The following is a 120,750-nucleotide window of genomic DNA, read 5'->3' on the forward strand; positions in this document are numbered from 1 at the left end:
ACCTGAACAAACTCTTTATTTCTTGTTTACCTTCTGAATATCCACTACTCTGCCTCTAGTTATTAATAGAACTTCCTGAGCAACTGTAAGAAATCTGTTGTAGTGATTTCATAATTCTGATGTGGTATGTCTGTATTTTCTGGAAAACATCTCTTGTTTTTTTAATATAAGCTACCTCCTTAAACTTAATGTGTTACTGGTGTTAGCTCTAGTCTCACACATTCCATGAATATTTCTCAGGTGAAACAACCTGTAATATGCTGCTGGCATGGACAGCACGATTTCCTTACTGACTCCCACCCCTGAGTTATTTTTCTGGGATGCCAGATGCAGTGAGCTGGAGCACCATATCACAGAAGACTCCTCATGCATGGACTACAGTAGAGGAGTACCTTTGTGATTTACACCTTTTAGTAGGTGGTAGATTACCGAGGTGACAGGAAATTGGGTGTGCTGCTGCATTTTGCCCAGGTGCTCTTGTCTCTATCCCTGGGCAGTGCCCGTTCTGATCAGAAAAAAAAGGTTTCTCAGTTGCATGCCTCCCTCTTTCTGCTCTTTCCAATGAGACGCTATAGTTCCTGAGTGCTGGCTCTGCCTCCCAGTGTGACTCCTTTTGGAAGTGCAAGCTGATACCCTTATTTACACATGCCGTGGCCGGTTCAGTGCATCCTCCCTGCATGGCTGGTCTGGATAATGAGCGACACGATCTGAACACCAGGACTGGACTTTCTTTACAGGCTCACTCATGAGGAGGTCTGGTCCCCAGTTTTTTAGACAGAGGTGCTCCTGGACTCTTTCTGGGGGGTTTGGGGTAGGTGTGGGAGGACTTCCCTGTTTTGTGGAGCTGTGGGAAAGGCAGCAGAAGTCTGGAAGTCTCATTCCGGAATAGGTGTGTTCCCTATTGAATGAAGTGTCTGCCAGAAGGCTTTCACCCATTTCAGTCCTAGGTCAGGAGGTTTTCTGACATGTCATAGCATTTGGACTAAACTCTGGGATAAGAGAGTTCAGTCTTTGATGAAGACATACTTCTGGAAAATACTTTGGCACGTGCTGCTTTCAGCAGCTTTCTTTCTTAGGGAATCTATCCTACACAGCAGCTCTGCGGGGAGTGGTTCTCTGGAGTGATGGTCAGTACTGCCGCTATTTCAAGCCCATTTAACCTGCAGTGAGGGGCGTGTGCTGCTGCTGCCACCGAGAGCATGACAGACATCTTGAGGACGAGTGGGAACATTCAACACTGAAACTGGTTGCTTGAAAGTAATTAAACCGGTATTCAGATGATTTTTAGAAATTCTGGAAATGTAGAAGAGGCTGAATTTTGGACTTTTGTTCAGCAGAAGTGTTTTCAGAGCTAGGAGACACATGAGATCTGTAGCTGCTGCTGAAGCTTGATGCTAAGTGTTGTAGTGTGCAAATTATAAAATTGGTATGTCCACTATGACCACTGGCATGCTTCTGTGAGCACTGTGCATTTTAAGTTTTTTTTTCTAGGCAGGCAAAGCCCTGAAAAATCTAATGAGAACAGGACAGTAGGGAGTGGCTGATGTCAGCTCATTGTAATGTTTAGAGTTTAAAAAAAAAAGTTTGAGACTGAGAAACAGAAGCAGTAGGGTAAGGCAATGTATTGATTAGATTGTTGCAGAGTACATTCACGTGGCACTTGAAATTACAAAGACACTTAAGCGAGGTTCTTGCATCTCTAAAAACTGTACCTGAAAAACATTTTTGGATTTCATCATCTTTGCCACTTTACTCAGTGTTAATAGAAATATTTTAAGTTTGAATCTTTCCATTTAAAAAAGTGCTCATCACCTTTTCTCTGACTGCAGCAGAAATAAGATTTTTATATTTTGTATTTTAGTCTGGATTGATGTCTGATTTGTCCAGTAATCATAGGCTTTCACCTTATTTTTTCTTATACAATTATTTTTAAGTAAAACGCATCAAGTGTTCTTATTTTGACAGTTAGTGGATAAACCTGCAGTTGATGTTGATTTTATATCTGGCATGGAAGTGAACCTGTTGAAGTTTCTTTGGGAAGACACTCAAACTTGAAATTACCCTTGTGAAAGATTATTTTTTTTGTACACACACGCACACATATATATGCATATATATGTTTTACTTCTTTTGAGTGGTCTTTTTGAATTTGCAGAGGTTGCATTGTGTGGAAATTGCTCCGATGTTACTGCTGGGCGAAGTGCCCCTTCCCTAAAGGAAAAAGCAATGATTGTGCTCGCTCTAGTGGCAGACAGCGGAATTGTGTCTTACTTCATGGATGAGGTATGAGTGCACAAAAATTTTGATTTAAAGACACTTTTTAAGTGCAGTGCAAACATTGACACCATTTTGCCTGAATTGTAAAAACATAAGAAAACACATAAAAAACATTAAAATGACCCAAAACCTCTCAAAACAAAACAAAAAGTAATTCTGTATCTGTAAATAATCTGCAAATAAATCCATAAATCTGTAAAATAAAAACAGCTGGAAATAATAACAATTAAATCTGCCTGTTCCTATGACTGACTATCCTGGACATGTTTTACAGGAACAGTAGAGGGAGAATTCTCTTTTTCCTTAAAAACTCCTTAAAAACCACACCAGCAGCACCATCCTGATACATAGCAAGGGAGAAAAGGATGGAGGTTGAGACATTCACAAGCTGCTTCTGCTGCTGCTAAGGTAGCTCCTAACTTGTTATTTAGTAATGAAATAATGATGCACAATAATTTAGAACGGTGTCTCTGTCTTCTAGTCATAAATCTCCTTTGCTAGGAAGAAGAGGCTAGATGTCTTGCATCCTCCTTGCTGGATGCTGTCCATGTTTAGGTGGTTTTGAGTACAGGAGGCAATTTGTGCTGCAAATGCACAGCTCTTCTCATATCCATCTGCCATCCTTTTCATCTGTGCCAGCAGCAACTCGCTATAAATCCTGCAGTGCTTATGGTCGCAGGAAGCATCTCTTGGATAAAGGATAGAAAAAGCTTTGGGCAAACATGCCAATTATTTTTTATTTTTTCTTTTTTTAATAGATAAGCCTTGCGTTTTTTGTCCTGTAATTTCTGCTACAATGAGACTTCTTTTATTGTGGAAAGGATGTATACACATTTTTAACCCTGTTGCTGAGATAACCACTCAGGAGAAATGCTGGAGAATTCCAAACCCTGGCAGTGCTGCAGAGGAGTTGTGACATTGTAGCCTTTTAAAATGCAGGTTGCAAGTACAAATTTGCCTTTGCAGTTCTTAAGCTGCTTTAAAAAGCAAAACTGGTTACACAGATTCAAGCTCGCACCTGCTTTTATACCTGCTGACTTGTGACAGGAGACAAGATGTGTCTCATGTACCGACAACAAAGCCCTTTTTTTCTTTATAAGTGACTAAATAATCTGATACTTTTGAAGTTCTCAACACGGCAGAAGAATTATGGCATTTATTTAAGGAATTGAATATGTAATTAAGCATCTAATTTTAAACCTGCACACTCAATAATGTTGGATTTTGCCACCAAGTTACTTCCTTTTTATGGTATCTGCCAATTGCTGAAGTATGCATTAGTGCATTTGACATATTAATGCATTTTAGTAATGGAGGTACCTGATCAAGCAGCAGCCAAATGACCACAAAATAAATGTCTGAGTTGAAATCAGAACCTGCCATAAACAACAGAAAACTGCTTGCCTTTGTCTTGCACTTAAACCCCATTCCCATCTGACCTGAAAAACCAGACCTGGTTGGTAGAGCCCTTACAGTCTTAGGATTCAGCATCTCCTCTCATCATTACCACATGCATTATTTTCTTGGGCCTTCTTGATGCCTTTCCCTCCCCCTTTCTTGGGCTTATTTTTTCCAGGATAGTAGTATGTTACTGTAATTCTAATGAAGCATATTCTGACTGGCTCATAAATTAAAGTCAAATACTTAGCCATTACTAATACACTCTGGCTTACCTGGTCATAATGAGACACAGGCCTTTCCCAGTCCCTGAGTGGAGCTTTCTCCTTTGTCTTTGAGCTGACCTGGAGCAGGGAAGGTGGCTGTGCACTGTCTGTGCTCCCTGAATTACTGCAGGCACTCCCCAGCTGCTGCTGATCTTGGCTTTCCAGTGTTGCTTACCTATCACTCACTTGCCAGATTCTGTACGCTGGATGCTCGTTGAGATGACATTTGAATATAGTCCAGTTTTTCCCAGTGGGGAGGTGTGATACCAAACCAGTAGGAGAAGTGGCATTCTCAGCTCCAGCAGATACAGGAGTGTCACCCAGTTTGTACTAATCTGTTGAACAGCAAACCTGTCATGTAAGGGACAGTCAGAAAATTACAAGGCACGTGTATAACACAGCAGAAGCAATCTCAGTATTTAACATGCCATGAGAATCCAGGCTAATCATGGAAGACTTGTCTAGATGTCTGTATTCCTTTTGCTCCTGAGGTATTTTGAGGAGGCTGACGGCCAGTGTGAACTTTAAATCAATTTATTGCATATGTTTACATATGCAGCGAAACCATTTGCCATATCATTTAACTACACAGAGTGAATTGTTGACCGTGAGCTGATTTGACCTTTTCAGGTCTAATCAAGAATCTGAAATATTATTTTAGCCTGTCAGCTCCAGTAATATGCTGTAAGAGTATCTGGATCTAACTGAAAATGTCAAATGTGCTCTAATATGCAACCCATCAAAGTTACGATGCAGGAACCAGTTAAGAATATAAATCTGTAACATCTGTGGTGCATCTCAATTGCCTGGTGAGTTGTTTTGCCATTGATACAAGCTAACTAAAAACTTGTATTGAAACCAGTTCTTTGGAGAATTGTACATGTGAGGTGTACAGCCACCTAAATAATAAAATGATCTTGAAAGAGGGGTGATAACTGCAGGTTAGAATACTACTGGAAAAAAACAGGGTCCAGCATGAATACTCATGCTCTAGGGAATGTCTTGCTAGATTTAGTGTGTGGTAACATAAGATTAGTGGTCTCACGCAACCTCAGAATTTTCCTTTTTAATTTTAATTATTTGCTGCTTGTGAAGATTTTGCTCCTTCGAACAATAATCCATTATATAAGCTGAGGTATCCTTATCAATCTTGTTACATTTAATAGTAAAAATTTTTCATAGTCTTGTGCATTTCATATTCGTCTATATTTAAAAGTGCTGTCTTACAAGCAGAGTATTTAATGATGTTTAATTTCTTTTTCTCACCTTTGAAATTTCTGTTCTTGGTATTTTATAAGACACTCAGATCTAGGATAAATCTGCCTTTAATAATTATTTATTAAGCATGAGATCAATTTTTATCAGTATAATTTCTGGATGATGAATTTAAATTTGGATTAAAGTGGATGGATGTAATGAAAAACAACTTTATATCCTAAGAAAATGGTATTTTGTTAGCTGAACAATCTATCAAAATTGTTTAGCCTTGAAACACTTGTTACACTAAAATTGAGTTGGTTTTTATCTGATTCTGGGTAGTTCATGCAATTTGAGGTGCTATTAACTGAATTGCTACTATTAGTAAAATGTTGTTGGAAGTAGAATTAAAATTAACTACGGGAAGCATTGCTGAACAGATAACTTTACATTGAAAATAGTGTGCTTTAAAGGTTCCACTTAACTGTGTTTGAGCTGTTCTTACGAGGCAATGCTGCCCTCCCCTGGTATGCTGCGAGAAGCAGGAATTTTTATCCAGTCTGAGCCAGTTCTAGAGCTTCCTGTTGAAGAGAAATTGATGGATTGGTGAAAACGGTGGGGGGAAATGCTCTTAAACAGACCATTATATGCTTTCTCTGTTAAGAGAGAAAGAAAACTCCAAAGAAACCATAAAACAGACATTTTCACAGTATTTTTATGTATGCATGATGCAGATGTAGATGGATGTACAAATAATATACATCAAATCTACTGGCCGTACACGGTAGAGGGCTGAATTAAGTTTGTGTGGCAATTTGGAGGATGAATTGAAGACAAAATAAACAGATGTAAGGTGGTAGGAGGGCCAATTAAAATAAATTTTCTTTAACAGTATAGTTTTGTCTTGTAAACATGAAATGTCTAAACGTTATATATATGTTCAGTTCTGCAATAGAGGAGTAAAAGTGACCATGGCCAGCAGCTTGCATGGGGATAGGGTCAGCTCTTGTGCAAATGAACCTGTAACAAAACTATCATCTGCCAGGGTCTATTGATTACAAAGATATCACCACTGCACAGTCCTGAGAGCTGAGGAAGGTAGTCCAGGGAAATATTACTGTTGCATGGTCTATTCTTTAATGTATTTCCTCAGATGTCTGGTACTAACTGCTGCTGGAGATAGAATATTGGGGTAGAAGGTTCTTTAGACTGTCCAGCTGTGGCTGTTACGTGTTAAATGTGTTGCTATTTGCTTTAATTTTGAAATCCTTCAATTTCTCACTGCTAGGCAATTTCACCATACTCCAGATAGCAGAAAGATATTTGCCTTGTTACAAATACAGGAGTTTTAGTTCCCACATCTGAGTCTAATAAAGTTTGTGGGGTGGGCTTTGCTGTTTGTTTGTTTGTTTTAAGGTATAAAATACCACTTTCTATTTATGGTTAAGATTTCCCTAATTGCTTGCAAAACACACAACTTTTTTTTTTTCCTGTGGCATACAACTTGACCTATGTTCTGCTTGCTCCTCATTCATTTTAATGCATTGGAGATCACTTAACAGTGGATAAAACTGGAGAGCTTTCTATGTTAAAAGTTTGTTAAAACATACATAAAAGTATGTGTTACCCTCTGATTAAAACCTCTGGTTCACGTATTTCTTTATGTCTTAGATCTGAACAGATTGCCACATCAGGAGGGAGGGTTTTGCCCCAGACTGGTTTGCTTGAGGACTTTGCTTGAGTGAGTCCTTGTCTACTACTTAGAGTCAAGTCACTTGGGAAATGCTGTAAGAACTGTGGAATATAATTACATTCCCAATTTGACTTGCTCTTCTCCAGTTACAGTTATATGTTGTAGTGCTATTGATATTTTATTACAACCTTTTACAATAAGGTCTGGGAGTTGTTCTGTATCTGTGGTGCCTGCCAATTCACAGAGCAGGTGTGGACTATTCTGAGCTTGACTCCAGCTGCTAAGTTACCTGTGACTGTGGCAGATAGAACCTGAAAATCCCAGTTGTCTTTCACAGGCTGTTGTTTCTAAAGTGACTTTGCTGGCAGCCAAACAGCAGTATTTGCTTTCATGCACATCAGCAAGAAAGCTACAATAATCAACCCTTTTGGGAACTAGCTGTAAAGCCACTGCAAGTATGACTCCAAAGTAGTTGAAGGTTGAGCTAAATCAAGAGATAAGATGCTTTTCCCTTTTGACACCCTGCCACAGTAAAACAAGTTTTATATGTTCTTTTTTGTTAGATCAGTATTTTGCCAGTGCAGCATCCCAGTTCAGCTCATCAAATGGTTCATGTGAACAGCAGTGATGTTGCTCCTTGACCTCAAACTGTGTAACAGTTTTCTTTCTTCTCCATAACTTTTGCAGGTATTGGGACTGCTGGTGTGGACCCTGATTGCTGGAACAGAATACTTTCTGTATCCAGCCTTTGGCTGGGTGATGTTTGTAGCTGTGTTTTACTGGGTTCTCACCGTCTTCTTTCTGATCATCTGCATGACAATGACCTACACCAGGATCCCGCAGGTGCCCTGGACCATGGTGGTAAATATACCCATTCTTTGTTGTTTCAGGTTTGCTGGGTTTTGAATATAATAAAATATTGGTGCATTCTATGTGTTTATTTAACCAACTCTACTTGTACTCTAAATATCAGTGCATTCTATGTGTATATTTAACCAACTCTACTTGTACCCTTTGCAGATTTTTCCCTAATTGCTGTGTGGCTGCATAATGGCAGTGTTTAACTTTTATACTAGCCAGACACTTTCAAAACACTTTTTCTGTGATGTTTCACCATTTTGTTCAGTGGTTGATGCAGTGACTTGATTTTTAATGCGTGTGCGACTGATGCTTATGCACAGTGACCTCTTTTTCTCTCTGTAGTGGTTACATCCCATGAAGAATGAGTCTGTTGCTGCCTCTGAGCTAACAGACCTGGCCATATGGCTTAAACAGCAGAAATCCCTACTGGAATCAACATCATGCATTAGAAGCAGGAGTTGGGCTCTTAAAACATGAGTCTTCCTCTGCTAAAGTTAAAGCAAGGATAGTTCAGAGGTAGCACCACTCTGAAAATCCATAAGTAGTCTACTGTGAAAATGGTGCTGAAAATTATATATATATAAAATATGTACCATATAATCCTTTGCTTTGAGCTCAAGAGTTAAAGCAAATCAGACAAACAGCTACTGTAATTACAGAAAAAATTCACAGGCACTTAAAATGCAGATCCAGTTTTTATGGTTTGAGTAAACCTGGCCAGCTCTAACTCTCAACAGTATATTTTTTCCTCATTTGCATAACAGCTTGGTCTTCAGGATGGTAGATCCTAAAAGTCATTGTCATTTCAGCCAAGTGGCTGTTTGTGACCCATCTAAGAATCAGTATAAATTTTATCTTAGCATTTGTTGGATGCAGTGACATACTGTTCTTTTTGGTTTTGGTGTTTGTGGTTTTTTTTTTTGTTTTTTTTTAGCAGCTAAATAGTATTGACTAGAATTCTGTTATTTTATGATGAAATGTATTTGACTTCTATGTTGCTAACAGCTTGTTATCAGCTATATTGTGTATGTGACTAAAATTGAATACTAGAATACTCTTCTCTTTTAGTGTTCCCATTTGCTGCTGCAATAAATAGCCAACTATAGCAATTACTAATAAGAACAAGCAGGATTAGGTTCAGATAGCTTCTCTATTTTCAAGTTTCATAACCAGCAATTACCATTAAGGCTGTATCACTGCTGTAGAAATGTTGGATTATTTCAATTACAGCAGTAATGTGTCTGGGTACATTTAAAGGTATGGGGGATGTTTTTTCCCCATTGCATTACATGTAAGTAAAGTACATTCAAAGAGAAAAGCATCTTTATATCCATTTGAATAAAGCTTTGGTCATTACCCTTCTTTCATCAGTTGAATACTATTATGAGACAACTGCACAATAAGTGAGTTGCCCCTGATCTATGTGGTATGCAAACTGCAATATTTGATTTGTTTCTATTTCATGTTGAGTGTATTTCTTGCTCTGAGTTCAAAATATATTGGAGAGGTCCATAAATGTGAGTCCAAAAGGTAGTCTCCTTTTATATGAAAGGGTCATATAAAGAGAAAATAAATACAAAATGAATAAAAGATCCTTGAGTTACAGCTTGTTTTGCCCTAAGGTATTAAAAGCGCTTTTGGGAACAGCCCTTGAATTGGTCCTCTACTGCTCCTGTATGGCCAAGAGGAACATTGAGTCTCTTCTCAGAGAGGTGCTTTTAACATCTTTGTTAAAAAGAGCTTGACCACACCTTTTTGAGTGAGTTTACATCCACCTTTACTCTATTCCCTGAAGAATCCTGAATTTCAGTATCTGCCATTTATTGCTCTGCCTCCTTAGGCAACAGTTAGCTCAAGCTGTTTCTATTGTATGCAGTATCCAAAATTACATCTGGACCTCTCTGTCATAAATTCACTTTTTGCAGGTTAAGCACATTACCAAATTGCTTAAGATGCAGTTACTTTTACTGCAAATTAACCCAAAAGATGTGCTTCAAAACTGACTCTCCTTCATAGTGCAAGTTTTTTGCTAAAACAATCAATGGAAGCTTTTAAAATCTAGTGAATTTGAATTTAAGAAGCAGATGGTAATTTAGCATTAACCATTTGGTTTGAGTAATATATTGGCAGTAAAGACCCAATCAGCTTGCACTGCATTCCATCTTCCCCAACAGTGTTATTTCCCAGAGCAGCACTTCTCAGAAATTATGTGCTTTTTTCTTTTCTACGTGACAAGATATTGCAGGGATTTGTAGCTTTCCAGGGTAATTGAGTCTTTTTGGAATGGTAAATCTGAAAATAACAACAAATACTCTAGGTAATCAAATTTGGAGTTTCTAAATCAGTGCTTCACAGACACCAGAACCTGCCAATTGTTGGCATCTCATCCTGAAATTGACAGTATGATATTTTATTGCTGTAATGCCCAGATAAAACAAGGGGTGGGATCTGTGGATAGACATAGTGCCTTTTATTAGAGAAACTGATATAGGTGAGATGAATCCCCACTCATTTGTGAGTGTGTGAATCAAATATCAAGGGCCAGTCCATCTGAGTGCTGAGGCACTGCCCAGCCCAGTTCCCTGCAGAAGGGTAAGTGGATATTTTCCACTGTTCCTTCTAACTTCTCTTCTTGAGCTGCAGCCTATTTTAGATTTTGTCAAAGTTGGTGAACAGTGAATTAAATTGTAGGTAATTGGCATAAATTCCTAGCATCCACTGGATCACATGGTGTGAATTAGTAAGTTGGAGCTGCACCAGTATGGCACTATTTAAACAACTAGAGCAACAGAGTTAAAGGTTATATTTGTGTGACACTCTGGAGTGCAAAACTGGGGTCAGAAGCTGAAGGGAGATGATTATGTACAACGTTAGGACCAGGTCTATATTGGGTTATCAATTCCTGCAATTGTAACTCAATGCAAAGCATGTCACAGGCCTTCCACTTAAACATGGCACCAAATTTGTATGCCTTAGACAAGAAGCAGAGTGGAGTTTGAGGGGATTTAATTTTTTTTTTTTAATGAGAAGAAACTTCCATGATCTAGTAGTGAGAAAATAATGGACAAAGTATTAAAATCATGTACTTTAAAAAAACGTTCATGCATTTTTCTCTTTCATCTTCTTAGACATCTGTTCTCTCTTCCTTTCCTGTTCTTTCTCGCATGCAAAAACCAAACAAACTTTTTGTTTGCTCTCTGTAGTGTTATGTGAGGTCATTGTCATCTGCTTTGCTTCTTCTTAGTAATAAATATAAGTATCCTGAGACATGAATTCTGCCTCTTGAAAGAGAAAATGCAGCATCTGCCATGGGTCTTGATGACCAATGTAGTCCACTCAGACTGTTCTCCTCCTTGGATTTACCTGTTTCTTCCTCTTCTTAAAAACAGGCAGAAGGGAAGGGTATACTGAGAGATGTAAGAATACAACTGAGAAAAAAAAATCACCCTCTTTATCTCTCTCAGTAGCATAGAAAACAAAGTTTTGGAAGCTTTATAAATATTATCCATATGGCAGGAATCATTGATTCCTATTTTTGTGTAGATTAGAAATGTAATCAAAATGCAGTTTTTTCTTGTTTCTTTTTTTATTGTTTTTATCATGTGGTGTCTTACTGCCTAACCCTTAGATTGAGGTAAACAAACCGAGTCCTTACTTTCACTTTTGGAAAATCACAGTACACTAACTTTAAGAGTTTCCTGGATTTAGTGTGGTGGGGATAACAGTTTGTCCAAAATATGGTCCAATGTTTATGCATCTTCAAAGCAGTTAAAATTTAATCTTACAGATAGAAACATGGAAGAAGGCAAAAATACTTAAGAATGACATTTCTAGTGCACATTGCATGTGTTCAGTGTATTTCAGAAGAGAGTTTTGCAATGTTGGAAAACAAATGCCTGTGCATATGTAATAACTTACGTTTGTCTTTTCAACAGGGTCTGTGTTTTAATGGAAGTGCCTTTGTTTTGTATCTCATTGCTGCCATTGTAGATGCATCTTCAGTTACCAAAGATCTGGACAATCACAATTACAACAGCTGGGCAGCTTCTTCAGTGAGTTCATTTTTTGTTTGAATCAGTTCCAATAAACTTACAGCAAATGAAGGCTTGTTGGAAGTGTGGGTTGAAGTTGCAGGTATTCTGCATTTTGAAAAGCTGCAGAGTGATACAGGTCACACACAAAACCTATAAGTAGCTGCAATTTAGTTCATAATTATTAGAGATGACTAGAAATTCCACCAGGAGATGACAGTCACATCAGAAAAGGCAGTCATGTTTTTTTGGATCACACTGATTTCCTTCTCCCTTGCCCTCATTTATTATCAGCTCTCTGGCTGAGGTCAGAGCCTGCACATCAGAGCAGACAAAAAAGACTGTGTGAGCATCGGGTCACTTTGATGCACTTGGACTACTTCAAAAGCAGTTGAAACTAACTCAGCAAACTTTGCATACTTATGGATAAGATGCATTCAGCTTCCTATGGGCTAAGCCACTGTCCACACTGCCCACACAGCACCCTGGGGAAAGCCCTGGAATGCTGTTGCTGTTTCCACAATGACCTTCCCGTTACGGCTTCAGCTTTTGACAGTCTTTCCTTTGAATTGCAAGGGCAGCGCGTGAAAAATCATGTAACGTGATGAAATCACTAATCCTTCTGACATTACTATCTTAGTACTTAGGTTCAGAAATCCAAAACAGTCCAAGTGGATGAAAAATAACTTAAAAACAAAACAAAAAAAGGAACAGAAAAGAGCCTTGTCACTTTTTGAGTTAGGTGAATGCATTCACTAGCAAAGGTAAGGGAGTTGTAAAAAAACTTTTTTCATGTTGTGGCAACAGGAGTCAAATTCAATTGTATACAGGAATTCCAAATTGTTGAGTGTTCATGCTTCTGCAGTTGTCCTCCTGACTATTCACAAATCCTGTCTGAAGCTTATTTTATATGTCCACAAACACAGGAACTTGAACACCTGCTCTGTTTTTGTCCTGGGAATTGGATCATTAAATCCCTATCATTTCAGCGGTGTTCCGGGTCTTCTCTTGGCAGTTTGTAACTACAGATCTGTTACTCAGCCACTGCAGCTGACAGGAACTTGCTTGGTGCTAGATAAGCTTCCATGCTGATTCAGGTTTTATGCAAAATGCATGAATGTTCAGTGTCTCATGGGAGGTTTGGATTCTCTTCTAATACTTCCTAATAATGTTTATCTAACACAGTGTCTAAATAAACTATTAAATGTGGATTCTTGCTTTCAAAATCCATTAAGGGTTTCATGGATAGAGGATTTAGCAAATCATCTATCCCCAATAGTCATTCTGTTAGAAAGGTTTTAGATGGAGTTTTTATTTAATAAGAAACAAAATAATTGGAAAAAGAAGAATGCTACAGGGTTTTTTTATTGTAATAAGATTTTACATCATCATCTACAGTTTTTTTAGGATTGCAGATTAAATTTGCATGAGACAATGCTCACCAAGAGCCCTCTGTTGAAAGGCTTAGATTTACTGCTCAGCAGTGCCTGCCCATGCCAATGATGGCATATAAGCCAGGAACAACTGTAGAATCATAACATATTTTTAGGCTGGAAGGGACTTCTTGGAGGTCATCTGGTCCAACTCTCTCCACTCCTACAGCAGGGCTAACTCCTATCAGGCTACCACGGCTTTGTCCACTTGAATTTGACTATTTCCAAATATGGCTGTTCCACAATGCCTGTTTGATTACTCACACTGTGATCTTTTTTTTTTTTTTTTTCCCTAATATCTAATTGAAATTTTCCATCCTGTAACTTGTGTTTGTTCCTTCTTGTCCTATCATTGCTCACCTCTTAGAAAAGTGGTGTTAATCTGATTTGCAGTGACAGCTTTACTTGGTTCAGTTACTAGCACAAAACATTCTGGTGTTGAATATTGTCTGTTTTGAATATCTGTCTGTGTTGAATATTGTCTGTTTTGAACAACACACAGTGATTAACAGGAGCTTAAGCACTAGTGCTGAATTGGACTTTATCAGTGCAAGTGAAATAAATCTGGCCTGCTATAGAAGGCTTATTCTGTTATCAATTTCTGACTAAGTAGTAATATGACAGTGTGGTTGCTGTCACTGAGAAGTATCTTTATTCATCAGTAGAGGACCTCTGGAATAGGTAACCTTATCAGCAGTGCTGTTTGAGAACATGTCTGGGCCTGCAATTGAATCCAAGCTTTTTCTGTAAGCAAACAGATGCACTTTGAGGCAAGCTGAGGTACAGGTGGGCTGTAGGCAATATCTGGAACACAGCAGCAAGGCAGGAGTGTTAGCCTGAGCTCACACAGTCCCACAGACAATTCCTCGGCCTCTAAAACTAGCAAGTATTTAGATTGGTGGCAGTCCAATCTGTACGATCCATACTGAGGCAGTGTAAGGAGGAATTTATAAAAAAAGTTGAAATATGTCATGTTTTGTCTGCTCAAGCCCATATTTCTATGCCTAGTATAAGGTTACTTTTTACACAGTGCTGACTGTGGTGGCCACACAAGTACAAGGAGGTGAGAGTGTGCCATTTTAGTCAGCTTGCTATTTTCCTTTTTCCTCAAGTCCTGTAACTATTTTTTTTTTCTTAGAAATGACAGTGCTCTCGATCATATTTATTTCCTAATCTATGTTTTCCTCTCTCTCTACAGTTCTTCGCCTTCGTGGTTACCTCCTGCTATGCTGGAAATACATACTTTAGCTTTATATCCTGGAGATCACGAACTTTGCAGTAAATACTTTGTTAAAGTCAATTCTGTAGTGTAAACTACTTTGAGGATTATTCACTTTTGATAAAAGCTTGGAAGAGGGGTGAGGTATTTTTGAACGTTTCTCTTAGAATTGACACAATATAAACTGAGATCAAATGATTATTTATGATAATGCCATCTTTAGAGACATTTTAAACGTGACTTTGTACTATATAATAAAATTTCATACTGCTTCTTATAAAATTAACATGGTATTTTTCTAGACACTGTATAGTTGTTACTACTAGACCTTTAATAAATCTTACTCGATGTGCCATGTTTGGAAATGTAACTTCTAAGTGTTACAGGTATACTTTTGATACTGAGTGCTACCAAAACTAAGATTGATATTGTGTAATTGTTATGTGTGAAAAGTGACATTGTGCAGAAAAAAAAAAAACAACCTGAAAGTTAAAAAAAATAAATAAATTATCCAAATGTACATGTTTTGTAAACTGGGAGTAGAAGGTTGCTTTCTAAAATGACTTTTTCAGAGTATAATATATACTACCAAGAATTCTGATGATCTTGTCAGTGTGCATATTCTAAGAGCTTTTGACATCACGAGGTTGCTTTTGGAACCTGTTACTGTCGGCCTGAAGCTCAGTCCAAAGCTGAAGAAATAATGTGCCTGGAACACATTATCTTAACAGGTTTCTCAGATCCAACAGGCTCCAAAACATGACCCCAGACAACACTCCCTTAGTGCTCAGTGCTTAACCTACTGAGGGTATCACAGATCTCTGGCTAAAGGTAACACTTCTTGTTTCTCAGCGGGCTGTGGTTGTTTGGGTTTTCTCTTCCTCAGATTAGGCCATTAATCTCTCTTATTAAAATCTGGGCTTCTAAGTCCTATTAAATGATACAAAGATTAAATACACAGAATTGTCAAGACATCAGTGCAACAAGCAAGGAAATTCCTCCCTCCTTTCCTGTCTACTGGCATCATCTGCAACTTGTTAGTTTACCAAATGAAGTTGGTACTCCTATTTAAATAACTTTGAATCAAGCAGAAGTATGACAGAATATGACTTTCAAAACAGATACCTTTGAAAATTACTTTCAAATACAAATTACCTAAGGATTTTTTCCAGGAATTATGTGGTGAGTGAAAGGTTGTGATTATTTTATGATGTTATTTAAAGTTTTCTTCATTTAAAGTGACTGACGAACTTTTTATTCTTGTATTAAGAAGATTTGGACTCCCTTGTAGTCTTCAAAAGCTTATTTGGTTGATAATACATGATAGTAGAGAAACCTTACTGCTTGAAAAAGAACTTCTTTATTTCTCCTTGTAACTAAATGGTGTGTGGTTACTTACATATGTGCCTTGCAGAAGGTTTATCAGCAAACAGCTAATTCCCTTCTCGATCACATGGTTTTCTTCTTGATTATCTGCTGGTCATAAGATTTCAGTGTAAGGGAAGCCAAGATATTATTTAAAAACCTATACTTGTTTGCAAATTGCATTTGGCCTACACAACATAGGTCAGACTGTCTGCTGCTTGCTAAATTTATCCAGTTGTGAGAAGGAAGAATGGCCACCAGCTCTGCATTTTATCTACACAGATAAAATGTGTCATTGAAATCCCGTATGGTCTTTTCCATCGCTGGGAGAAAAAAGAATCAAAGGCATTTAAATGATCCAAGTGCCAACTTACAAAGTGTGACTAGAAATACAGCCAGAATTAAAATTTCATCAGTGATTTCTCATCAGTAAAAAAACTTCATTAGTAATAGAAATTCTTTCTTAATTGATATTTGATGTATCTATTTCAACTCCAAAAGATGGGACTGTGTTTGCAAAAACATGTCAAGATTTTGTAGTAACTACAGTGGTCTGGTCTAAATTCATAAGCCAGACCTCATTTGTGAACAGAGGTAGTAAATGAGAGTAGATCTAAGAGGAAGTTCTGTTCTGTTTCACCCAGTTTACCTAGAACTGTCATGGCAACTGCATGTTATGTGTCAGAGTAAGCCCTTTAATGTAAGATAAAACCAGATAAGGAGTGATTCTGGCAAAATATCTACATGCTTTCTGAAACTGCAGTGCTGATCCTCAAGGGAAGATCTGCAGAATGACTTCCAAAGACAAATCTGTGAGTTGAATCCTTAATTCTGAATTAAAAAAATACATACTAGGCAAAAAATCTGCTTTTACTTGGCCTTGGTTTTTTGGTTTTTTTGGGGGAGGGTTTTCCCACAAATCATAACTTACCTGCCCTGCTCTTTCCTTTCAGAAAGTTAAGTATCTTACTTCCTATGCTCTTTCTCATCCGTTTCATTTCTCATCTGTTGCCCAGATACCAACTGTCGTGTTTGTCACATGTGCTCAGTATCTAGTTAAAAATCGAGGAATCAGCACAAGCTGAGCATTCCTTTTGGAATTTGCTCCTCCAATTTCAGGCCTGAAGAAAGGCATAAGCACCCAAAAGGTTATCTTCCAGTTCACTAGTCTTAAATATTGATTTGCAAACTTTGAGTTATGCATTTTTATATTCTAATATTGACAAAGAAGATAAGCTAGCTGTGGTTTATCATGTAACAATTAAAACAGGTTTTGTATCTGCTGTAGGTTAGTACTCGTAAGATTGAAAGAAGCCTTAAAAGAGCAGCTGGTAAGTGATGAAGTCATTAGTGAAATTCTTAATATAAATATTTAGAAGAATACACAAACTGCTAATCAACTTGCAAAATGAAGGTATTTGACTTATAAATAATTTATTTCAGACAGTCTCTGAAAAATCTAAGTCCCATACATAAGACTACTTGATGCCAACTTATGGCCATTAATTTTCATTTGTTAAGGAGTTGTCAGTACCTTTTTTTATCATCATACACAATGCACTTAACAAGACAAAGTAAATAGCATGAGAACTGTAATAAAAACTTCAAATGCAGTAGAGTTAGACTGACTTTGTCCCAGTGCTTCACAGAAGACGCCTGTATTGCTGGGTAGAAAATATGCCTGTTATTCTACCTGTATTAATTTAAAGTTACTTCTGTTTCACTGTCTGAACTCAGATCAGCAGGACCCCAGTCACACACGCACTTTCAAAAAAAAAAAAAAAAAAAAAAAAAAAAAAAAAAAAAAAAAAAGTACTAAAGAAGCTGAACCAGCAGGTAAAACCCCTGTATTTCTAAATAGGAAGTGAAGAAGTTACTGGAACCTTCCTCCACAGGGCTTATAGCCATGCATGCTTCCGAATAGGAACTGTAAAGGGGTGGGGGGGTGGGGGGGGTGGGAAAGCATCTGTTTAAAAGTGGAACAAATGTTTTGTTTTGTTTTGTTTTTCTCAGCATCTAGCATTTTACTGTTATGGCAGTAGCCAGTATTGTAGCTTTGATATCTAATTATATGAGATAAAATGTGGTGGGACCGGTAATACCTTTTATTGTAACCACAAGATGGCTTAATAGAAGTCCAGAACTATGTACTGCTTAATGTGGTAAGGACCATTGCCCACACTGGCAAACCCATTTTGCTCAAGTGAATTGCTTACGCTGAGGCCTTATGTGTGTTGGGGATCACCTGGGCTTACATATCTTCCTTCTTAGGACAATTTTAGTTGCTGAAGGAACTTAGTAAATACTAAATATGAACAGAATCTGCACCATAACTGCAGAATGAAGCAGCACAAGATGGGGTCACTGCTCCAGTGAGTGCAGAAGTGGCACATGCCCATCTCAGAGGCCCACTATTACCTCACTTTTCAGAAAGCAGAACAAGTTATTTTTAAACTTGAGGAAATACATAGCTTCCTTTGCTGTGTTTCGTTAGTATTGCTGTATGATTTAACTTAAACGCTGGGCCTGTGACATCTGGGCAGTCATTAGTTTTACCTGTTGCTGTCCATTTAATGCAAATGGTTTTTATCATTTATGAGATCCAGAATCAGAGGACCGGGGAGGGGGGACGGGGTGGGTGTGGCTGGCAAGAATGAGTGCCGTGTGGGAAGAGGCTGCTCCAGCTGTACCTCCACAGCAAAGCCCCGGGGTCGCTCCCCTCCCGGCGCACCGCCGACACTGACGCGCTGCGGGGTTTGTCGCTGTCCCCGCCAAGCGGCTCCCCCCTGCGGCGGCCGGCTCGTGCCGAGGTCCGTCCCGGCAGGCGTCCCGTTCCCTGTTCGGGAAGCCTCCCTCCGGCCTGTTTCCATGTAGCCCAGCGGCGCACGGCTGTCCCGGCACGGCGCGGGGGGAGCGTCCCTGCGCGGCTGCCGCTCCCGGCTGTCCCGGGCCCGCTGTCCCGGCTGGGAGCGGCGGCGTCTCCCCCGCGGCAGGGAAACCCCCGCGGCTCCCCCTCGGCCGCCGGGGCCGGCCGGGAGCCTGGGCGGGCGGGGAAAGCGCCGCGCTTCGCCCGGCCCCGGCGGCCCCGAGGCGCCGCCGTCCGCCCCGCCCCGTCCCATCCCATCCCGTCCCGTCCCGTCCCGCTCCCCGTGCCGGGCCGGCAGCGGCGAGGGGAGCGCAGCCATGTCGCACGGGGCGCGAGTGATCCGCACCGGGGTGAGCAGCGGGGGACCCGCGGCCCCGCCGCCCGTCACCGTCGCCTCCTCCTCGGCGGGCTCGGACGTGGAGCTGGTGGACGGCGGCTATTTCCGCTCCTGCGCCGGCATGCTGAAGGTGGCCCAGATGGTAAGGGGCGAGCGGGGCGGGGATCGCTGCCCGGGCTCCTGCCGGGGCCCTCGGAGCCCGCGGGAATCGCGCTCATCCTGCCGGGCGCTTCTTGTGGCCGCGCGTCCGGGGGGCGCCGTCGGGCGGGGCTGGGGCCGGGGCTCCGTGAGGGTTTGGCCCCGCAGCTCTCGCCGCTCCCAGCGGGACGAAAAGCCCACGTTCCTGTGGCAGAGCGAAGCGTTGCCGTCTGTCGGAAGCTGCCTTTGCCTCTTCCTAATGCGGCAACGAGCGCATCTGACCGGACAGATGGACGCGTACGAGCCCAAAGTAGCAGTGTTAACTTTTTGCCATTGACAACGATAGCACGGTGATGCGGTGGCGCATCGTGCTGCTGTGCAACACCTCGTTCCCTAGCGGGGGTAAGTTTTTAGGAGGCAGCGGGGCCGAGTGTCAGTGCCCACACCGGTCTGGTCTGGTCCAGGTGGGCGCCACAGCGGAGGCTGCAGCTGGCTCCGTGCCCTGTCTGTCACAGACCTCCAGCAGTGACCCAGTGACACGGGCAGGGATGTGGGAGATGGATGGCCGAAATTCAAAAGCAAGTCGATGGTGGAACGCTGCCAGGATTTGAGCTGATGCCTTAAGTCAGTGCATGAAATTCATCTCCATGCAGATGTGGAGAAGATTAACAGATGGATAAGCTCTTTCTCATTTTTATGGCCCGTAATTATCTGTGGGGTGATTTGTCAGCTTAATTACGGTAGTGGCAGTGATAATGCCCAGGAAAGAGCATGAAAGACATCATGTACTGATACCTCCACACGTACGTTTTCATCTTGCAAAAACCTGTGCCTTGACAGCGTTTTATCCTGGAGTTGTTGCCTTCATCTTTTGTAAGCTCCCAATGCCTTCTTTCCCCCTGCCTATATTTGCCTAGTCTTCTTTTTTTTTTTTTTTTTTTTTTTTTTAGTTGTGTTGTTTATTAACACCCAGATTTCTAAACTGGCATTCGAAGTTAGGATTCATTATGTTTTGAGTTACTGAGTAGTACTATCAAATCCTCAAGTTTCTCTTCAAAAGCTGCCCAGTTTCTTCCAGTTTGTTATTAGCTGTCAGCTGCCCGTAGAAATGACCCTCAGTAGCAAAGATGAGGTTGAACATGCCTGGTCATGGCTGCCTCCAACTGCTGAGCATTTGCACTCATGAGACCTCAGGCCTGTCCTTCACTATGAATTCTGTGCAGTAGGAACACAAAGAGTTGTCTGCTGGCATCTTCTGGCTTGGGTTGTTCCCAAACCACTGAGTGGATCTGAGGAATCTTTTGAGGAGACGAAGACACATGTCTTTCATGCCACCTTGCAACTGAACCTGTAGACTTGTGGTCTACAGATGAACTGAAAGTGTATTTGCTTTTGCCACTGTGGAAAGAGCAGTTCCTTTTATAGACTAGAAAGAATTAATCCCCTCTGCCCTCAGCCCTGCTGTGGTGCCTCTACAGCTCTGAGGTGTGACTCCTAAAGCTACCACAGCACGGTTATTTGTGCTGTAATGTCAGTTTCTGGTGCACGTATTAAGTCCCTACATTCTTTACATGCTTTACATATTTTCATGTGCTGGATGTAAATCTATGTAATTTTATGTAATGCTTCACATGCTTTGCATAAGGTCATATTGTGTCAATGCTGTTCAATCTAAAATTCATCCAAATTTAAGCAAGTGGCTTTCTGCGGTGACTTGAACAGAATTTGATCTAAATTATTTTCCTTTGCACTTTTTCAGCTTCACTTTCTTATATTTTTCTGCTTTTCATCTTGCCTGTAGACATCAGGAGGAGTTACCTCAGTTATTCAAGGAACTTTGGGCAAATGAACTTCTTGCAGTATCACATATCACAATAGCATCTTCTCAAATAATTCTGTAAGAAAACCACATTGGTTGCATGTAGAAAGAACCATAATACATTTGTTCCATATTTACTCGTGCACCCAATAAAATAGGGAGAGTGAAATATTTTTGCAATTCTCTTTTATCTCTCCTTAAAGAAGTGTAAGTCAGTATATATACTGGCAGTGTATATACCCACAGGTCCATTTGTGTTAGCATTCAGTTCTCCTGTGCTAGTTCTCTTTTATGCTAAATCTGGTAACATTCCTGCATTAGTGTTGGTGTGGCTGGTGGCTGTGGTCTTACTGAGACGGAGAATGCTTATGCTGGCAAAGGGCAAAGGTAAGGTCATTTGGGTTGGATATATGTCAGACTAAATTGTGCACTGAGCCTCTGCATGGTTGTGGTTGTGAAAAGGAAATGTTGCAAGTTGTATTCTCTCTTTTTCCCTCAGTCCGCTTTACCAAGACGTAAAGGATGTGATAGAGAGCAAGAAAGAAACGTTTCACCATTTACTGTGATGTTAAGGGCTGTTTGCTGTGCTTGCAAGCTAAAAAACCCCCAACAATTGTATGTATATGTGAGTGACATGATTCTAATAGATAACGACAAGATTCTATGGAAATCATAGGAAGGAAATAGAAAGTAATGTTATAACTGCTCTGCTATAAGACAGAAAGACTGAAACTCAGGAATATTGAAGAGATTGTGTGGCCTGAATTGTTGCTAATTTGGGTGTTACTAGTGCTTTCTCTGGAAATTCTGGGTGCTGTGGTGTCTAGCATAGAATGAAATTAAGAAGAAAGGAGTGGTTTTGGCCTTGTAGGTGTAAGCCTACATGAATTCCTTTGCTTTTTTTTCTAGATAATTCTCTTCAACCTTGCAGAATGGTTATAGCTTTGAAAAGACAGTGTACTTTATGCATTAACTTCATGGCCTAGAGAGTAGTCTATAAATATGTTGAAAATAAAATGGAGGAGAAAGCATAGTTAAACAGAACTGTGTATTTTGTGTGGCAGTGAGACAATTTGAAAGCTGCTTTTCCATGTGTGACTGTTACTAACCTTAGCTGGAGCTCTTTTCAAAATCTAGTCTGAACTGACACTGATTTTAACAGAAAATTGTAAAGTATTTCAACATCTAACTTACTCTAGCTTGTTTAACTTGATGTTGTTAATACAGCTTTTGCTTTTTCTTTCCTTTCCTTCTCCTTTTTTGGTATTTGCCGTTTTGCCAAGATCTCTTAGGGCTACATGCAGGATCCTGCTGTGCCCACCTTGGTTCTGTAGCAGCAGTGTACTAACCAAGTGTGTGAGTGGGTGTGCATCAGTGTGCACGATACACTTCAACCAGAGAAAGTGACTTGAATGACTTGAATTTCAGCCAGCTTGCCAAAATTGACACAGATGGCACTCTTCTGCATTCTGCATGGGCTGTGCTGGTTTGGTTGAGGCACGTTTGCTTTGTGTCTGTGCTATTGCTGGCTTGTTTTATTGTAAGCCTTTGTAGGAACCTCTGTTGCTTAGCTTGGCAGGTTCTCAGTAGTTGGGTTCTTAGGAGTCTTTTTGAGGCATCCTGTGCCATCAGGGTCAGTGGTATGAATGTGCATTTGTATCATCACCAGGGTGGCTCAAGTGCCAGCGTTGATAGATTGAAACGAGTCTTGTTCCACTGAATTTGTCCTGGAGCCCCTCGTGTGCTTTTTATATTTTTACAGCTGAAGTCTGGAGGATGCCACTGATGCTGTGTTGGACAAGTCCTGCTTTCAGCACAGCCCATGTTAGACAGGGCAGCCTGTAGAGGTGTCCCACTCTCTTGGTAGGAGATTGTATCAGCTGTCCAAAGTGTCTGGTGCAGAGCTTTACAGAAGTGTGACGATACAGGCTGAAGAGACAAAAGCTGAGAGCTCACATGTAGGAGAGCCATCATGGCACAGCACATGCTTGTGCAGGTCTCTCAGACTTCTCAAACTGTTCTTGGACCACTCCTTTTTCCTGAGAGCTGTGGAGTGACCCATGGCCTTCTTTTCCACTCTTTCACTTTCCCCAGGTTGGGTGAAGCTAACTTTGGTCTCAGTTCAGACTGAGGGCCACAGTGACACCACTGCTACTGTTACAGCTCTGTCAGAGAAAGCACAGCCTCAGAGCACGGGGTATTTTAAGCTGAAACCAGTGCTGATTCTGTCAGCTCATTACGAGCCATCAGTTTCACAAGACAGAAAACAAAAGAATCAAAATTACCTTCTCAAGGCTGGAGAAAAGATTTACAAGCACCTGTAATGTCAAAAAAGGATAAACTCAATAAAAGTTGGCTTAACAACATCATTTTAACTCGTTAAAAATGCTAAAGCAACAGCTAAAGCTTTTCTGCAGAGTATCTGTTTAATTTCCAAAGTATGCCCTGACCAAAAGCAATGACATGCTTGACAAGTAAATGGCCAACAAGACAGTCAGTAATTCTGGGCAACTTTGAAGTGTGCTGAAACCTCTCTGGGTTATTTGTATGCTAACATATAGTTGCATAATAGTATTCAAGAAAATGTTCATGGATCCAGCACTGAAGCTTAGAGAATGCTGGTAGTTAGGTTGCTGTAGCCAAGTTCCATCTCTAAATGTGCTGTATAATATCAGACAAATTTACTGGGGAGATATATTCAGAAGAAGTTAAAATATCAAAAGAAAGCAAAATCAGTGCAAGAAAACAATTCCTAATCAAAATCCGTGATGCAAGAAGAAGAAATTCACAAAAGCAAGTGCTGCTTGTAGTTATTTGAGAGTTATTACTCAGTCTTTTAACTTGATCTTGAAACAGCTTTCTGTCCACAGAGGTGATTGAAGTAAAACATTTAATTCTGTGCAGCAGTGTGTCAGTGGCTTGATTTTGCCTCTGTGGTAATAAAGCTGCTCAGTCAGAAGGGAGGTGTTCTGGTGATATGCAGAGGTGCTGAAATGGTAAGCCCGTCTGTGAGTCCTGTATAGACTGTGCTTTCTGGGGGATTGAAGAAAATCACCCCAAAAATGTGCAAGATAAACTACTGGCTAAGCAATGAGAACATCTTCTGAGGCCAAGGTCAGCGCTGTTGTAGCTGCTCATTATTTTTGTTGTTCTGCTGGAAACTGCAGTAAAAGGACCTTGCTGGGCATGCCAGCAAACAAAGAGAAAGAAAAAAAAAACTATCTGAGTCTTAGATGGCTCCAGAGTAAGCTGGAACACTCGAGTGAGGAATGTCCAAGCTTAGTAATTAAGCCCAGTAGGACTGGGAGGTCCTGTTATTTCCCCTCTGAGAGCACCAAAGCCTGCTGCCTCTGCCAGTGGTGTTTTTCCATGCTGCTGCTCTGGGTGGCCATTTTTTCTGTCCAGGTGTTTGCATAAGAGCTGGAAGCAAACACTGTGTTCTCTGCCTGTTAACCAAGGGGTGCTTGCTGGTAGGCTGATACACTTTTATTTGACGAGGTGAAATTTCACGAGCAACACCATTTTAAGGAATTTTCCCCTTCGGTCTTCTCACCGTGCAGCTGTTCTCAGCGGCAGTGATGCAGATGTCCACCAGCTTACACAGTACCAGGGAACTAATGGAGCTTTACTTCAGCTCTAGGGTTTTCTTTTTCCATTAGTGTTTTTAAGGAACAGTGCAGCCATAGAGGCTGCTGTGGGCAAGAACAAGTATCTGGCATGCAAGGGCAGGAAACACATAAGCTTGAAGTGGTTCCATGTGTTTCAAATCACAAGCTGAGAATGTAGTCCTTTTGCTTTTTCTCTTGGGCAGGGGAAGGTTTTGTACCATCTGTTTTAATTTCTATCTACCTCTTCCATGAAAAAAAAAGAATCTTGTAATTTTTATGATGTCAAAACTGCTCTAGAAGGCTAAAAAAATCAACTCGGGTACATTTTGTGAAAAGCAATTATAGTCATTATTAAACACTAGGATATCTCTGCTCTGAATGTGTCAGTGAATGTTTCGGTGCTTATTAAAAGAGGCTTTCTCAAAACTCAAAGTTGGAGCCATCTTTCATTGCTTATTTGGTGCATCCATTAGGATTTGTTGCAATACGTTCCTTAGCTCTCTGTGCACATAGAGGTGATTCTTTCTGTAGAGGTGGTTGAACGGGTCAACAAATACATTTTCTGAAATAACAAAAGAAAAAGGGAAATGAAGCATAGAAATTTACCACGTCACCTGAGACACGTTTAGTATGCCTGAAAGAGCAGAGTGAAGTATTGGCAGTGGTTTCCTGGCACATTTGTTTTATGGGAAGTTAAATTTTAAGGTGCCGTTTAAAAATCTTATCCACAGTCATATGGTGTCTGTAGATAATAAGATGTGGTGAAAAACGTGATCCTTACTGCTCTGCGACTTCCTTTTAAGATGTGCAAGAGCAGTGTGTTCTCTGTCCTCACTTTGTTTGTGGATGGTGTCCCTTTGAACATCATCCACCTCTCCTGCCACAGAAAGAGCGACAGAAACCAGTGGATTCCTTGATTACAAGTTCAATCTCCACCTGCTCAGAGCCTGACCAAAAAAAAAAAAAAAAAAAAAGCCACGACGAAGAGCATCTTGCCAAACACCCTTTGCTAGGTTCCAGGACTGTAGGGGCTGGAACAATTTGTTCTGTCTCACTGTGATCCAGTAGAAGCCACCAGTGAGAGAAGCACACCTGACCCTGAGGCTCTGGTACCTGCTCTGCATTACCGGGGTATTGTCCCCCAAAGCCAGACAGTGTTTCCTTCTATGAGTAAGTGTTTCCTCCGCTCCCCTCCCTGGGGAGTCCCTGGGAGGTATTCACTCAGTCCTGCGGCTGGGCTGTCCCCTTTGTGCTATTGTCATGGCATATGTGCTGTGGCCTTGTCCTCCTATTTTGTGGTGATATGTAAAGTATACAGCAGCCAGAAATTGCTGTTTTCTGTACAGAGTTCAGACTCCGAAATTGCTGTGATTTCCCTTCACTCACCTGTGAGCTTCCTCTTCTTTGCATAACTGAGATTCGTAAAGGGGTTATTGTGCCTGAAACAAGTCCCTGCACTGTGATGATGGTCATTTGATAAATGTAATGGCAAGGACAGATGTGCATGACTGGTCAAGGCTAAGTTTTCGAAGCCAAAACAAACTTGGCTGCTGTTCCTGCTACAATAGCAGCAGCTGCAATGCCTAGAGCTTCCTCTTCTGCTCACAACTTCCCTGAAGGAAAATGGAACTATGATGATGACAAAATTGAGAAGCTGCTTCAAGGAGGAGTTTTCTTATAATATTTTTGGCAGATAGTTGTGTTGCTGCTTTTTTTTAGGAGTACCACTAATGAGTTCAAGACACTAGTGCTGACAGCTGGGCAAGAAGTATGCTGTTAATGTGAGATGACCATCAGCAGCTGCAGAACTGCAGACTGACTTGGCCTATTTTCCTCGAGTCTGTAATCATGCTCTGCAAGAGCTCTTTTCTTTGTTTGGGAAAAGCACAGTCCCCACTTGCTGCTTCTCACCTGCTGGCTCGTTGAGCCTTTTGGCAATTACTTGAGTATCCAACTTCCTAGCAGACACAGGAGTGCTGTCTCAGCCTGTTGGAGAGGCCTTTCAGTCTCCAGGCGCTCACTGAAAGCTGTCAGCTGCAACAGTGCCATGGGGGAATCACATCTATTCTCGTTTCTCCCTCTTTCATCGCCCTTCACTTCCTGGCACCTTGCTAAGCATCGAGTCTTCACACACTTAGAAAAGGTTGTTCTCTGGTGTGCAAAGACCCATCCTGATGCAGCAGCGAGGCTGTGATGATGCCAGTTCTTCCAGGGATTGTCATGACGTTTTCAGGAACTCTCACCTGTGTGCTCCTGATGAGAATCATGATATGCCAGCACACCTAACAACGTGGACTTCGGCAATGTAAATGAGTCCTCCTCTTATTCAAGGAGACCTTGCTCAAGGCTCCATTTCCATAGCTTAGCAAAGCCCGTGCTGGAGGTGGTAGATAAGAACTTTTTAACTGCTGCCTGTGTGACTGCCAGTTGTCAGTGTGGTGATCTCTGAGGCAGGGAGAGATATGACAGGTGTCAACTGAAGATCTGAATCAGTCAAGCACTAAATGCCTCAGACAGTGAGAGGGGGTTGTGTTGGGAGCAGCGATGAGCAGATTGCTCGCTGAGGGCGGAGGGAGGCGTGAGACATCATCGCGTGGCTCACATGGTATCCCTTGATCTCAGCAACAACTTCCAGGAAGATGGGATTGCTTTTTATTTTTTCATGCATCTAATTTGATAGGTGAACTGGAATGATCATTGCCATGGGATACTGGGTTTTGTGTTGTATGTTCCTATCTTAGTTTTCACTGGCTCTGTGCTGCTAGGTGTGTGCTGGACATCCAGAACATGGTGGAAACTTTGCTGCCTGTAAATATATACAATGTACCCTGGCCTTCTAGCAGCCAGCCAGTCTGAACCAGGTTTGGTTGGCCTGCCAACCTGGGCTCCTTCTCTGTAGGTGGTACTGCCATGCACAGTTGGTGGATCCATTTTTAAACAGCCATGAAATTTATCTACAAGTAGACAGCAATTTATCTACCAGCTCACAAGTATGGATTGAGCTCTTTCTATATTGTGTATCCCTGGCAATATGAGACTTCACTGGCTTTTCAGTGGGCAAGCAATCCAAACAAGCCAAACAATATGTCTGAGAATGGTTCAGAGTGGCAGTCTCAGAGGTGCCTGGTTCCTGCCAGCAGTTTATCCAGCCAACTAGAAGGAGGTATGGCAGGTGAGGTGGGCAGGCTCCTGCAGTCACTCTCCACTCACACAAACCTACTCACACTGTGACAGTCTTCTGTCATTATGTCTGCCTTTCAGGTTTGCCAGATGGAGAGAACAGTTGACATGGCGCTCCAGGAGGATCTCGGTGTTGGAAGTGCTTGACTTGCAGAAGAGAGAAATAATCAATCACAGTTTGCTGTGCAGTTTTTGAATCTGGAGAGATTTGGTTATACTAATTCCCCTCATTTTTGGTTGCTATCACCAGATACTCCAGTTTCTCCTAGGGGAGTCTGGAGATTCAAGTCTCTTACAACGTTTTTTACTTCCTGTAGTCTTTTGAGATGTGATTTAGACATTCTCTCTACTATGCAAGATAAATGATCTTCTGCAGCGGGGTGAACTACAGCAGGGGCCGTGTGTATATATGGGTTTTTGCAGCAATAAGGTAGTATTCTTCTAAAGGAGCTTATTTGTGTGTGACAGGTTCCCAATAAGCACCGTAACTGGGGGTAGGGCAGAGAGCATAGACTGAATGATTGTGTCTTTGCATCTACAGAAAAATAACACAGTTATACAGAGGATGTGTCTCTGCTCTTACCTGAAAGAGCAGGCTCACCCATAATTTGGGGACTATTACTTGGTGGGAGAAATCACTGGAGTGAGGGGCCAGCTAACTGTTACATGGGGGCTGTTGCCTGCACAGAGAATTAATTCCTTATTAACAAATGAACAAGCTACAGGGTTCTCCTGGCTTTTTCCACAGTAGTATTTTCAGTTGTTGCAGGTGGCACCTCTGAAAGTTAGCGGGAAAGCAGATGTGTTTCCCAGAGCTGGAACATTTCTAGGGCATTTGCTGTGTTAAAGATTCTGTTCCTATCCGTTGCAGACGTGCTAGCAGTCAGCTGTGCCATTAATAGTGTTTTGCAGTGGATTTTATGTGTTTGGGGAATTGTTTGTGACTTGCATTATGCCACTTGTGCAATGTTACTCAGTTGCTGCAATACTTGGAGGGTCGTGTCTGCAGCTTTTATGTAAATTGAGAAAGCTTACTTATAGTGCTTTCACAGTTGGAATGTTTCAAATTTTAGTTGATTTTTAAACAAATTCGAGAGAAGAAGAAATAAAATTTTGAGGTTTTGTGGGTAACGAGTTTTTCTTTTTTTTTTCACTAATTCACTGCCTGATGTGAATATAGCATATTGTTTGCCATGTAACCATGAAGTCCTCAGCTTTCAGTAAATAACATGCAGGATTGTATAGTGCCTTTCAGTGTGTGCAGGCAGCTGTGGGATTGAAGCAGGGAGCTAGCTCAGCTGGCAGGGGAGGGACTGAAGTCCTGCATGCACTGTGATCAGTGGCAGGCAAGAGTTAATTGCAGCTAGTCATTACAAAGAATTGTCTTTTTAATGATCATGGCTAACACCCTGCAGCAAGGGCTCTTTAATAATGTCCTTCATATGCTGGTTCTGGGATTACCCCACACCCTTTTCTACCACTGAGGCCTGGGCCTGAGCAGATAGATAATTTCTTGTTAATAGATATAGAACACCACTTGCTTGTACTTAGGATTGTCCTCTTATCTGTGTTGTAGAGGGTCTGAATAAGATTATTTCGCCTTTTCTCACCCTCCCACCATTTTTATCTTCAATAAATAGCCTGTGGATAGTGGTGCACAAGAGAAGTGACTTATCAGAGGCCAGGCAGCCTCCTTATTTTAGCAAAGCAGCCAGACAAGAAGGAAATCTGCCCAGACGCAGGGGCTGAGAGATGATTGTGCAACCAGTTCTGTGACTGCTTCACAGAACCATGCACTTGCAGGCAGCTGATTTCATCTGTCATTAATGAAGTCTCAAATGGACTGTGCCTTTTATCTTCTTTTTTCTAGTCGGGGTTTGTCTGTTGCAGCTCACATTTCCAACACTGCCCTGGAAGAAGGAAATCTCGATTACAGCAGCAGTCAACATTGCTGCTTAAATTAGCTGAACCAGTCTTGCATGAACTGCAGTTGTGACCTTGGTCTGTGTTTTGCTCATCTTTCTGATTTGGGAAGCTGTTAGAAAATTATTTTACTTCATCCAGAAATATGTGCTTAATAATATGTGGGTGTTGCTTCATTGTGTTGAGGTGTAACATTTGGAAATGTCCAAAGCTGTAGTCAGTGACATTTCTCTGGGGCACAGTTATCCTCATTGGCTCTCACAGGAATGGAAAATTCCATTTACTATCTTGGCTGGTGTCACAAGCTGGAAACTTTGACTTTTTTCGTTCAAATACAAAAAGCATTTAGCTCTTATTATATATTTTTTTTAAAAAGGCTGTGATGAAACTGTATGAGAGTCAGTTCTGTCCCTTACTCCGAATTTGCACACAGTTCCTATACAATTGCTTGCATTAAAACTTGTGTAAGTTTCAAGAGAGTGGAAATCAAACAGGTTTGATCAATTTTATGAATAGTTCTCAGGATCCTCCTCTCTTCAGATTCAGGAGGAGGGACATTAAAACTGTACAAAGGTTCATCAGTCCTCCAGCAAGTACAATGGATGAAAATTAAAGCACTTTCAGGTATTACCAAAAGGAAACTGGTGAGCTAGAGCTGCTGCCTACAGTGTTTATGCAGGTGTAGCACTATGCTGAATCCCATCCCCTGACATTTTCCCCCCGAATGGTGCTAATTTTTGGTGAGCTAATTTCAATATATGCCCTGAGAGTGGGCAGCATAATTAAGAAACATTAAAAGAGGGAATTGGTGTGCATTGTCATGTATAGAGGGAAATTTGGATGGAAAAGAATGAGAGCTACAAAAGGAGAAGAAATGTGGAGTGTAATGGAGGAAAAGAAGAGGAAAGTGGAATAAGGCACAGGAAAAAAAAGGAAAGGAAACACTGGAGACAAAAAGTTGTCTCTTCTTATGGGAGGATATACTAGAGCAGGAAAGTAAAGAGAAAAAGTACTCAGAAAAACATGAGGATGTGGTTATACATTGCATGACAAAGTAATTAAATTAAAAGATAACACAGAGCTGGGTGGATTATACATGATGTCACAGTATTGTGGTAAAACTTTGAGATAAGACTTATAGTGTTTCTCTGTAACTGAGCACCTTGAGGCAATTTTGCTTCTTATTAATGTTATCTTTCCTCCTGCATTAGGTTAGCATTTCACATCTTATTTCTATATAGAGAAAGAAAATTATTATCCAGAGCCTAAAGTTACATGGTAAGATAGCAGTTTCAGCCTGGCAATTCAGTACATCATCTTGGGATTTTTAAAAACCATAGCCTGTGTCTTTCTGCAATGAAGTTTTTTAATATTGTTCTTTGTACTGCTACAGCAGCTAGAAATCCAGATAAGGAGTAGACCACATGCAGTGTATTAACCCCAGTCAGTAGCCAAACACCCAGCCAGCCTCTCACTCAGTGCCCTCTCCTGCAGGATGGGAAGAAAATCATTATCTTGATCCATGGGAAGGCAAAAAGCCCCATGGATCAAGATAATGACAGTTTTATATGGAAAGCAAAAGCTGCAGACACAAGCAAAGCTGTAGATTCTTCCACTGCTCTGTTCAAGGCCAGGCTGGACAGGTGGTGTAGTTGAAGGTGTCTCTGCCCATGGCAGGAGGTTGGGAATAGATGGTCTTTAAGGTCCCTTCCAGCCCAAAACACCCTGTGAATCTATGATTCTATATGTAATGGTGGCTTGGGAAGAGAAATGCCATAACCTAAAGTATTTCCCCTTAAACCTCCTTGTCTTGAGCTTTCATCACTGAACACAACATCATATGGGCTGGAAAATCCCATTGCTCAGCTGGAGCCAGCTGTCATTGCCAGTGTCTTGCCCACAGCTTTGGGATGAGGTGAGGGAGAGAGGCAGAAAGCCTTGTTGCTGTGTGAGCCCAGTTCAGCAGCAGCAGAAACACTGATATGTTATCAATACATTTTAATCACAGAAAGGCCAGCTCCTGTGAGCTGCTGTGAAGGCAACTCGTGTCACACCCACAGCAGAACATCACCACTGTGCAGGGGCTTGCACAGCCACAGTGGGAAAGGGTGACCTGTGCTCCACAGTCACTGGCACAGTAGTGAAAGAACTGCTGCACAGGGGTGACTGAAATTGTGCAGTACTGAACAGTCAGGGGTGGTCAAGAGGAGGAGTAGTAAAGTAGTCCTAGCATTAAAGATTAGAAAACAGTTTATTTGCAATGTCTTGTGCATGGTGTGCTATTTGAATCACTGCTCACAGTTGGTTATATATATCTATAGATAAATGACTGACAGGAAATAAATTCCAATTTCCATTTTACAGTGAGCTAGGACTCTCACTTTTTTTTTTCTTGTGTGCTGAGGGAGGAACTCAAAGAAACTTTCAGAAAGTGAACCTTTTCCTCCTTTTTCTTGTTGTGTGACTTTGTCCCTGGATTATTTAAGCACCTGCTTGTCTGTGGCATCTGTGATCTGTCGATTGTCCATGTGGGACTTTTGGAGAGGGGAGCAGAGAGGCAAAGGATATAGGTATTTTGGTATGGTTTGGAGGCCGGGGTGGGGGTGGGGGAGTTGTCTTTTTTTGTTCCTTTATTGTTGGGGTATTTTTAGTGAGCTTTTTTTTTTTCATTCATTCTAAAAAGGAAAACAGTCGTCTTGTCCCAGACATTTATTAGTAGTTCTCAACACTTTTGCTTTTATTTTGCATGTCTGAAGTATTTTGAAGGTGCAAAACTTTAGCACAATGCATATGAAGTCTTTATTAGTTCTCATTTGGTGGCTGGAGGAGCTGAAGTGGTGAAATACATGATTTACTGGAGTTCAGACAGAAATACAAAACTGGTTACAAAACTGGGGTCAGGATTCAAGAGTCAGTGACTTAAAATTCCTCCCTTGTGTCAGTGTTTGCCTGTGAAAATGGGCCTCTCATCCTCAGAACATTAGGCTTTCCTTTAAGAGTAGGTTATTTTCAGTATTGGCGATCATGCAGGATTTATGTTTGTGCAGGTAGCTGTGTCTGTGGAAAATTTAGTTCTCTACAAATGTTACAGAAGAATTAGGTATTGGCAATAAAGCCAGAGCTTTATTTATGACATCCATTATAGCAGGACAGTAGAAAAAGATCATACAAAGCACTTGCCCAGATTGATTCCTGGGTTATAAAATTGTTCTGCGGTCAGATAAACTACAGTCTTCTGCCACATGAGCTGAAAATGCTTTGTGGTGCCAGCTGGCTTGTAGGTACACGCAGAGCAAAACAAGTCCTTTCCTTTGTTACCCTCAGGGCACTAGTGAAGAAAATTGTACATGGTATCTCTGGACTGGTGGGCATGCACTCCTGCCTGCCCCTTCCTTGGAGCAGGTGGTTCGCTGTTAAGCTTCTTTGAACTTGCCAGCTTGACCCGGACTTCTCCATCTGTGCTGGTGCACTCCAGCACCGTGTGTTAGTGCAGGAGAGCCCAGCCCATCAGTCCTGAGGGGCAAACAGCTCTTGGGCAGTTTTAGTGGTGGCCTCTGTGACCAGGGACAGGGCTGGAAGCCACAGGAGGACCCAGCCAGTGAGGCTTGTGTGGCTGGCTTGCTCTGGGTCTCAGCATCATGCCCAGCCCATTCCTGTGGGGACAGGGTGTTTGGAGCCAAGCTTTCTCTGTAACCTAATTGCATTTGCAGGACTACAGCCACCCAAGAGTGAGCATGGGGAGTTAGAGGTGGAATTCAAACCATCTGAAATCAGGAGTACAACAGCATCTGGGCCTAATGCCATGGACCTTTTCTCCAGTATGCATTTGCTTTAGGAGTAATTGGAAGTTGTATCTTCTTCCTTGATATAATCACTTCTGAATACAAAGGCATGATTCCTCTCTTTTTCTTAAGAAGGTGTTGAATTTTCCTGCAGTAGGAGATAGATTTCCCTGAAGTCTTGATACACATTTTCCTTGTTTTTTACCTAGTGTGATAATGACCAGTGGACTTCAGATGCTTGTTCTTTGTCAGGGGCATGAAGAAACAAGGAAGAAGCCAGCTGATTTTTTAAAAGAAGCAGCATTTACAGGGAACACTGCCAGAAGCATTTTACAGCACAGAGGAAGAGAATGTTTCCCTCTTGTCCAGTCCATCCCAGTCTTCTCTAGCCTGAGAGGTACAAAAGGCAAGTGTGCCATTCTGAACAGATTAATGTAATACCTATGGGCAGGAAGGAAGATCCAGGGAATTACAGGTTTTTCAGCTTCACCTCAGTCCCTTGGGAGATAATGAAGAAAATCCTCTTAGAAAGCATTTCCAAACACATGAAGGACAAGAAGGTGATCAGGAGTAGTCGGCATGGATTTATAAAGGCGAAATGATGCTTGATCAGCCTTACTGCTTTCCATAATGAGGTGACTGGCTTGGTGGACAAGGGAAGAGTGGTGGATGTGGTTTACCTTGATCTTGGTAAGGTTCTAGTCTCTCATAACATCGTCACAGACAAGCTGACAGGGTATGGATTAGGTAAGTGGGCAGTGAGATGGATTTAAAACTGAACAACCCAGCCCAGGGCATTGTGATCAGTGGTACAAGGTCCACTTGGAGGCCAGTCACTAGTGGTGTACCCCATGGGTCCATTCTGGGCCTGGCACTGTTCCACATCTTCATTAATGACCTGGCTGATGATGCAGAATGCACTCCTGGAAAGTTTGTAGGTGATGAAAAACCTGGAAGGAGTGGTTGATGTGCCAGGGGATTGTGCTGCCATGGGGAGAGATCTTGGAACTCTGGAGAGAGAGGAGTCTCATCAAGTTTGACACAGGGAAATGCCATGTCCTGTGTCTGGAGGTATTTGAGGGTAAAGCCCCGCAGCAGTACAAGCTGGAGGTTGGAAAGCACTTCTCCAGACAAGACCTTGGGATCTTGGGGGACAACACACTGACCAACCATGTGCTTTTGTGGTGATGGTGGCCAACAGCTTCCTGGGCTGCTTTAGGAAGAAGCCCACATCAGGAAAGAAAAAATTGTGTTTTGTTTTTGTGGTAGATCTGAGTAAGTTCAAATCAGGATGGGGTTTAGGCTTGGGAAGGTCAGTACCATTTAAGAGGCAGCATTTTGCACAATCACACTGCAAAGATGTGGTTACCTTATCTTCAGCTCCAAGCAGGGAAGAGAATGCAGGTTCTGTAAAAGTCTTGCAGGCTCTGTTAGGTCTTTTCTGTCTGCTGAGTGCTGACTGCCTTTAGCTCACATTGACTGGACTGCAAGATTGTTCCTTATATATATCAGTGTCCCTAAACGTGCTTCACGACTCACTTCAGATATCTGGTCCAAAGAAGAGTCAGACAGTTTAAGCTGATTGACTTTTACAAAACAGAATAAATAAGGAACTTTATTTAAATCCAGAAATCCCTCCTTGGGGTTGATTAATGTGTATGGTCTTCATTTTGCTTCTCAGAAACCAGAAAGCACTTAAATAATAGTGCCCTGCAATGTGTCCCTCACCCCTTCTGGTAATACAGGTCTGGAGTCTGGATGTGTATCGTGGAGCACACTGAAATCTTCTAATGAGACTGACCAATACCTGACCTGTACTTCTGGTCACACTGACTTGCTGCCTATGGCTTACATCTGTGTTGCTCTCATGACCTGTGAAGTGCTATATTGAAATGGAAATAGCAGTGCCCTGGATTTTTTTTTTTTTTTTGTTCCTCCTGGTTTTATTTTCAGGGTATGTAAACCTGCTCCCCTTAGCACAGATGCATAAAGAACATTCATAACATTTGATCACTTCAGTGTTTTGCCATTCATTTCTCTCTCTGTGTAACAAACTGACTTCTGAGATAGATGTTCGACTGTATCCCAGATAGTTACATATTTATCACTTTATCACTCAGTTCTCTGGAAACCAGAATCCCAGAGGGAAAAAAGGTACAGTCATCACCCTGTATATCATGATAAAACAGTATCTGGTGAAGGAACTTCAGTACTTGTCAGTTTCAAAGAACAAGTGACATTGTGTGCCTCTATTACTTGTATTTTGTTAGCATTCTTTTTTCAACAGGTGACTTTTAAACTCTGACTGTACCTGCCAGCAATATAGTGTGGCTGATGTGCTACAGCTTTATATAAAGTTATTGAGTGAGTCCCTTTGCACCTGCCCTGTGAAACAGAATCACATGCCAGTGAACCAAGGACCCTCTTTAGAAATGGCAGGTAAATCTCATGTTGCAAGATTTATGCTAAGAAAGTAAGTCTTTGAAAGAAATATGTCTTGCCATGCAGTGATTTCTGCCTATCTGTGTGCTGAGGCACATCTAAAATAAAAAAAAAGAGGGAATCTTTACTGGCTGGATTTGGAGTTGTTTTAGTCATGAAGAGCTGTTGAAATGGAAAGCATGTTTGTTCAAATCCACAGTTCTACCCTGTGGGGAGTTGAGCAGATTGTTCACTGGTACCATGTATCTTCTTATTTCTGAGGGTCGTGACTCCTCAGATGTATTTTCTGTCCTTGGATGACTCTCATTCTTCTTTATGCTTCTTAGGATTTATACCTTTTAACTGGAAAGAAAAATCCTGGTGTGCTTCCATGAAAATGAAAGAACTGGGTCTAGCTTATACTAAGGTTTTTTTCCCCAGTGCTTTTTATTATTTGTATGGTGGTGGTACTTCAAGAGTCCACTCTTCCTTATCCTTTGTACACTGTAAAAAAACCTGCTAAAGTTAATTGTTCCCACATGAAATGAGCCAGTGGGCAGATTTAATATTTCTGTAAATTAATGCTTCCTTCTTGATTTTTACAGTGTAATTGAAACTGGGAACTGATTATTGTGAAGACACCTGAATAAGGGAAACCTCTGGCTTTTGGTGGTTAGAGAATGTTGTGCTCATCCCAACTTTTTCCAAGAGCAAGACTCAGTGCTTGCTGTGACTTGTTGTTGAGTCTTCCTATAGAATAAAATTTCATTAAATTTAGTTTTAAATTATGGAAATAATAGCTGTGTCTTGCATCACTTAGAGTGTTTCTTCTGGATTATAGCATAAATTATCTTCTGATTGTTCAGGTTATTCAGTGGCTAAGTCAGATGACTCTGCTTAACTGACATTAAGATTCAGAGAGCAGGGCATCACTTACAGGGCTAATATCAACTTCTTGGACTGGCACAGTAAAAGCAATGGAGCTGGACCAGGTCTGACAACAGCTTAGACACTTGTGGGAAAGAATCCTGAGCCTTTGAAGCCACCGTTTTGAGGTGGCTCACTGTCAAGGCATTGATGGGGCTGTTTGGATGGAGTTTGGTGAGGGTGACAGGTCCTTGTGAAGTTTTTGCATACAGACCTTTTCGTTGCCCCTCTATGGGCATATATTTAGCCTGTCCACTTAGAACTGAACAGGTAAAACTTGGCTAACACTAGGGAGAATCTTAGCTATGTTGTTTGGGCGTTGGAGTGTTGGGTTTTTTTTCTTTTTTAATCTTAAGGAAATTATTCTGATAATGAATGCAGCTGGTTAGGAGTTTGGAAGATGAGTGTGCAGGAAAAGATGGTGCAGTCTTGAAGTGCTGGCTCCCTCAGGTAGTTTTTTAATGTCTAGGAGAAACACTTAAAATGTGAATCATTACAGCTTCTGGCTGACTTCAGATGAACTAAAAATTACAGTGGCTGAAAGCATGCATTGACAGAGTCTGTAATAAAAAAAAAAAAAATAGTATATTCTTGGTAGATTTGTTTTGATCACCCAGGTTAGCCAAGCAGGTGGAAGCAGCAAGATCAGTCAAATAAACAGGTAGCTTTAGATTAAAGAAAAAAGGAAATAGCTTTTCTCCTTAGCAAGCCTACAGCTGAAAGGTGTTGTACAATAAAGCTTTATAGTTTTATGTGGCAATATTAACTTAAAAAAGTTTTGGGGGTGAGGTGAATTAAATCAGTTCCTCCAAATGTTTGTATTATTTACTCTGATACTGTCCCCTAATACTTCTGCTCTTAGGTGGCAGAAAAGGAAGAGTAAACCTGTTAGCTCAGGTCCTCTGATTTTGCATGTGAGAAATGTCACAAAATGAAAGTGAAGGTGAATGTGTTCATGGACACCTCCATTTTCACAGCTTTCAGTAAACTCCTGAAAGTCTCTGGGGTTCAGATGCTTCAGTCACTGGTGCAACTCCAGGCATTCAGTTCCATTTCTTTATCTATTTGAGACCTCTTCTGTTGTACATAGAGACACAGTTGAGTTCTTCAGGCTGAAACTGCTGCTTTCCTTCTGGCCATTGCCCCTTTCCCCAGTCCTAACGGTTGCTTCAGCCCATTTATCAGCTAATTATAAAACCTTATTATCATGCTCATTACTTAGGTCTCCATTTTGTTGTGACCATGCCATTTACATTAGATATTTGTCTTCTAAGTGTCATTTTGTCGTGCTTAAAATCATCTCCATGACCCTTTGAGCACCACAGTGAAAACCTTGAACGTGCCTTTTGTCTTCCAGATCTCACTGCTGATTGGATTCATCAGTGTAAATAGTTCTCCATGGACAGATTACAGTGCTTACAGCTTCTTCCAGATTGTCACCATGTGCGACCTGGTTATGATTTTGTTCTTCTACATCATGCACATTTTCAGAGTCTACAGGAAGCTGACTTGTGTTAGCTGGCCACTCGCGGTAAGCCTGAGCTCCTCTCCTCTCCTGGGGGTTGATGTCTCCCTTTCTCAGTCCATTCCCTTGGGCTGTCTCACAAAGATAGGCTGTCTTTCACTCAGTCATTTTTTGCCTTGTATGCAAATCCTTTTGTTGCTTGTATTCCGTTCAGCGGATTCTGTAACTGTGAGATTTTCAGCTGATTTGGATTTGATTCTGCCCTCCTTTACATAGACATAAATCTAGATTTACTATATGGAAGGTGATAATTTTATTAAGAGACAATCAAAAGGAAGCTACTGATCATCAAGCCTTCAGCAGATGAGTCCTAGCTCAGGTCATTTATAGCAGCTCAGGGATTGTTAAAGTACCAAATCTAGCATTAGAATTCATGTACTACATCCTGTCCCAAAATAAGGTCTGTGAGTGCTATTTAAGTCAGATGTGCCTCTTTGTGGTATGGTTTTAGATAACTTAAACAATAGTAAAAAATAGGAGCCTCGGCCTGATCGCTGCAGTCTGGCCATTCCTGGGATATCCTGCAGGATGTTCCTGCCTCATTCCTGCATTTCCCATACACATCCATCTCTCATATCCTAGCAGAGAACCAGCAGGTAGAACCAAAAATGTGAGACCTGAACTTCCTCAGTAGCTCAGGCTCAGGTCAGCTAACAGAAGAGTTCTGCATCCTGGTGTGGGATGATGGATTTTGGCAACCTCTTAGAACATGCCTCCCTTACATATGTTAGTTCCAGTGAAGATAGACAAAAGGACTGGGGAAAGCCAACTGGAGAGGTAGACAGGAATTTTGAAACCAAAGAAATGGTTGGATGGTGGTTAATGGAAGCTATGCAAGTAATTTACAGATCTAAGATAACAGTTTGTCCATCCACCAGAGAGAAAAAAAATATTTTCTTCTTCTTTTTAGCTGAAGAATATGATTAGACTTTTTTTTTTTTCAAACGTGTGCCACCACTGTCTGTTTCTAAAGGTATTTATTTATCTAGAGATAATACAGATGCAGGGATTGAAATAAAGGAGTGAAGTTGATACGACAGTTTAATAAATGACAGTTTCGCAGAGCAGCATTTAGTGTGTTCATTGCTGTAACAGGACTACGCTATTTTTGCTTCTGCTTTTGGTTGTTTTTGTAGTTGTTGTTGTGTGTTTAATTATTCCTCAGTGTTCCGGAGTTTAAGGCACTGAAGTTTGTGGCTGCTCAGCTTCAGAAAGCTTTATAGGATGTGATGCTTGAACATTGCTGCTCTGTTACAAAACAAACAGCCTCATTTTCAATCACATTTAAGTATCTTTAGAACTGAAGAGGAAGACATGTGAGAGAGTCTGGGAAACTACAGCTAGCATTTGGATGAGTTTCCTGGCAGGATCTTTACATTGCAATCAGGGGCGTGATTTGCAGCCAGTGTAGCTGAAGTGGTTCAAGAGGTTGTTCATTGCTGACACCTTTTAAAGCTTGGAAGTATTTCTCCAGAGGGGCACTCTTCCGGCCCTGCCGGGGGTTGGTTCTCCACCTAATGTGGCCTTTAATGACCCTGTTGCAGCTTTGCCCATCCCTTGGATTCCTCTAAAGTAGTAGCCTGTGTACACTGCTTTATTTGATGTCTCTAAGGAGGCAATGGCATGTCCCATTTTCCTGCTGCGTCATGGGCTGGTCAGAGAAGCCTCCTTATGCATATGATTTATTCTGGCAAATGCAAGGGTTGAGGTTTTGATTACCCGAAACAAGTTTACAAATTAGGAAAGTAACTTATGGTCTCAGAGCCTACTTTACAGAAAAAAATCTTCCTCAGCTCTTTTTAACACCTGAGCAGAGTGAAACTGTTCATCTTCTGGGCTTTCCTTGAACAGTTTCCTTTTGGGACTCTATTCTATCTTCTGGTTTGAGACAGAATCTCTCTTCTCCTTTCTATTTGCTTGGCTTATGCTGGTAGTGCAATGCAGATAAAAGGAGCAGATATCCACCTGCCCCACCTCACCATGCGCAAGAAACAACCCATGTGCAGCGTGCAAACACCTGTATGGTTGTCATAAGCTTTGTGAGGATCCAAAATCGAAACTTGCAGATTCCCCCTGTTTGTAAAAAGGTAAAATTGACTCCTGGACTGATACTTAATCACACTAGAGAGGAGTTTAAATGTGGTGCCTTGGTCCTCTCTCAGAAAACCCCATGGCATCATGTTTTACTGAGTTGTGCTTTTTGTGGCTTCCCTCCCTTCCTTCCCTTCCCTGTGGTCTCCAGTCTCAGTTGATGTAAGTTTTTAGTAAACACAGCAGTAGATCCAGTGCTTACTTTCCGAGATTATCAGAAGTAGGAACACTTGGTTTTCCACTTACGCCATTCCATATAGCCTAGAGAAATATGTCCTTAAGGGTCCTTTCTTCCTCCAGAACCATCTCTTTAAGTAAGATGCATACTTGATGCAATGAAGTAATGTACTGTGCTGAATTGAAAAGATTGCATCTATACCCAGTAAATAAATCCTATTCCAGTAGCATTAGTAGACCCCAACTGTTCTTTTATGAACAGAAACTGAGGTTTGGTATAAAATCCAATCACAAGGTGAGTTGCTTGGTTTTGGTTTTTGTGTTTGTTTTTTGGTTTGGTTTTGGGTTTTTTTCTTTGTTTTGCTTGCCTTTTTTTTTTTTTTTCTTTTTTTCTTCTTTTTGACTATGTTTTGTCCTCCACGTTTGAGGGTTTGAGTCATCTCTGCTAACTTATTTTCTTTCTGAGACATATCAAAATGCTTAACAGAGAAGCTTCCCTTCTGATGCAGGCTGTGCTGTCTTTTCAGGAGTTTCTTCATTACTTAATTGGTACAATTCTGCTTCTCATTGGATCGATTGTAGCAGCAGCCAAGAGTTACAATATAACTGGACTTGTGGCTGGAGCGGTAAGACTGTGTTTATTAGTCTTGATACTTTAAAATCTGCAATATATCTATCACTTGTACCTCTGTTCTCTTACAGACTTGCCTTGCTTGTGTCTTGGTTGGGTGAACAACCTTCTAGCTCATTTCACTGAATGTTCTGTAACACAGTGCCAATGAAAATATTTTGTTGTCAGATGCTGGACTCATCACTAAAGTTGATATTTGTCCTGCCAGAGCATTGAAACTAAAGGCTTCTGCTTTAACTCATAGGAACTAATGTGTTTAGCTGAAGAATTAGGACACTTAACTTTTGAGAAAAGACTGTTTGCTGGAAGTTACCTAAAGGATTTCATCCCTCTGTTCAGCTTTCAATGCTTCCTGCTCCTGAACAGAGCCTTGTTCAAGATAATTTGTCCAGAGCTAAAACCCACTGGGACTCTAAGCTGATTTCTGGCAGGTGCTCTCTGCCTCTCTTGGCTGGAAGGCTTTACAGAGAGAAGCATGACTTCCAAGTGTGGGTGACAGTATTTTCACAGCAGCAGGACCTGAAATACCACTCCTCCAGAATAAAGAATCACTTTCAGAAACTTAGTCCTGATGATGCAAACAGACTAGAAGACCTACCTGACTTGTTTATTTGGCAGACAGCAGGGAAAGACTTGTTTGAATGGGGCAGTAAAAGAGCAGTAATCAGAGGTGCTAGAAACAGACTTTTCTTTGTTGCAGAATCCTAGTGAGAAATTTAGAAGTTGACACTCTGTGCTGCTGTCCAGCTTTTTCTCCCTCCTTGTGTATGACTCTCAGTCTGTCTTTCAGTCTTGACAAGACATAAGCTGTTGTTATACTACAGAAATCTTAGGATTTTTTTAGTCTTTTGGCAGAATGGAGTAAAAAACCCCGCTTCTTTTTGGGTCTGTTAATCCCATAAAATGTGTAGCTGAATATACAAAAGTGCCCATACATGCATGGAATATGTGTCATCTAATGCTCCATAAGTATTTGTGGTTTGTTTGTTTTCTCATCCAGACTTTCGGGTTCCTGGCTACAATACTTTGTGTTATAAGCATGTGGTCATCCTACAAGGTTTCGTGCATCACACAGTCAACAAGTAAGTATCATGCTTAGTAACTGCCAGAATGCTTCCCAAAATGAATATTTATATTTTCTGGCACAGGGCTGTGTCTACCTGGAAGGATTTCTTAATGCCCTGGTTGTTGTGACTCAAAATTACTCAAAAAGCAATAATTTCCAATTTTCTGTCATCACAGATGTTATCACAGCTACTGAGAGCTGTTAACTAATAACTACAGGAGCAAAATAACTTGCTTGTAGCAAATAGTGAACATAAGAACGCTTTCTTTTCTCCCTCCCCCACCCCTTACCTAAAGGTTTCCAGTGTGTTGCTTAATAAATTGGATGAATTTGTTTGTGGTGGCACAAGTGACACTGTCTTCCTTTTCAAAGATGCATCTGTGTGACTCCATCACCTGTGCAAGACGTCGGCCTTACAAAACAGGATACCAAAGAGGAGTGTCCACTACTGAGGAGAGAGCCGTGGGTATTTTGTTGCTAGCCTGGACAAGCTGGTAACTTTGGAAGATCCACTTGAATGCCTATGCAAAACAATGTTGTGAACCAAAATTTTTTCCCCCCCAATCCAAAGATGTTTATAATGGAGAACCTGCTTGTTCTGGAGAAAGACAACTTCTGTCTCTCAAGCTGGGCTGTGGCCGTTTCCAGCTATTTGCAATGAGTGTATTTAAAACTCATTTGGACAGTCATTTGGTTCTCCTTTCAGAGGGATGGAAAAATTCCTTCTGATTTCCTCCATCTGTTTACACAAGGAGAATCCTGCAAATTCCTACCTGATACTTAACTTCCAAGGATTGTATGTTTAACAAAGGAACAGTTAAAAACTAATTTGTGCCTGGATAAGCTGGCCCAAGCCTTTGTTACCTCTTTCTATCAGAACTGTGGACTTTTTCTGACATCAACTCAGCCATCATCAACAATTATGAACTACAACTTGAAAACATCACTGCAAACACTTCCTCCTAGCCTCAACAGTACACAATGAAATTAGGGATTTTCTCCTTGAATTTTTAGCAATCAAAGATTATTTGTAAAAAATTCCCTTGCCAAATACAGGAAAATATGTACACAAGAACATACATTTAATATTTTATGGGGGTCTTTTTTTTTCTCCTTTTCATAGTAAGACCACTTCCGTAGAAAATTTCTATGCATTTGCTATAAATTATTCACTTTTTAATCTAACAGTGTTTATGGAAAGCCCATTGTGAATGGAACAGTGTGCTTCTTTCTCTCTCTTACATGTGGTTTTGTCACTTCCTCTGCCTCAGCTGGAATCTATGGTTCTGGAGATTCTGCCCAGAGCCTGGACAGACAAAACAGTTCCAACAGTTTTGTCCAACTTGGTATCATCATGAAATTCTATGTAACTTCAGTACTGAGACAGTGCCTTCTTGGCACCTTTTGTCTTTTCTTTTGCAATCTATCTCTGGTGAGCTGAAAATTCTTTGCAGGAAAAAAGGAAGCATGGGCCTCTCTTCCTCCTTGGTGCTTCTCCTTTCACGTCTAGCTGGGAAGTAGAGCTTGGTTTGTTCTGTCAGGGTAACTGCATGATGGTGCAGCAGAAGTTGGGTTTGTACAGTTTACCAGGGACAGTCTGGAGAAAAACACATTTTCTGGCCTGTTATATATTTTTCTATTAGTCTGAAATTCTGCATCAATACTGCTAATTAATTTAATGGTTCTCTCAGAAAATACTTTTTGTGCCTTATGGCAGGTCAGCATATACTGCTATTTGTTGCCACATTTTTCTTTCTATCCTAATATCAGTATCTTTACTTAGAATTTATTTTCAACTCTGACAACAGAAAATTGGCTAACTGCTGAAGTGTCAAAGAATTTAAGTAAATGAAAATAACTAAACAGAGAATTTGATGAGGTAAGAATCCCCCTCCTCATGGTGCACAATTTCTGTGATTCTTTTTGCTATTCCTTTTCAAAGTGCCCTGTTTAGAGCAACACAGAGCAGGAAACAATTTGAAAGCACAAAATTCTGGTTTTAGTGGATGAAGGTACATACATTCACTCCAAGATAAGTGCTTCAACATTAATACAGAGGATTATTCAAATAAACCATGTAACAGGCATGTATATTATTACTAATTTCATATTGGCTATTTCTTATTTTTTACAATGTTCAACTTCTGCCCCCTACCTTCAGATGATATATTTTGTGTTTAGTCAGGAATAAGCCATTTTTTTTCTTTTTATCAACCAGAATTGAGCATGGCTCAAAGGCTCTCTGGCTTAAGAGAACATTCTTCTCAGCTGGGAATCCACTGTCAGCAGTGTCAGTGATAGCTCATCCTTCCTTGTGCTGCCAGCACAGGACCAGTCAAATGGCCTTATGTGACAAGGGACTTCATTCTGGGCATTCTGAGTGAAAATACCTGCAGAAGAAGATACACACACACGCGGGTGTCTAATTCTTTGCAAAAGGGCTGCTTGATCACCAGTCCTCCTGCCAAGGCTGACTTTACAGTTTTGGAAACCAGCGCTCTGACTTTAATTTGGACTGATATGACAGATGTTTAAGGATCTCTCCTGTTCCCCTAGAAGAAAAAGACTGTGTTATTTCTCCTTCACCTCCTGAGGTATCACCTCAGATTGACAGCAGGAACCTTCCCACAAGCTTTAAGCCCACTTGGCAATCCTGTGGCAAGCCAGTGTTCTGCTGCAGTGTGAGTGCAGCTGAGACTTCAGCGCTGCAGTGGCAGTGGGGAGAAGCACCTGCTAAGGACTGGGGCTGGAGCCTGAGCTCGCTCTGCAGAAAGGGCTGTTTCCACTTTCTCCTGGAACCATGCCCCCTCTCCTGGCACTGTACTAGCTTTTTTTTCTCAGCCTCTCATATCACTCTGTCACTTGTCACCATATGGAGGAAAAAAAGTCAAGGGGAATTTCATGCAGTCTAACAACCAAAGAATTTCTGAACTATGTTCTGCGATCATCCAAAGAATATGTTTTGCTGTAAGTGCACTTGCTTATACCAGATCAAGAGATGTAAGTCACCAGTGCCCTTTTGGTTTTTGTGCCTACTGACAGGGCTAAAATATTCCTGCAGCTTTGGCTGTTGTGACAATGCTGGGTCCATAGACCCACCAGATGCTCCTAATCAGGATGCTCTCAGGCTGGAAGACTGACATCTCTGCTGCCAAAGTTTCCTTGCCTTCCCCAAATCCTCCTTGTGAAGCATGTCTACCAAGAAAAGCACAGATTTTCTGTTATCACCAGCTCCACCGGGGGTCGTTGAATGACAGCTCCGTCTGGCAGGGAATTCGACACCTCTCTGCTGTACTTCTGCCAGCAAAAGTGTTTTAAGTTTCCTTCAGTGTCAACCTGGTTCTGAAAGCTCCATCTGTCTGCAACTTTTTCAAATATGGGATTCCAGCTGTTTTAGAAATAAACTCTGTTAGCTATTTGGGTGATGTGGAGAATCAGACTGTTGTCCTGGTCATTTTTTTCCTTCCTTTACTACAGCAGTGGCCTTCTCTCAGAGGACTATCAGAATACATCCTGTAACTGGAGGACAATAGGTAAGAGCCACAGAAAAACCTGTTCCCTGCTGTTGTGTTTGGATGTGTTGGTCTCCAGCTATCCTACACGAAAGTTGTCCATCCTCTTCAGCTCCAAGATGAGTGTAGTTTTTTATCCTTTGAGCTAACACAGCATTTGGGATTCAGTTTTTACTGAAAAATTAAAATGTAGATGTTGGGAGAAGAAAATTTGTAGTACAAACTGTTTCATACTGTGAAAAAACCAAAACCTCATGTTTGAGCTCGGGTGCTTGAGATAAGCTGGAGAGTGAATAGTGCTTTTATCACATAGAACCCAAAAAAACGAGAAGGGGAAACGAAACGTTTTAAAAAAGAGGAAGAGTGGCTTTGAAAAGCTTGAGGACTTGAATGCTGGATGAAGACAATGCAGGTTATGTAGCCTGCATAACTTGCACACTTCTTCTGTTGCTAAGAATTGGTTGCACTGTTTGGAAACAGTTCACTGTGTGGGGTTTAAAGGGGGTAGCAGGACACCAGGGTAATGATAACTTGTAAGGAAGTGTGTGTGTGGTGTCAAGTGATGCTCCATGGAAGAGGATTAGGAACTTAGTAGGACAAAAAAGAGCAGGAGAGAAGGAAGATCAGGTGCAAACATCAGTAGAAAGCTTATGAGGGCAGGAGCTAATGTGAGTGCCGTGTGGACTAACAGAAATGGTGGCAGATATTAACAGTTTCTGGCTGTGCTGGAAATCTGCCTGGAGTGACAGAGAAGTCTCTTTACTGATTGCCTGTACTTTATACCCTCCCTGTGTCTGGGATTTTCCTGTTCTGCTAAAGCTGGGTGGGGGGATGCACAAGACCTGACCACAGGCATCAAGTTGCCATATGCTCTGCCCTGTTTAACTTAAAATTGCTGTGGGCTTCACAGTGCTTACAGACAGCATGGAGCCAAATGGTGCTGCTGAGGCTGTGTGCTGGCCTGGGGCCTTGGCCATCCCTGCAGCTTGGGCAAAGTGAGTGCCGTTGGAATGCCAAGGAAAGTTGGATTTACTTATCACTGGGCTCTGCTGGGCATCCTGGAGGTGCTGCTGGCTGTGTGAGCCAGGGACAAGTGGGTACCAGAGAAAGGGAGGCCCACATCCTGTTCTTTGTGCCAGCAGAGATTTACACCCAGGTGGCAGGAGAGAGGCCTCACCACAAAGCTCTAGGGTGTTCTTAAGCAACCCACCTGTTTGGGCTGTTTCAAGTTTCACACTGGGGCAAGTGCAAGTGCCATGCCCTTGGCTTACCTTTCACTCCTCTGCTGACACACAGGGCTGCACACTTGGGACGCCGTCCTGTTGGGAACAGGTGGCTCCTGGTTCCAGTCCCCGGTCCCAGGGCTTGTTTAACCCTGCTACATTGGAGCAGGTCAGAAGGTGGCACTACTAGTGCTTGTTATCCTCCTCTCCCGGAGAAGAACAATTACTTTTTTCCAGCAAAACGGCAGCTGGAAAACAGGAAAATAATTCTGTCCTTTCTAGAGGTCACTGATTACCCACAGCAGGCTGCTCCAGAGTTTATTTCTGTTCTGCCTGTCCCTGAGCCCAGTCCATCAGCCTCAGCTGGTCCCCTGGGTCAGCACGCTGGTTTCTCACGGCCAATATGGCAAGTACACATCAGTGTTTGTTACTAGGGACTGATCAACAAACAGTGGGTTCCCACCATCCCAGAGCTTGCATAAAATAAAAAAAGGGGCCACATTTCTAATTAACTGATGATTTATCCTCTTGTTATCTCATATCTGCACTGTTCTGTGTAAATGACTTGCCAGTTTACTGAGGATCAAACAGGCTCTCATCACCTGCCTCAACCAGTCCCTCTGCCTTGAGGCAGTTGGAAAAAAAAAAATCGGTTTGCTTTTTTGCCCTTTACCAAACCTCTGCCTGAGCTGTGCTAAGAGTGAAAGTGAAGCTGTCTCACCATGCCCAGAAGCAGCACTTCACAGATAGGAAGATTGAAGGTTAGGGGAAAAAAGAAAAAAAAAGAAAAAAAAAAGAAAAAAAAAAAAAAAAAGAAAGGAAAAAAAACCAAAAAAACCCCAAAAAAACAAACAAAAACAAACAAACAAACAAAAACAAAACAAAACACGGAGAAAACAACCATTAAAAGAGTTGCAGCATCACAGGAGTTTCCTGCCTCAGGTATGAGGTGGCTGCCAAGACAAAATTTCAGTTTTACAGGGAGGCAGAATTTAGATACCAAAATCCTTGGCATTGTTCTGGCTTAGTGCTGTGAAAGCTTGGCTTTAAAATTCCAGCACTGAATAGTCAAAGGCCCGATTTGACTGTGACTGCTTGTGCTGTGCTGCAGGGGACAGCAGTATGATAGGGAGGGCTCATGGAAAGGAGGCTGTGAGGGACCTTGGCTTTCTGTGTGGTGATGATGAGGCATGAGTACAGAGCTAAAAGGGAAAGTGCAGATAGAGGAGCTAAAATCAAGGGGTCACTGCAGAGCAGCAGCACTACCCGACCTTTCCTGAGGGAACAGCTCAGAACAGTGCTGTTCCTTGAATTAATATTTTTATATCACTTCCTGAGCATAACACCACCTCTAGCAGCACCTGGTTTTTCCATATTGCTGAACTACAGCATTACAGAAAGGCACTTTAGTATTTTCAAAAGCAGTTTTGTCACTGGGTAAATGCTGGCTCTCAAGTGAGACCTGTGTTTGAGTGAAGTATGTCCTTCAAAGCACTAGCCAGCCATAAAGGCCTGAACTTTGGAAGCAGAAAAGAAGGATTCCTTTTATAGATAAATTTATAGATAAATTTGCTTCAAGTAAAATTATTTTTTTATAATCCTGGTTTGGACTGGGTTGAATTCAGAGTGCCCAAGATAGTGCAAATTTCATTTCTTGTTTTTAGATGTCTGCAGACCTAGAATAACAGCAAGACACAAACTAACGATTTGAAAGGAATAAACTGCAACCTCTAAAGCTTAAGCCAAAGAGTCTTACGGTGACAAGTTCTGCCTGTGTAACCAAGGAATGCCCAGGTGTCCTGGTGCCAACACTTGGTGCGGCAAAGCCCCCAGGTTACTCTGCCTGGCCTTGCAATGATTCTGGCCCTGCCCAGTGCACAGAGGCACTGTCACATCTCTTACTTCAGAGCCATTCTCCCAGGGCACTCCAAACAGCTGGGGCCATGCAAAGGTGGGTAGGCAACCAAGCACCTGGGAAGGAGGGAATAGCACAGAAGGAGCAGGCTGAGTGCTCTGTGCCTGCATGTGTGGATATGTGTACAAAAGCAGTCCTGGGGTGGGTGAAGGAAGCACCTGTGTGTTTCTGTGGGTGCTGGAGGGGCTCTCCGACAAGAACACACCAGCTCTTGAGGCAGAGCTGGCATGTGTGGGAATGATGTGGCAGCTATACAGGGTGGTGGTGGTGGGGCATTCCTCCCTGCAGAGGGGAATATCCCCAGGCCACTAATGGAGAGCCATTGCTAAATTAAGTATGTCTGAGCCACTTGTTCTTTTCTTACATGTTTGCACTTTTGTAGGAAGAGCAACACAGACAGGCAGCCCTCTTAGCACAGGAGGAATTGTAACAAGAAGGAACTGGAATATGGGGAAGAAAACTCCACAGGTGTAGACTTGGGGGATATAATCCTTCAGCATACAGGGTCAGACTAGGAAATTTGAGACAGCACTCATTCTACACTACTTTTACAGCTCAAAGAGAGTAAATATCATTGTGCCAAGGAAAAAGCACAGTGTATCTTGGAGACCATTTGCATGGGACAAGTCTTAGTACTCAGCTACTCTCCCCTGCACATCTGATGAAGGAAGAGAAGGGCAAGAGTGAATCATAGCAGCGAGTTACCCTTCCCCTCTGATTCACCCTCTAGATGAGCCTCTTCCTCCATCAGCTACCAGAACAGCTTGGCCTCTCAGCTGGAACGTCTCAAGGCAGAGCAGAGGAGACACTGCTTTTACCTTCTCATGTGCCACTGGGGCAACACTCAACTTTTAATTCTCAGCACATAACAGAGCTGGTGCTGTAGCTGGGTGGATGGCAAGGGACCAGGGTAGGAGATTGATACCACCTCAAAGCCTGTAGCTAGGCTAAAAGTACCCATTTGCAGCTTCCTTCTGTTACATCTGCAAGCCAGCTGTGATGGTAGGGCATGATTGCCCTCCTTCCCCTGCCAGCACACACACAACTTTCCTTTATTATCATTGTTGGGGGTTATATGAGGTGGACTGGTGCTGGGGACTTTGTACCACCAACTAGTATGAATTACAGCTCTGCTGGTATACCAGCTCCTTTTACATCAGAAGTGCTTTGTCTGTCTAGCATAGTCTACTGTTATTGCTACATCTGTAAATCACTCTTAACATAAAGCTTAATGATCTGCATCCCCCTTTTCCATGAACCCCTGCCAAACAAGAGCACAATGCTGCAGCTGTAGCTATTAAGCTATGGTGGCAGCAAAGCACTCCATTAATACCTCATGCTCAGCAGTTTGTGATGCATGAGAGCTGAATAATTATGCCCTTGTTACCCTCAAATGAGAGACACAATTGCCAGAAACAAGTGTTCACAATTTAAAAAAAAATACACAAAACTGTATCAAGTCAACATTGGTTCATTCATAAAACAGCCCTTCTGAGCAAAAGGCAGAAAACAGGCTTACATTAATAAGCCAGTTGTTTTTAGAGCTGTATTGTACCCTTTCAGAAAGACCTCCACAGCCTCCTTATGCCAGCTGTTTTGAGAAACTAGCAGGCAGAGATTTAGCCAAAGCTCTTGTTGCAATGAGTTGCACTGATAGGGAGGTTTAGTTTAGGTTGCAGGTAAAGGAATGGAATGCAGGGCTTTAGGAGTGTATCAAAACCCAGTGCTCTGAAGCATTTGAAACCGAGCAGGCAGGCAAAGGAGACTGAAAATGGGTGTTAATGAAAATAGGAGTGACGAGTCTGTCCTCCTTGCTGCTCGCATCAGGATAGCAGCTCCACACCTTTGGTTAGTGGAGTGCAGAGACCACAGAACAATTAAGTAACTGTCCCCTCCTCACCTAGAGCTCAACGTGAGCAGGGATTTCAGAGTCATGTCTGCACTGATATTTCTGGGAGAGGAACAGCTGGTGCAAAGGAAGTAGTTAAAAGGAGGGCTGTAGTGCAGACAGACTTGCATTATTTTGAGCAACATTGCTCCACTCTCTAAGGAAGGGTAGAGCATATGGTAACAGAAAACTTGTCATCCTGTTTGTCTTACCATGTTATGCTTCCTGTAGGTCCAAGTGAGGAATAAAAAGAGAGCTCTCATTTTAGACATACACTCCAAGCTTGGCACTGCAGATTAGTGCCTGTCTCCATGCAGCACATCTAGCAGTGCATACCTGACTGGGGATTTGCTGTCCCCATCTGGCTGCATTGTGTCACGCTGCAGAAGAATGTGCTTGTGCTGTCACCTCCTCCTGAAGCCTGACTCTCACCTCAGGACTTGCCAATTTCAAAACAGCCAAGTCTGGTTTCTTTTCCCACCAATAATTCAGCCAAGAGATAATAGGTCATGAGAAACAAACTGAGTAAGTGATCAGGGCACGTGGGCTGGTCAAAGCAAGTTTCACTGGGATGCCTGGAGAGGACTGGAATTGCAGACAGAAGTCCTGTCTGGCATGCTTTACAGCTATGGTTGCCAACATGTCTGTTTGTGGGCCCTATTTTTTTTTCCAGCATGCATAATTTGCATTTTTGGATAATAAGCTTCCCTCATTTAACTTCTCAAGAGTCCAGGAAATGCACAGGTACGCCCCACTCCATTCCTCTCCCACCCATGATCCACAGACCTTTTATTGAAAACCACAGCACAGTACAGACCACAAAGTTCTCCAAGACTGCAGTGCAGCGTTTTAAGTGCAGGTGTTGTCATGCAGCTGAAGCTCGACTTGAATTTTTAAAAACATTTATTGGCAGGTTACAAAACACAAGTAATGCAAGTAAAACCCTTTCAAACTGCTCAGGCAAAGTATCTCCTTGAGACAATACTGATTAGATTATATTGCCAAAAATCCTTCAAGCTACATATTAAGAAATAAGAAAATTAATGGAAAGGCACAGTTCAATTTATAGCCACAATGCCAACAGAGGGACATGGGGGCTTCAATCCCACTGGAAATACAGGTGGGAAGAGGACGGAGTCCTTCAAACCAAATCATTTCAATCCCAGGATCGTTTTTGCCCTCTTGTGGACAACCTTCCCTCCTGCAGCTTCTCGACAGGTTCCTGTGCAGACGGCAGCAACAAGGCAAAACACATTTCTGCCCCTCCCTGTGCTTCTTTCCGCGGGCTAAGAATAGCCATTCCAAATGCAAGGGACAGCCACACCCAAAGCGCAGCCAAGCAGTGACTCTTGGTTGGCTCCTGCATGACCACAGCTGTGTGAGTGAGCAGGCCCTGCTCCTCACTGCAAGGACAAAAGCCATCCCAAAGGAAGGAAACACATCTGTGCCTTGACTGAGGGATGGACAATATGACCAGACGGTGCCTGTGCACTAACAAAGGAAAGCTGCGTGCTACCAGCCCATACTCCGCCCTGCTGCACTACATTCTGGTCATTTATAGTGAACCAACTTGGATTACGCTCCTGAGAAGGGGGTTGTCGTGATTCTAGCAATAACACGACTTAAACTGTGTGGTCATGCTTCAAATTATTAAATCTAGTATTTCTGAGTTATTTTCTCATGAAGTGAAATTCACCACTGACATACCTTTCTAATACAGTATTTTTGCCTTGACTGTTTTCCTGCATCTAGGTAATTAAAAGCATTTGAGACCTTTTTCCCTTTTGACTCCTTACGATTACACTCATCTTTGGCAACTTTATCAGAGACAATTTCATCTTTAAAATGACTTCATCTTTTCACATTACAAAATAAAGAAAAGCATACTGTGGTATTCCAGTTTCTGTGCCAACAATGAAGGAAGTGTCATTCTCCTCCTGCATACAAGATGACCACCAGGTAATAAGTAAACTGTAGGATTATGAAACAAAAAAGTGCTCCTCTGGCAGAAAGCAAAACATACAGATTTGCTTCCTTTTCCTCACCCTCTCCCACTGACAATCAGCCAAACAATTTTTTTTAAGATCAAGTGGCTCTCCCTCAACCAAGGAAGTCAGTGACTTTCATTTTTCTATACCAGAACAAATTATTTGCTCTCAACATCTTTTGCTAGGTTGTGCTCCTTCCTTTAGCAAGTATGAAGTCTGAAATAAAGCCCCTTTATTTTCTTCAGTTCCATGTAATCAAGACAATACCTGGATTATGCTTCTCACACTAACTTACAGACCACATGTAAAGGCTACTGCAGACTACTTTGGCTGGACCCTGTGGTCAGGGGCAGTACTGACCTTATCAGATCTTTTTCTCCTGGTAACTTCCAGTGAGAATATCCAGTCAGTCGGACCCTCTTCCCCAGGAACAGGACACAATGGAAGCTCTTTCCTCCAAACCAGGAACAAAGAATGATGTTATTTCCTATGGCTGGCTTTGGGAGAACTACGTAGCAGCACCAAATCATAGCAGTAAAAAACAAGAGACACTTATTTACTAAACATTTATTTAAAAAATGATTACAGAATATTTTATGAAGTTCCTTAGATCAAGAAAACATTATGCATTAAAAAATACCACAGGTTTAGAATGATAAAAAATATTTAAGTATTTAAAAAATTTTAGACACACATTCAAGGCAACACTGGAAACAAAACTATAAATTCTTACTTTATATATATATAAAATTAATGTATTATCATCCTGCTTTAATTCTTAATGGTATTAAAAGTGATATATAGCTCTGTCCAGCATAAAATTTAATATCCAGAGAGCTGCTTATGTTTACAGCAATAGATTAAAAAAGAGATGAATTTCCATCTTAAAGGCACTATCAGCATCTTGAGTTGCTACAATTTTACAGACTCTTTGAAAAATTTCACTAAGAATTTCCCTTCAGTATAGAAAGCTTGGTATTTTATTGCACAAATTTGAACGAGGATCACCATGACAGCCATTATGCAAAAACATCTTGTGCTGAGCGCTGAGAACTGCGTGAGATCGCTCACTGCTCTTTCAGGTTGGAAGGTGCAAAGGTGGAACTCACCTGTAACAGATCACAACCCTTCCCTGCTCTTTTGAAGCACAGGACACAGACAATAAGGCAGAATTCCTTCCCATACTCAGAAGCAAAGGGCACTGGTAGCACTGTGATTTTAATGTGATTTTTGCTTCTTTCCAAGAGGCTTTACTACTGGTTGTGATGTACAGAAACATTCACTTTGCCAACAGAAGAAATTTAAGGCAGTTGTATCTAAGAGCACTTCTGCCAGAGCTCCCATCACCCTCCTGAACAATCCCTAATCCACTTAAGCCAAAATCAGCCACCTTAATGGAAGCAATTTAAGTAGGCGGTTTAAATAAAGTCGGCTGATTTCATCAGAAGCAGGTTGGGAAACAAGCAAAGGGCTTTGCTGACAGAGCACAAGGGGCAAGAGACAGCCAGCCATACACACAGAGCTCCTGCAGAATCAGACATTTAATCCAGCTTCAACAGCATTCTCTAAGATCAGTCTAATTAAGAGACAGACATTTAAAGCCAGCACCTGACACCCGAGGCATCAAAGGGGCGTGTCAAGACTGCAGACCAGTCTGCTCAGTCACTGCAGCAAGGAAACCTCTCCACGACCTAGACTGGGAGAGCAAGAGGAGCTAGGAGTGATAAGGAAAGCTAGGATATAGGAAGCTGATAAAGCAGTTAAAAAATAATCTCACAGAAGCAGAAAACAGCACACACAGAGGCAAATCTGCTTCTCAACTATTCTAAAACAAAGCAAAAACACCTTATGAGGTGCAAGGATTAACAGCACCATCATCTATGTTCGCCAACAACTGGTTTGGAAGCAACATTTTAGGCAACTCCCTGTAACTTATAACCATTATGTGACTTGCTCCTAGTATTTAACTACTATGTGACAGACTATTGCCAGGTAAACTGCTAAGGCTGGAAGATGACTTTATAGATCCCTTTCTGTATCTCCAGGAATGGACATCAGTAACACATCACTTAGGTGGGGAAAAGGCTATAGAAAAAGCAACCAAAACCCAGACCTCAATTAACTTATCTTCAGGCTGAGAAAAATAACAGGAAAATTATCTCAAGATAAAAGTCCATTCACAGTGCTGCATCGCTTAATAAATACTTAGCACAGTGTTGCTCTTACACTATATTTACAGCTACCAATTACAGATGAAGATTTAAAGAGTAAGGATGTTTTGGTGTGAAAAAAAAAATCAGTAGGACTCTAGGCAATAAAAAGAAAACAAAACAAGACTTCTGGAATATTACTTACATGGGCACGGTCCCCAGAGTAGGACACTACAGATCACAGAGGAGATATTTCTCATTATGGATACTTTGTGTCACCAGTAACATCTCTAATCTACCCAGTTATCAGAGACAGCTACAGCAAGTGCTGACTGAAATCAGGCTTTAGTGCAAACAGACACCAATAAATACAAGAAAGAAAAAAAAAAAAAAAAAGAAAGAAAAAAGAAAAAAAAATAAGCCAGTCCAAAGAGCATTTCTTCTTCATAACACAGAAAATTCTATGAAGGAAAGTGTATCTTCTATGCATAGCTCTAAAGCAAAGTTATGGCTTTAACTTGGTGCTTCACACCACCTGGCAAAACTTTACATCTTCCAAGCAAAGCGTAGTGTTAGACTTAAGTCTCAGGCCATAGAGAGAGAGAGAGCATCACAAACACACTCATCAGAAAGTGGCAGCAATGGAAAAAGAACAACTTTGGCTTGCTATTACAGTCCTTTGTCTTAAAACAGCTTCCTCTTCCTTTCTCAAATACAGCTCAGACAGTTTCTGGAGGGCTTGGTCTCAGTGCTGCCAGCTTACAGGGAACACACCAGATTGGGATATTGGTGAAATGCACTTAACACCTGGGAGACACAGCAACTGTCTCAAGCACTCAAACAAGAATTGTTCTTGCATAATTAGCTTTTTCTTATTTGCTTTGGTATTTTGGAACATCTCCTGGTTTATAGTAATCTGCTCTGCTTTTGAAGGCTTTCCCCTTAAGAGAGGTGTAGCAGTCTTGCTTTTACCTCAGACATCAGAAAAACGCTTTTTCAGCACTTCATTTCTTTGACAGCCAGCAGCATCTTGTCTGACACATCTGTCACTGGTCCAATACGTGTCCCATCAGTAGCGTTCCTTGCAGTCCTACAGACTGTCACTTGCAAAACAAATCAAGGGGACAAGTGCTTATTTACCTGTTTACCAACTGAGCTAGTCAGCAGCAAGGAGTCTCAAGCTACTGCCATATTTATAAACACAGAAAATGGTGAGGTTCAAAACCATTCTGGCAAAGCTTAGTATTATCTATACATAAACAAGCTGCATATGCTATTAACCTTGCAAGTAATATCCACCAGGGTAGAACCAACGTGCTGTGAGGTTTTTCCTGTTGATATTCAGATTGCTACTTCTGGGGTTGCTTCATGTAAATATTGATTCTTTATCTTATTCCTCTTACTGCTGGTTTTTCAAGTTTCTTCCTGTAACTGTTACTTTCAGTTTCAGCTTTTGAAGCCATCTGAAGATTCTGACGTACAAGTCCAAACTTGACAATCATGGGGTGCAAAACTGTCTCCTTAATATACCATTTACATTACCTTCCTCATAAACTCCCTACAGTCACTGCACCATTAAACTGATCCCCACAGACAGAACTGAGACATAGGAATAGCAAAAACAACCCAACCCCCTTATTTCAGGATAAACATTCCTGTAAGGTTCAAATTACCTATCCCTTTTACATTCAGTTTGATCAAGAAGTACAAAAATTTATTCTGCTGTACTAATTTATAACTCACAATAGAAGCATCTGGTCCATTTAACCAGGAAATATCTGTAGGCCATAGCTCCAAATTTATGCCTCAGGCATTAACCTTTAGTCAGCTCTGTTAAAATCAAATCAGCACACTGCTGTCCTGAAGTTACTCTGTTTAGACCGAAGGTGTTTTAGTGCCTGTCATCCCAGCAGGTGGCAGGACCAGCCGCTTTAGAACATGATGCTCAAGATGCCATTATCTGACCCAAGAACCTATAAAAGTTTATGACAAACAATGCGTGCAAAATTGATTAGAACAAAGAAACAAGTTGCTACCTATGGTGCACTGAAAGTTCATTTCAGTTTGCTCCAATTAAAAAAAAAAAAAAAAAAAAAAAAAAAAAAAAAAAAAAAAAAAAAACCACAACAACAAAACAACAACAACAGCAACAACAACAAACCAAAAATACACCCCCCCCCCCCCCAAAAAAAAACCCCAAAGGGGGAAAAACCCCACAAACAAACAAACAAACAAAAAAACAAAACAAAAAAAACAAAAAAACAATTTCAGGAAGTTTATCTTCTTTGTTTATTCAATGGCTGATTTTCTGATTTTTTGGCACTTGGAGTGTTACCAGGATTTTGAGGGCGTCTGCCAGTGTTTTGTTTTCGCCTGTGATAGAACTCTATACCAAATTCAGCTGCAAATGCAAAACTTGCCAGAAATCCAAATGCCTGTGAAAGTGACAGAAATAAATTACTTTAAAATGCATAAACAGTAATAGTATCCTAACAGTGTTTGGAGATATTTGCTGTACCATTTTATATACAGTAATAATACTTATATATTAAGATTAAAGTCCTTCCTTAAACAGACAGTTGCAGTTCAATTAGACACAGATCAGAAATTATCGTTCTAGCACATTCATTGCTGAAGATTTTACAGTTTTCATTCTTTTAATCAAGTGTGAACCTTATACTGCGTTCTAATCAACCTTTAATAGTAACAGTATATTTATTTCATTGCCAAAATCAGTTATTAAAGTAGCATGGCATATTAGCAGACTGTTTATCGAAGAGTGGGCTGCTGATTAATGAGAGTAAATGAAGAATAACATGCAGAAGGTGAAGAAAGAGAAGATCTGCAGGGCCTGGGCCGGCAAGGGAGAATGGAATTACATTTTGTGAATGACATTTCATTACTAGCCATGGCAAGATGAGAAGTGGTAAAGAGAAGGCAGCTTTTTTCAAACAAGGAAAGAAACATATGCATTATTCTAACTCTACCTAAATTTTACATAACTGGTTTGGACTAAAGTAATTTGACATTAGTAAGTATTAAATCACAGTAGTTTTTATTTTTCCTGCACTAGGAAAAAAGCAAAGCTGAAACCTGATTTATATTCAAATTATTAGGTCTAAATAAGTCTACATCACTTAAGATTACTATACAGAAGTGTGTATCTCTAATAGCTGATGCTGCCCATGGAACAGAATTATCTTGCTTTCTTTTCCAAATAATTTTTTCTCATTCAAGAATATGATCTTTTAAACCCACATGTTCACAATTGCAAGGTTACTCAAAAGAAGTATTCAAATGACTAGGCAATTACATCATCTACAGCATCCCAAAAGCCCCTTCAGTGCCTTGCCCTAAGCCTCCTCAGTGCTCCCGAGGGAGATGAATGCCCTGTTGCTCTAATATTTCTGTCACTGAGGAAACTGTTGATCTTATTGCAACTGTGCAAGTCAGTGTTGCCCATGTGTTTTTTGTAAAAGCAAAAGACAGGATTTCTTTGATGACTTTGTAAGGGGGTGATATTATGAAAGGACAATTGAAAAAAAACAGAAATTTCAGAAGTAGAGTATCAGAGAACTGGGCAAGCTTCAAGAGATGATAATGTTGAATAGCAAGAGATGACAGGAAATAATACAAATCTGATGCAGAAGGCAAAAGGTGGGGAGCTGCAAATGCACACAGAGCTTTCCAGCAATCCTGAGGAATGCCAGCTCTTTGGATTTCTTATGGTAAGTTTCTGGAAGGTCTGAAATAGCTAATTCCTCCCAAAACATCACAGTGCACTGAGTTCTATTTCCTGCCCCGTTTCTTCTCTGCAAATTGAGTGAAGTTTAGAGAGCAGACAAATTAACATACCAGATAAATACAAAGTAAATCTTGCCATTTTAAGACTTACACATGCAGCTTTTTCAACAGCAGAGCCAGAGCAGGTTGCAGAAAACACTATTGATGCTAACAGAAACGAGACACCTATGATTGGCACAGCCCAAAAATTCTGCAAATATATATATATAAAAAATATATCATTTAACTGTAGATAGGTTACCTAAAAAGAACAAACATCATAACAACAGCTGAATTAACCTGCCTGTGAATTTGTGTTTTGATACTTTGATGCTAGTGGAAGCTTCAGAAAATACATTTTACAACTACATTCCAAATGACATTCAACATTATCAGCTATTTAGCCAGCATTATCAGCTATTTAAAGGAGTCTACTTTTGTTTTTAAGTATTTAATTTTATCTAACTTTTTTTTCACAATCAAATTCAAGCTCAGGACAACCATGAGCTTTATTCCCTAAGTAAAACATTTGGGAAATTAGAAAACTCTAAGTAAATGTGCTCATTCAAAGCTTTTACTACACTCCCTTATCTGTACCCTCAAATAAAGACCCTACTGTTTGCTCTGAAGGCAAATAGGAAAGGACACTTGTGAGATGGAATAATGTTCCCACTGACTGTACAGAACAACTTTCTCCTACCACTAGATCTTCTGAAGTATAAAACCATAAACTTGAGTTTATGTCATGAGTTATGATTATTGCCAAAAAGGAGGTAGTCTATACCCAGTAGGAAAATAGATAGGGTAAACTGATAAATTGCAAGCATCATGCTGGTGGCAAACTCTATTCAATATGTGTACACACACCCGATGGCTATGCTGTAGTATTAGTAGCATTAATGTGGAAAGACTTTCCCACACAAGTCCTAAAACCCTGCACATAGACACAGATAGCCAACTTTGAAAAAGATGTCAATATAAACTCTCAAAGTTGGCTCATTTTTAAACTCTAAGATACTTTAATCTACCTTTTACATGGAGAAGAAAAGGAGATTCATTTTGCATAGGCTTTTTACTTCACAGCAAACTTTATGCACTTAGAAGAAATGGTTTGTTTTTTTAAAAAAAAGTTTTCTTACCAGTTTCTGCACTTTATCTTTCCCCAGTGATTGATACAAATCCGTGCAATACACACACAGAATCAGGAGGCTCAAAAGAAAGGCACTGCAGCTTATGAATTCAAAGAAGTAAAGTCCACCACAGGTGATGCAATTGTCCACAATTTCTTCACAAAGAACAGCCACAAAAGAGAAAATCTGCAAATAAATAACGATTGAGTGGGATCAAGTCTCTAACATCATCAACAAGCAGACATCTCTGATATGAAGACTAATAAAGCTAGCTGTAACAAAAATTCTCAATCTACAAAGAGTTTGGTGAAGTTCTACACTATTTTTCTACAGGCAGAAATAATTATACAATGACATGGTTTACACTTGGCTGTTAAAGGGGGTCGATACACTCAGGTAAGTGTTCATCCAAACAGAGGCTTCTTGATTAGACAGACAAGATTCCTGTTTTGTGCTTTTGTGCAGCTGCCAGTTGGAAGCAGACAAGGCAGCATGGAGAACACACATCCTGTAAAAATGCTACTACTTTTACTGCACTCAGTTCTGAATGTATTTGAGTTCAAGGCAGTGGAGGCATCCGGACAGCACTGACACACTCAGCTACCTCCCTAAAAGTTCACAGCTGATGTTACCTTGCTTGATAAAACTTCAGAGAAATTCCATGAACCCAGGACTCACATGCTTGTGACCCAGTAATGACGCAAGCTCAGCTGTTCTTGTAGGAACCAAAACTTTACACTACGTTCAAGTTATGTTGGACAATGTTCAATCTATGCACAGGTTTATCTTCACCTTCCTGCCACAGTGTGTTTTGAGAAAAAAATGTGACTTAGTTCCTGTTCAGTCAACACATCCCTGCTGCTGGATTTTCTACTAGTTTATTGTACAATAAAGAATATTGCTTTATTTAACTGTTCGCTTATTTTGGCCACTTCTTGCTAGTTTCCTTCATCCCATAAACTTGGCATAGCTTTACAGATCTTCATAGTAAGGAGCTCACCAAATTAAAACAAAACCATGAGCAGGAATCAGACCAAGTCATAAAACTGAGACTGATACGAGAATGATGATCACATTTTTAATAAGAGTATGTGGGCAAAAAAGAGGTTGACAGTTCTTGGTTTAAAAAAAAATTAAATTTAAGATTCAGAATTGTTCTTGGAAAATAAGCATCAGTTTCAGTTTTCTCACAGTAAAAACAAGAACAATTTAGCAGCAGGAAGTGTAAATTCCCCTTACGAAGCCAGGTCTCAGAAGAGCACTTCAGAGAACCATGTTTTGGAAATGCAACAATATAAAGTAAACAGGAGCTCAGAAAGGGAAAGAATAGGAGCTGAGAAACTTCAATATTACCATCCACATGCTTCCTTTCTCTCTAACAGTGGCTGGCAACACAGATTTCTCAACAGCCCTTGCATCTAAACCACTGAACTACAATGTCAGTCCAGGAATATTTTAAACTCTGACTTTCCAGTTTTTTATGGTTTGAGGGGTTTTTTTTTGCATTTCTAAACATGTTCTTGCAGTTGCATCCAATGCCTTTCAATTTCACATTTTTCACAAGGTCAGCTGTGAGACAGCACTTGTATGTGAAAACTTCTTTCTTTTTATAAGCACTGGAAACTGAATGCCATCACTTTCACTTGGGCTGAAACAGAACAAAAAGAAAATAAACCTATCCTTAAAAGAAAGTGTATGTCCAGATAACCATAATTTGATCTAAAGAACTGAAAAAAACCCTCTCCACTGAGTTACAAACACGTTGAAAAGTATCCCACTCAAAGAGCAGTTATAAAGAGTTCAGAGTCAACTAATTGAGATTTACCAAGTAAAATCCTGTCTGGTCCTGTCTGGGGCTTGCCCAAGTCAATATTCAATTTTTTTACTAATAAGTTGAGTAATAAAATAGAGTTCATCAATTAAAAAAAAAATCTGGCTTTAAGAACTTTGAGTAAGTGCTGTGATTAAGTTAATGTATCAGCAGCACATTTACAAGATGCCAGAGAGCTCTGCTTGGGTTTCTTTTCTGGGAAAAAGAAACTTGCTCTTTGATATCACTATCAGAAAAAAAGGGATTCCTCTGTTGTCCTACTACCATAATAATAATAATAATAGTAGTAGTTTTAAACACTGAAAGTATTGTTGGAGAAGCAGTTGTTTTGGATTGTTTTTGTTATAAGTCCTGTCTGTATGTACACCAGAAATTAAACATCTTCATCTGTCTCTTACCAGCAAGAAATGATTCATTGATACTGACATTACTGTTGGAAGTTTCTAAACAAATGTCAATTTTGTAAAGACAATATAACAAGTGAATTGCTACAAAAATAGAGCAAATCAATGAACTTGCCAACAAGCCCGTGAAGATGCTCAGCAGTGTGATTCCCAGTACAAAATCTTCTAGCTCAGATGGGTGCACATATTAATTCTCGATTAAGTCTGCACAATTCAGGCAACTACAGGACATGAACAGCTCAAAAAGGAGCTGATTTTTAAGCCTGAATCACCATTTTCCTTTCCAGCTACGGCATTCTGACTGAAGTTAAACAATGGTTCATGACAACTTGGCCTGCTTTAGATAAGAATTAGTTTCTACCTCAGTCTTGGCACAATGCACACTGTGCCATTTACCTTTGTGCAGAATTTGAGCCAGTCATGAACTACCAAAACCATTCCACCTATTAAAAAAAAACCAAACCAAACCACAACATCCTAGAAACCTGTGCAATAACTTGCCTCCCATCATTCTTCTGGCACTCACATTTGTGACTTTTGGCAGTCACATTTTCCTTGTTTCATTTGCTCGAAAGAATTGGCTAAGGTTATAGTGTATGCCATTACTCCTCTGAAGAAAAGTATTTCTTAGGTCTAGAAGCCAGTTTTCTGCAGGTGATTTCATAGTATTTTATAAAATCCTTGAGCACCTCTGCAATAAACAGAGCCCACTTTCTGATTGCAAGACCCTGTTTAGCAATCCACACAAGCAATTATCAGAGCATAATCCTAGTAACAACCACTATTGTAACACAAAGCCAATAGATGTTCATGACCATCACTGGCATTTCCAAAAATGAACACTTTCCCAGAAAAGGAACCTTACTGCAGAGACTGAGGCTTCCACCTTCAGGACTTTCTGGGGCTTGTTTAAAGTTTTGACTGAGACCTCAGCCTGTGCATTTTGATAAAGGTTACAAATAAGGAGGGAAAAATGTTGGAAATTAGGAGGGTGAACAACTATAATTCCATTTTCTTTTCCTCTCACTGACAAATGAGTGCAGGCCATAAACTGCTACTTTTTTAAGAACATGTCAAGCAGCTATTCATCCTGTTTTGAATAATGATAATTTTTCTTTTTTTTTTTTTGTCTTCTTAGAAAGCATTTTAAACAATTAAACAGTTTAAGGCTTTGGTACAGCATTAAATTTGCCTACATAATCACTTATTTTATTTTAGTCAATGAACCTACTTATATAAACATTCTGCTTGTCAGGGAGCAGAACCCAGCAGATCTTGCCTTAATAATCTCCAGTAGATTAATTTAAAGTTTATATTTAAAGTTTATAAAGTTCCATTATATTTATTTAAAGCATTCTTGGGTGTGATTTTTTTAAACACTGCTAGAAAACTTTATTTTTGGCAGTGTCACCACTACACAAACAGTAAAGAATATTACATTTCTGGTTGAGGGTTTTGACTGCATGTGAGATGAAGCTTAAAACCCAAACGTCCTCTTTTCTGCAATGGTGAAGTAACGAGAAAGGGATGGAAATCACCTACAGTTCCTGAGAACATGACACATCTGACTAAAAAGCCACTGTGTTGGCTGCAAAATGCATGCTGACACACATTTGCAGTCAGCTGCCCTTTACCACCATGGGTTTCACTCGTTCCCTGCCAGTACGTAAGAGTGATGCTCCTCACATCCTTATCAGCAGTCACACTGGTACATTTTGGAAGAGTCTGTCACCAAACACTGAACCGCACCTTGCACCAGGAGCCCAACTGCTTGATTCAGGAGTAACAACCTGTAGTAGAAAAGCCAACAGAAAATAAGCCTTTTATTTCCTAGTAGGCCCAGGGCTGCCTGACATGAAGTGATGTCTCACATGATGGGCCACCAGGAGTACAGGTTTCTGGTGCAACTTTCTACCACAAATCATGGGAGAAATAGGCTCCTTCGTTCTAGCACGGACAGCGCCGACCGGGGCTTAGATCGGCATGCAGGAGCAGCAAGAGAGGAAGGTCTGGAACCCATGACCCAGCAATGCCCTTCCAAGTTCTATTGCCCTATGGTGAGATTCAACCAAAGGCTCCTTCCTCTTGTTTTCATCCAATCCAGTCTCAGAAGAAAGCATTACATTTCCTGCGAGGCTTCCCTCTGATTTTGAGCCAGAGCGGGGAGTTTCAGACCAGCGGGCAGCTGGACCACGGAGGCTGCAGATGTCAGCACCTACTCCTAGAGCTCCGACGGGGAGAAGGAACACTACTAGCACTTCCCTCCATAAACCACTTTAAACCTGCATTACAAGGCATCATGCCAGCTTTCCACCTGAGCTACAGGTCTGCACAACTTCAGTGACTCCATGTCACGACCCAAGTGAGGACATCCTCCGGGGACAGCCAGCTCTTTCCGACCGGCAGAACCCATTCCCTCGAAGCCTGTGCGCAGCCATCTCCCCAGCCTGCGCTGGATCACCAAAGAGTTTAATTTTTAAGCGGCCGGGACTGTCCTAAAGCCGAAGGTCATGGCAATACGCTCGTTTCCATCCCAGAGCGGGGCACCGCCGCTGCGTCGGGGTCAGCCCCGGGAGACTGTCGGTCTCCCTCCGGCCCCGGGCAGCCATCCTGCCAGAGCCCCCTCCGCGCCCGGCCCGGCACGTCCCGCAGGCGAGGGGAGGAGGGCACTCACCGTCTGGACCAGCTTGACCGGCAGCCGCCATCCCCACAGGCGCCGCAGGGTGCAGCCGAAGAGGGGGCGGCGGGGCGCCTGAGGTTCCGTGGTTTCGTTGTAGACAGCGCCGTTCTCCATGGCCGGGCCGGGCCGCCGGCTCCCAAATGGGAAAAAGCGAAAGCAAAAGGGCGGCGTGCGGCGCGGCTTGCGGGGCGGTGCCCTGGGCGGTGGGCGCGGCCTGCGGGGCGGAGGACGGGGCGGTGGGCGCGGCGGCGGGCGGGCTGAGGCGGGAGCGGGCACGGCCGGAGGGCCCGGGAAGGGCCGGGCGAGGCCGGGGGCCGTGGTTGTACCGGGCGTTGGGCGGGGCGGCAGAAGGGGCGAGGCGGGACCGGGCATGGACGGAGGTCCCGGACGGAGCAGGGGGGCCAAGGCGAGCATGGCTGGAGGTTCCGGGCGGAGCGAGCGAGGGGAGGAGGGAGCGGGCATGGCCGGGAGTTCCAGACGGAGCGGGCGAGGGGAGGAGGGAGCGGGCATGGCCGGGAGTTCCGGACGGAGCGGGCGAGGGGAGGAGGGAGCGGGCATGGCCGGGGGTTCCGGACGGAGCGGGCCAGGGGAGGAGGGAGCGGGCCGGGCCGGGAGTTCCGGACGGAGCGGGCCCGGGGAGGAGGGAGCGGGCATGGCCGGGAGTTCCGGACGGAGCGGGCGAGGGGAGGAGGGAGCGGGCATGGCCGGGGGTTCCGGACGGAGCGGGCCAGGGGAGGAGGGAGCGGGCAGGGCCGGGAGTTCCGGACGGAGCGGGCCCGGGGAGGAGGGAGCGGGCCGGGCCGGGGGCGGCGGTTGCACCGCGGTTGGCCCCGGCGGGACCAGGGCTCCCCCTGGCGGCCGCGCGCGGGAGCGGCCCGTGAGGGGCCGCGGGGCCGCCTCGGGCCCCGTCTGGGCTCGGCCCGCTAGCCGGGGATTGGTAAGTAAAGTTTACAAGATTATTCACTTGTCACACGAGATTACGGTATCAGAAGGGAGTTTTAAGCCAAACTTTCCCTGCTTGCATTCATATAATCAATTAGTTTGGAAAAACCCTCTGATATCATGTAGTCTGGCCTGTGACCGAACACCAGCGCGTCGACCAGACCACGGCACTGAGTGCCACCCATCCAGTCTTGCCTTAAACACCTCCAGAGACAGTGACTCCACCAGCTCTTTGGGCAGCCCATTCCAGTGTCTAATCACTCCTTCTGTGAAGAAATTCCTCCTGCTGTCCAACCTAAACTTCCCCTGGGTGCCGCTTGAGTCTGTGTCCTCTTGTACTGTCATGAGTTGTCTGAGAGAAGATCCCAATCCCCACCTTGCTGCACCCTCCTTTCAGGCAGTTCTAGATAACAGGTTGACCCTGAACTCCTTTTCTCTAGGCTAAACACCCCCAGCTTCTTCAGGCCCTCCTCACAGGACTTGTGCTCCAGACCCTTCACCAGCTTCATTGCCCTTCTCTGGACTCACTCCAGCCCCTCAATATCCTTCCTGAATTGAGGGGTCCAGGACTGGACACAGGACTCGAGGTGTGGCCTCACCAGTGCTGAATACAGAAGAATCACTGTCTTTGAAGACATTCCTTGTTGTCAATGAGAGAAAACACTCTCACCAAGCCTCTTCTAACATAGTCCCATACCTTTGCCCAGATCGGCTTTTAAAAGAAACTATAATTTTTGTTGCCTACTAAGAGTAGATTGAACCTTTTATATGTAAGCAAAGGTGTGTTACGTTTGCTTCGATATTATTGATGTATTAACCACAGAGCTATTATGGTGCTTCATTGTAAAGTTCAGTTATACTTGTTTAAATTCAAGGAAATGGAAGATTGCTGCAGGTTGAAGAAGACGAGACTGGGCAGATGCAGAAATATGGGCCAGACCAAAGCAACTGGTCTGAGCTGCTGTGTGTGTACCAGCAGGCCGTGTGCTGACTTCCCCCGGTAAGAAATCACAATCCAGGGGAACACATAGTGTCCCTGGGCAGGATCATACAGACCTGTCTCTGCCATAAACATGTTTGGCTGCAGGAATTGGTTTGGGAGGGAAATGAGTAGGGCAAGTCCTGTGATTCCCAAGGCGTGGGCGTTTCCATTAAAGCAAATGAGGTCTCACCAGGGGTGTGCCCTAGCTTCTGCCTAGGATTGGGATGAGTCTAACGTGGCTCTGTTGGCAGCACCCCAGACTACAGGACAGAGCAGGTAGGCATAATCAGGAACATTTGCTGTTACTGTTTATATGTCCCCAGTGCTTTCACTGCCTTTTTACACACTAGTACATTCAAAATTAGATTACATTACAGAGCCTGGCATCTCTCTTCTGATGGAAATTTTCTTCTCATTTACTTTTCTTCCTGCAGAATAACTCCAAAGCTACAAAGCATCTGTCTAGGCTGGTATAGTGTGGTCTGACAGGGACAGGACTTAACTGAGACAGAAGCAGCTGTCAGGTCTCAAGGTGTTCAGTAGCATCTAAGGCTATTTTGTAGCCCTGCCCGTGTGAGTCTTTAGAATGCCTTCATGCAGCATTGCTAGATTATGAATACAGATGTTAGTACTGAAGGCAACTTTCTTGAGGACAGACTGCTTTTCAAGGAGCCACAGAAACAAAACAAGACTACAAAAGAAAAAATAGATGGCGATCTCTTTCCAGTTTCTGCTGTCTTTTAGCTGGTTTTCCTGCTCAGGCCGTCTCCAGGAAATACATTTCAACGATGCATGAATGATAAAGGTTACCTTGCCATTTAAAGACTAACTTATTGAGGCCTATTTATTTATTTATTTGTTAATAAGAGGCTCAGGAAAAGCAAAATGACAGCAAAGCTAGGGAACTGTAAGGTCATGTGACAGAGAAGGAATGGAAACTGGACAACAGGACAGGAGTTGGTATCTTGAAAGTACTTAAAGCATTACATTATGCTGCTCTTCACAGAGGCACAGCAGGTATACTTCACTCTTTTTATCACACTAACTTTCCAGAACAGTATTTTGCCTTTAAAGAGGAAATTAAAACAACCGTTACTTTAAGCAACAATAGGGTTTAATGCAGATAACAGTAACTGGCTGACTGTGATTTGATGGAAATCCCATTCCAGGTATACAGCTATTAATTTCTGTTTGGTAATGTGCTACACCTGACAGTTTTCCAGAAAAATAAGTCTTCCTTGCCTTGCCACAGGCTCTGCTGGGATGGCAGGGGCAGAGCTAAAGGCAGGACATGGGGGCAGAGAAGCAACTCCACAGTTAGATGCTGAGCTGTGGTAACATCTCCAGTCAGCCAGGCATGGAGAGGGACATCAGTGGAAGCAGATTAGTGATGAGTGACCTAGTTTTCTCCCTCATTACATCTCCTCCAAGACACCCTCCACAGTGACCAAAAAGCAATACCAATGGAGAAAGCCCCTTCACTAGAGGAGTTTGCAATGTACACAGTATAGCTGTATGACAGTTGGCACCTCTTACCCCCATGCTGAAATAATTTCAAAAACTGACTGGAGTTCCTTGAAGCAGTTGAGGAAATGCCAGCTACTGCAATAAGGGGGCTTCAGGCCGCAGCTGAATCACTATTTTCATCAAGTGAGCCCCAGGGGCTCTTTGGCACTGTGTGCTGTGTTACAATGCCACTAAAGCCCGAGTGCCTCACACTCAGAATTGGCAGCATTGGCCATGTTCTCCTTTTTCCACTTTCATAAATGCAGTTACGGGGTTTTTGCTTTTCTTGCAAGAAGGCAAGGGAGAAGGAAGTAGAGGAATGGGAAAGCAGTTTGGAAGCTCAAACCACTGAAGGAGACAGACTTAGTTTCATTGGAAGAGTGATGAGGAAGAGAAAGAAGTGTGTGCTACTGCACAATTCAGGGAGCTCCACTAAAGACAGCCTGTCTGAGGCACATCTCCCTCCTTCATTTTGAAGTTCTCACATTGGCATCTAAACATCTTCTGTTCGTTCAAGACTATCCTTACCTATTACATGAAGTAAATACAGGATGATTAGCTAGCAAATGGAATATTCCAAGTACTGCAACAGTGAGCTCAGAGAAGACTTGAATGTGGTGCATCTGCTGAACTTTCTTTAGCTCTTGAGGCTCTATTTTTGTGCTCAGTATTGCAACTGAACTTCACAATTCATGACAGCACACTAAACAGGCTCAAATGTGTGATTTTTAAACAGCTGAAGATGAAGAATTAGCATTTTTAACAGCTATTATTAAGGATCCCTTATGGCACTAGAGGTGAAATCCCCACACTTCCCAAATGCAACCTCAGGCCAACTCTTCTCAGTGGCTTTTTGCATGCATCTGCAGGGCATAGAGAAGCATTAAGCCATGAGGTCTCTGCTAGGAAACAGTTCTGCTGCTGCAGGTGTCCCACTGCAAACTGTTTGCTCCCCTAGAAAAGGAGCAAACAAGCTCCTTTGCAAGCTTGTTGCAGCCCAACAAGCAGCAATTCTTGCATTTCAGAATTGTCACTAGAAATTTGAGGTTAATATAGTTGCTAGTCAATAAGACCTAAAAGCCATGCGCACATTTCGGAGATTTTAATTTTCAGCTGAAAAATATGACCTGCCTGGAAGTAAAGTGGACATTTACTCAAAAATTTCAAGCTTAAAATTTGCAGACCAGCTTTATTAGAACCAGTATAATCAAAAGAACTGATACAGGAACAGGATAGAGAAGGGGGAAGAGAAGATTTACAAAATTCCCCTGAAACAGTTTCATTTCAGTCTAATCAGCAATTTGTCTACATTGAACTAGCCCTGAAAGTCTAAAGGGATTTAGTTGATTTATATTGTAGCATTTTTTCAGTGTTCATACTGACAAGCATTTTTAAAGTACTGTTATTAAAATTGTGCCCAGTTCTTGTATTACCACTTTGCTTTCTGCATCTTATGTGCTAGTCTGAGACTTTGTACCCTACAGCACTAAAGGCACACAAGAGTGATTGAGAAAAAAATTAATGTAATTCGTGCTGTTACTCTCTTAAAAGTTGGGGTGATCCCAAACCTAACCCCTCCTTAGCCTAGAGCAAGAAAGTATTTTTGCCAAATTAGTTTCAGTGGATTAACCAATTTATTTTGTTTGGTGCTTGACTTCTTGGTGAAAGAAGAATGGGGAGCAGGGTTTACTGACACTTTCACCTTTTTTACTTTCACCTTTTGTGAAAAGAGCCGTCTGTCACAGTGACTAGTTTTGCATGATAGTTGTGGTAAATCCCACCTTAATTGTCCACTCTCACCAAAGCAGTAGTTGGGGGAACTGCAGCTCAAGAGGACAAAGCAACCAGCCCAGGAGCCTTGGTCTCATCAGAGGGAAACAAGAAGCCAAAGACAGCAGGTTACACAGATATATCCTCAGGTATTTTCCTTTTGTGGTAAATTCCCCCCCGCCCCCCTGCAAACAGCATGAGCAAGCTGCAGATAGGAAGTGACAGCAGCATTAAGAGAATTTAAAGGAAGTAAGCTAGTTTCATCTTTTAGAATGAAAAGGCATTGTAGGGGACAGTCTTTGTGTAAATAATCATTTGTAAATAATAATCTAAAAATCAAAACAACCAAAAACCTCCAAAGCTATGCTTAAGGAAAAATACATTTAGAAGCTTCAAATACACGGAAGTGACATCTGTTTTAAGAAGTGATATTATAATGAGTAATTTTTAAGATTTTCCTGTCCCAACCCCCCCCCCCCCCCCCAATAAAAGCACCTGGTGTAATAGCTACTAATGTATTATGTGGCCAATTTTCCAGCTTCATAAAGGGTTTTGTGCTTTGACAGATGCACAAATGAACTAATCTAAACTGCAGGAATTGTCTTTCAAAAATATCGACAGTATCCACTACTTTAAAATGTTGCCCTAAAGTCCAGTTTCACCCTAATGACACATAGCACTGCAGTTGTGTGAGAATGGATCCTGCTTTCATCATCAGAGGACCTCTCTTTCAAGCATGTTCCAAAATCAGTTTCAGGTTTACATACAGAACCTAGACAACTGTTCTGATACTAATGCATGCCATGCATCCAAAATTAGAAGCCTAATATTTTTCTTCCAGACAATTTATTCTATACAGCTGTTGATCAGCAGTTCATGCATTTCCCCATGCATCACCTTTACTTGATTGTTGACATAAGCAAAATTTTAAAGACATTGTTAAGAATATCCACTGAAACTTCTTAGTCTGCAATTCAATCTTCTATTTTAACAAGTGTGCTTAACTTGAGGGAGTTACGTGCACAACAAAACATATGTCGTTCTTAAGTAAATTTAGGTATTTTGAAAATGTGGAGGTAACTCCTGCCCCTCTTCTCAGCCCTAGTGAGGCCACACCTGGAGTGCGGTGTCCAGTTTTGGGCTCCACAGGACAAGCGATAAGGAGCTTCTGGATCAGGTCCCGTGAGGAGAAGAAAGATGATTAAGGGAAGGGAGCATCCCTCTCACAAGGAAAAGCTGAGGGAGCTGGGCCTGTTCAGCCTCCAGAAGAGAACTGAGAGAGAACCTCATCAATGTCTGCCAGTGTCTAAAGGGGGGATGGCAACGGAGCCAGGCTCTCCTTGGTGGTGCACAGCAATAGGGCAACAGCCAGAAAGTGATGTACAGGAAGCTCCATCTGAACATGAGGAAGAACTTTACTGTGCAGATGACCAAGCACTGGAGCAGGTTGCCCAGAGACGTGGCGGAGTCTCCCTCACTGGAGATACTCTAAAACTCTCTGGACACAATCCTGTGCCATGTGCTCTGGGATGGCCCTGCTTGAGCAGGGAGGCTGGACCAGCTGGCCCCACTGTGGTCCCTTCCAACCTGACCCATTTTGTGAATTCACTAGGACCACTACAGAATGCAGGAACTGGGGAAGAAAAGTACCACCATGCTCCAAATACAGAGATTTCTAACTAATTGGAGAAATTAATATAATTAATATAATCAGAGAAATTAATATAAGACTGATTTAAAAACAAACTAGAAAACCTGAACTCATAAAGTGTCTTGGCAATCATTTGATCAGGACATCAGGATATACCTTTTACATTTCCTAGACTGAGACTGTAAGAACCACAAATTTCACAGAGGAAAAAGTGATGTTCAACATTTGTGTACTGAAAGCTTAAGTCCTAACCTTGGTCAGCTACTGCTTAGACAACACACTGCAGCCAGCAGCAGGATCTTTAGTCTAATGAGTGTGCTTTGAAAACATTGCAGCACAAACCACCCAAGTCAGATAAACTAGTTTCACTCCTAGGAACAAACACTGCAGACTTAATCCCCTTCCTTGCAGAAACAATGTTTTAAGGAAGTTGAACTATCTGCCAGAGATGTTATTCACTGAGAAGTAAAAATATAAAAGCGTATTTTAAGATGTTTTTACACCACATCCTTAGATGTAACTGTAAGTGAACAAGAACACCATGGCTTCAATGAAAGTTATTTAAATTTGAATGCAGAGAATACTTTATTAACTGATTACAGTTTTGACGACCAATTTTAAACCATAAGTAGTGTGGGAAACAGAGTGGGGGACATTAAGGCTGAGCCATATATATATAGACAAATCTGGATACTGATATTCTGTACATTTAACCTCTGCTTTTTCTTTACATATCTTTTATTCAGTGTCTGCAATTAATCAAAGAGGAAAAAACAACAACAAAAAAACCCTGGCCATTAATTTAGTCTTATACCTGGAATGAATTTTTGCATGGGTCTTTGAATGCAGTGTAAATTTCAGTGGAGATGAAACAGATTTTTTTTTAAAAACCATATTCCCAATGAAGTGTATAACTGGAGTTTGTTGCTATTACAGATCTGTGCAATTATTTTTCTCTTTCAAAAACTAGCAGTAGTTCTCTCACGTAGAGGTTAATCTATTTAAGATAGTATTAAACTTACCTAACAGATTGGGAAATTAATATAAATTAAGTGCCTGTGGTGTGAATCAGTTTCCCTGCTCTAAGCAACCCCTATCACTTAAGTGGACATATTGCAATTTTACAGAATTACACTGACTTTTCAACAAAACCCAGAAAAAAATGAATTTACTGTTTTTGCACTGTGAGCAGTGCTCCTACACAATGTGATAACTGTTTTCCAGCTGTACAGCTCCCTTTTGTAAAGTTGGGCAACACATATAAAAGAAAGACAGACATCAATGGTTTGTGTTCTGAAAGATATTTCAGTTCTTTAGTTCCAGTCACTGAAGGAAGAGGCAGAGGCAAGTTTGAATTATCCCAGAAAACTGAACAATTTGTTTTATTTGGTGTCTTCAAGATGCTTCACCTTCTGTGGGAGATGTAGATGATGTAGGAGAGACCATTTCAGGTTTTCGTGAAATTCTGTCCAGTTCTGCCTGAACATCTGTTAAAACTGGCTTCTGACCTACAAAATAAATGTGTATCATTCAGTCATGTTTATGAAAAGCTTATGGTACCTTCAATTCTCAAATCAGACAAATCCTAATAATTATTACTGCACGCTTTGGGTGCAAAATTAAGGCATAAAAGTCAAAACCCAAAAGAAATGGAAAGGAAACAGTAAAGATAAAGTCATATCTTTAAAGTATAAAATACAGAAGACTATTAAAACTAGCAGTTATGACTATTTCTACACAATTTTCTGCGTAATTTGTATATGAAATAATGCTGAGTGTGAAAATCAAGGGTTTCAGCAAGCCCAGCAAAGTCAATTTTTGTGTACTTGGTCAGCATAAACCTGACACCACTGCTCATGGGTGCACACAGACCTGCAGATGGCAAATCCCTTTCTCTCCTCACCCACTGATCTCCTCCCTAACTTGGAATGGCAGAAACATTTGTGCAGCCACACTCTAACCTAATTCAAGCTCAAAACACACCATATGCCCCCACACTTTTAATTCCTGCTCCTCAGACTAGATTTTTATCCCATTATGTTCTACAGCAAGGATGGAGGAGACAATATGGGAAAAGGCAGTGCAGTATTAGGACTCCAACGCTTATGACAAGTATGCATAGCACCTGTAAAGAATGTTCTGACACACATGCAGTTGTAGCAGTGTCCCAGCATCCCTTCTGAAAATGCAAGTTAACAGGAACTATCCATAAAGGTCATTTTGGCCAGATATACTTGGTTGCCTTTCAAATAATTTAACAAAAGAAAACACTGTGTTAGAATCAAAGCAGCTAATGTTCCAACTAATAAGCAGAGGAATTTCCCAAAGCTGCTGAGGAAGAGGTAATTCTCAAATCCCAAACTACTGTCTTAACAGACAGTTTTCAGGTTTGAAACGTGAGTGCCACAGATATCACTAAATACAAGGCAGCAAACGCTGAGGAAGGTGAAGAGGCCACATCTAAGCCAAATTTATTAGTATTTATGGTAATTCCTTGAAAACATAGTCCTTTCTGATGTTAAACTGGCTATAACCCTAACCCTTCAATTTGTTGCATAGCAAGGAATTTCTCAGAACTGTTTTGCTCCTTAATAATTAAATTCTGTCCTTGAAGTTTTTGCCACAGCCCCAGACAGAACACTTTTCTGGAGTGCTGCCTCTGTTTGCTTGGCATCATCCAAACCTGCTGCCAGCCACTCCCCACAGGATTTTTCAGTGGGTGCTCTCTGTGCCTCATATTGCATCAGCTGCATTTGTTTGAACAATCTCCATATGTTGTTCAAACTGGCACTGCTGACTTTGCCTACAGCACATTAGGAAGCACTCAAACTTTGCTTAGCCAGCTGAGTTTTGCACTTAGAAAAGGGAAGCGTGCACAGGTGAAAAAAAAATCAGGGTTAATCTACACAAAATATTAGTGGGAAAGTGTGAAATACCGATGAAATACCAGCACACTCCCCTAAGTGCAGCATTATTAACCTCTGGGGAAGCAGGGAGGGAGGGTGTCTGTGTACACATGCTCTTCAGTAACACAAAACATTTTAAATTGGAATAGCAAGAAACACCAGGATAGTCCTGCATCTAGCTTTAGCCCAGTCACTATTAAACATTTCTAGATTAATAGTAATCATTCATCGCCTCATATATAAACAGCTGTCAAAAGAAAACATGAAGTATTTTTACAGGCTGTCACCAAACTCAAAGTGCTCATCACATCAGAGCTAGAACACTAGTGAAAGAAAATTTAAAGCTATCTTAATACTGACAGTATTGTCAAAAAGAATCAACTTGAAATACAGTCCTAACCTATTTAAATAAGACCAGAAGAGGCTTATGGCATAAGCCATTTCATTGGGATGGTGGAAACAAAGGGAAAAAATTAGGAACTCATGTAGACACAACTCATGCTTAAACAACTACATTCAGATTTTTTTCTTTGCTCCTCTGAAAGCCACAAAAAGGCAATACTAAACTGCTGTGAAAACAAAAGCAAAAAGCCACATAGAATATAAAAGCATAAATATATTTATGCCTTTAAACCTATATATATGCTTATATATATATGAAACATTCAGTTAAATAGTGTTCATACTTCTGATAAACTATACTAACAGGAACAATCCATCACTCAATTTAGGTTGAGCTGATCTCCTGTCATTAATCATACCTGACTTTTTTGCTGATGGTGGTAAGTTGCTGCCAGCACCTCCAGTGCCACCTCCTCCTGGACTGCCCCCAACACCACCAGGGCCACCAGGAGAACCAGTTTTCTTGCTCAGGAGACTATTGAAGAAGTTAGCCAGGACTCCTTCAGATGTAGCTCCAGCTACAAGGAGAAGGAAAGAAAAACCACAACACAAAACCAACACAGATTTTTTAAGTAAATACTGATTTAGTGTGTCAACAAATTTAAATAAGCACATTAAAGCAAGCAGGCAAAGCAATTATTTTACTTCTCCAGCTGCATTTGTGCCCTCATAAGAAAAGGTACCTTTCATATTGGGATCAATCTTTTTTGACCCAGTGGGGATAGGTGTAACACTGGCAACATTCGATGTTACAGATCTATTTGGTGTCCTAGGAGATCCACCAGGAACTCTTGGTGAGGCATCCTATTTAAAAAAAAAAAAAAAACAAACCAAAACAAACCAACAAACCCTAAGTGTAAGGATAGATTAAATGAAGCATTTTGTTATTTTGCACAGCTCCTAAGCTATTGTATTTTAAATGTAGTATCTCATGCAACTGAACTGACACAGAATTAGATTTTGTTGATTGTGTACAAGTTTTTTTCACACTCGTAGAACATGGTTAAAACTATTAACTTTAGCGTAAGTAATGCACAAGAGACGTTTTTAATTTCATCCCCATGAGAAACCTGAAAATCCATCTGTTATTCAGCAGTGCCTCTGACCATAAATGCATTCTAACATACAAAAAAGCAAGCCAGACCTTTAGCCCTTGCTGTCAATACAAGCTGTCGTGACATATTGTGGAGTCTCATAATTTTAGAGCACTACGAGTCTTTAAATACTGTGTAGTTTAAAACAATTAGATCAAACAATGTTTGACAGTGCAGATAAAAAACAACCCTCTAAATATATAAAAGTTAATGATATTCATGTGATGATATTTAAAATTTTTGTTACTAACCACTGGCCTTCCTGCAGCAGTAGGTGGTTGTTTTGCCAACTGTGACTGCAAAAAACCAAACATACACATTAAGTGTTAGCTATTACAGTAACTAAGAATACAGCCCCAAATTTTGTATTGAGAATGTTGTTAAAATGAAACCCTTGTTGCTTGTTTTATGGACAAAAAATTACCTGCTGCTTCATAAGAAACACTTGATCATCCTCTGCTACAATTTCTTTTTCATGAACAAACTGCAATACAAAAACATGAGCAAAAATTTGACCAAAAGAAAGAAAGGTATTTTCTTTTTTATCTGCTGGTGAATATGACCAAAACATTCAATAATGAAGTACATGTATAAAATACTATGCTGCGTATCACGTTTTTCATATTTAAGACTGCTGCCTCATGATTCCATTTAGTCCAAGTTCATCAGAAGTGAAATACAATTTCATTAACTCCTTTGACCTGTCAGGCATAAAACTGAAGATACATTTGTAGAAAGATCCACTAAAAAGTTCATTTAATTGTTCAGTAAAAATCAATCAAGTAAATGGTCACAAGGCACATTCAGGGGTGTCAGTAAGAAACATTCATGGGTGCACACACTCTGCATCATCCCATGTCTCTGTAAATTAACTGAAGCCTAAACTCAGTATTACTTTATAGCTAACTACAGCACACATGATTCTTCATCTGTGTTCACTGGTACAGGACACAGACATCTCAGGTCCCAGTTCTGTGCATCAAACTACAAGCACTCTCCTTCCAGATAAGCTCATGAAAAATTTTGCCCAAGCAAGCATGGCAAATATCAGTATCAAAGTTTATAATCCAGGCCTGAAGTTTATAAGCATGCACAACGAAACACTCTCAGTTATATTTTCCTTGTGTACCTATTTAACATGTCCTGATATTTTCCCTAAAGATTTCAGAAGGGACATAGTTTTTGTTTTCTCCACTGAAATAATTCCCACTTGAAAATCAGATCAGTCACAAAATCTTAGCTTTGTCAGAAAAAAGCCACAGAAATATTTGCCTTCAAGAACCTCTGAGTGCATGGGAGTCCACTGCTGCAGGCATTTTGTTCAACAACCTCATATATGTTGACAAGTCATTCTGCCAATGGATTTCATTAGATAGTACAAGGGAAAATACTTCTACTGAATATATGTAGAAGCTGTTTGCACATTTATTTTTGATTTTACACTGTCTCAAGCCTTCTTATTTTAAATATTCCAAAGAAACAGAAAGCATTATGAAGTTATAAACAACTCAGAGCAAAATGAAATGTTCTTTAAAAAGCAACTCAACCTGAGAAATAGGTAAATCATATTCAAGCTTTTCAATACTAAATATGTCTTAAAAGCAAAACAAATGTATTTGTAGTCTTCAGCAATGTAACAGTGGCAGAAAAAAAGGTGTAAGCTGAAGAAGAGCTGTACAGAACACAACCACGTAATGATATTTTTGTGAACTAAAGAGCAACTTTAAGAACAAAATAAGAACAGCATTCTCCCCCCATGTTATATCACGCTTTTGGTAAGCTGGAAGCATAGTCTCAATGAAAGAGAAAAAAAATGAGAAGCAAATAAATAGTAGAGCAGTTAAATGCAAAGGAATCTCAGTGTACCTTTCTGACTGGTGGTTTTGTTATGATATCTTCAAAATTGTCATCTGCTTTTAGTGTCTGGAAGTTCTCATGCAATATTCCTATCTTCTTGTCATTATCCCAACCTGCAGGACTAGAGAAAGGATTATTTGGCTTAAAATTTTATTGCTACTTCAGGCTATTCTTGCATGCACTCCTGAACTGCACACAACTGGGAGCCAGGAAAGCTGTCACAGTGCCCATTCTCCCATGCAAGCTAGTTATTGATCAGTCCAATTAGGTAGAGATTGGTTCACCATAACAGAGAGGAGGAAAATCTCTGGCCTTAACATTCCCCCTTGGAGCAGTGAGTGTGTGTAATCTCACCCACTGGCACTCACCAAATTCCAACTCATGAGAATGTTACATGGAACTTTAAAAAGCATAAACCTAAAAAGGCTCTAAATGCTGCTTTACAGCATTGCACAGATAGATTTTGTAGTCTCACACACACATAATAGTGCAGATAACTTACATAAATACAGCATCTTTTTCCACAACAACAGCTGGAACATTGAAAGGAAATCCGTACAACTTCTGGACTATATATTTATACACTAAATCAATGTTTTTGTTTTCTTTTACTGAAGTGTAAATAAGTGCTGCCCCATCTGAATAAACATGTTAAAGAAAACTTAGTTTAGTGGCTAGTAAGAGAAACTAAAGTAACCTTTAAACTATCGAAAAAAGGGTCAGCTACTTTGTAGAATTTTGAAAGGGAACACAAAACCAAAGCAAAACAGGTCAAATAACTTCAAACATTTCATTCTGAAATAAGCTATTAAGTAATTTAAATCGATCTTTCTTTTTTTTCTGCACTTGTTTTAGGCCAACTCAGCTATTGATTTTCAAGTGAAGTAAAGGCTCTTCTTGCTTTCAAAACCCCCCAGTACCAATGGTTTCACTACAACGCCTTTAAAACAGACTTCTGATTTTAATGAACAAAAATTTTCATGCCATATCCTTATATCTTCTCATTATCCCACCCTGCAATCACTGCAGCACTAACACTAGCAGCTTCAAAAGTGCCAAAGATCTTCCACTTTCCCATCTGGGTTTTTTTAATTAGGGGAACAAACTTACATTATACAGTGATCTGCTTTTAAAGGAAAGGAAGGCAAATGAGTTTACTATATATCAGTTACTAAAAGACCAAGAGAGTGCTTAGTATTCTAGCATGGTTCAGTATCAACACATTTTATGCACAGGATTAATAAAAGAGTAATTTTTTCTTTGGGATTATAAAAATAACAAATTCCCTAATTTATTTCTACATGCCTGCAATTCAAATCCTAGCAGAAAGTTATATAATGGGGTCTGATTCCTATTCTGTGAAATTTAGAAAATAATTTGAATTTGTACATGGCATATGCAATCATGGAGGCTAATCCCTACTATTTTATTTTCTTCTGCCACACACAGGAGTTACTACATAATTCCATTTTGAAAAATTAGGTCTTGGAAGCCCTTTGAAGGAAGTGCCATTTCAACTGAGGTCTCTGGGTCCTGAACTAATTTTTCCATCTGTCACCTGCTGTCCCTCCAACAGCATTTAAACTTCTTTACCACAGCACAAATGATGACACAATGTAGGCATGTTACTGGCATCTAAAATCTAGATGTCTAAAATCTGCATGTCTATCTGAGTAAACAACACTAGACAGTATGTTATACATTTCTTAAAAAAAATTAAGTTTAAAAATAATAATAGCACAGCAACAGCTTCTATGCTTTGTCTCTGTACCAATACAAGGGAAGTCAGTGGACCTTGCCTACAGCAATCCACACTTCTTTCCTTCCCCCCAGTCTCATCCTGTGAAATTACTGACCGTGGAGGAGACTGCATATTTGGGACAAAATGAGTAACACACCTCATGTGCATCTGGAGCAAGATCATACTTAAATGAATTATCTTGTTATTTTAGGGAGCTTGTCAGCTAAGATGTGCTGTTCTGAGAACTGATTTCCTAAATATGGAAATGGAGGCAATAAGGAAATTCATGGTAAGGGGACATGGTAGAACCTCATGTAGCTCTGTTAAAAAAAAAAAAAAGATACAAGAAAACAAAAAAAATTAATTTAATGTTGCCCATAGGGGTAACTGAAGCAGACTGCAAGCTACAGTAAAGGAGTTGCATCCTACTTTGGTACAGACACAAATATTCTTTTAAGCTTGTCATAATTAATATAAACACTGAATTGAGTTATTATATCATCTTTATGATGTGTTAAAGGATACATTGTAAGCAAAACCGTCTGATGTGTGACTGGATGAAGTCGAAGTGTTCATCTCTGTAGTCATGCTCTTTTTCCAGAACACTGATGGCATCACACTGTCAAAATAAACACAAAATTAATATACTGCTTTCAGTCATCTGCTAAAATAGCAGTGCTGCTACACATCCAGTTCACAAGGGGAAAGGGAGATGGAGTGGGGTGGGGCAGTGCAGAGGAAAACAAAAACCTGCTAAGGTAGTTTAGAAATTGAACAAATTGAACCTTTTGGTTTTAATGTAACTGGATGCACATGTACTGGAGTCAGCATAACTTGAGAATTCAAGTGACTGGAACTTTTTATTCCCTCTCCCTCCCCACTCCAATGCACTCCCCACTCAAAATCTCTGTTGAAAACTTACCACTAAATGATATCACCATTTTTTACCCAATGTTTTTTCACACACTGTGGCATTAAAAGACAGTGTTTTTAATCCAGTTACTAACTAGCTCTTTGCAAAGGGAGGCAAAAGCAAGGAATATGGAAGCAGAGAAAGAAAAAAGGTGTGGGGGTGGAGAAAAGAATAGAAGGAAACTAGCAGGTGGGAAAAAAAATGCTGTTTAAATGAGAGGGTTAGCCTTCCAGAGAAGGAACAGCATATGCATCAAAAGGTTTATGCCTTCCCTGGGGGCCAGCAGAGGCTGCAGAAGCAGTATGCTTAATGCCAATGAGAACTGAGGAGCCGGGGGAAAAAAAAACAACAAAACCAGATTAAAAATAGCCACAGGAGAACCACACCATTGTTTTCTTTAACATGGTTACATATCTAACAGAAACCAAAACAGATCACACAGACCCCCTAAGAACTGAGAAAAGTTAAAAGTGCAGCACTTCACTAACTACAACTCTCAAAAAGTTAATCTTCTGAAAAATATCAGAAATATTAAAAAAAACACTACTTTAAGAATATGGAGGAGTGTGAAAAGCAAGGGGAATTCTAGTTGCTAATTGAGTAGCTCATTTCTGTGAGCAAAACGAGGTCTGAGATATTTCTCAATTCCTTGAAAACTGGTAGAACTAAAGGAAAGCTAACTCCAAAATAACATTAAATTATGGGTTCCAGAAGATAACCAACCTTCAATATTAAACACTTTTAAAGGGTTCTTAAGTGAGGTATTCAGAATAACTTAACAACCATGTGCTTCCCACCCCAATCCACAATTGACAGAGTTACTTCAATAAAATATGCAAAAAACCTAAAATGTGAAACAAACCTTTGTACAAACTACTACTACAGGAATGCCTAAGTTACATGTTAGTGTATCTGCACCCAGGGGTAAAATCACACTGTCATCTTTGTCTTCCTGTAATGAAGTATTTCTTCTCTGTGGAGAAGCTGGAAAATCCTCGCCTGGTTCTATATACTCCTGGAAGTCTCTTACCACTGAAAGTAAAAAAAGTTACATTAAAACATCAGCTGCTTTATTATTGCAACAATGATTTCCACTGCCATTGATCTCTAGCACTGTTGATTTTATAGTATTTCTGCATCTTGGTGTTGAAAAACCGGAGCATGCGCCTAGTTCTGGCTAGCTGTTGGCTCTGTGCAGCACAAGGGAGAACTAGCAAGTCTGAGATCTGCTCGATCAGCAGCCAGAAGAACACAGTCACATAAAACTGCTCATAAGGACAACATGAAATCTTTTTTTTAACATTGTGAAACCACTAGGCAATTGGTAGTAGGGATTACTGTTTGATTTGCTTCCCAAAGGATGTAAGTTTCCTTCCATTCTTCTTGGCAAAGTTCATGGAACAGTTTGTCAGAATAAACAGAATTAAGCCTCACACAAACTGCTCAGCTGCTACTGTACACCAGGTTTTACCTACAGACCCTTTGTCTACACTCTCTGTACAGTGACTCAACAGTAGAAAAAACAAAAAAATAATAGAATACATAATCACTAGTTTAAACTGGCTTTATAAATAATTAATAGCATATGAAACATCTAGTATGCTTTAAAATTATCAGAGATTACATTAAAATGTAGCAAGCAGGCTAAGTTACATGCTTTCTTTTTTCCTAATTCTTGTTGTAAGTCCTTGTCATGTTCTGCTGCACACGCCCAAGCCTCTAATTACACAGTCACTTACTATTCCTGCAGTCAGGGATGCCTTGTGAGGCATAAAATGTCTGTATTTTTCGCATCACATGTCCTGTTCCACACAGCAGAAACAAGGCTCTACCAAACCAAATCACTGCCTACTATTCCATGAGTAGCACATCCTGACTCAGCACAAGAAGTCAGGCAGCAAGGCAGCTCAGCTGCATCATGCACAGGGGCAGAGAACTACACCAGAACATCCTCACTCCTGTGTTAAGCCTCTGCTACCGTCACTAAACTGACTGAAGCCCTCCAAGTTCATATCCAGAAAAGCATCTGTGCAATTAACAGAGCAAGAAGTATTTCAGCACCCTAGAGGAAAAATTATATTAGGTCAAGATTTTCAATTTTTCTATAGATCTTGGAGTTCACAATAACAAAAAGCACATGCACAGATTATCATCTCAAACTGTCAACCCAGGCTCTAATTCAGGGAATGCTGCCAATTCAAGTCTGGCCTGAAGAGCTTCTGAGATTAACTGAATGTATCTGAAACCCAGAGTTCTCACCACAAGATGCCATTCACTCTACAGTGTCTTTCCTGTATAGTGTCCTGTCCTGGCATAATTGCATAAATCCTCCAGTGGATTTCTAAAATTCCCAATGTGTGATCATAACATACTAATCTTTATGTAAGCTGGGGAAGCAGTAGAAACGAGGATTAATTTAGTGTATCACAGCTCCAAAACTGTGGAATACTATCTCAGGTCTTCCTTAGAAACACAGTTTCATGAAACACAGATTAATTCAGTGAAGAGGAAGAGCTATTTCAACCCTTCACACACAGCTGCTATGTATCCCCAAATGCCTTTCTATACCGGTTCTAGTCCTTGCAGGGTCTGTCTTTGAGTGGAGTTCAGCTGCTAGAACTGAAGACAAACACAGCAGCATGCCTCCAGAAAACTACACACAGGATTTCAGTCCTGGTAGCAAGTTAAATCAGCTCTCAGGAGCACTGAGCCTGACACAAGAATCCAGTGGGATCTCATAGCCAAAAGTCAGGGAAGCAATGTTCCCTCCTCCTTTTGGCAGTATCAAGCTCCTGCCCACCTAGCAATGCATGAAGTCACTTCACAACAGGATCAAAACAAAAACCAACTTCCAGTCACATCTGGATTGTGTCCAGGGCCTCTGTTATACCCAATGTTCAGACAACCTACATCTGTAACAATTAGACCAGATGATAGAAAAGCAAAACAGGCAAAACTAAATGGAGTAGCATGTTTTTCTTGACTCATTTAATTGCTTACATTTTCTGGATTTTGTAGTTTGTCTATTCTGTTCACTTGGTCTGTAAAGAAGCAAAACTATCAGCTATACACTTTTGATAACCTAGGTACTATATCCATACTTTCATCCAACAAAATCCTATCCTGAAAGTGTTTGAGGGGATGTTTAATACACATGCACTGACATCCAAAACCAAACCAAAAAACACATCCAAGAGCGCTCAGCTCCTCCCACCTAAACAACTTCTTGTGGAAGACAGGATTCTCAAGGACGATACTTCCCTTAGAAGAATCTCTCTCTTAAAGGGACAAACAAAACAACTAATATTCCCCATACCTCATTCCAGAGTATCTACAACTGTCACCTTACATTCCACTTCATCACAGCACAGCTACAACCTGCATTTCTAAATTAGCATAAGGGCTCATTGCTTAAGAATGTGCCAGTTAGAGTGCAACTTCAGACATAAAAAGAAGGTTTAATCGTGCCATTTGATCTCAACACACAGCTTTCTCAAATCTCTTCCTTGTAGTAATTCACTGAGAGATGAATGGGAAAGACTCAAATTCTACTACCCTAAGGGAAGTGCAAAGGATTGCTCAAAAGTAATATGGAGTTACAATGTGAGCTCAGTCAGCCAGTTTAAGAAACTCTGCAAAACCTTTGTGTTCTGCATGTTTAAAACTAAAAAGACAAGATACGCACACAGAGCAACAAACACATAGCTCTGTTAAACATCAATAATAATTACAATAAAACTCTTCAAGTGGAAAGGGCCATGCTGCCGTGAATCCTTTCGAAATTTATACTTTTGGTAGGCACAGAACAGATCCCAGATTCTCTAACTGGCTAACTCCAGGAACAGTTAAGAAGCCCATATAGTGATCTGCCTTTAAACAAACAAATGAAAAATTGAATGCTTAGAATTTTTTTTTTTTGCTTGATGAATCTTATCTAGAAAAACACAGAAAAATCAAGACTGAAATTTCAGCTGTGTTCATTCTGAAAGTTTTTTTCCCCCTACATTGTTATTCTGTTAGAAAGAAGTACTAGTTTTGTTCACATAGCTACTTGAGACTTATCTAAAGCTAGACTTGCTTGGAAAGTTCTAACTTTAAATAACACTTCCAAAGAATGAAAAAGACTGCAATGGAGAGATTAAATGGTGCAGAAAGCATTAAGCACGTTTCATTAATAATTTAATATATTCCCATGCATTTGCAGAATACTCACACTTTTGCTCCATTTCTTTCATTTCTTCAGGAGGAATTTTTAACTTGTCAATATGTTCTCTTACAACACTTGCCCATTTTTGTAAAGAATCCAGTGCAGTCCAAGGTCTAGACATATCTACTACCAACATAACTAGAGTGTCCTTTAGAGAGCTTGCCTCCATTGCAAATTTAAGAAGACCTTTGTGATACAGGTCACCATCCAAAATCCATACATTACATCTTGTTTGGTCTACAAAAAAAGGAAAAACATTTAATGAGATTTACTTGAAACACACACCTGCATAATGGCTATTGAATGTTCTTTGGACATGTAAAATACAAGGAAGAAAGCAGATGATGTTTTATCAGTCCATTGAACATGCATAATTACACAGCAAACTGCAGCTTGTGGGAAGACAAGTTCCTCTGCTTTCAAACTTGATATTTAATGGCTGATAACTGAAGATCTTAAATACGTTATCTGAAAGGGAGGATCCAGAGAAAGCATTCAATATTCCCAAAATAGTTGTTCACCATTTTTGAGTAGGAAAACATTTTCTTCAAGATGCAACTTCGAAGAGAAAATTGTGTGAACTCAGTCATCTTTCTGCAGCTGTTTTCCAGCTCTCAAGGACGGCCATCTCCCCTTCAAAACTCCATTTGACATGCTTGGATAACTCTTAGGTTATAGAATGTACCTCAGACACTCAAAAACCTGAAGATCTCTAAGTTTTAAATGATTGAGTTTAACTTAACAGACAGTTTACTCTTTCAATTTGCAAAAGGACAATCACCATACAAATAGACCATTCAACTGTTTTTCCTCCCAAAAATATCACAATACTTCAAATTCACAAACACTTGTGCAGTAAAAGAAGAGATGTTGATTCAAAATTAGTTGGCTTAATTTAATTGCAATTCCTTTCAGGTAAATTTTTACTACTTGTTACAGAAGTTCAGAGGAAAACATTTAAAGCAAACTCCCAATCTTCTTAAATCTGGTTCCAAGCCATCTTTGAGATCAATACTCAGACATGAATATCAGGAAAACAGGCGATTTCAGAGGAAAAAAAAAAAAAAGGCCAATTCATTCTAGTTCTCCTTCAACATGTTTGGGATTTTTTAATAGTACTCACAAGAGTTCCAATTTTTCTCCAAAAGCTGCCAGTATATCCTTTTTCACATTCCGTAACTCCGGGTACTGGGATATTAAACAGGACCTTAAACACACTTTTTCCTTTCTAGCCATACCTTCACCCAAGTTTTTGGTTTTCATGTTTGTTTTTTACATCTCCTTTAGCATTGTGCACAACTGTACCCACCAGTCCATGACAGTCGTCTTGCAGACTGTGCGCCAGCAAGACAAAGGTTTCTCTGTAGGTTCAGGATACTTGCCACAGCAATTGAAATGGAAGACAGCAATTGAATGGAAATTAAATAGAAGCCTGGGCACCTTCTCCTCTAGGCCTGAGGAACACACATCTATTCAGAATATTGCAGCTAAGTCTGCTTCCCTGGTCTGTTTTTTTTTTAGCTTTTTCTTTTGACAGGTTCCTCTCCTCCTCTACCACTTAAGTGGTCATTCCTGTTATCTACCAAAGAAATTACACAGACAAACTTCCTCATGATACAAATCACTTCTGGCATAAGCTGGATTCCTGCATACTATAAAGACAGAAAAACATCCTACTGTCATTTCAAATATCACACTACCGAACCATTGCTTTCAAACTGGTTTAAGATATTGTTACAAATATAGACTCACCATCTCGGTCTTCATCATGCACATTTAAATACAAATACTCCATTCCTCTTCCTTTTTTGTACTCCTCTATTCCTTGAATTTTTCCTATTAAGCTAGTTTTACCTGCTCCATCTTCACCTGGAGAGACAGAAGTAAGATACCACTCAGTCTTTAATCACAGTTACATATTAAAAACCACCTGGGGCAAGAAGAAAAGCATATCCTAACAGGGTGGCTGAGCTCATTGGAGTTTTGAAACACAGTAGGTTTTGCCCAAATCATCCATCTGTTCTAAGTGCATGTTTCTGCTTCAAATATTATTTCTACCTATTGATAAATGCAATTATGCCTCCAACTATACTACCTGAAATAGGCTCTTACACCCATCTTTTAAAAGATAAGCTAAGGAGTAGTTAAATACCTCCAACAATTTCAGTCTTTCAACTACAATCAAAGTAGTAACCAAGTTTTTCTAAAGTAGAGTTTAATTCACAGTAAGCTGCTCTTATAGTTCAGAACTCTCTCATTTCAAACAGCACACTGAATAAGGCAAATCTGTTACCTCAGCTTTTATGAATTGGTTTCTTTGAATATTTTCTCTGTTACAGGTCCCAAGAAACCCTAAAAAGAAGTGGCAAATAGTAAGCCCACTGCCTTACAATACATGTTTGTATATTTGGATAGCACAGGGACAAGCCTGCAATCCAGATCCTTTCACTCCTATTCTCTCCCCTCCAAAAGGAGCTTGGATAACCACTGAACCTTACAGCATATGCACAATGTAAATACCTCAACTACTGCCAGAGACCCTTCTTGAAAAACTTCATTTGTAGTCATAGGTCTCAGAGTTGGAAAACTTCATATGCATGCTTTCCAGTTCAAAAAAGTAATCAAGCTGAATTTTGACACAAAGCAGAGGTTTGCCAGTTTTTTTTTTCTCTAATTTGCAGAATGATGAGCATGCCACAGACATTTACAAAATTCTTGAAACTCACTCCCAGCTTATAAAATTAAGGTTAATCCCAGTTCCCTAAGAAGCACTTTATCAATTTTGTGTCAAACAGAACATTTCCCAAGTCTCTCCTATAGAGGGAGAGTCTAAACACTTGCTTTTAAACACATAACAAAGACAAAAGTTCAAGGGCAGTAATTTTCACTGCTAAACATAATGGCATTCTCCCTTTAAAGAGAACTGACCATGAACTTACAGATGTCCTATGGCTACATTAAAAACACTATAGCTAAAACCACTGTAAAGAACAGAGATACCATACTTTGATAGACTGATTCTGAATTCGCTTAACATATCATCCTCAAGATTGCCACACAAAGTCTTCAATTTAGAGGATGGCTTTATTTTCATATTTCACTAACACTGGAAAATGTAAGACTGCTTACTCTAAGGTGCCGGGGGGGTTTACTCAGTAGAATGAATGTATTTTAAATGAAATATATTTTGAGAAAGAGAGAGAGAGAAATAAGACCAAAATTAAAGCTTGAAGTCTAGTTAAGTATAGACAAGTTTAATAAAAAATTAAGTTGTATCCCTTTAATTTTTCCACAGTTAGAGGGTTCATTTGTGAGCTCCTCTATTAAATCAAGATTACTCGAGCAAACAATTACAGCTGGTTTAAATAACCATTGGAAAGCAGTGCTATTTTCTAGTCATACATAAAGCTTTACCTCTTGTAAGAATTATCTTTTAAATAATTCTGATGAAGAAGTGAAGAGTTCAGCATCATAGATGAATTACAATTCCACCTCTGCCCTCACCTCTACTTATCCAAGCTTCTTAAAATTGTCATCTACAAATAACTGAGAAGATTTATTAGCTGCTGCTCTGACATGTTATGAAGCTGCTTTAACTTCTGCAACAATGTCTGTATGATTCATTGTGCTATTTTACCTTTCTGAATTGGCAGCTTCAATTAATGCGTGCCAGCAGAAGGCTCAACAGGTAAGACAAATCAAAATTTGTTATTCCTTTTAATGAAGGGTTGCACTTAAGAGCTTTCTGAATTTCTCAGAATAGTTAACTTCCAGCTAAGTTCTTTTGCATACTAGAGTTGGATTCACACAGATGACAGTGAAGATTTCAACTTGAAATCTTGCTTGAATTTGGGAAACTTTACTATCTCCAGTGTGTTTCTACCAGTTCTTAAAGCAGCTGCAACAAATCTAAAAAACACCTCTGGTTGTAAAAAGTTCTGCACTTGATAAAAATTAGACCTAAACAGTCTAAACTAAAACATACTTATTCAGATGCTAATATCCAGACAACTATTGTTGCAAAGTGCTCATCCCAAGCAATATAGGCAAACTTGAAATATACTTCCCACAAGTCCCTTACTTGACATGGCTCTGTGTTTTGTCATTTCCTCTCCAACCCCGTATTTCCAAAGGCCTAAAATGAATAGGAGTTCAATACTGTTAAATTAATACCTTATGGGAAAGTAAGAACTAGAATTTTATTTTCCCTTCTACAGTAAAAAAAGTTTTACCAGTACAGTACAAGACAAATTGATTTGATGTAAAATGAGTACCTCTGGACACATGCACACACAGCAGTAATTTCAGCCTTCCATCACAGAACTATTTGAATTTAATCTGTTCCATGAGGAAGCCTGTCAATTATCTTGTCCTTAGCAAATATTCACCCATTTCAAAACATCAGGATCAGGCAGGTGGATCACTGACACACATAACAGCGCTGTACAAGTTACTGCATGAAGACAGCAGCACTCATTTTTCATGAGGGAAAGCCAGAATGATGCATCAGTGAAGTCTGAAGTTAATAATATATAAACCAACTAGTTTATGAACAGGATGACCCACTTGCAAGGGTACAAAATAGGTGCCTAGCCAAATGTGCCCTACCCCATAGGAGACCCAGAGTTCTTGACATCTTTAAGCTAAATTAGAGTCAGTATTCTCCTAAAAGCTGTGAGGAAGTAAAAACAGGACTATCATTTATGACACAAGGACTTCCTCCTACTTGCCCAAACAATTGATCATAAAGGCAAGGAAAGGATAACTGTCTTGGCCAAGGGAACACAGAATCATAACAGAATAGTTTGGGTTGGAAAGGACCTTCAAAGGTCAGCTAGTCCAACCCCACAGTAGTGAAACCCAACATGCTAAGACTTGAGGTTTCATCTGCTTCTACTTTCTATGCATAGTATGTTGCATACACCTTTTGAAATCATAACAGCTGCAAATGTATTTGTATCCTTGTCATTATTTTTTCTCAACCTAGTCTTCAGTAAAAAACACTCAAAAAGTCAACACACGTTGAATATACTGAGTTATGCTAGGAAAGAGCAGCAGCAGATTTTTGCTTTGTAGCTATTCTTCAGCAGAAATATCAAAACAGAAAGTCTTAAAACAGTGTTTAGCTAAAACTCCTAGGTAGTTTTTAGAAATCTTGTTATCAAATTAACTCTAAGTGCTAACTTTTAAGACTTCTTGAAACTCAAACATTTTATTGTAATGCCTTTACTATGTACAGAATCTTCTCTCTGCCTCAGAGGAAAGGGAAATATATGTGAGGAAATTAAAGTCTATTAGCTGTTGGAGGTTTGATTGATAATGCACAACATACTAATATAATTGAGATTAACTGCTACCTGGGACATATATAGAAGTATATATGTTTAGAAAACATGTCAATCACAATACGTATATACTCATATATGGCTTTTGAAATTACAAACCTTAAGACATTTAACATATTTACCTTTTTTTGTTTGTCTCTGGATATCTCTAAAGTATATGAAAAAGTAATGCTGCTTAGTTTCAGACAACAGGAAAATTTCATACTCCCTAGGCTCAAACATCACTGCATATTAATATAATAAAAGAGATTTTTTTTTTTAAGTGCTACTAAAGCAATATAAAAAACAGAGCCTTATGCACCTTCAAGTATAATTACCATCATCTTCCACTTCATTTCAGAATTTTGGAAAATCCCATAGCTGCTTTTTATTTTAAAGTGTGGGATAATTAAATTAACAACTGACTTCCATAAATAAGCTCACAGAGCAAAGCATTTCTGACATAGTATTTTTGATATAGCATTTCAAGGTAGAATAAAAATCAGGCAGATTTTGCATCCTTCTTTTGCAAATAACATAAGAAGTTATGTAAATACTAAAGTAAATACTAAAGAACAAATATTAAAGTACACACTAAAGAACAAGAATTCTCCATTATACCAAACTGCACTCACACGTTAATACAATAGTGAGGGAACAGAAGTGATGTTTCTAACAAGCAGTGCCATGCACAAAAGCTGAATACAAGTAAAAGAAAAACAACAGATTTAATTTTGCACAAAAGTCAGGCTAGGAAGCATTTGGAACAAAGCCAAACCAAACTGCTTAGGCACAGCATTTCACTGTCTTGTTAACAAAATGGAAAGTCTTATACTCAACTAAACAAACACTGCTGCATTGCTACTGCTACTACTTCATTCCTCTGATGAGCTCCAGTTTGGGGTTGTGAAAGCTCCTCTGTCCAAGGTGCTACTCTGTTCACAAAACAGATTTTGAAAACATCCTTCTTGCTGCTGCCCCCGAACATACAGGAAACTGTAGCAATAGAAACCCTTCCCAGCCTCCTCCCTTCTCACTACTCCAGGCAAACAGCATGTTTAGTGAGCAGAAAATCAAGTGTCAGTAAATGTTCTGCCACAATACAGAACTGAACAGCATGGTCCCCCCCAGACAGGAATAGTGGGCAATGAGGTGAATCAGTCTCCTTTCTGTGGGTGCAGGCAAACAGGCACTGATCTACGTCCTGCTGCACCAAGGGTTCAGCCATAAACTATTGCATTAGAGAGGACTTAGGCTCTCTGTTACAGAACTTCTTCAAACTTTCAATTAACATTTTCAAATTCAAAATATTAACTACTCATACTATTTCAAACTATTACTATTAACTACTCAAATATTTCTTTCAGTTTAGCAAATGAAAATAGAAGTAAAATTTCACCAGTCCTATAACAAGGTATTTCTTACTTGCCACAGAAATCTGTACATGGAAGAGCAATCAATGTGTTATCTCCAGGACAGACATGAGCTTTGTCTGTTTAAACTGCTTCTCCATTGTAAAGTGTCCAGTGTGTTTAATATACATCAAGGCAAAGAAACAAAAAGTGAACATTTCTTTTGTGTCATCAGTATTGGTAGCCTGCCCCTCTTCAATCCAGGATTGTGATTTTTTTTTTCAACAGCTCTTTGAAAAACCCTGGATGCCTTACTTGTTTGTAGTCTATAATCCCAGTGCTCCTTCAAGGAAGTTTTTTGTTTGCATTTTAAACCCATGAATTAAAATTCAGCTTGATATGGGAATTGTACAACTCATCTCTAAAAAAGGCATGTTCGAACAAGGCCAAACAAAACCAGAAGTAATGGTCCCAATTAACATCTTCTGCACACCCCAAGCATACTTGTGTGAATCAGTTTTATACTTTTTACAATGCAAAACATAGCTTCTGGGTAGAAAAATTCAGAACATGCCATATCTGTAGCATAAAATATTGAATATTTTTATTAATAGAACAGATCTTTATTGCTTAAATATGATAGAAAAAAGCCATCAAGTCTAAACATGAGTTAACAAATGGGGCTAAGATGCCTTCCCAGAAACCCAGAGCAATCTCTGTTCCACACCATGTGGAATGCATGAATCCTGACACAGTGGTGTAGAGACATCATGATCTTCCTACTAGAACCAAACACATGTGCACTATTGCCATTTTCAAGATAAAATACTTGTCACAAGTTAATTACTGCCTTTTCTACAGCTGCATATTAGTGAAAGAGGCTTGTTTACACATTCTATACTAATTGAAGAATGCCTTTTACAGAACAAGACCAAAATAAAGAGAGTAAGCCATATTTAGTTTGCTTTCAGAGAATTAAAGAACAAAATTCATTATGCTGATGAGAGTCTTCTCTACAATCTCTCAAACCAACATGGAATTTCACAATAAGTAGGCCATAACAAGTCACTGAAATTGTCACTAAATTTTCATTTGCCCATTGAATAAAGATTGTCTCCAAGTTTATTTTACTCTGCCAGATAAGTCTTTCCCCTCACATATGATTCACTTGGTACTTGATTTGTGGCACTGAAAAGTTAAATAATTTTCCTGAGGAGCACCTTAACTGCACTTCAGCCTTTCACCATGACAGAAAGCAGACTGCAGACAACTCTCCCAGCAATTCTTTGGCCATGTCCTGCACCACAAGGATACATGGCTTGACTGTGAAAACAGGTACAGCAGTAACGGTGTTACCTGTGCTTGGAGACACCCACAGCCAGAGGAGGGCAAATATTGTAGAGAATTCTACAGTGACTATGAACAGCAGCCATTCCTAACTCAGTCCTTCTCCTTTAACATAGCAGGAATTTATGAACCTGTATTTTATCCAGGTTCACTACCAAACTAGAATAATCTCATGTTACTATCTATGGGACACCTTTATTGGTACTCCTGCCACTAACCTGCCTGGAGAACACAGCAACACAATTCTTTTCACTGTTCTTCACCTTTGGAGCTATTTCTGAGATAGATCCAGTAACCAGCAGCATCTCTGACACCGAGGAGACAAACTAAAACAAATGCAATTCAAGAATTTCAGAACTTCCCATGCTGTTTTAAGCGACTTCTACTACACACCACTCTTGTAATTCTGGATTTTTGGAAGGGTATTATAGGAGGAACAAAGAAGTACTACTTAATTCTAAAAAAATGTAGCTACAAAACAAGCAATTAGAATTTTATCTAGGTCAATGCGCCATCAAAACAATTGACACTTTAGAAGCATAACTCTGCTGACCTAAACACAATTTGACTACATTAGCAAGGCTTTCATTGCCTGCAGAAGGTGAATTAGTTGCAAGGAAAGGACAAAAAGGAACCCTGTGAGTTAACTTCTGCAGTACTAGGAAATTTAAAATATTTGAGATTAATAATATGGACAGTGTGAACAAGCAGTATTTTATCAGTTTCAACGTTCAATGATAACAATGAAGCTGTCAGCTTTTTGAAAAGGAAAAAAAAAAAAAACAAAAGAAAACCTGATTTTTATAGTGTTAAGTATAAATTTTATACCCTCACGAAAATTTGCTGTATCAAAACTTAATTTTCAGGTTCTTCATATTCCATGGGTCCACTGGAAGAAAGCAGCAAGCTAAACCTGCTCTTGAAGATATACTGGGAATGGCTATTATTGCAGAAAATGGTACATGCACACACAGAAAAGTGCGCCTGTAAATTAGCTGTGGATTGTGCTTCTTTCCAAGCATCCCTACAGCCACTGGATAGGAGCAGAGCTCCAAGATTCGAACAAACAGGCCTAGCCCTGGAAAGTGAAATGTCTTGAGGTAAAGAAAAAACATGGACACGAGGCAGTTGAACTCTCACTGCCCATTAAACTCAAAGCTTTTATCATCAAGTTGAGTAAAATGCATAAAAAATCCAAGCCCACTAGTAATTCACTACAAGGATAATTGTGCAATACATACACAGAGAGTCAGGCACACCAATGTCACTGGATGGTTTGACATTGTTAAAATTGTAGGCAAAGAATATACTGTGCTTCAGAGACAGAGGAATGTATGAAACACAAAGCCAGATAAAAAACAACTATTCAATTCACTTGCCAGCTGGGAGCCTGTGTTCTGGTGCATCCTGGAATGACTTTGAACGTTACTGCTTGAATGCATGCAGCAGTTTATTGGATAAATTATTAGTTCACGGCTCTGAATCCAAGCCTTCACACATTCCACAGCACTATGACTTCCACCCATAATTTGCAATGGTGAGTTGTCAGCTGCTCCCCTCTACCTCGCTGATACATCAGAAAGGGAATGAACACAAGAGCTCCCAGTTATAAGCATCAGTTTTCTCATCACAAAAACCATCTCCTGTGATCAACTACCTTTATTACACAAGTGAGCAATGGACAGTCCAGGAGAAGAAGAAAAAAGAGAAAAAAATGAAGCAAGAGCAACAAAAACACACTGCTATCTGCAAAAGGCAGCTAGAAACAGCAATGAGGGCACTCAATTTCTTTAAGAAAGCATGGACATTTTACATTTTCTGCTGGTATAGTTTGCTAAACAAGGTAGCTATGGTCACTGACAAAACTATCTAAAAATCAGAGCATAAGGGACTTACAGTAAAGTTTAGAAAAGCTTGCACTTTTATTATTTGTTCATACAAGAACAGAAATATGAGAAGCTTTCACACCAAATATGGTGCCAATCACAGTTTAAACTTTAAAGAAAAATAGTTATTGAAAAAATAACTGCAAGTGAAACAACTTTGAAGAAGTAAAACTGTAAGTCAATTAATTTTGGACTGATTTTGAGCAAGTGATAAGCAACATTATTTGCTGACCTTCACTTCACAAAACTATGTGCCACATCCAGAGATTAACATTTGGCATTCAAGCCTCCTTTAGTTAGATAACTCCAACTGCTTTCCAGGTTCTTAAAAATGACATGTTAACACAGCTAAAAATAAATACTGAAATAGCAGAATTACCATGCCAGACACAGAACAGGTTCCCAGAACAACTAAGGACACAACTATATGCACTGTTTGAAAAATAAAAATGCTGTAGGCAAATTAGAAAACCTGTCCTAGAAAACAAAAGAACACTACATGGTGGGTTTTTCCAGTTGGTTTTTCAGGGTGGAGCCGTGAGATGTTGGAGGTTTAAGGGATTTTTTTTAATGCAGTTTGTACTGAAAATAAGCGCTCATTTGTTACAATAAACCGTATTTTATCTGGCAAGTTTTGACCAATATTACTGTTTATACAGTAAATATTCACCTGCCACAAACTGACTGAAAACCATCAAGATGCTGGTTAGTGTTACACCTTTTGCTTAAAAGTACTGAAAGTATAAAGAACTGAAAATAATCATGCCACCAAATGCTCTGTATTAGTAAGAAAAGTTAGTACAAAACTATCTAAAGGAACAAAGCTTGAACATAGAGGAAATGTTTGATAACAGAGAAACTGTAAACACAGCTGAAGAATCCAAACAGACAGAACTTCACAAACTGAGTCTGCCCAATACAGAATACATAGGACCTCTCCTTTTCCTGTGCCAGTGTGCTTCAGGAGCAGCATCGTGACTTGCAAGTGAGCAACAAAGATTAGTTATTCTCATGAAAAATATGGCAAAGGTCCTCACTGCCCAGTCCTCAGATCTGATATTCTTTTTCCTAAATACATTCCAAATTTGGGGTTTTTTACCCCCTGTTGGATCAAGGCCTTCCAGAAAACACAATTTTTAAGCAAGAATTAGAATTTCTTCTATAAATCTGTACATTTTCCAAAAAACATGTATCAGTCAAATAAATGAAAGAAGGTATTACATTAAGTCATTCTATAAGCTCTACATAAATGGTAAGAAAGAAAATTTATATAAACAGGTTGTACAGCACAAACTAAATGAGTATTTGGAAACAATCAGTGATATCCTTTCTAGCTCTGAAGGAAGCAGTCTCCAGTTACTGAGCACTAAGGATTACCTGCCTATGAAGAGAGAGGAAAAACAAACAGTGTAATCTTCTTGACAAGGATCACAGCCTGAAGAAGAATCTTCCAACTTCAGCAAGACCAATCATCCAATTTAAATTCAAAGTGCCACATAACAAGCTGAATTATGAAATATTTCCTTTGTTTAATATCACTGCAACTTCCAATCTCAATATCCTACTTAATTACATAACATACAAAGCAACAAATTAAAGGGTAGTAAGTCTTGTAAGAGATTCAGAAGACCAGGCTATCATCCTTGCACATCCATAACATCCTTCTCTTTCTCAGTCAGTTTTAAGTAACCACTCAGCTTATCAAAACAGGAAGAAAAGGATCACAGTGATTGCTTTGGGATTATAGAGGGAAAAAAAAAAAAAAGCCTAACTCGAAAAACCTCAAGAGAACATAAGCCACAAGACTACGCAGAATCACAGTGTGTACAGAGTCTGCAAGAATATCTTTACTGAGTTTTAACCCTGTTTCCAAATATTAACATGTGTCTTTCTGGGAACACGGAGGTTGGAAATAGGAGTGGAAGAAGCATCTAGTTACAAATTCATACACTTGGACTCATTATGTTGTCTACTACGCATAGCATTTAATAGTCTTTCAGGAAAACAAAAGAAAAAAAAAAACCCACACGACACTAATAATACTAATAATTACTCATACACATACACTTGAAAGCATCCATTTCTCTCTCTCTTCCATGAAGCTTTTAATTTTGACGTATCATTTTCCTTCATGAACTGCAGCTGGGTGTCTCATTACCGCCCTATCAAAGTCCCCTTCCGTACCTCTCACCTTGCCGAGGGCCAGGCCGGACTAAGGCCCTGGGTGGAGATGCCGGGGCGGCAGCGCAGCCGCCGGTGCCGCCACGCTGGGTGCGAGTGGGCAGGGCAGAGCCCGCACCGCCCTCCGGCCCGCAGGCAGCGCCGTCATTGATGCCGCCCGGGCCACGGAAGCGGTTTTTGTGTCCGCATGACACACCGCAGGCGGCACGGCCGGCTCCGGCCGGGGACGGCTCGGGAGCCGCACGGCCCCCGAAGGCAATGCTCACGGGGGAGAGGGACAATGACAGCCCCCGTCCGAGCCACCTCCGCCCATGGAGCCGGGGCGGGGGAAGGACAGCGAGGCTATCATGGCGAGGTACCTACGATGAGGGGCGCATCGAAAGCATCTGTGGACAATCTCCAAAATGAAGCAAAGCCGTGCAAGGGAGGAAGCGGGAGGGTTAAGACAGTGCCTTGCCACCCATCGCCCCCCGCTTCCCTTGGGGCGCTAAACAAGGGAAGCTGCAGGCGCCCCAGAGAGGGCTCAGGGGCCAGCCTGTGTGGGGCGGGGACGGGAGAAGGATCGGGATGCTTTCCTCAGTCAGTGTGCGGAGGGGAAGGCAGAGGGATCAGGATGCTTTCCTCACCCAGCAGAAGGACGTTCTTTCCCGAAGGCAGCTTAGAGCGGGAGCGCGTGGACACCTCGCTGAGGATGCAGGACCTGGCGCGGAGAGACGACAGCGCTTAGGAAGGGTCTCCCGCTTCCCCCGGTCCCCACCCTCGCCATCCCCTGGGCATGGGGGGGGGGGGCTACGGCATGAGGGGCGGGGGCAGGGCAGGAGCTGCCACCGCCAAGGGGAGGTGCCCCCCCAGCTCAGTGACTGTGAAGCGCTGAGCGCCAGCGGGGGCGGGGGGTTATCCAGCCCCTTCCCCTCGCCCCCCGCAGGGCAGCGAGGCGCCCCGAGGGCGGCGGCCAGGGCGCCCGGGTCCGCGGGGCGGGGCGGGCACTCACCACAGGTTCTGCCCATCGTCCTCATCGCCGCCCGCTCGCAGCTCCGCGTTGTTGTTGTTGGCCGTGGCCGTAGAAGCGGCGGAGGAAGCAGAGGAAAAGCTGGCAGCCGATCCGAGCCCGGAAGAAGAAGAGGAGCCGAAGGAGCCGGCTCTCCCCACCGCCGCCGCCATCTTCGCTGCTGCTGCCTCCTCCTCCCTCCCCTGCCCCGCCGCCTCCCCGGGACGCGGAGCGGGCGGCGGCGCCGCGGCGCCGGCGGGGACCCGGATGTTGGGAGGGGCGGGGGCGGGGCCGGGGCGGGGCCGCGGCGCTCCGGCCTCTCCCTCAGGCGCGTCCCTCAGGCGCGTCCCGCGGCCGGCCCTGGGCACCGCGGCCCTGGGCTCGGCGGCCCCCAGCGCTGCTGCCCCGTGCGAGGTGTTGCCGTGGGCACCGGGCTGCCCTGTGCCGCTGCCTCCCCAGGCAGCCCCAGCCCTGCAGGAAGCACCTCGCGTCCAAGAGAAGTAAGTGCGGCTCAGGGGCAAGATGCGTCTTTTGGGGAGGACATGGTGCTCCTCCTCAAGAGGAGCCTCGTTATTTGCTCTTCTCTCACGAGCATCGCTTGAGAATTCGGAAAAGCTGGATCACGTCGCCCTCATTTTAACAGCTCCACTTTGGCCAGAAGTTCCAGAAGAAGCAAGCAAGTGTACCAAGCCTCTCTTTGTATGTTTCCTAGGGTAACACGAGAATGGCGGTAAATTCTATAAAAGTTCAATAGGTGAGTTTTGTCCCTCAAGGGGAATTCAGGGAAAAAATAACGCAGGGGATTTCCTTGTGTCCTCTCCTTTAAACAAAGGATACACGTTCCCAGACCCTCTGGGTATTTGGAAAAGTATTGGCTGTATTAGTGACTTAAGTGTGCCAGCAGTTTGTATTTCTATTTTTCTTGCTGCTGTGTTGATTTTATTTTTCCCAGAAAGCACTGATTTTAAGTAGTATTTTGAAACAGGAAAAAAAATCTGCTTTTCTTAGCCCTATGTTTCTCTCAATGGCTCTCTGTTGCTTTGCAAACCAAAATACAGATGTTTCTTTCATGTGTTTATTGTCTTAGTAGGGATCAGCTGTTCTAACATGTAGGTCACCATTGATGAAAGTGTATTTCTTTCAGGTGTTTCGGGTATAAAGTAAGTGAAAGGACGGTAGCCATGTGCTGAATCGGAGGTATCTGTCACAATAGATGCACAGTTAATGATCAGAAGTATTTTGTCATGGGCAGAATGTAGGTGCAGAAGACTGGCACAGTTTTGATGTTGATGCATTATCCAGTAAACAGGGACCACTGAATAGAGGAATGCTGGTGAAAAGCTGACAATAAAAAACTCTTTCTGCATGACCTTTTAAGTCCTGCTTATGGCCTGCTGTAAACTGCCTTCACCTGTTATCTCTGGTTTTCATCACTGTTGGGTCAACTGATTTAAATCACAAAAATACAGAAAAATTGATTGCTGAAGTGGCTGAATAGCACTGCTAATTTAATGAGCTGAATCAGCTTGTGGAAAGTGTTTAAGAAGCAGCAGAGCCAATACAAAAGGGTAGGGAACAGAATTGACCAGAGAGTAAGGGGACAAGAAGGATAAAGTTTGAATTTGGAAAGAGTGGGATGGGAATGCATTTTCAGTGACAGTAAACAGATCAGCTCAGCTGCAGGTTGAGTTCATGTTCAAAAATAAAGGGAAAAACACACAAAGAGCCCAAACAGATTCTGGAATGCATTTCCTAACAGAAGCAACTTCTAAGAGTCCAAATTTCAGCCACCTACTTCAATCAAAAGGGATATCATTGCTTAAAACATGAGAAATGGATTGCTATTTATCCTGGTGCGTGGGTTTTAGATTTTTGTGAAACTTTATTAAAAAGAGAGAAATAGATGAAATTTGATGAATTAACTTTAAACACTTCACTTGCAGAGGCACTGAAAGTAAGGAGAGTTTTAAACTAGCTTATGTTGCTTGTTATTTTAAGTTACATTCCTTATAATATTGTTTATATGTGAACAGTATTTGCTTGAGGTATGTAAATAATATAACCCTAGGACTTTTTTGAAATTAGAATGTAGATGACAGAAGTAATATTTAAATATGTGAAAGTGGTAGGAAATAAAAGGCTACAAGGAAGTATGATAATAAAAGCTTACTGCTTTGTGTTGAGTTAGGAACATACTGATGGTGAGAAAAGATGGTGCAATTTCCTGTTTTTTTACTGTTAAAGATGCTAATATTCCTATCTGGTGAAAAAATAATCTGGTAATTATAAAGCTATCAAGGATTATTCACAGTCAAAGAGAGGCCACCTCTTTTTTTCCTCCCCTCCTCCTTCCCCTCACAGTCATTCATTTTAGAGTCTTTTTCTGGCTCTCACTGCCTCATCCTCTTGTCGTGGACGATTTCGCTGTGTACCTGTGAAAGGATGTGTATAGTTACAATTCCCCAAGGATTCATGTAGCAGATTGTCACACATGAACTTTTGATCATGGTTGTGTGATGTGTTTTCTACCTTTAGCAGAAAGCACCCCCGCCACTCCCATTCTGCCCCCTCTCCATGTTATTTCTGTCTCGGGAGCTGCAGAGGAGAAAGTGAAAATGGAAATGCTTGGTCATCATGCTCTCAGATTAGGTTACAAAAAAATCAGCATGGAAGCAAAAATGTTGAGAGAATCAAGCCTTCATCAACTGCAGTGTGCTGATAGAGTATCTCAATTAAATTATTCACAGAGTTAGCTGTACAGCATGATAGGAAGAGGAAATTTAGGAAAGCTGTAATGAAGCAACCATGGAAAAGCAGGGGGAAATCAGTAATACATTTTTTCCTTTCCTACCCTGTGAAATTAGTTTCTGTTTGCCAAAATGAACTTGTGAATGTATAGGGAAAACCACTCCACGTAGCATTTTCCAAAATGTATCTGTGAACAGGAACAGCTGTTAATGATGCCTAGCAAACATTAAAGCCTCATTTTCTCCTATCTCACACAACCTGTGGATATTTAGCCAAGGACATTAAATATAAGGTCTTCCCTACTATCAAATGGTAAGTTGTAAAGGTAAAGTTTTTTTATTTGATACTGTTATACTCAGTGGCTGTTACACTTGCAGAGATAGGTATGACTGTACAATACAAAGGTAATAAAGAAACAGATCTGTCAACTATGATGAGAAATAAAATTTTTTTCAGCTGATGATTGTTACAACCGTTCTAACTGGAAACAGCACTGCCCACAGCTTAACTACACATATGCACAACAGTAAACTGCAGCAACAGCTCACTGGTGAAATAATGTAACTTTGTAATACAGGCAAGGCTCTCCACTCCTCTGTGAGCTGCTCTGGGGTGATGCCAAAGAGCAGATTCTGGGAGGAAGTCAGCTGTGCTGTGCTGGCCAAGGAGGCACCAACAAGGAAAGACATCTCCTGGGCACAGCTGGCTGGTGATCCCAAGAGCGGAGTCTCTCACATTCTGTGCCTTTTCACTTTCTGGTGTGTTTTGACTGTGCTGTGCTTGTTGCCTGTCTCTCTTCACATAAAAACTTTTGTCTGAGTTAGCAGTGTATGAAATTCAAAAAGTAATGGTCCAGCTTCCCTATCTGCATCCATTGTCAGTGGCCAAATGCTATAAAATTGGTTGCAAATTTAGAAGGCATTTTTCTCATAAGCCTATGGAAATGAATTGTTATAGTTCAATTACATTGAAAACATCCAGTTTAGGCTCTTAGACAGACTTCTGCCCCTAAGGCAAAACCAGCTTCTTAACAATGTTGACCTTGTTGTTGAAATCAAAATTACAGAGGTCATTGTGCTCAATACGTACTCATAGTTTGCTGTGCAAAAAGCTTCCCTTTGAAAAGGCAGCAGTGAAGAAGCAGAATATGTAACATTTCCAAAAAGATGTTTTGTTGCCTTTGGCTGTAATGTATTCAAAAATATAAAACTAAGCCTTTAAAGGAGAGAGACAGGGTGATTTGTCATTATTTGCTGATTGGAATTTGTGGGCAGTTAATATTCAGAAAGCATTCAAGAAGTTGGCAATGATTTTTGAAAGAGGCTTTTTTTGTAATATTAACAGCCGGTCATCTGAAACTCAATCTTGAAAGTGAATTACTGATCTTCTTTACAACATTCAAGTTATTCTGTGAAGAAATGACAAAAATACTGTATGACTTACCTGAATAGTTGCAATAGCACAATTTGCAAATGGATTACTTTAGCACAGAATTAATATTTCAATCTGTATGCTGAAATTTGTTACTATAAACTGTATAGAAAATACTTAAGAATAATAAACATGTCTCAGGAGCCTTGCTGGAATTATTCCTAAGAAATACTAGACTCTGACCAGTTTTGTGTATCACATTTCTATTTTTCACTTGACCAAGTATAAATCTTGTTACTCACCCAGTTATGGTTTGTGCTGGTTGGTAATACAAGCTCTGCAGACCGTGCAGCTATATACCACTTATTTCTAAATTTATTTTCTATATACTGCACTGTAAATTTTGAAGGGTGGTCAGGACTAGCTAACTGTGAAGCAGTATATTATGGTCTGCTGCAAAGGAGACAAAAACTGGTGTTTTTTTTTTTTCACATAGATGATGATTGATTTCTTGAATCTGAATTTTTACCAGAGCATCTTAAATATATGTTTAAGTGCATCCTTAAGTTTACTTGGAATCAGTGGGATTTGAAATGTGCTTTATATGTCTCATTGATGATTAAAAATGTGTGCTTACTCTGAATTCATAGAAGATAACTATGGAGGGTCTGATCAGCCAAGATAAGAGTATCCTCGTTTTCCATTGGGAGACCGGATATATTCTCTTAAGGCACTTTCAGCTCTTTCAGGGCTATGTGGTGTAAATACAATTGTTCTATTGGTTTGAGCAGGATAATTTCTTCCAAGAGAGAAATGTCTGAGGTTGGTTGGTTGGTTTGTTTTGGTTCTTTGATACAATACTGTTTATTCAGAAAAAATATATATGAATGAATAATTTTTCAGATTACTGTAGAGGCAGTCAGCAACACGTACTTCCTTGTGTTTTATTAGCAATTCTGCCTTTTCAGTGAGTTCTTTACCTCAGTGAGCTGAATGGCTGTTTCTCAAGTCGGTGGTTTTCTTTATAGTGGCTTTTTAGTTGCCAGATGGCATGGATACCCGATAGGCTAACATAAACCAAAGAAGGGCATGTGTTTGTGGTGTGGCAGCTACTTCATGCCTGTTGTCTCAAGGTATCCATGAAGAACTTCGTGTTCACTCTGTCCTCAGTAGGAGTCATAAGGTAAGATATCTTCCATTTACTGCAAAATAAGAGTGATACATGTGATTTCCTAATTTTTTCTCTTTCACAGTCTAGTCTTTGAAGCCCTACAGAGTTCAAAAATACATATGTGCACTTCCTTAAACTACTAGGTTAGAAATCACAATTTTAGCTAAGTGGTATGTTGTTTCATATATTGGAAGAGGATATTCTTTTCCGTATTATTCTTGCTGTGAATGGTATCTTTGGTGAGGATGAGGTACTTTTCAATAAAATTGCCTGAGTGATTCAATAAAATCATCCTAATCCTCAGAACTGCATAAATGGATGAGTTTGGTTAGTATAATCAAGTTATGAATGTATGACTAACCTGTACTGTACTCTCTGTGAATTGGTAGAAAAACCCAAACAGAAAATAAACAAAAATTGACCATATGAGGAACTGCCTTAGAATAGCTTTAAAATGTTTTAAGATGTCTAACAGAAAACCAAAAAAAGGTTATTAATATGATAAGAGGCAAAATATTGCCATTAAGAGTTGAGAGTTCTCACTTGAAAGCAAACCTAAAAAATAATATATTCAGTAAGCAGAATTATGAAGGTTCTTTAGCATGGAAGGAGGCCTGATTGTTTTGCGGTTTTTTGGCTTTTATTTAAGTCCTGGTGAGATCTATCCTTATGTTGTATTAAAAGATGTGATGCACAAAACAACAAGCAGAACTGCCTGCAGAGTGCCAAGAATACATGTTGAGACATTTTTAACACATAAGGCAACATTTGAAGACTAGGGAGAGGGATACCATGGCATGAGGGGAGAATATCACATCTCAGCACAAGGCATTTGTAGCTGTCCTTGAGATAAAACAGAGCAATGGGACAGAGCCATCGTGGCCCTTTGCCTGACTGGTTGAAATAAGCACTGTGCATACTTTATATGCATCTCTCCCTTTAATGTGTGGGAGGAGAGAAAAATCCCCACAGGAACAGATCCTCCATCCTTGTCCTGTTCATGGCACCCTCCCAGGTTCTTATCCCTGCCCTTCACTCAGTGATGCCACAAGGGAAAGGCCTCTGCTTGGTTCTTAATCCCTGTACATCTATGGATGTAGTTGAGGATTAACTGATTTTTTTTTAATTTATTTACTCATAATAAAGGAATAAATCTTTCATCTCGTGTACCATAAAAACAATTTCTCATTACTTTGGTAAGAAGCTTGACAGAATAAAGAAAAAGGATCAAATGTTAATTTGGGGAAGTACTGTTCTATGAAACTGATTCCCAGCAAATATACCTGAGTAAGTAAAAGTACCAAGGAAAAGTAAGGAAAGAAAAATTCTTGATTTATTCAACATTACGTGTTTTCTAAGAAAATCAGGGTGGGGTTTTTTTCCCCAAAAAACTTTATACTTGTCCAGCATTCTGTTTGTCATTAGGGCTTCCTGTGTTTGGGGTTTTTTTTCCTCTAAATTCTTTGCAAACTGCCAACGCAGCATCTAATTTTCAGATGAAAATTTGCTAGCAATGGACTGTGTGACTACAATCAAAGTATTTTAGCCAAGTACTCTGAAGATTTTGAAATGAGTATTGATATTTATTAATGCAGTGTTTTATAGTTTGGAAAGAGATCAAGATGAGTTGAAGCATTTGTCTGGCTCACATCACATTACATTCAGATTGCATCTGAAATGTCCAGTTGCTTTGTTTTACCTTTGGACAGGCATTCAGAAGGTTAGTCAGGAATGTTAAGGCCATGTTGGTAGGTATATGAGCTGATTCTTCACTTGACTTGGACTAAGTCAAGTGAAACCCCTATTAAGCCAGAGGTATTGCCACAAAGCAAAATGGGCATAAAAGGATAGTCAAACACAGACTGTTTCCTGCAGGCTATTTCCTCATATTCATTCATTTCTTCAATGTGTGAGGAACACAAAGGCCATGTGCGGTGGAAATAGGACATTAGGATGGCAGAAAGGGAATGAAGAAGCACCACTGTCCTGCTTCCTCTGCTAAGCAAACACAGATCTCTCTAATGACATAGTCTGATTTGAGATATGTGTTACAAACTCTCAAAATTTATGTTAGAGTATAAATTACTGTAAGGTTAAGATTGTATGTTTCAAATTGGGGTAAATACATATAAGCTGTATATTTAACTTCAGTAGTATTTTGCTAGCTTTTGAAAGAATAAATATGCATACATAGCTATTATGTGGTGATATTCAATAACTAAACCTAAATTTCTGCAGAAGGCCACACACTTTAAAAAAATAAAAATCTTCATTTTAAATGTTTTTCAGTGTGTCCTTTCTCTTAAGTTACTTTGTCTTTCACAGCCCCTTTCTTACCCATCTATAAAACATGGATGCTTCTCATTCTTCCACCCATCAAGTCACTCTGGACCATTAAGGTGCTGGAGCTTCTGATGATGTGACACTTGGGGACATGATTTAGTGTTGTCAATGTTAGGTAAATGGTTGAACTCAGTGATCTTGGAGGTCTTTTCCCCACGATGTGATTCCATGCTACTGTTTTATTCACTGTGGGATAAAGCTCTTATGGTATCCCTGTGTTTTGGAGCCCCTTTATGTCCTCAAATCCTTTTTTTTTTTTTTTTTTTTTTTTTTTTTTTTTTTTTTTTTTTGGTGGTGGGTTTTGTTGTTATTGTTGTGGAGGATTTTTTTGGTTTGGTTTTTTGGGGGTTTTGTGGGGTGTTGGTTGGTTGGTTTGGTTTTATGAGGTTTATGTTGGTCTTTGTGCTGATCTTTCCTTCATGCTTGTGTCAGGATAGAATCCAGTGCCTAAGCAGTTTCTCTCATTCCCACTCCTGGACCCCTGGCCTTCCTGAATTCAGGAAACGTGCTGATATGACAGTGAAGCATTTGGTGAGATAAGTGGTAGACTTCCTGAAACTGTGTTCTCTGTGCAGTGTCTGTTAGTAGGAGTGACTTGCAGCAACAAATCTGCAGTGTGGAATGGAGCCAGAGAAGCCATGAGGAGTGAAAGATGTCCAGGTTACCTAAGCAAATTGGATTGTACAGGGGAAAGATTGGAACATGTGAGATAGACTGCTCTTAAAAAGTGCAGAACCATTGTCAAGTGTTTTGTCAGTCTTGATTTCCTGCTGTTTTAACTGCATTTCTTCCATTCTCAGGCATCTCTTAGGAACTTGGTGATGGTGATGTCAGTTATCTGTCACTCCTGTATTAAGATGCTTCTCCCAAAGTGATAAGAAGTGACGTCATTCTCAAAATAGAATTGTCAATAAACTTCAGAGTCATTGTAGTGACTTGCAGGGCTCAGCATTCCAGCAAAGCCCTTACTGCAAATGCTGAAAATCTTTTCTGCTTGTATGTAAAAGATTATCACAGACTTTGAGATGTATGGAAAAACTGGAGTCTGTTCCATGGAAATTCTGTCTTCCAGAAAGGCAAATCAGTACATAGCCAGTGAGGAGAAAGTGCTTAGTGATCCATGGCATTGGAAGTGTACAGTGGGAAACTAGGAGCATAATTACACTACGCAGTGAAATATAGTATATAAATAATTGATCTAACCACCATTATACTATTTCCAGAAGTGGATTAGTGCTGCCACGTTAGTTTGGCTCTGAATACATGCTGAGGAAGCCTGACTGTCTCAGTGACAGCGGACACTGGCCTAAAAGGAGTGTGCCAACCTATCTGCACAGCCTTTGGGACCAGGGGCATGTGGGTGTGGAATGTTTGCACTGTCTGCTCTGACAGGCCTGGTGTCACAGCCAGCTGGGACCTCTTCACATTGCATACCATGGCAGGAGAGATGTGCTGTAAAAGAGCTTGCTTCAATGAGCCAAGCTAAATGAGTATTAACAGATGATATAATTTCCTTCTCTGAATGTACCATCACAGAGGTAAAGCTTTCTTTAAGCCAAGGAACTGTTAGTAGAAGAGTGTAAGTCATCAGCTCACTAGGAATACCCTGACTCTAAAAATGAAACAGAATTTTCTGTCAGGGGAGAGACACTTTGAGACTGCCATGCGATTGAGTAGTTACAGAAGGGACTTTGGTCAGTTTCTGAAATAAATGAACTGATACAATTGCAAATGTAACAGCTGAGTACTTGCAGTGATTCAGGAGTTCCCTTCTAGTTTTATGTTCTGAAGTCTCACAATTCTGTTCAGGCATCAGAGTCAACAGTACATCCCACTATTGAATCATCTGGGAAGCGCAGGGTCCTAATTATAACCTTGTGGAGTATTATTCTGCTCTTATCTTTCACGTATCACTTATCTATGTATACATCAACTCTATTTCAGTGAACACAGTTGAGGTGTGAAAGCAGTGGTTTGTCTGGTGGCCAGAGTATATGACCTTAAAAATGTGTAGGGAATTAGGCTGCTTCAGTTGGACAGTTAATGAAGCAATTTTGTTTTATCATGATTCTTTTTAAGTAGCTGTGATAGAAGCAGTGAGCTCTTGGCCAAATTTCTTCTAATAATATGCCAAACAATACACATCATTATTTCAGTCATTCTAGTCATGAGGACCTGAGGACTGCTGAATTCAGCCAGATGAAAAGTCTACCTAACTTAGTAAGCAGATACTTATGGAAAAAATGTCTGGAGGCAGTCATGCTTACAGTGATTTTTCCATCATGCTCTTCAGGCCTTCGATGACTGTGACACTCTTTTGTTTGACAGTTACTGCTGACCTACTGAATAGAACTGCTGAATCAATGAAGTCATGATTTTTCTGATTCATATACAGTGCCTCACATTATATAATAAAATTGTTTAGTTTATTATTACAAAAAAAAAGCACACCTTCCAATATTTATATTGTGAAAACTAGTGAATCACTATTACCAGGTCATCTTTTGAATAAAGTTCATTACTTAATACATCACTCTCATATTCTTTAGATATTTTTTCTAATTCTATCAGAACCTTTCTGATAATGGAATGACTAAAGCTCCATATAATATTCATGATGTGTTTGTGGCCTGAGTGTTTACAGGGCAGATTTTTCATGGTTTTTCTCTGCTAATTTTTAAATAAATCCCAGGTGTGTTTGTTTCTTTAAGCACCAGATATTTTCTGATTTCTTTCCTGGTAATACTAACATCCCATATATAAATATACACACATATATGTGTATTTTCTCATCCCTTCTTGATGTGCATTGCACTTAATGACACTGAATAGCCTCTGGCATTTTATCACCCATTCAGTATTGAACCACCTCCAAAGCTTTTCATAGCCAGTCCTAGATTTCCTCAGCCTAATAGTTTTGTGTCATCTGATTTTTTTTCCTTTGTCTTATTATGTGTAGTTTTTTCCACATTGTTTATGAATATATTGAAGGCTCACATCTATCAGCTGAGCCTAAGTCAGTGACTCCTGAAAAAGAATACAAGCAATAAAAATTATGACCTTTAAAAATAATTTGGCCTTTTTTCTTCCTACTAAAATGAATTCTTTAGTTTTATTATTTATTTATTACATAAGTAGATGTATTTTTAATTTGTTTTCACAATGCAGTTCTGCTTTTTCAAAGCACTTGTAGGATAATGGAAATAGAAGACAACAGAAATTCACTGCTTTCTGATAACTTAAATATCACACATGTTAACGTTAATGACTAACGTTTTTATTTCATACTTCACTTTCTGGGATTCTCGCACATACTTGACAATTGAGGGTGATTGTCAGGAAAGAACTATATAAAAGAAACTGTTCTTTTTATTTTCTTAATGTGAGCATGTAAAGGTTGTTTTTGACTGTCTGCAATCTCCTGTTGGCTAAATCCACTATACTTACTTATTAAGCTATGAATACCTGCAAATCCTTTAAAGGATTAACTGTATCTGCCTGCTAAGCTTTCCAAGGCAGTTAAAAATAACTGCAGGCTGATTCTACTGACACACTAAAAATTGGGCCTGCTCTACATTTTATGTTGTATTTGCTGCTGCTTTGACAGATGTGGTACAGTCTGGAGGTACTTAAACCTTTTATGAAGATGGGTTGGCCAAGTGCTCTCAATACCCCAGTTCTGACTAGCAACTGTTTTGCCTTACAGCCCATACAGGATCAGCATTTGCTTTGTCTCCTGAAAAAGGCCCATGACCAAGAACATACAAGGTGGAAAAAGAAATTCAGCTTAATATCAATTCATGAAATAAAGGTGTCCTTTTCTGAAAAAAAGGCTTTAATTTATACAAGTGGTCTGCAGTGCAGTCCATCCTGTTTGATATAGTTTTTTCTAGCTCTACTAATTGACTTCAGAAAATGTCTCTTTTCCACATTTATAAAATTGTTATATTCTAATAGTGTATAAGCATGTATGCTGGATCCTGCTAGGTATTGTTAGGAGGGCAGCCAAACATACAAGATTCATCACAGTGGAAGCCCTACAGGGAATGCACAGTTTGTCCTGATGAACTGGAGATGCACGAGACAGCAGCACATTAAACTGTGTACTGACTACCTCTATTCCTGCTGGCTCTCAAGGAAAAAGATTTGAACTTCACCACCTTCCTTGATCAAGGAAGTTAAATAATGCAATATATAAAATGGAAACTTTGAGACAAGACTTTGCACTTTCTGTTGTCTTTTGCCAGATATTTTCTCTCAGAAGTCTTTTACTGGTACAACAGAAATTTCTGGCTGCAAAAGGATACCATGGACACTGGTATTTCCTTCCTGTCAAAGGACAGAATGGGACAGTGGTTCTCTGCTACGGTGATTCCTGCCTTCCTTAACAGATTGTTTAGGTTCCTGCATAAAAAGAAGCAGAAGTTCAAGTGCACACAACAGCTGAAACTGGTTCTCACACTTATAAGAGCTGAAGGAATGTAACATGGCATAAAGTTCTTTTCCCTCCGAAGTGATAGGCATCAGGCTAAATAATACTTACCTGGGTGCATGAAACCTGCATTTGTTTAAAGCTGAAGGGGGAATACTGAAAACCAAATTCAGTGAGATGTAAGTACTCACAAGGGACAACTCTGTCCGCATTCCTTATTTTGAACTCCTGACTGTAAAACAGCATGTGAATATTGAATAATATGAACTTGGGTTGGGGCTTGCCAGCCACCCTGACAGAGTCTAAAGCACTGACACAAGTGCAGAAGGAATATTGGATGCATCAGTGCAGACTTTGCCTTCAATCCTCAAAAATGTAGCTGGTAGAATTCTTTAACTTAGCTAGTCCAAGAGCTAAGCAGTTGCTGATTAATTACTTAATTATTATGCTATTTGGCAGTAGGAGGGCTGTAGATTTTCCTGCTCTTCTCAACATGTAAGCAAACTTCACAACCCAAGCTGAAGGTTATAGCTCAGACACAATAAGCAATGTAACTCCATTAACATTAATATGTGCTAATTTATGTCTAAGACACAGATTAAAAATTGTGCTGACACAACTTCATACTGAGCTATATCAGGAAACCACATTATGCTTTTACTATTTCTGGCCAAGTCAACAAAAACTTGGGAGAGTTATATTTTAACCCTTTGTTCCAGTCAATATCTGCCTGCCTGTGGCCCTGGTCTGCCTGAGGAAGTGCCACTGGTAAGCAGATACATTGCCTATGATACTTCTGTGTTTCTTGGAACTAATTGCAGAATTTTTACAGTGCCCTGGATTGCACTACTCAAGCAACAAATGACACAGACATACCAAGTAAATCGTATGGTTCTATTTATTTCAATACTCGTTTTTCTAATTAAGCATCTATTCCTTAATGTTTGGTTTTATCTGAACTTCACCACAAACCATCAAGTTAAATTTTACTCAACATGTATTTTTGGAGGAAGAAAATGGACTTGTACAAAATGCACTTCCTAACATAAGCTATTTAGTGTTTTGCTGTGAAGAGAAAGTAGCATTCTCATGTTTTAAAAGAGAAATCTTGTGGAAGTCAAGCTTGTCAATTTTTTGCCAGAGACTCTCTGGTTGCCTGCCAGCTTTCTGCCCATCCACTTGGCAGGTGGCCCAGCCTTCCGAGAGCTGCAGCTGCCTCTGCGTCAGGGCTGGCAGGGCTGCAGGTCCCTGAGCAGGTGTCCAGATGGACTCCCTCCCAAAGGGTCCCTGTCACCCTGAGGTGATGTGCTGTGCCTCCTGGCAGGGCTGGAAGCTAAGGAGCTTCCAGGCCTGGAAATATTTTATCTTGTACCAGCTTTTAGCAGTCCTTTAAGGAATGGTTTTTTAAGTGGACATCCTATTTCTGTCACTAAGGAAGGCCTTGTACCTGAAAACAGGGATAGATGCCTTTAACATATCACTTTGTAACAGTCCTGGTTCATGAAGAAATGACACAAAATGCAACAGCATGTCTAGAGGAATGTTGCTTTTTAGCTTGGAATTCAGCTGCTGACATTAGCATTACGTTTTGTTGAAGTTTTGTGCTTTCCTTTCACCTTAACATTCTTCCCCCTCCCCAAATAATATCTAATCTTATTTGAGATTCAATCAGACACCAGCAATATCTTGTGGACTAACATGCAATTTTTTAAATCAGTTAAATATTCAAGGTAGTTGGTACAACCTTGGTGTTAATGACGTATTGTGAAAGAACTGTAAGAATAAATAGAAGCTGATAAGCTTTATGTTGGTGTGTACATGATTGTTGACCTTAGTATTTTTTTTCCTATCTTTTTAGGGCTGATAAAAGTACAATTTAAGAGCATAGAGCATTCCGGGGTGTGTAACTCTGTGTATAAAAGTAAGTGCCAACTCAGGTTAATAAATAATGAAAGTGCACAAAGCAATTTTTTTCTTCCCTTTCCTGATTATTCTTTAATATTTTGCTGCATTTTGAATAGCTTGCTAGAAAACTTATCTTTCTTAATGGAGCTCTACTCCAAAAATAAATCAATTCCACAATAACAGGCGGGGTTGGAGAAAACCTATTTTTTCTGCTCCTATTGTTTGTAGATTGCTACTAAATGCCATGTAAATAAATAAATCAACCTCAACTTTATTGTAGCTAAATAATGATATTGAAAGACACATGTGAATGTAATGAAGGAACTATGATACACCAAGTTTATAGACTGTTGTCTGGAGATGATAACCTTTCTTATGACTGCCCTCAAGAAAATGTAATGAAGAATTTTTAATTAGCATAATAAAGTAGAGCATAAGAAAATCTTGTGATTAGTTTGGCAAATAGAAACTGATACAATAGAAGGTGACATTCTGCTAAAATTTCTCCAGCTTAGTAACTTTTTCAGCAAATTTGCTTCGTGATTTTAGTTCGGGCCTTGTCCCACTAAAGGCAGTAAATCCATTCCTGAAGTTCCTAGTGGGGTAGAGTAACAGTTTCAGAGTCTAGGTGGATATCATTTTGGCTTATACAATGTAACCTCACAGTGCAAGAAGTGCAGGACTAAACACTGCCTTGTGTAAAGAACCAATTGCCTGCAATCAGTACAAAATCACTATAGTGTTTCAGTTGGAAGCACTATAATTAAAAAAAAAAAAAAAATCCTCTCCTGTTTCTCAGGTAGTACAATGTATTGGAGTGGAGGTTAGCCTTGTGCATTTTGCAGATGCTTCCATATAGCTGCCCAAAAGAAAACCAACCTCGATTGATTTGCCCCTGTGCCACTGCAGCTTTATGTGTATTGCAAGCACTGGGTTCTGTTAATAACAAAATTAGAATGAAACAGAAATAAATCACACACACTGTTTCTTGCTGACATGATGACAAGTAGTTTCTCTTTGATTTTATTACTCTCTTGCACGAGCCAATTAAAAAATTTGCCAACATGTTTTTCACAATGCTTACAGATTACCAGTAACTGCCTAACTCCATTTCTGCTTACAAACTTAATAACAGCATGCTTACATAAAGTAGACTATGATGGTCACATCTTCAGCTACATCCTGGCACAGCTCCAGGGCATAGCTGTTGACTTCATGAGGATTTGGATACAAACTTAAAGTTAAGCCCATGCTTAACTGCTTTGTCAATCTGTCTCTGTCTCTCTCTCTCTTTCCTCCTGCTGTTACTTCATGTAACATCTATGAAATTTAGCTCCTGCTGACATATGACTGAATGTTCAGGTATTTCTACGCACTCTTTGTACACAAAGCTGTGGCTGATTTACTCTTGTTTCAAGCCTGAAGAAAAGACTGCATCCACTGTGACATCCAGAGTGTTGTGTGTGTGTGTGTGTTAATCTGTTCTCTAAGGTCACATGTGGGTCTCTCAACCAACCAAAACTTCTGTAAGAAGGGAGACTGCATTTCAGAATAAAACCTCTGGGATTCCGTGAAAAATACTCATGCTTTTTGTAGCAGTTGTAAATTAAGTCCTCTTCTTTTTTAGGTTTTTTATTTAAATAATTTAGAGGTATCAATAATTTGATAAAAATTTTTTTATTATATTTTAAAGCATTTACAGCAAAATACTACATCAGTAATAGTATCAAAGATTTAGAAAGTTAATTGTATAACTACTATTATATATAATCTCACATACAAAACAAAAGTTATTACACAAATTAAGGTATAATAAAATTATGACTGTAGGCAGGGCTTTCATGAAGAGTGTAAGTTTTTCAAATACTTAATAAACTAAGAGATTTTACCAGAAGTGTAACCTCGTGTTTATGTGATCTATGTGCATTCTTCCCCAAAACAGCATTCAGCTACAATAAGGTTATTTGGGCATTTATACAAGACAACATTAATGAATGTGATATTTGACTGTCTAGAGAGCTGTGGATATATTTAAACAAAAAGTTTTATAACTGCTTTAATTATTGTGATAAATCAGAGCCAAGTGACAATATTGTCATAAATTAGAGGGGAAAATATTTTAAGCACACATTTCCTTAAATTTTATCTCCTTAAAAGATGGAAAGCATTTCTATGTATCTGTTCATAGTTTAGTGTTTGCTAGATGTACTGTTGTTTCCCCTGGCATTTGTGTTCTGTAAGGCAAAGGACAACAGAATCAGGAAATAAACATCTGACCATGTCACAAATCCAATTAACTCTGACAAGGGCTAGTAAAGTCAAGTGAATAACAAAGCACTGCTGTCTGGAAGCAGCTTTGCAGACAGTAGGACACCAGCTGGACGAAGCAAAAGTACTTCAGGCAGCTGAATTTTCTGCCTCTGCTAAGACCATCTTATACCCCGGTGAGGTCACAGTGCTATAGCATTTTCAAGTGTCAGATCTCATCTCTTCACTGTTTCTAAAGCAGCAGGGAGGAGGAGGAGGAGGAGGGAAGCGTTCCCCTCACAGAATGTAAAATATGTGCTAATGTCATGACAAGGTAATGCAGCGAAGCAGAAACTACAGTCAGCATTACACAGCCTCTCCTCGACCACTACCACAGTGTTGGGTTATGATAGAAACATCCAAGAGATTTCAGTGCAACAATCCTCGGGCAGAAATCATGGTGGTTTTCTAATCCCAAGACCTGTGCATGTTCAAAGCAGCTCTCATTTTTCTAGCTTTCAACACATGTGGCTACCCTATGTCCCATTTAATGGAACTGAATGATTAAATGATTGCTTCACCAGTCTGCTGCTTTCATCTATGCTTCAGACTCAGAAATGTAGGGAAATTTCTCATCTGGAGTATAGCAGTATCCATCTAGAGACATTCCTTTGGCAGAGTTATCTTGGGTTTATCTTGAGAGGGGAATCCACTCCCTGCCTGTCTGACTGGAAATAGAAATTCTTCCCTGCGTGTTTCCAGATAGAAAGGAAATACGTGCTCTGATTACTTTATCTGTGTAACCCAAACAACACAATGTTACCATTGGAATCTTTTCTTGCTCTAACCTATTTCCCTGTCATGCAGTATCCTTATGTAAAATGCCTTCCAGTTACACTGTAGTAATGGAAGGAATCTTAGACTCATATACAGTACTCAGTGGTTTAACTGTTAATTGTCAACTTTTTTTGCAGCTCCTAATAACCAACTTTTCTAGTACCCAGTAGAGTCAAGTATGTAGTTTGTCAGCTTTAACATGGGTTATAAAACTGAAACAAACAGATATTCTCAACTTTGGGATGGAGGAAGGAATACTTCTTAGGAAACAACATGAGAATAACCCTCACAGCTAGTTTGCAGCTGAAATTTCCCAGCACTTTTCTAATATTTCTATTTAATTGAAACGAAAATTATATTAACTTCAGCAAAAGTTTTCAAAGGAAAATTTCTTTAGTTCAGAATGGGATTTCTGGGTTCCAGAAACCAGAAACAAATATATACAATGACTCAGTGATTAGGTTATTAAATTACTATATTTAGAGCAGGAAATGGAAACTGTTTCCCCTCTTCTAGTTCTACATGTTTCTCTGCACTGCATCTTTTGAATCTTTCTCCCCCAGCATCTTAAAGAAATATTTGTTAATCTTGGAGTTGGTCCCAATTTTCCTGATACTGAGAATTTATCACGAGGTGAGATGGGTAAATTAAAGTGTCAAAATGGTCTCTGAAATCAGAAAAAGGAGCAAGGAAAAAATAAAAATATGCAAGATTGCTTCTACCAAAAATTAAAAATTAAACCTGTCGTCATACTTGTACATTTTTCTAACTGCATTGAAACTTGATCTTCTTGCTACAACTTTGGACACAAATAGAATTTAGCAAATGGAGATATCCTGTAAAAGCAGCACAGGCATATGCTGACATACGATTACCATATGTCAGTCCACAGTGATTCTCGAGCTCCTGAGACATGTTTTGTTCTTTAAATAGTTTTCCATCTTTTTAACATTGACTATTTTCATTACGCTTTTTTCCTCCTTCCTTTGAAGCCACATGCATTTACAACTGACTTAGATTAGGCAGGAAGGACAGATAGAAAGAAGCTAAAATAGCTTTCAGAAATTACTACTACAGTCAAATATATTTGGAGCTTCAAGAGTCAACATGAACTATTGAAATAAAATCTACACTAATCTTTATAAATGAAGAAAACATATGTGTTAGGATTTTTGTTCTGCATTCATCCAGGATCACATGCAGTATTTTGCTCCTGGGATGTAATGCAAGTTAAAATTTAATTAAAAAACCAACAAAATCCCCTTTGTATTTAATCATGTATCATTAAAACCTGAGGTTTTGACTTGGAGACTGAGTCAGAACCTCACAGACTCACACAGAGAACAACAGTAGCTGCCAACAGGGTTTCCTGTTGCTTTTCACAACCAACCAACAAACAAACAAGGGATATCTCTGTATGATCTGCAGATGTGCAGCATGAAGGCAATTAGATTCAAGTTTTACAGAGGCCTACATTTTTAGGCAAATAATTGGTAAAACCTCCTCCTATTTCTTAAAAATAACAATTCCATCACTATAGACTTAACATCTTTCAACAAATTGTGTGGCAGTCTTATTTTTCTAAAGTTCTGGAGGAAAAAATACTTAAAATTTACTCAAATGCTAAAAAAATAAGGAAGAATAATGAGAATATACATAAAAATTCTACTGCACACTGTTAAGGTAGAGAAACTGTACTGAAAATATTTTTTTGCATTTTACAACATCTCATATAGGGTTTATCAGCAAAAATAATTCATTTCTTTAGTGAAAAAAATTGCTTTATACTTCTCAGGAGAGAAATAATCTATTTCTGAATGTCTGGAGAAATGCTGAGAATAACTACAACAAACAAGTCATTAGTAAGAATTTACTTTTTCAGTGCCTGGAGACATAATTTCCCAATAAGCTCCAGCGTCCTAGCTGTTGCAAACTAAAGACACCCAATATTAGACTTTCCCTACTAATTGTGCATATCAGCTAGGGCCAGCACAGGAAGAATTCTTAAGGCTGGACAGAAAGAACCAATGTTTCCTCAAAGTTTCTGATTCAACACAGGTACATTTGTTTTCTAGTTCTGTGTCTTAAAAAGGGTCAAAGCCCTGCAATGTTGAAGGGCATAAAGTAGTGCTTGACCCATTGGATATAAACATGTCACGCAGACATCCTCCTACTAGGAATAAATCAATCCCTGCTTGCACTAAAGGGCACTGATGTCATCACAAAATGTTTTAGAGACCTTTTACTCCTAACTGGGTAACAATGGAAATTTTGCCCCTCTGCATGTTATGGATTGGGTCTTAGCATACTTTTGAAATAAAAGTGTTCCTGTCAATTTGAGAATTGAACTGGAAATCAAAGTTCTGTAAGATTTGTGCTGGCCTTCTATACAGGAAAGTAAACAACTCCAAATGTATGGTGAACTATGTGAATAGTTCGCTTCCCACAGCCTCTTTGTTTGCCAGAGTAGTTGTAATTGAGTGGGCAGATTTCTTCTGGATGACACCAGAAGAGAAAAATGAAGATCTTACAAAACCATATTTTGTTTCTTATCCTAGGAAAGACTTACATGGCATAATTTGATGGTCTCTGGACTTAAACCCACAACCACAAAAAGATAATGATGCTATTGTGAGAGCCAAAAGAAGGAGCAACACATAATACCATACACAAGGAAAATCAGAGATCTTGAATGAGCAAGGAGGTACGTGATGGGGTTATTTACCAAGTACTATAACATGAAGAAAAGCAGAGCACCTCTTCTCAAAAGGGAATTACAGAAATTTATTGAGGTTATTGTGGCATCATTCCTCTAAGTTCCTTATGCTCCACAGTTCCCTGTTTCTCAGTGGTGCCCTCTTGCTCTCAGAAGTTTTGCACCCACTTGTTCTCTTTCCGCATCCCGACATTCTGTCTGTCTAAGCTTGTCTCCTAGGCTCAGCATCTCAATCTGACTGTGAACAAAGCTGTCACAGTGGTAAACACTGTCATTAAAAGGTCCTGTCTCTTTGTTTTGTATGTGAAAGCAAGGAATAAGAAGGATGTACTCAAGGTGTTTTCCTGGCACTGCTACAGCGCCTGGAGAGTAAAGGCTGTTCCTCCTCCCCTGCACCACCAAGCAATCCATGTTCCAGCACCAGAATGAAGAGCAGGATATGAAACAAGTAAAACAGTGTCACTCAGAAACTGGAGGAGTGCAAAAAGAGACCTTCCTTCTGCCTGTGAAGTTTTTATGTACATAGCAGAGGCTGGTGTGAAACATACCTACGTGAGACAGGTGAAAGGGGAACTTGATGCTTCCTAGAGATCCTGTGGTTGAGGAAGTTTTGTGAGAAAGCTTTTTTTCAGGGAGTTTCAAAATAGGTGTTGATGTGCAGTACTGGGCCAATTCCCACCAGATGCAAAATAACTTCTGTGTGAGAATATACTGGAGCTGTGAGGAACCTCAGTCCCTGCAGTTTACAGCTGTTAATCTGTTCCTGCTGCTCTGAACGACTTGCTAAAGTAAGCAGAGCCTCTGCTGTGCTTTATTCACTGAGCCCAGACAGAACAAATACATGCGATGCACTATAATTTTCCAGGAAAATATATTCCATGACACTTTGAAAGTAAAAATACTGTATTTAAATGAGATCCCCAGCAGTATGTTTTATTGACTTTGAGAGACAGATTCAGAAAAAGAGGATTACAAAGCTGAGACTAATAGCTACGTTCAACATACTTACACTAGTTTACATTGTAAACAAGAACTCCACTGGCCTGGCAGAAAAGCACCTGGGAGTATTGGTTGACAGCCAGCTGAACATGAGCCAGCAGTGTTCCCAGGTGCCAAGAAGGCCAATGGCATCCTGGCCTGTAAAAGAAATTGTGTGGCCAGCAGGACCAGGGCAGTGATTGTCCTTCTGTACTCAGCATCTCAAGTTCTGTGTTTAGTCTTCAGCCCTCACTGCAAGAAGGACACGGAGGGGATGGAACAAGTCCAGAGAAGGGCAACAAAGCTGGTGAAGGGCCTGGAGCACAAGTCCTGTGAGGAGCAGATGAAGAAGCTGGGGGTGTTTAGCCTGGAAAAGAGGAGGCTCAAGGGGGACCTTTTCACTCTACAACCTAGCTGGGTGGAGGTTGGTCTCTTCTCCCAGGCAGCCAGTGACAGGGCAAGAGAAAATGGCCTCAAGCTGTGCCATAGGAGGTTCAGGTTGGACATCAGGAAGAATTTTTTCACTAAAACAGTTGTCAAGCATTGGTACAACCTGTTGCTCCAGGTGCTAGTCACCATCCCTGGAAGTGTTCAAGAAATGACTGGGTCTGGCATTAAGTGCTGTGGTTTAATTGACGTGGTGGTGTTTGGCCACAGGTTGATCTTGGAGGTCTTTTCCAACCTTAATGACTCTTTCTTAATGATCATTCCATATTTAAACATGCCTTGCTTTATTATACAGTGCCACCTAGGGGGTAAAGGCTTCTAAACTGGAGTGGCAAAGGAGAGGGAGCTTTATTAATAACGTAGAATGCGTTTCTTCTATTAAATTCTCTTTTGGAATATATTAGGCAAAGAAAGTGCTGCTGAGATTTTCATACTGTGGAATGTGGCAAAAGAATTGTAACTTTCACAGGTCCCTTTGGAGCTGGCTGTGCTCTTTCCTCTTTTCCACAGACTGGCAGTGACTGGGGATGCCACAAATCCTGATTCTCTCCTCTGCTAGCCAGGTCTTGCTGGTCTGATCAGTCGAGAGGTTATCTACATCTCATTACAGTTGTAAGGCTGGGTAGGAGATTGCTCTATTGCTGAGTTTGAGACTTAAGGACTTAAAATAGAGCCTTGAAAGGTTTGTTTTTTGAGACCAAAAACAGAGAGAAAAACCCTGGTCTACTTCTACTTATTCTAGCCTGCTAAAGGAAGGTAGTGTACAAGGCAAGAATGAGATGCTGAGACTACTCTGTCTGAGAGCAGATAGGTTTTATTCCTCCTGAAACTTCCCCCACTGTCCTTGGTTACAAATTACAGTTGGCTCCTTCGGGTTTCTAATGATTTAGCCTAGAAATGGGCAAAAGAAAGCTAGAAAAACTGCCCATCTCTGTACCACGTTTATTTTCTTCAGAATGAGATTGGTTTTAAAAGCCTGGATTGTGGTAATTTCTTTCCTGGAAAAAAAAATTCCAGGAGAGGTAATATTTTAGGAGTGGGTTTTGGTAGGGTTTGTTTTTGTTTTTTTTTTTTTTTTTTCCCCCACACACTTGTTTTATTCTCTCAAATGGTATTGGATTTATTCTGTATCTTTCACAGCAGATGGCGTGCCTGCCTCCCTGAGACCAGAGATCCCAAGCAGAATGCAAATGATACAAGAAACTTGTATAACATAGAAACAATTGTATAACATTAAAAAAAAAAATCATGCAAGAAATCTGCTCCTCTTTCCTTAGAGGAAAGTAGTGATGCTACCATAAAATTTTTGAAGGAAAAATGTCAACATCTTTTATTGCATGACCGTGTGTTTGAATTGTAATACAGGGCAGGTCTCTCCCCTTCCTTCACTAACTGCCACACACATAAGCAATTGAGTATTAATAAGAAGAGATTTTATTTGTGTTAATTTCTTTTTTAAAATAATCCATACTGAGAAAAAAAAGGTCAGCTGACAAAAAATTGCCTTGTCTGTCCCCTAGAAATGGAAAAAGAGAAATTATTTCAGAACTACAAGCCACAGACACGGCAAAATGATGATGGAAGTTATACCAGAGCTTGCTGTAAGTACCCCTCAGGTAAACAAGTCCTGTGATAAAATCACGACATTATTATTATGGATAAAGCAAACTCTTACTGCTGTCCTCTAGATGTCATGATGTGGAAGAGGAGCAGCTGGATACCAGGGCTGCCACACTTGAAGCTAAATAGGTTTTGACAAAATCATCAAAGA

The 120,750-nt window shown here is 40.5% G+C and overlaps 4 protein-coding genes and 1 long non-coding RNA gene across 5 annotated transcripts in view; 3 read left to right on the plus strand and 2 right to left on the minus strand.

Moving 5' to 3' along the window:
• CMTM8 (CKLF like MARVEL transmembrane domain containing 8) overlaps positions 1-14,868 on the plus strand; it is a 35,852-nt gene extending 20,984 nt beyond the window's left edge. The window contains exons 2-4 of the mRNA XM_066320260.1: positions 7,519-7,692; positions 11,628-11,744; positions 14,355-14,868. Of these exons, the coding sequence (XP_066176357.1) occupies positions 7,519-7,692; positions 11,628-11,744; positions 14,355-14,438 (375 nt within the window). The 3' untranslated portion in view covers positions 14,439-14,868. The remainder of the gene's footprint in view (positions 1-7,518; positions 7,693-11,627; positions 11,745-14,354) is intronic.
• Positions 14,869-18,865: 3,997 nt separating this feature from the next.
• On the plus strand, positions 18,866-45,668 carry CMTM7 (CKLF like MARVEL transmembrane domain containing 7). The gene is made up of 5 exons (XM_066320267.1): positions 18,866-19,085; positions 38,099-38,272; positions 41,062-41,160; positions 42,166-42,247; positions 42,604-45,668. The coding sequence occupies exons 1-5, from the start codon at positions 18,924-18,926 to the stop codon at positions 42,615-42,617; spliced, it is 531 nt and encodes a 176-aa protein (XP_066176364.1). The 5' UTR covers positions 18,866-18,923; the 3' UTR covers positions 42,618-45,668.
• Positions 45,669-57,178: 11,510 nt separating this feature from the next.
• Positions 57,179-64,948, minus strand: CMTM6 (CKLF like MARVEL transmembrane domain containing 6). Its single transcript, XM_066326579.1, has 4 exons — positions 64,730-64,948; positions 59,830-60,006; positions 58,803-58,901; positions 57,179-57,342 (listed from the first exon to the last, which is right to left on the minus strand). The coding sequence occupies exons 1-4, from the start codon at positions 64,847-64,849 to the stop codon at positions 57,184-57,186; spliced, it is 555 nt and encodes a 184-aa protein (XP_066182676.1). The 5' UTR covers positions 64,850-64,948; the 3' UTR covers positions 57,179-57,183.
• A 7,923-nt stretch (positions 64,949-72,871) lies between these two features.
• Positions 72,872-98,037, minus strand: DYNC1LI1 (dynein cytoplasmic 1 light intermediate chain 1). Its single transcript, XM_066320275.1, has 13 exons — positions 97,788-98,037; positions 97,423-97,496; positions 86,459-86,575; positions 84,713-84,943; positions 81,362-81,531; positions 80,112-80,205; positions 78,348-78,483; positions 77,855-77,966; positions 76,413-76,472; positions 76,240-76,284; positions 75,578-75,698; positions 75,254-75,412; positions 72,872-73,094 (listed from the first exon to the last, which is right to left on the minus strand). Exons 1-13 carry the CDS (start codon positions 97,955-97,957, stop codon positions 72,982-72,984), a joined length of 1,602 nt encoding a protein of 533 aa, XP_066176372.1. The 5' UTR covers positions 97,958-98,037; the 3' UTR covers positions 72,872-72,981.
• Positions 98,038-110,527: 12,490 nt separating this feature from the next.
• On the plus strand, positions 110,528-111,816 carry LOC136362008 (uncharacterized). Its single transcript, XR_010743722.1, has 2 exons — positions 110,528-110,617; positions 111,708-111,816. It is a non-coding gene; the product is annotated as an uncharacterized lncRNA (long non-coding RNA).
• The last annotated feature ends 8,934 nt before the right edge of the window (positions 111,817-120,750 follow it).

Source organism: Sylvia atricapilla, chromosome 1 (genome assembly GCF_009819655.1).
Source record: "Sylvia atricapilla isolate bSylAtr1 chromosome 1, bSylAtr1.pri, whole genome shotgun sequence".
Taxonomy (NCBI): domain Eukaryota; kingdom Metazoa; phylum Chordata; class Aves; order Passeriformes; family Sylviidae; genus Sylvia; species Sylvia atricapilla.

What these genes read in the sequence shown, in the direction of transcription:
- CMTM7 (XM_066320267.1), top strand. Translation starts at nt 18,924, where the DNA reads ATGTCGCACGGGGCGCGAGTGATCCGCACCGGGGTGAGCAGCGGGGGA. An exon ending in GTGTTAGCTGGCCACTCGCG is followed by an intron (nt 38,273 to 41,061) that starts GTAAGCCTGAGC and finishes CTGTCTTTTCAG; the next exon opens with GAGTTTCTTCATTACTTAAT. An exon ending in CTGGACTTGTGGCTGGAGCG is followed by an intron (nt 41,161 to 42,165) that starts GTAAGACTGTGT and finishes TTTCTCATCCAG; the next exon opens with ACTTTCGGGTTCCTGGCTAC.
- CMTM6 (XM_066326579.1), bottom strand. Translation starts at nt 64,849, where the DNA reads ATGGAGAACGGCGCTGTCTACAACGAAACCACGGAACCTCAGGCGCCC. An exon ending in CGGTCAAGCTGGTCCAGACG is followed by an intron (nt 60,007 to 64,729) that starts GTGAGTGCCCTC and finishes ATTTATTTGCAG; the next exon opens with ATTTTCTCTTTTGTGGCTGT. An exon ending in AAGATAAAGTGCAGAAACTG is followed by an intron (nt 58,902 to 59,829) that starts GTAAGAAAACTT and finishes ATATATTTGCAG; the next exon opens with AATTTTTGGGCTGTGCCAAT.
- DYNC1LI1 (XM_066320275.1), bottom strand. Translation starts at nt 97,957, where the DNA reads ATGGCGGCGGCGGTGGGGAGAGCCGGCTCCTTCGGCTCCTCTTCTTCT. An exon ending in CAGACGGTTTTGCTTACAAT is followed by an intron (nt 78,484 to 80,111) that starts GTATCCTTTAAC and finishes ATGTTTATTCAG; the next exon opens with ATGGGGCAGCACTTATTTAC. An exon ending in CTGCTGCAGGAAGGCCAGTG is followed by an intron (nt 75,699 to 76,239) that starts GTTAGTAACAAA and finishes TTTTTTAAATAG; the next exon opens with GATGCCTCACCAAGAGTTCC.